The sequence below is a fragment of the Spinacia oleracea genome, chromosome 5, assembly GCF_020520425.1.
Source record: "Spinacia oleracea cultivar Varoflay chromosome 5, BTI_SOV_V1, whole genome shotgun sequence".
NCBI lineage: Eukaryota > Viridiplantae > Streptophyta > Magnoliopsida > Caryophyllales > Amaranthaceae > Spinacia > Spinacia oleracea.
Genome location: NC_079491.1, coordinates 5,203,391 through 5,340,764, shown reverse-complemented (window position 1 = coordinate 5,340,764; position 137,374 = coordinate 5,203,391). Strand labels below are relative to the sequence as shown.

The 137,374-nt window shown below is 36.1% G+C and overlaps 19 protein-coding genes and 1 pseudogene across 29 annotated transcripts; 12 read left to right on the top strand and 8 right to left on the bottom strand.

Annotated features, from left to right (window-relative positions):
- The first annotated feature begins 1,278 nt into the window (after positions 1-1,278).
- Positions 1,279-7,829, top strand: LOC110797301 (factor of DNA methylation 1). Of its 3 annotated transcripts, none has more exons than XM_022002404.2 (8): positions 1,279-1,483; positions 2,266-3,173; positions 3,730-3,911; positions 4,805-4,894; positions 4,974-5,261; positions 6,113-6,328; positions 6,421-6,684; positions 7,147-7,446. In XM_022002404.2, exons 2-7 carry the CDS (start codon positions 2,276-2,278, stop codon positions 6,646-6,648), a joined length of 1,902 nt encoding a protein of 633 aa, XP_021858096.1. In that variant the 5' UTR covers positions 1,279-1,483; positions 2,266-2,275; the 3' UTR covers positions 6,649-6,684; positions 7,147-7,446. The 3 variants fall into 3 exon arrangements, with proteins under 3 accessions (XP_021858096.1, XP_056683960.1, XP_021858097.1); XM_056827982.1 differs by lacking the exon at positions 7,147-7,446 and adding an exon at positions 7,658-7,829 and having other exon boundaries at positions 1,298-1,483; XM_022002405.2 differs by having other exon boundaries at positions 1,299-1,483; positions 2,269-3,173.
- An 18,063-nt stretch (positions 7,830-25,892) lies between these two features.
- LOC110797300 (F-box protein SKIP23) lies at positions 25,893-33,274 on the top strand. Of its 5 annotated transcripts, none has more exons than XR_008921097.1 (8): positions 25,893-26,119; positions 27,024-27,150; positions 27,669-27,835; positions 27,966-28,021; positions 28,110-28,235; positions 28,326-28,838; positions 32,134-32,227; positions 32,320-32,363. XR_008921097.1 is itself a non-coding variant. In XM_022002399.2 (4 exons), exons 2-4 carry the CDS (start codon positions 30,713-30,715, stop codon positions 32,782-32,784), a joined length of 1,806 nt encoding a protein of 601 aa, XP_021858091.2. In that variant the 5' UTR covers positions 28,690-28,838; positions 30,688-30,712; the 3' UTR covers positions 32,785-33,274. The 5 variants fall into 5 exon arrangements, 2 of the variants coding, with proteins under 2 accessions (XP_021858091.2, XP_056684610.1); XR_008921096.1 differs by lacking the exon at positions 25,893-26,119 and adding an exon at positions 26,173-26,302; XR_008921095.1 differs by lacking the exon at positions 25,893-26,119 and having other exon boundaries at positions 26,789-27,150.
- A 4,049-nt stretch (positions 33,275-37,323) lies between these two features.
- On the top strand, positions 37,324-39,039 carry LOC110797291 (probable serine/threonine-protein kinase WNK11). Its single transcript, XM_022002387.2, has one exon. It carries the CDS (start codon positions 37,414-37,416, stop codon positions 38,971-38,973), a length of 1,560 nt encoding a protein of 519 aa, XP_021858079.2. The 5' UTR covers positions 37,324-37,413; the 3' UTR covers positions 38,974-39,039.
- A 248-nt stretch (positions 39,040-39,287) lies between these two features.
- Positions 39,288-47,722, bottom strand: LOC110797299 (homeobox protein HAT3.1). Of its 2 annotated transcripts, none has more exons than XM_022002397.2 (9): positions 47,482-47,722; positions 46,044-47,102; positions 44,122-44,287; positions 43,877-44,000; positions 43,656-43,768; positions 43,076-43,573; positions 41,994-42,293; positions 40,277-40,366; positions 39,288-40,186 (listed from the first exon to the last, which is right to left on the bottom strand). In XM_022002397.2, exons 2-9 carry the CDS (start codon positions 46,880-46,882, stop codon positions 39,833-39,835), a joined length of 2,484 nt encoding a protein of 827 aa, XP_021858089.2. In that variant the 5' UTR covers positions 46,883-47,102; positions 47,482-47,722; the 3' UTR covers positions 39,288-39,832. The 2 variants fall into 2 exon arrangements, with proteins under 2 accessions (XP_021858089.2, XP_021858090.2); XM_022002398.2 differs by having other exon boundaries at positions 46,044-46,933.
- A 2,426-nt stretch (positions 47,723-50,148) lies between these two features.
- LOC110797289 (F-box protein SKIP23) lies at positions 50,149-54,564 on the bottom strand. The gene is made up of 5 exons (XM_056830170.1): positions 53,280-54,564; positions 52,217-52,371; positions 52,035-52,090; positions 51,349-51,801; positions 50,149-50,546 (listed from the first exon to the last, which is right to left on the bottom strand). Exons 1-4 carry the CDS (start codon positions 54,455-54,457, stop codon positions 51,373-51,375), a joined length of 1,818 nt encoding a protein of 605 aa, XP_056686148.1. The 5' UTR covers positions 54,458-54,564; the 3' UTR covers positions 50,149-50,546; positions 51,349-51,372.
- Positions 54,565-56,343: 1,779 nt separating this feature from the next.
- LOC110805055 (probable serine/threonine-protein kinase WNK11) lies at positions 56,344-58,233 on the bottom strand. Its single transcript, XM_022010659.2, has one exon. It carries the CDS (start codon positions 57,973-57,975, stop codon positions 56,446-56,448), a length of 1,530 nt encoding a protein of 509 aa, XP_021866351.2. The 5' UTR covers positions 57,976-58,233; the 3' UTR covers positions 56,344-56,445.
- A 5,326-nt stretch (positions 58,234-63,559) lies between these two features.
- Positions 63,560-64,720, top strand: LOC130459112 (F-box protein SKIP23-like). Its single transcript, XM_056830367.1, has one exon. It carries the CDS (start codon positions 63,719-63,721, stop codon positions 64,718-64,720), a length of 1,002 nt encoding a protein of 333 aa, XP_056686345.1. The 5' UTR covers positions 63,560-63,718.
- Positions 64,721-64,768: 48 nt separating this feature from the next.
- Positions 64,769-69,575, top strand: LOC110805054 (uncharacterized). 4 transcript variants are annotated; one of them, XR_008922148.1, is made up of 6 exons: positions 64,769-64,946; positions 65,690-66,897; positions 67,789-67,860; positions 67,964-68,028; positions 68,704-68,739; positions 68,775-68,914. XR_008922148.1 is itself a non-coding variant. In XM_056830366.1 (4 exons), the coding sequence occupies exons 1-4, from the start codon at positions 66,755-66,757 to the stop codon at positions 69,163-69,165; spliced, it is 747 nt and encodes a 248-aa protein (XP_056686344.1). In that variant the 5' UTR covers positions 66,751-66,754; the 3' UTR covers positions 69,166-69,575. The 4 variants fall into 4 exon arrangements, 1 of the variants encoding a protein (XP_056686344.1); XR_008922147.1 differs by having other exon boundaries at positions 67,784-67,860; XR_008922149.1 differs by having other exon boundaries at positions 64,808-64,946; positions 65,540-66,897; positions 67,784-67,860.
- Positions 69,576-81,124: 11,549 nt separating this feature from the next.
- On the bottom strand, positions 81,125-82,272 carry LOC110805052 (fasciclin-like arabinogalactan protein 21). The gene has a single exon (XM_022010655.2). The coding sequence runs from the start codon at positions 82,185-82,187 to the stop codon at positions 81,345-81,347; it is 843 nt and encodes a 280-aa protein (XP_021866347.1). The 5' UTR covers positions 82,188-82,272; the 3' UTR covers positions 81,125-81,344.
- A 1,850-nt stretch (positions 82,273-84,122) lies between these two features.
- Positions 84,123-85,925, top strand: LOC110805051 (uncharacterized). Its single transcript, XM_056828405.1, has 4 exons — positions 84,123-84,141; positions 84,913-84,961; positions 85,077-85,251; positions 85,337-85,925. The coding sequence occupies exons 1-4, from the start codon at positions 84,123-84,125 to the stop codon at positions 85,817-85,819; spliced, it is 726 nt and encodes a 241-aa protein (XP_056684383.1). The 3' UTR covers positions 85,820-85,925.
- Positions 85,926-89,822: 3,897 nt separating this feature from the next.
- Positions 89,823-93,599, top strand: LOC110805050 (F-box protein SKIP23). Its single transcript, XM_022010653.2, has 5 exons — positions 89,823-91,168; positions 91,303-91,544; positions 91,899-91,954; positions 92,200-92,701; positions 93,257-93,599. The coding sequence occupies exons 1-4, from the start codon at positions 89,931-89,933 to the stop codon at positions 92,662-92,664; spliced, it is 2,001 nt and encodes a 666-aa protein (XP_021866345.2). The 5' UTR covers positions 89,823-89,930; the 3' UTR covers positions 92,665-92,701; positions 93,257-93,599.
- A 146-nt stretch (positions 93,600-93,745) lies between these two features.
- LOC110805049 (uncharacterized) lies at positions 93,746-96,849 on the top strand. The gene is made up of 2 exons (XM_022010652.2): positions 93,746-96,048; positions 96,207-96,849. Exons 1-2 carry the CDS (start codon positions 95,378-95,380, stop codon positions 96,283-96,285), a joined length of 750 nt encoding a protein of 249 aa, XP_021866344.2. The 5' UTR covers positions 93,746-95,377; the 3' UTR covers positions 96,286-96,849.
- Positions 96,850-96,969: 120 nt separating this feature from the next.
- LOC110805058 (F-box protein SKIP23-like) lies at positions 96,970-98,306 on the top strand. The gene has a single exon (XM_022010662.2). It carries the CDS (start codon positions 97,093-97,095, stop codon positions 98,233-98,235), a length of 1,143 nt encoding a protein of 380 aa, XP_021866354.2. The 5' UTR covers positions 96,970-97,092; the 3' UTR covers positions 98,236-98,306.
- A 3,680-nt stretch (positions 98,307-101,986) lies between these two features.
- LOC110805059 (uncharacterized) lies at positions 101,987-105,760 on the bottom strand. Its single transcript, XM_056828446.1, has 7 exons — positions 105,383-105,760; positions 104,356-104,467; positions 104,208-104,272; positions 103,920-104,042; positions 103,720-103,806; positions 102,608-102,727; positions 101,987-102,504 (listed from the first exon to the last, which is right to left on the bottom strand). The coding sequence occupies exons 1-7, from the start codon at positions 105,680-105,682 to the stop codon at positions 102,421-102,423; spliced, it is 891 nt and encodes a 296-aa protein (XP_056684424.1). The 5' UTR covers positions 105,683-105,760; the 3' UTR covers positions 101,987-102,420.
- A 3,369-nt stretch (positions 105,761-109,129) lies between these two features.
- On the top strand, positions 109,130-110,423 carry LOC130460817 (F-box protein SKIP23-like). The gene has a single exon (XM_056828404.1). The coding sequence runs from the start codon at positions 109,130-109,132 to the stop codon at positions 110,330-110,332; it is 1,203 nt and encodes a 400-aa protein (XP_056684382.1). The 3' UTR covers positions 110,333-110,423.
- A 4,006-nt stretch (positions 110,424-114,429) lies between these two features.
- On the top strand, positions 114,430-115,650 carry LOC130460816 (F-box protein SKIP23-like). Its single transcript, XM_056828403.1, has one exon. It carries the CDS (start codon positions 114,430-114,432, stop codon positions 115,648-115,650), a length of 1,221 nt encoding a protein of 406 aa, XP_056684381.1.
- A 7,383-nt stretch (positions 115,651-123,033) lies between these two features.
- On the top strand, positions 123,034-124,605 carry LOC110805048 (RNA polymerase II C-terminal domain phosphatase-like 4). The gene is made up of 2 exons (XM_056828402.1): positions 123,034-123,931; positions 124,547-124,605. Exons 1-2 carry the CDS (start codon positions 123,034-123,036, stop codon positions 124,603-124,605), a joined length of 957 nt encoding a protein of 318 aa, XP_056684380.1.
- Positions 124,606-125,408: 803 nt separating this feature from the next.
- Positions 125,409-129,234, bottom strand: LOC110805056 (uncharacterized). Its single transcript, XM_056830219.1, has 7 exons — positions 128,851-129,234; positions 127,760-127,871; positions 127,611-127,675; positions 127,322-127,444; positions 127,122-127,208; positions 125,934-126,053; positions 125,409-125,830 (listed from the first exon to the last, which is right to left on the bottom strand). The coding sequence occupies exons 1-7, from the start codon at positions 129,148-129,150 to the stop codon at positions 125,747-125,749; spliced, it is 891 nt and encodes a 296-aa protein (XP_056686197.1). The 5' UTR covers positions 129,151-129,234; the 3' UTR covers positions 125,409-125,746.
- A 3,100-nt stretch (positions 129,235-132,334) lies between these two features.
- LOC130460814 (dirigent protein 23-like) lies at positions 132,335-134,480 on the bottom strand (annotated as a pseudogene).
- A 1,343-nt stretch (positions 134,481-135,823) lies between these two features.
- Positions 135,824-136,803, bottom strand: LOC110805046 (dirigent protein 23-like). The gene has a single exon (XM_022010648.2). The coding sequence runs from the start codon at positions 136,794-136,796 to the stop codon at positions 136,206-136,208; it is 591 nt and encodes a 196-aa protein (XP_021866340.2). The 5' UTR covers positions 136,797-136,803; the 3' UTR covers positions 135,824-136,205.
- Between the last annotated feature and the right edge of the window lie 571 nt (positions 136,804-137,374).

Here is a 137,374-nt window from a genome sequence, read left to right as displayed (position 1 = left end):
AAAGTTTGGCCCGCTGGCCCAACTCGGAAAAAAGTACGGGTTTGGGTAACCTTAAATACGCATTTTAAGACCAAATTTATTGGTTTGGGTATGAGTTTTTGCTAAATATATGGATATGTATGGTTAGATTTTTATGGGAATAAAATATACTAACATGAAAATAATTAAACAACATTTATACAATATTTTTTAATCCCACAAACAACTTTTACGAAAATAAATTATTAAATGTCTAATTTGCAAAATAAGAACGACTAAGAAAAAAGTTTACATTAATTAAATTCATATAAGAAACTCAAATTTTAATTATTTTTATTATATTGTACATCATCTATTTAACAAAAAATGTCTAGTTAAATAAAATAAAAATAAAAAGGTCAACAAATTAGTAAAGTACTAAAATTAAGTACTAAAGTGAATAAAGAACAGAAAAAGTATATCGACCATATTTCACCCATTCTCCTCCTTTTTCTTGTTCTGCTCAATGCCTCCATGAGCTCCATCCTCTGCTTCATCCCCATCTTCCCGACATGCACAAGTACTCCTATATCCAAGGCCGCTCAATCATAATTCACAATTGTATATTAACGACATCTCGCAAATTTTGGCTTTTATACTTGCCAAATACCTAGTTTTTTTTTTCCTTTTTGCAAGATAATGTAAAACTCATATTTGCTTACCTCACATGCATGCAAGCAAATTTTCAGTTGATTTCGTACCCTTTGGGTATCTTTTCCTAGATTTTGCATGATCATCTTTTTAAAATTAGTCTATTTGTGTTCTCTTTTGATTTTTAACTTGTATTTTATTACAAATAAATACCGTGTTTTTTGTTTATGATTTTTATGTATAATTTTTGTTTACTCAAGTATTTTTGACATTTTATGATTCTATGATTGTTCTATGTTGTTGTAAGGCTTGTTACCTTCATTGGAATTACCTGATTAAGCTATTGCGAATTGGTGAATCTAATGATAAATGTGTGAGCATGATTTATATGGTGTAATTTTTGTAAATTTGAGGACAAATCTTCTATTCAGCTTATCAATACAATCATCCTAATAACTATTTCATTCTTCTTACTTCCTAACACCTAGATTAGAATTGGTCAATCCTATAATTTTTGCAAATCCTATAATTTTTTGCAAATCCTATTTTTTGCAAATCCTTTAACAATCAAACACAACCACTTTTACTCGAGGAAAATGAGAATTTAGGAACACAAAAAATTAATAAAAGCAATAAATATTTTAACACACGTACGGACTATCAATTTGGGAACGGCGTGACTATCAATTTGGTCAACCAATTATGGAATTAGTCAAGTGACTTCCATTTAGCCAAATAGAAATTCCATGGCGGTCGCATTTCTCACAGTCACAGCAGAGTAGTTGAAGTGAGGAAGAGACACTCTCAAGTCTCGGGGTTTCTACTGCCATCTCCCTCCCACTCTCTCACTTTCGATCTCTCTGCTTCTCTCAAGGTTAGTTCTTTGCTCTTTCTTCGAATGATTTTTACTTCCAGAATCTCCGACGTTTTTAACAATGTAATTGTATGTTCTACTTTTTAGATTGTGTTTTTTCGATTTCTGTTTAACGATTTTGTGATTACATGGTTGCTGGGTTCAATTGGGAGTGTTGATTTTTAAGAACTTTTGAGCGAATTTGCCGAACATTGTGTCAATTTTGCGGGTTAGGGTTTTCATTTGTTTATCCCCAAATCTGGGTTTTTTTTACCTCAGCATTTTCTAGATGAAAATTAGGTTAGCTTGATGAAATTTAAACCAGTTTTCAGCACTATTTTTTCTGAATATTGAAGAAATTTTTGTTAGGGTCAGAATATTGAAGAACTTTTGTTAAGTTTGATAACTTTTTAATGTTAGCCTTCATGTCAGTGCATGTCGTGGTATTTGGCTAGTTGCAGCAGTACTGGTTTGAAGTGAGCATCATCTAAGAGATTCTAAGAGCTTATGAGACTTTAATTCTGAAAACATTTGTAAAAAAAGCTTGTAAATGTAATGGAAGCATTAACCCAGGAGCTCGGCCTAACTCGAACTTGTTTATATACCCGGTGACATTCGGTGGCATTTGACATTATTGCATGAACCGCAGATATTTAGACAGGAAATTTGGTTTCTTTTATGGATTATGAAAAGACCCATTTGTTGCATTGAGTCTGTTATATGAAGATTTATATGTTTCATTCTGCAGCATTATGCTACTGGTATGACCATTATTTGACTAGTTAGCTTTTTTCTTATTCTAGAAGAAACTTGATGGAGAACAGCTCAGGTGAAGATTCTGGCATCAGTGATTCGGAAATTGAGGAGTATGTAGAGAAACCATATCAAGAACTGAAATCCGGGATATACAAGGTGAAGAAACCAAACGGTACCCTTAGGTGCCCATTCTGTGCCGGAAAGAAGAAACAAGAATATGGAATGAAGGACCTGTACCAACATGCCTCCGGTGTTGCCAAGGGTGCTTCCCATCGAAGTGCTAAACAAAAGGCTACCCATCTTGCATTGGCAAGATATCTGGAAGTTGATATGGGTTTTGGACCCGCACAACCTACTCAAGCTGCTGATCCCGAACCACAAGTTAGTGAAAAAAGGGAGGAAATCTATTGCTGGCCATGGACTGGCGTTGTTGTCAACATTGTGAGTGATGTGAAGACTGGAAAACAATTGACTGACAATGGTTTCTGGATGAAAACTTTCTCCAAGTATAAGCCTCTTGGGGTTGAAGTTTTTCATGACGAAAAAGAACAAATTTCCCAAGCTGTGATTCACTTTGAGAAGGAGTGGGCTGGCTTCAAAAATGCAGTGGACTTTGAGATGTCATTTGAATCTGGCCGTCACAGTAAGAAGGAATGGATTGCAAAAAAAGGGAATCTTGGTAGTAGTATATACGGATGGTTTGCCCGGGCAGATGATTATCATGCAGAGGGCCAGATGGGAGAGTACCTACGCAAGAACCGAGAACTCAAGACACTTTCAGAAGTTATGCTAAAGGGAAAACAGGACAAAGAAAATATGGTTGTCACCTTGGCTAATGAGATTGACATGAAGAACCAGAATCTGGATGAAATGCAATCCAAGGTCAATGAGAAAGCTATGTCCTTGAGTCGCATGCTCGAAGAGAAAGACAGACTCCACCAAGCATTTTATGAAGGTCTGTTTCTTTTCACCATAATGCATATCATCCCAGCCTCTCAGGATGTGCTATGATGCTTTAATACTTTTACTGATACATCTGTTAAAGTTAACGTTGTTCAAATTTTTGCTATGTTAGAATATGTTTGATTCAGTTTCTCTTTGTCTTTGTGGAACACCCAAGTCTTTGAAAGCCGGGTATGAAATGCATGTTTGTTGAATTGTTTCTCATGGACTGTTAACCATATCCGGCTGAGAGATTTCTAACTGTGGATATGCTTGTCTTGCATGAGTTCAAGAGATAGCAAGTGTCTGTTCATTTGTCTGGTCTTTGATATAGGATCTTCTTTAGGTTTCCGATGAATCAGATGTTGACAAGAAAACTTTTGGTTTTGTTTCTTTTATATGAGTGCATCTTCCAGGGCATGTCCGTTTCTTTTGTTTGTTTCAGGCTCACATTTTGCATTTTATTCAGTTTCTTCTTTGTTCAAGATGGGGGGGGGGGGGGGGGGTGTGTGAAAAGTTAGAAAGCTCCAGGCTTGTTTACCGAGTGCAGTTATTATTTTATGTGACAGAAACCCGTAAGATGCAGCGGATTGCTCGGGATCATGTTCAAAGGATATTAGCAGAACAAGAAAAGATGAACCATGATTTGGATGCGAAGAAAAAACAACTTGATTGGCGTACTAGAGAATTAAGCAAACGTGAGGTCTTAACTGAGCGTGAGCGGCAAAAGCTTGATGAGGAGAAGCAGCAGGTGCGCGGTTTTTGGCACTTTTGTGTTTTTACTTTTCGGTTGTTATGCTTAATGATTTCCCTGGATTGGATTTGAGACAAGAAGGTCAATTGTTTCTTTTTGTTTTTTGCTGTGAATTTCCTGTTTTTTAAAAATGTAAGGGTTGTCTCTGAAAGTACAATTGATTTTTAGACCATATGAGATCTAACGTGTTTAGTGGCTTATACAATGAAAACAGAGGAATTAACTAATGGCTTTCATATAGAAGTACATTGAGAGAAGAGTAAAATAGTTAGACATATCTATGAGCTGTATAATCTATGCATCCAGTTTATTCTAATACTACGTTTAATACTACACATTATGTTTTTATCAGATAAATGAAAAACCTAGTGTTAATACTACACTATGTTTAATACTATGCATCCAGTTAGACATAACTTGGTTGGGTGGTTGTCTATGACTGTTGCAGATGCTGAAAAACCTGACAGTGATGTTCTGGCCTTCAACTGGTTAGGCTGTGATACTGTGATTGAAAAGAGAATATGCTGTAGTGTTGAAATTGTATGACCTTTAGTTGTAATTAAAGTTGTATAGGTCAATCCACTTTGTTGGGTTCAAGCATTGCAAAAGTGGATTTTCAGTCAACAGAAATTCTGTAGAAGTGTCCTCTATCATACATATACTGTAGCTCATAAAAGATGGTTTCATTTGTTGCTGACTCAGGCACTCAGCCTCTTGCCCTGCTCTATCTTAGCCTTTTCTTAGAATGCATCTTACCATGCCATCATGTTATGTTCCATATTCTGTGCTTCCTAGGTCGTTTTGGGTGATATCTGGTAACCATAGATAGATGTTTATTAAAGTTGTCTACATTGGGTTGCTGATTTGGGTGAAATTTTATGGTCTTTTAGAATGATGAAAGAAACAACTCGCTGCAAATGGCTTCTGTGGAGCAGAAGAAAGCAGATGAAAATGTGTTGAGGCTTGTTGAAGAACAAAAGGTAAAATTTCGTTAGCATGTGCCATCAAAGCATGTATGTTCCATATTTATTCCTCTCTCACTAAGTTCTGAATTTGCAGAGAGAGAAGGAAGAGGCCTTGAAGAAAATTCTTCAGTTAGAAAAGGAGCTGGATGCTAGGCAGAAGTTGCAGTTGGAGATCGAGGAGTTAAAGGGAAAATTAGAAGTTATGAAGCATCTGGGAGATGATGATGATGCCGCAGTCCAGAGAAAGATGAAGGAGATGACCGAAGAATTGGAACAGAAGATTGATGATATGAACCATCTAGAAGCAATGAATCAAACTCTAGTGATAAAACAAAGGCAGAGCAACGATGAACTGCAGGAAGCTCGCAACGTGTTAATCGCAGTATGTCTTTGCAACATTATTTCTCCCATATATATAAACAAGTAGTGTAATCATCATCATCATCATAGATCATAATCCTTTAGTTACATGGAAGATACTAGTATATATCAGTGTATGAAAAAGCGCGTTGAAGCGCAAAGCGCTTATTTAGTCCTTGAAATTCTTTTTTCTATTTTTATTTTCTGTTGGAATCTTCTTTTTTTATGTTGTTACTGTGTTCTGGACCACACCCTATTAATCCTTAACAATAAAAAGTGGGCCAATAGTGCAAAAGGAAAGGAAAAAGAAGAAAAGAAAAGAAGAAGACAACAGCCAGGGATGTTTATAGTATATTTGTTTCCTAGTGGACAGTGCGTGATAAACACTATGTTATATGCTTTATTTTTTTTTAAAACAAAGAGTCAAAGAGTAATAGGGAAGAAAATCTGATGTTTATATATTTTTGTGGTTTAAATACTCCATTTTTTTGTGCATAATAGAAAAGAGACCTTCAATTTTTAGAAAGTGCACTTCACTTCGATGAGGAGCTTAGGCTCTAGGACTCTTATCTCTTTAGTGCGCCTTGTGCTTTTTTATACACTGGTATATATCTTCTGTACTAAGCTGAAGTAATATTAATAGTTCTTTTTCTTGCTTATTTTTCATCTATTACCTTGTTGTAGCTGGCTGATTCTATTTCAGGGTTAATTGTTGTTATTCATGTTGTATTGGTTGTTTCTTTGGCTGCGTAATAGTAATTTCAGACATCTGAGATGAATTCATCAGCATTGTAGGTGCTACTATATGCTGTGGTTTCTGGACTCCTCTGTTTCACATAATGATTAATATTCATTTTACTTTTCATATGCTAGGCTCTATTGGAAATGTTGCAAAGCAACCGCACTAATATTGGAATCAAAAGAATGGGTGAAATTGATGAGAAGGCCTTTGTTGAAGAGTGCAAGAGAAGATTCACTATAGACGAGGCCTTTTTAAAGGCAAGTGAGGGATGCTCGTTGTGGCAAGAAAATTTAAAAGATCCAGCGTGGCATCCTTTTAGTATCATTGAACGTGATGGAAAGACTGAGGTGAATTATGTCTTCCTTTTAAGTCCAAATTGCTGGTCCTATTTTTGTATTTGTACTTACCATTTGAACTGTGCAATGGATTCATGGTGCAGGAAATAATTAATGAAAATGATGAAAAATTGACGAAGCTCAAGGAACAATGGGGTGAGGAAGTGCACAAAACAGTTACAATAGCCTTAAAAGAGCTGAATGAGTATAATCCAAGTGGGAGATATGTGATCAACGAACTCTGGAACTACAAGGAAGGACGTAAGGCAACGGTGAAGGAAGTGGTGAATTATATCTTCAAGAATCTGAAGACTCTGAAGCGCAAGAGGTGAAGTTGCTCACTTGCTCCCTCTCCAGAAAGTCTTTGGGTAAGTGTGTGTTTGATTACCTTACTTGGTTTCTATTTTGTTGTGTTGTTGAAATGCTTTGTGCATAAGCTTGCATTTAGTTATTTGAATAACTTTTGAAGAAAGCAAATTGGGTGATTACATGTTGTAGAAGTTGCTTTGTGTGTGCTTTTTTGTTTTTTTGTTTTTTTTTGTTTGAGTTTTGGGGGGTTGGGTCTCATAAAGTTATGGGTAATGTCTGTTATTTATCTGCTTCGTTTTTCTGTTTCAATTGTCAGTTTTTCTGAGTTTCCTTCTACCATCGTTGTTTGTCCATCCCACAGGCTTTTACTGATAACGTTTGTGGTCTGATGAAACTAATTATATCTTTTGGCCGTTGTTCCTAAAACATAAAATTTGAAAATTAAGATGATCAATTGTTTCAATTTCATTGACAAATTTACTTCCAATGTTGAATATCTGTCTCCGAATTTTGTCGCGCAGGATTGATCTCTAGCAAATGCAAATATGCAGTGTTGTTCTGGCCTCCAATTTTCACCTAAATGGCAGATGTAGAGCCATGACATTTGTGTATCAGTCGGTTAATTTTTCACCCAATTTCGCGCTAAGCTGGATGATTTGTGTAACCATGAACTTAATAAAAGTACATACCATTCAGACATTTGTTCATCTGTTGATTGTACTCCATAGGATTAGTGTATCCTCTGTAGTTTCTTGTTTCTTGTTTCTTGTTAAGTTCACATCTTACTGATTTCTTCTGCTAATTTTATGGTGATTTGCGTAGCTCGAAGCGGATCTTTAAACTTGGATTGACAAGAGGACATTTTGTCGTCTTTTTCTTCCTGTTCTTTTCTCCCATTTTGTTACTCCCTGTCTTCATGAAAAGAGGATATTTTGGGCTATTTAGAGTAGATGAGTAGGGTATTTAATTTGTTGGGCCTTCGGCCCATGGAGGCCATAACTAATGTTTCCAGATTCGCATACATTTTCTCAGGTTGTGACTTTTGAGCTCCAATGTGCTGATACCCTGAACAGTGATACCAATTTTCTAGCCTTTGATGAAAAACCAGCCCATGCTTTAAGGTAAAATTTTCTCCAATGGGAATTAAATGGCTGTATTACTGTATATTTGATCCAAAAAAGGAGCAAAAGGTACTTGTTTTGTACTCCCTCCGTTTACTTTTGTTTTTCTCATTTGGATTTGGGGAGGAGATTAAGAAACTTAGAATCTTGTAATGATTGGAAGAAAAGAGAAAATATTTTTTTTAAAAATATATTTTAACATTAATTAAATGAAAGAGGAAGTATGAAAAAGAAAAGTACTTCAGCATTACTTAAGGCCGGTGAGAGAAAATATTAAAAAGAAGAATGAAAGTAGACAAATAACAAATGCAAGTGGGTAGGTTAAAGAATAAATGTGGGATAGAGTTGAAACTAAAATTTTAGGATGAGGGTAATTTTGTGAGAATTATTTTCCGTAAAGAGAATATATATTTCAAATAAGTAGAACAAAAAGATACGGAGTGCATTAATTTGGAAAATAGGAAAATTTTCAGGAACAGAGGGAGTTCGTAGTAGAAGAAAAAGGGTCATCTTACGCAGTGGCGGTAGCAGTATGGCTTTACTGGGTTCAACTGAACGCATTGCGCTAAAAATAAAAAGTACGTTGGACTAGTGGCTTGTGATTTATGCACCCTAGTGAGTAGTGTACCATCCAATTTACGGAATCCCACCATGATTGGAATGCGAAGAGTTGTGTTTTTTAAGACAGCAAAGGTAGCAAATTCAATTGATATGATTAGTAAAATGAAATAAAGGAGCTATATTAAATATTAATGGTAAGTAGCAAAAGCAAACTACTCCGTAGCAATTAGTTGATCCATTGAACACAGAAATTCTCGAAAAAATAAATGTAATCTCGAGTTCCCACTAGTCAAAGACGATGTTTCGAAAAATAGCGCCAAAATAAGCTACTACTTCACCCCCTATTTATTTTTATTTTTTTGGTTCTACTACGAAGAGTTCTCACCGCCTTCGGCGAGGTAATCTCCCGTGGGAGTTTGCATGGGTACCTCGATGGGCAGCATCCCTCCTAGTTGAGATTTTTTCCATTCCCAAGGTTCGAACCCGAAACATTGGTTAAGGAGCAAGAGGCCCTTAACCACTCATGCCAACCTCAATTGGTTCACCCCCTATTTATTGGCATGGCGTCGATACAGAGTGATGCACAACATTCTTAAACTCCAAAAATTCGCAATGGGAGAGAGTCAAAGAAATAGAAATTCAAATTTAAATTTAAAGCCGAGGAAGGTAGATTGGTCCAATCTCCCTGAACAAGCTATTTCAACCATTATCGATTACCTTAAATGCGGGTTCAATCATTCTAGTTTTCTAGCAGTTTGCAAGAACTGGCGTTCTTCTTTTGATCCCCCTGACAGCCTTTTGCATTGGTCTCTACCCCTCAAAATTCTGACGCATTCCCCAGTTTTCAAGCATTCAACTGACCCTTTACTCATCACATATGGGAGATTATTTAATATTGAACCCCTTCATGACAACTCCAAAACATTCTTCGTTTTTGCTGAAGAGCTTACTCCCGGTAAGCTTCGCCTTCGCCACCCTATCACCAATATTCCCTACAACAATATTCCCACCTCAATTAACTTGCTCGATTTTTATGTTGATTTTTTGTATGATTCACTCCAAATCTGCTTCGCCAATGGTGATCAGAATGTGTTTGATTCCAATGGTTTCTCGTTTTCGAATAATCTTTCGGCTAAGACTAAAATTCTGCCCTTTGAATCAGACAACTTCACATCTGGGGATGATGATGTTATGTCTGACATTTCGGATAGTTCTGGAGAGGACAATTCCGACTATTATTCAGAGAACTTAACTGGTTGGTTGGGGGTTATGGTGTTGTTGGTCGATCAAGGAGGAAAACTGGGGACCTTGATGTTTAATGGTGACTGGAAGTACATAGATTATGGCCTGGATTTTTTCTTCGATGACATCGGGTATTTTAAAAGCCGTATCTATGCTGTAGATCGTCAAGGGAGTGCTTACTTAATAGATGGTCCTGAATCGAGGGTGATTGAAAAGATATCTGGGCCGCTTTGTGGTAACTACGCTAGCAACTTCCGTAAGCGCTTGGTTAGGTCATGGGATAAATTGTACATGATTGTTAGACATTGTCAGAAATTCTGGGTTTTTGAGTTGGATGAGGTGCATCACAAGTGGGAGAGAGTGATTACCTTGGGAGATAGTATCCTGTTCGTAAGTGATATTGAGTGTGTTGATTTTGATGCTGAAGATTTTGCAGGATGTGAAGGTAAAGGGGACTGTATCGTTTTCTCCAACAACAGTTTTCCTTGTTATTCTGGTGGAAGTTCTTCTGCTGATAATGGTCTGTTTAAAGGAGCAAGCAAGAATCATGAGGTTGGTGTGTTCTATTTAGATCAAGATTGCTGTCAGCCTATTTCAGCTTACCTTTACTTATCTGAATTGTTTACGCCTCCTTCGTGGCTCTTCACTGATTCAACCTCCCCAACCTGGTAAATTTTGGATTATTTATTGATAATTAATAACCTTATTTATGTTCATCTGATTTAATGTGTTGGATGTTGTTTTGAGTTATGTTAGCTTAAACTAAAATACTAGGATTTTGACAGTGCAATGAAGAAATCTGAAGGAATAGATATCAAGTCTAACTTGGTACCGCCCACTTCCAATCAGAATGTAATTGATTTGGACTTATATTCTCCAATAATCACTTCTTCCGTCAAGGTATGCATATGTTTACAGTAGTTCTTTTTCTTGAACTGAAGTAATTTCTGAAGCAACCAATTCTTTCTGTATATACTATGCAGACAGGTGATAAAAAAAGGCGCTTCAGTTGAGAAGTTACAAGGAGCAGTTGTGCCCAGTTCAAGTCAAAACATAATTGATTTTGACTCAAGTCCGCTTGTAATCACTTCATCCATCAAGGTATCCATATACTTACAGCCGTGCTTTGGTTTGTATTAATTAAATTAATTTCTGAGACAACCATACCATTTCATTTTATACTACTATGCAGAAGGTTGAGAAAGGTGTTTCTGTTGACAAGTTCCAAGGTGTAGTTTTGAGCACTGATTTGGTACCCTCCACTTCCAGTCGGAATATACTTGTTTCAGACATAAATACACCATCCATCGAGGTATGCAGATATTTACAGAAGTTCTTTGGTATGCTTAAACTAATTTCTGAAGCAACCAATTCTTTTATACTACTATGCAGACTGGTGAAAAAGGTGCTTCAGTAGCGAAGTTATTACAAGGCATAGCTGTGAGCAACGATTTGGTACCGGTTCTGCAGAAGTTATGGGATAAACATGGGGATATAATTCAAGGACATACAATTCGCAGTGACAAGCTTTTGAAATGGGCCTTAGAGTCACTAGCAGAGATGATCATCATTCTTCAACAAAACACAGGGAATTCCTTGGATGTATCACAAGCTGAATTACTGAAGGCCACCTTAGTCGACCTTCAGTCAATGAACTTCAGACTTGAATGGCTTGTTCCTTTTGTCACTCGAGCTTCGAAAGCTCTAGAAGTCAGAGCTAAGATTGATGTTATCTCGAAGCTAGAAGCAACAAGGTCGAAGCTAGAAGCGACAATGTCGAAGCTCGTAGCAGAATTGCGTGAAGTTGAGGAAAAGATATTGGCTGAGCAGCAGAACATGATTTTGGCTGATGGCCAAGTTGACTCACAGCCATTAGTTTTGGACAAGTGCTTAGCTGAAGGTTTATATTGAGTTGTCTAGTTGTTTTCTCTTACTATGTTGGTTCATAAGCTAGAAGTTTATCATCATATTGTGAAAGAAGAAATTAGGAGTAGTTCAGAATGGTTTTGAAGTTGGAAGAACATATCATTTCACTAAATTTTTATGGTAATAAAATTATGTTGGAGACCCTACGCCATAAGTTGTAGTGTTTGTTTAAGAAAATTCCAATTTCTATATATATATACCTCAACACTCAAACTGTTAAGGGGATGTTTGGTTCGCATACTAGTATGGGATTGTAATCAGGAATGTATTAATTCTTTACTCCCTTACAGTATTTAGTATACACCGCTTCCAAGTCTTAACTACGGAGTGAAATTTTGTGTAGCTTGGATACCAAAATAAAAAGAACAGTACCTTTGAATAAAAAAATAAACGGATATTTCATGAGATACCCCCGAGGTTTAAGTTAATTCACCAGGTACCCTCGTTGTTTCGGTAATCTACCAGGTACCCCTCAGGTTTCATTTTCTCGCATGAGATACCCTTAATGACCCTAACCGACTAACGGCGTTAAGTAGACGTTACTGTGCTTTGACTCTTTTGCCCTTATTCTGGCGCAATTCTAAGAAACTGACATAGACACCCAGGTTTCCAAAATTTCAAAACCCCAACCTTTCTTCTTCCTTCTTCCTCTGTTCTTCTCTCGAAAAACCACGCAAACCCTAAAAAAATTTCACGATTCTGGAGGAGATTTTGGGGGAAATTGTGTGCAATCGATAAATTGGGGTCTCCATACTTCAATCTGAAGGAAATAATGCCCTTGGTCCAAGTCTGCATTCTATGTTAAGTCTAATAAATGCGGTTCAGTATTAATTAACAAGTTAATAATTCAGTGAGATCAAGTGAGCTGAATGCCTAGCTAGAGGCCGCTTCAGTTCAAGTGGAATTAATGATATTAATCCACAGCTTACTCTTGACTGAACCCGTAGGGTCACACAAATAGTACGTAAACGGATCAAGTATTTAATGACATTAAATACTCCATCTATGAATATTCGGAACCGACGGATCTTGGTTTCAGTGGGAGCTAAGATCGTCACAGGCAAGAAATGAATACTCCGGAAACGATGATATTGCCGGAAACGGAAATATGGATCGTATCGGAAATATGAATATTATCCAAGTCGTAGATGTTGCCGGAAACGGAAACATGGTACGTATCGGAAAATATTATTGGAAATGGAAATATTACCAGAATCGGAAATATTGCCGGAAACGGAAATATTGTCAGAATCGGAAATATTACCGGAATCGGAAAATAATTCCGGAAACGGAAATATTAAATATTTGTTCGAAACGGAAATTAATTCCGGAATCGGAAATATTAAATATTGTTCGTATCGGAAATAAATTCCGGAACTGGAAATTTAATCGGAAGCGTATCGTACGAATTAGCATCGGACGAGGCTTGCCGGACGAAGGCCCAGCACGAAGCCGGGGCCATCGCCCAGCAAGCATGCGCGCCACAAGCCCAGCCAAGGCAGCGCCCAGGCCTACCGCAAGGCAGGCCCAGCGCGCGCCAAGGGCCACGGATGCGTGGGCCGTGCTGCGTAGGCTGCTGCTTGCACGCGCATGGGCAGCCCTTGTGGCTGCCGTGTGTGTGTGAGTTTGTGCTCATGCGTGATTCCTGAATCTACAAGAGTCAGTGTATGATTAAATTTCTATTCCTAATTGGATAAATTAATTAAATAGAATTCATGTAGGATTCTAATTTCAATTAATTCGTATCCTACTAGGATTACGATTCCTTTTCCATAACTCTATAAATAAAGGCCTAGGGGTCATAATTTATACACAAGTTTCAAAGTATTCAAAAAGTGAGTTTTTGAGAGAAAATTAAAACACACATCTTGCTCATAAAGTGCCGAAATTTTCTAGTACCTTAAGGGCGATTCTAGTTGGTCAATCTTAAGGCGGATCCGGACGTGCTGTGGACTATCTACGGAGGGACGACACTTGGAGTCCTAAAGACTTGTTCTTGTTCGGTTCGGGCGCAGCTAGGGAGGGCACGCAACAAAGAGTATGCATCTAAATTATGCTATATGATTATGTGTAAATAATATGTTGTCCTGGGTTAATGGTTGTTTCCGCATGATCTATGTAATGTCATATGAATCATAACCTAACAGTGGTATCACGAGCCCCTTATTATTTTCATAATCTAAATTGCATGAACATGGTTAAATATTACAAATTTGCAAGAATTAAAAGGGGTGATTAATTTTCGTAATTGTTAATTAATTGCAAATTGCGTTTATTTAATTATACGTACGCAGTTTTTCGGCAGTTTCTTCATTACTCATCCGAATTGAGTGATTTTTGTGTCAATTCCGCATGTAAAAGGCATTCTAAAATTTTGACAAAAATAGTATTTTTCTGCCGAACCCAGAATTCTCAAATTCGAAGCCTAACTATGACTTTTCGAAGGTTTTAGTTTTTCGAATGCAAAATTTCGTAAATTTAAGATGTTAAATTAAATATTTGCGATTCTTGTTGATAAATCTTGAATTTTTGATTGACCTACTGCATATGTTTAACAAGTTTGAATGCCTAGTCTTGTTAATTATGCAATCTAATTTGTAATTATGATTAATTTGTTGAAAATTAGAATAATTTAGAATTAATTTGATTTTCATAATTAATTGTAATTTAATTAAAAACCTATGATTAAAAACCACCATAAAAATTGTAAATTTACGATAAATTTTAAATTTTTATGACCTAGACTTGAATCCATATCAATCGGAAATCAATTGGATAATAAATTTTCGATTTTTTCGCCCTAAAATTATGAAATTAATATTATTTATTAATTTGTCATTAATTTTAAATATAAATTTTAAATTTTTATGCGATTCGTTCAAATAACTTGCACGCACGAAGCAATGGACGCTTCGTGTTACCCTTAAGGGGTGTTGTATAATGCGGGCATGCGACGACGAGCAAGGGAGCTCGTCGCCCGTGCGGCACGAATGCAATGAGCAAGGGCGTAGTGCACGAGCACAAGGCAGCAGCCCTGCCTTGTGTCGTGTGCCACGAGCAATGAACGAATGGGCATGGGCGAGGGGCGAGCCAAGGCAGTCGCGTGTGGGCAGCAAGCGAGCTGCGCCACAACGCGCGCTGCCTCGCACAAGTGCGCGCAGCCTCGCGCGCAGCGAGCGCAAGCTCGCGTGCCACGAGCGCTGCGCCCAGCACTACTCGCGCGCACAGCGCGCGATGTCGCTCGCCCAGCGAGCGATGTCGCGCCCCAGCGAGCGATGGCTCGCGCGCACAGCGCGCGATGTCGCTCGCCCAGCGAGCGATGTCGCGCCCCAGCGAGCGATGGCTCGCGCGCACAGCGCGCGATGTCGCCCGCCCAGCGAGCGATGTCGCGCCCCAGCGAGCGATGGCTCGCGCGCACAGCGAGCGAGCCAGCGCGCCCAGCGAGCGATGTCGCGCGCCCAGCGAGCGATCTCGCGCGCGCTCACTGCGAGCGATAGCTCGCGTGCGATGGGGCGCTGTGCGGAGGCTTGCGATAGGACAGCAGCAGCTATGCGACGAGCGCATGGGCTGCGCGCACATGGCCAGCAATGGCTGTGTGCGTACGGCCCATGGGCGTGCAACGCGTAGGGTGTTTGCGTTACGATTAGATCGTTTTGAATGTTTAATTTGAAAATTTCAGTTCACGTAATTTTAATTAATTTTAAAATTAATAATTTGAATTAATTTCTTGGATTTTAATTTTGAATATTATAATTATAATAAATGGAATTTATTCTAATTATTTTACTAAAATTAAAATCATGAATTAATTTAAATGCGACTGAAATTAAATTAAATTTTTGGATTCAATTATAAATTTATATGAGCTTTAAATTTTAATTAAATTTGTATGTTTCCGGTTAGACTAGAAATACAATTTTATGTTTAAAATTAGTAAAGCATATGAATTTATTGGTTTAAGTGGGAGCGCTTTTTAGTCATAAACTCTTGATTAGGTCTACAAATCCTTAAGGTTAAAACAACTTGATTAGAATTAATAAGGACTGAATAATTGGTAGATTATTGGTGCCCTTGATTAATTGCTGCAAATGTTTACGTGATGCATAATGTGTTTTACTAACCAGCTATGTGGGCCATTCATGATAATGAATGGGTGAATGGTATATATTGTATATGTACTGTTTTGCAGGTTATGAAGTGACTAGTATGGCCCAAATAGGATAGAAAATATGGTCTGCGTACCATTAATTTGAATGTAATTGGTCTAAAGCACCAAAGTTATTTTTCAATTCAAATATGGTCTGCGTACCATCAAATAGTTGTAATTAGTTATAGCTTATCCTATTTGAAGAAAATGGTGCCTCCCACGGAGATTTTCAAGACGGACTTTGAAGTCAAAGCTTCAAGATGAAGTCGGGCCATACTAGATCACAAATATCTTATGCATGTTTTAAGTTATTTATTGTTTTAAATATGTCTTAAAATGCATGAGATCAAAAGCTTGATTATGTTGCATGATTAAGGATTTTAGTTCACTTAAAATCTAACCAACATAGTAAGAGCCTTAAGTTCCAAACTTAAAAAATTGAGTTAAAAGGTGCCATGCCAAAATATACACTTGCTTGGATATCCTTTACATCAATCTAGTAATAGTTTTCGCTCAGCGAGGTGTTACTTATTGGTCCTAAAGGGGCAAGGTACACAAATAATTGTGAGTACATGTTAGTTTTGGTGAAACTCAACGATATAAGTAAGGAGTCCTTTTATGTCGTGGCAAATTCGATAGGTTTACCTAATAAGTTCTTAGACGTACCTATCAACCAAGAATAGTTTCTAGACTATTAGCAAAAGGCTTTTGCTTACCTAAGATGTTCTAGGATTAAGTCGACAAACTGTGCTTAGTTCTTCAATGATTTTAGGATCTTGGAATCATTTTATTCACACCTGCCGGAACACATAATTTGAATAAAATGCTTAATAAACACTGAATTATGCATGTATGCTAGAATTTAAGTTTATTAAGAGAAACTGTGAATGGTTATTTATTTGTTTATTCTTTTCAATTGTAGTTTTTAATATGGCAAACAACAATTCATTCAACATTCGATCAATTCTCGAAAAGGAGAAGTTGAACGGGAAAAACTTCCTTGACTGGCAAAGGAACTTGCAAATAGTTCTTATGCAGGAAGAAAAGGAGTATGTCCTAGATGAGGCGATGCCCGAAGCTCCTGGCGACGGGGTCACTCAGGCTGCCCTCAATCGTTGGATTGATGCCAACAAGGATGTGAAATGTCTAATGCTCGCCACCATGAGTGCGGATCTGCAGAAAACGTTCATCAACTCAGATGCTTTCACAATCATCAGTGAGTTGAAGAACATGTTCCAAGATCTGGCTCGAGTCGAAAGATTCGAGACTCATAGGCAAATTCTTGAGACCAAGCTTAAGAAAGGCGAGCCCGTAAGTCCACATGTTCTCAAAATGATTGGACTCATTGAGAATATGAGTCGGCTGGATCAGCAATTTTCTCAGGAAATGGCTATAGACACCATCCTCCATTCTCTTCATAGCGGGTATGATCAGTTCAAACTGAACTACAGTATGAATAGTCTGGACAAAACGCTCACTGAGCTTCACGGTATGCTGAAGACCGCTGAAAAGACGCTCAAAAGTGATAAGCAGGATGTGCTTATGGTGCGTGGGGGCAAGTTCAAGAAATCTGGAAAGAAGAGGAATGCTAAGAAAGGTGGCAACAAGGCCAGCCCAACTAAGCAAACTGGCGCCAAATCTGCAAAGAGGAAGGTCAGTCAACCCACTTCTGAATCCGAATGCTTCTACTGCAAGAAGAAGGGGCATTGGAAGAGAGATTGCTTGAAGCTAAAGGAAGATCAGAAGAACGGAACAGTCGTTCCATCTTCAGGTATTTTCGTTATAGACTGTATACTTGCTAATTCAACTTCTTGGGTATTAGATACAGGTTGTGGCTCACACTTATGTTCCAATCCACAGGGACTAAGAAGAAGTAGAAAGTTAAGCAAGGGTGAAGTCGACCTACGAGTGGGAAATGGAGCACGGATTGCTGCATTAGCTGTAGGAACTTACTATTTGTCGTTGCCCTCCGGGCTAGTTTTGGAACTGGAAGAATGTTTCCATGTTCCAAGTCTTACTAAAAACATCATTTCAGTTTCTTGCTTAGATGCTAAGGGATTTTCCTTTATAATAAAAGACAATAGTTGTTCGTTTTATTTTAAAGAGATGTTTTATGGATCTGCTAGATTAGTCAATGGACTTTATTTATTAGATCACGACAAACAAGTATATAACATAAATACCAAAAAGGCCAAAAAGGATGATTCAGATCTCACCTATCTGTGGCATTGTCGATTAGGCCATATAAACTTGAAACGCTTAGAAAGACTTCAAAGGGAAGGAATTCTAGAACCATTTGACTTAGAGGATTATGGTAAATGCGAATCATGTTTACTTGGCAAAATGACAAAGCAACCTTTCTCTAAAGTTGGAGAAAGAGCAAATGAACTATTGGGTTTAATCCATACAGATGTATGTGGACCAATGAGTACAAATGCTAGAGGTGGTTTCAGCTACTTTATCACTTTCACTGATGACTTCAGTAGGTATGGTTATGTCTACCTAATGAAGCATAAGTCTGAATCCTTTGACAAATTCAAGGAATTTCAGAGTGAAGTAGAGAATCAATTAGGCAAGAAGATTAAGGCACTGCGGTCTGATAGAGGCGGTGAATATCTGAGCTATGAATTTGATGACCATCTGAAAGAATGTGGAATTCTATCAGAATTGACTCCTCCTGGAACACCACAATGGAACGGTGTGTCAGAACGGAGGAACAGAACCTTGCTAGACATGGTCAGGTCAATGATGGGTCAGGCCGAACTTCCATTAGAATTTTGGGGACATGCACTAAATACAGCTGCACTCACTATAAATAGAGCTCCGTCTAAAGCTATCGAAAAGACTCCATACGAATTATGGTTTGGAAAGCCTCCAAATGTGTCTTTTCTTAAGATTTGGGGATGTGAAGTATACGTCAAACGATTAATTTCAGACAAACTTCATCCAAAATCTGACAAATGTATCCTTGTGGGCTATCCAAAGGAAACAAAGGGGTATTACTTCTACAATACATCTGAGAACAAAGTGTTTGTTGCTCGAGATGGTGTCTTTTTGGAGAAGGATCACATTTCCAAAATGACAAGTGGGAGAAAAGTAGACCTCGAAGAAATTCGAGTCGAACAACAAACTCTAGAGAATGCTCAAGATGACATTCAGGATGAAACTCAGAGATCTTTAGAAGAATCTGGTGAGAATCATGGTCAATCTAGAAATGTTACCCCGCGTAGATCGCAAAGATATAGATCTCAACCGGAAAGGTACTTGGGTATTTTGACGAACGAGAGCTATGACGTTCTATTACTTGAAAGTGATGAACCTGCGACTTACAAGCAAGCTATGACGAGCCCTAGCTCCAAGCAATGGCAAGAAGCCATGCAATCTGAATTAGACTCCATGTCTGAAAACCAAGTATGGGATTTGGTCGATTTGCCAGATGGCTACCAAGCCATTGGAAGCAAATGGGTTTTCAAACTGAAAAAGGACAAGGATGGGAAACTTGAAGTTTTCAAAGCTAGATTGGTTGCAAAAGGTTACAGGCAAGTCCACGGTGTGGATTACGATGAAACCTTTTCACCAGTTGCAATGCTAAAGTCTATTCGAATAATGTTAGCAATCGCTGCATATTACGATTACGAAATATGGCAGATGGATGTCAAAACTGCTTTCTTAAACGGCGTTTTAACAGAAACTGTGTTTATGACACAGCCTGAAGGTTTTGAGGATCCAAAGAATGCTAAAAAGGTATGCAAGCTAAAGAAGTCAATCTACGGATTGAAGCAGGCATCCAGGAGCTGGAATATACGTTTTGATGAAGCAGTCAGTGACTTTGGTTTCATCAAAAACGCGGACGAATCTTGTGTATACAAGAAGGTCAGTGGGAGAAAAATTGCTTTCCTAGTATTATATGTCGACGACATATTGCTTATCGGAAATGACATTCCTATGTTGAACTCTGTCAAGATTTGGCTTGGGAAATGTTTTTCGATGAAGGATCTAGGAGAAGCACAGTACATATTGGGCATCAAGATTTACAGAGATAGATCTAAAAAGATGATTGGACTTAGTCAAAGCACTTATATCAATAAGGTGCTTGATAGGTTCAAGATGGCGGACTCCAAGCGAGGCTACCTACCCATGTCTCATGGAATGACTCTAAGCAAGACTCTGCCCAAAAACACTTGATGAGCGTAGACGAATGAATGGGATTCCATATGCATCATTGATTGGTTCAATAATGTATGCTATGATATGTACACGCCCGGATGTTGCGTACGCACTCAGTGCTACGAGCAGATACCAGTCAGACCCAGGAGAGGCGCATTGGACTGCTGCCAAGAACATTCTGAAGTACCTGAAAAGGCACAAAGATGACTTCCTGGTCTATGGTGGAGATGATGAATTAATTGTTAAAGGCTATACGGACGCAAGTTTCCAAACCGACAAAGATGATTTCAGATCACAGTCTGGGTTTGTCTTCTGCCTCAACGGAGGAGCAGTAAGCTGGAAAAGTGCTAAGCAAAGCACCATTGCGGATTCTACAACTGAAGCGGAGTACATTGCTGCACATGAAGCAGCAAAGGAAGCTATATGGCTAAGGAAGTTCATAGGAGAACTTGGTGTAGTCCCCTCCATTAAAGGACCAATAGCCCTGTATTGTGATAATAACGGAGCTATTGCACAGGCAAAAGAGCCTAGACACCACCAGAGAGTCAAGCATGTACTTCGTAGATTTCACCTTCTACGAGAGTTCGTTGAAAGAAAAGAAGTCGAGATAAGCAAAATTGGAACTGATGACAACATATCAGATCCATTAACTAAACCTCTGCCGCAAGCGAAGCACAACTCGCACACTGCAGCTATGGGAATCAAGCATATTGGAGAATGGCTTTGATGTCTCTGTTTAATGTTTTAAAGTTTTAGAGTTTAAATCTTTGTAAAACATTATTGATTAATCATTCACAATAAATGAAAGAAATTCATTTTTCCATTTAATTTGTGGTTTATTAAATGATGAGTCCCTTCAACTTGACGATATATTCAAGATAGACTGTCAGGACCAGTCCTGTGACTAAGAAATGTCTATCAAGTGAACTTGAATGTCAAAGGTTGAAAATGGTCCCTAATCGGAGTTTTCTATAAAATTGGACGCATAGAAAACGTTAGACGATTAGAATGCAAGATGACTAGTAGTTCTGTTTCTTGAACTATGTGGACATGGCAATGTCATAATCATTTGCATAGATACTTACTTTGGGAAGACTAGTATCGGACAAGACCTATGAAACTTTACTGTAAGAGATGAAAGTCTGTCATAAGTAAATTTCATTAAATTATTAGACACTAAATCCTCAATACCTGAGTGATTTGAGATTACTTGTTTGAGAACTGGTTGCCTTGACGTTGACCAACCGTCGCACCGTAAAAGGAGGCTATAAAGGCAACGCTCAGGTAATCACCTATCAAACGAAGTCTAATCTCAAGATCGCAAGATTGGGATTGTCCTCCCATAAATCGGGAAGAGATGCTTAAAAGTTGTACAAGGCCACTCGGAGAGCTAGAAACTGTGAAATGCATGGCCGTGCTCGGATGAATCATAGGCTATGATTATCTGTTTATTTGATCAGTTGAACTCTGAAACCGAGGAACACCTCTGGACATAATAAGGATGACAACTCTTACCTTATGTTCAAGAGCAAGCATCGAGCGACAAAGGAATTAGGAAATGCACACTTGTCCCTAAGGACAAGTGGGAGACTGAAGGAAATAATGCCCTTGGTCCAAGTCTGCATTCTATGTTAAGTCTAATAAATGCGGTTCAGTATTAATTAACAAGTTAATAATTCAGTGAGATCAAGTGAGCTGAATGCCTAGCTAGAGGCCGCTTCAGTTCAAGTGGAATTAATGATATTAATCCACAGCTTACTCTTGACTGAACCCGTAGGGTCACACAAATAGTACGTAAACGGATCAAGTATTTAATGGCATTAAATACTCCATCTATGAATATTCGGAACCGACGGATCTTGGTTTCAGTGGGAGCTAAGATCGTCACAGGCAAGAAATGAATACTCCGGAAACGATGATATTGCCGGAAACGGAAATATGGATCGTATCGGAAATATGAATATTATCCAAGTCGTAGATGTTGCCGGAAACGGAAACATGGTACGTATCGGAAAATATTATTGGAAATGGAAATATTACCAGAATCGGAAATATTGCCGGAAACGGAAATATTGTCAGAATCGGAAATATTACCGGAATCGGAAAATAATTCCGGAAACGGAAATATTAAATATTTGTTCGAAACGGAAATTAATTCCGGAATCGGAAATATTAAATATTGTTCGTATCGGAAATAAATTCCGGAACTGGAAATTTAATCGGAAGCGTATCGTACGAATTAGCATCGGACGAGGCTTGCCGGACGAAGGCCCAGCACGAAGCCGGGGCCATCGCCCAACAAGCATGCGCGCCACAAGCCCAGCCAAGGCAGCGCCCAGGCCTACCGCAAGGCAGGCCCAGCGCGCGCCAAGGGCCACGGATGCGTGGGCCGTGCTGCGTAGGCTGCTGCTCGCACGCGCATGGGCAGCCCTTGTGGCTGCCGTGTGTGTGTGAGTTTGTGCTCATGCGTGATTCCTGAATCTACAAGAGTCAGTGTATGATTAAATTTCTATTCCTAATTGGATAAATTAATTAAATAGAATTCATGTAGGATTCTAATTTCAATTAATTCGTATCCTACTAGGATTACGATTCCTTTTCCATAACTCTATAAATAAAGGCCTAGGGGTCATAATTTATACACAAGTTTCAAAGTATTCAAAAAGTGAGTTTTTGAGAGAAAATTAAAACACACATCTTGCTCATAAAGTGCCGAAATTTTCTAGTACCTTAAGGGCGATTCTAGTTGGTCAATCTTAAGGCGGATCCGGACGTGCTGTGGACTATCTACGGAGGGACGACACTTGGAGTCCTAAAGACTTGTTCTTGTTCGGTTCGGGCGCAGCTAGGGAGGGCACGCAACAAAGAGTATGCATCTAAATTATGCTATATGATTATGTGTAAATAATATGTTGTCCTGGGTTAATGGTTGTTTCCGCATGATCTATGTAATGTCATATGAATCATAACCTAACACAATCCACACTCTCGGAAGCCGAAAGTCCAAGAATTTCGGGTTTTTCAAGTTCATCGGCAAAAAGGTCGTTTCGAAGTAATCAATCAAAGGAAGGGTGATCTGAGTGTTTCTCTTCTTCAAAAGGTACTCTCTTTAGTTCGTTTTGTTTATTTGCATGTTTTGGTTGATTGAACTGCGAAAATTTTAGGGTTAGGGTTTACTTCTTGTGATTGGGTTTATATTGATAAATTTGATGTTGTTCAGTTGATTATGGGTTGATAAATTTGATGTTGTTCAGTTGATTAATGGGTTGTTAACTGGTATGATTTATGGGTTGTATAATTGGGTTTTATTTGTACTTTAATTCTTGTGTTAATATTCTGTAATTGTTCGATTGTTTGTTTAGGAATGAGGAGAGCATTGTGGTTGTTGTGTCACTATAATGGGTCAGATTTTGATGTTAGGATAGAGGATGTTCGTGCCACTGATTTCATGGGGATGCTTAGGAGTATTTTTTTGGATTCAGTTAAGCAAGGTGTGTTCTTGTCTAGGAATTTTAGATTATATTATAAGGATCCTAAATCGGGCAAGTCAATCGAGTTATATGAAGATGGTCATGTTCAGTTGATGTTTGATGAGTTTAGGGGAACAGATACTATAGAGGTATTCTGTGAGGAATCAACATTAGACCAAAGGGTTATGTTTAAGAAACTTGTCAAAAAAATGGAGGATGAGAAGCGAGCCGAAGAAGAAGCTCTTAGATGTAGGCAGGAGGAAATTCAGAGGGCTAGGGAGGAGGAGTTGAGGAGAGAGCATGAAGAGTTATTGAGAAAACAAGAACAGGATGAGTTGTTGAGGTACACTGTGGCTGTTGAGGTCCCAATAATATTGTGCGATGACATGAGTGTTGAGTATTATAGGGTGTATAGTCAACCTGAGGAGATGGTAAGTGGGATGTCACAACCACCACCTGAATCACAACCACCTACCCATCCCTCATCTCCACCACAAACTGATCATTCCCACCCCTCTCCACCACACACATCACCTACCCATCCCTCTTCTCCACCACATACATCACCTACCCATCCCTCATCTCCACAAAGATCTCATGTTCAGTCCCCCCTTTCACCCCCACAAACAGAGCCTCAAACAGTTTGAACCACATGTGGTTTGTGATCACAACACAACCAATTTTGTTGAATCTTTCAACGCTTGTACCAAGCCTTTTAGAGACATGCCAGTGTACACTCTGATGGAAGGTAAATGTTCTGTCTTTACTTCTTTTTACACTGTGGCTGCATATGTTTTACACCACCCCTGTTCTTTTTTTTAATACATTTTCTGTTTTGCTGCTTTATTTTGTTTGTGCTTGGATGCTTGGACCTAATAGAGGCTAGGAGTTGGTGTATGAAGAAGATTGAGTCTAGATTTGACAAGGCTGTAGAAATGGGACCAAACCAATTGACTGAATATGTTGCTGGGGTATTAGAAGAGAGGAGTCAACAGTCTAGGTTTTGTTCTGTAACAGTTGCTGGGGGAGGGGAATATGAAGTGAAAGAGGGGGCTGTCAAATACCCTATTAAGTTTGATGCAAGGACTTGTGGTTGTGGAGTATGGCAAATATCTGGTATACCTTGCAGACATGGCCTTAGGGTTATTTACCACTAAAGACTTGAGGCTACTGATTTTGTGTCTCACTACTTCAAAGGGCAAGCGTACAAGTTAACTTACTCAGAGCACATACACCCCATGCCTGACCCAACCCAATGGCCTTCTTTTGACCTTCCTATTATCCTCCCACCACCCATGAAGAGAGCATCAGGTAGACCCCCTAAACTGAGAAAAAGAGGTAAACATGATCCAAAAAGGGGAAAGAGAAACAACACTGTGAGGTGTGGTAAGTGCAAGGAGGTGGGACACAATGCAAGGACATGCAGAGGTGGGGCCACTGCAAAGCAAAAGAAGGCTGTTGCTGCTGCTGCTGTTGGTGCTGCTGCTGCTGCTGCTGCTGCTGGTGCTTCTGGTTCTGCTGGTGCAACTGGTTCTGCTGCAGCTGGTTCACAGCAAGGGGGAGATCAAGGTGCTTCCAGTTCACAGCAACAACGTAATGCATCAAGTAAGGGAAAAAGGAAGCGTACTTGATTTTGTGATTTGTGCATAACTTTTTGCTAAACTTATCATGTATATCTTTTGCCAATGGGAGCAAGTTTTTGTAAAGCTACACTTAAAGTTTTTGCGTGTCGGGGGCACACTTTTGTAAAGCTACTTAATTCGGGAATGAAATATCATATTATTGATGAAATGTCATCATTCACTTTCTCATTACAAATACTAGAATCAAAAACATTACAATGCCAATTTTGATAGTTCCATGCATTAATTTCTTTTGTTGCTTGAGTTTCTTCTTCATTTGGTGAATTTCTTCATTCAAGCTTCTGTTTTCTTCAATTTCTCCTTCCTTTGTGCCTCTGTTGTTTCTGATTGGCAGTGGTTGCTCAATGCTTCCCTTGCACCACTTGAAGTTGTCACATAAGTCACACTTGTAATATAGTCTTTGAGGATTTTTCATTGTTTCAGAACTTCTTATTGCAAATTTTTCCCCACATATGTTGCATGTTTTGTTTGGAACTACAATGTATGAGGATTCATACGTAGTAGATGAAGATTGGGATTGAGAATATGAGCTCATTTGAAAGTGAGTTGGGAAATAGGGAAAATATGAGCTGGTTAATGAGAAGATCAGAAATTTGTAGTGAAGAGTTGCTGCTGCTCCCCCTTTAAATAGAGAAGGCTCACCAACGGCTAGTTTTTTTTTATCTGGTGAAATTACCATAAAACACAAGGGCACCTAGTGAAAACCTAAAATACCTCAGGGGTACCTGGTGAAATAAATTACGAGGGTACCTGGTGAAAAAAAGTTTCTAACGGCCACTTAACGGCAGGGTTAAGTCATGCGAGAAACTGAAACCTGAGGTGTACCTGGTAGATTACCGAAACAACGAGGGTACCTGGTGAATTAACTTAAACCTCGGGGTATCTCATGAAATATCCGAAAAATAAATAAAAACAGTACGGGAATACCCACACTAGTGGAGTGAAAAATGGCGCCAAAATCAACCAACAATTGTGTCACTCTTCTAATTAATTTTCTAATCAAGTAATCAATCAACAAAATAAACACATAAACCCTAGCAAAATCCAGAGATAGAGAGAGAAAGAGGCGCCGGAAATGAAACAGCCGGAGCGCAAAAAGCAGCGGAGGACGGCGGACTGGTCAAATCTGCCGGAAGAAGCAATGAGAAGAATCGCCCATGACCTAAGATTTTACGGTGCCGATTACCGGAGATTCCGATGAGTTTGCAGAAAATGGCGTAATTCTTCTTCTCCTTCAACCCACTTTCTTCTTTCATGTTTTCCTCGCAAATTACCGACGCAATCAGGTCGTTCTATATCTCTAATTGCAACTGGAACCTGTCTTCTTTATCCCATTGGTCGAATTTACAAACCTGCTGTTCATAAACCTTGGTTAGTCATTGTTGAAGAATTAAACCCGGGTAAGCTCAAAATTCGTCATCCTTTAACTAATAAACATTTTGATTCCAAGGAATTTGATTTTCCCCTAAGTTTATTTCATAATTTTTGGTCGCTGGTTATTGATTCTGGGTTTAGACTGTATCGTGCAAATGGGGACGAAGATGTATTTTCGTCTGATGCGATCACACCTTGGCCAAATTACCCTGTTAAGACAAAATCCATAATTTTTAGCCCTGAGTTGGTGGCTGTTCTGTCGCTTGATCAAGGAGGGACTTTAGGGTTTCTGAGGTTCAATGGGGAATGGAAGTTTGCCGAAATGTGTCCTCGTGTTAAGCTTGACGATATTGAGAGGTTTAAGGACCATATTTGTTCTGTTAACCATGAGGACAAGTTTTGCTCATCAATCTGGTTGATGGAATGGCGATTCAAGAGCTATGCAAATCGCTTCCAAAGAGTGTTGTAGGTGATAGGCGCAAGTTTTTGGTTGTATTTGATGAGGAGTGTACATGATTGCGAGAAAAAGTAACAAGTTTTTGGTTTATAAGATGAATGAAGAGTTGCGTGAGTGGGAAAGAGTTTATGATTTGGGGAAAAAGATATTGTTTGTGACTTATGATAAGTGCTTCTTTGTTACCACTGATTATTTTCTGGATAATTTTAATGGGAATTGCATAGTGTTTCCTAAGAATTGTTTTCCATCTGAAGTTGGAAATAATTCTGTTGATGATGATTTGTTTAAAGGAACACAAGATAATCTGGAGATTGGTGTGTTCTATATGGATAAAGATTGTTGTGCGCTGGAATCCTCTTCCAGGGAGTTTTCGTCTATGTTTTGGCCGCCTCCTCTGTGGCTCACCTCTGATTTATGGTAAAATCTTGTTATCTCTCAAAAAGTTTGATAGTCTAATTGACTAAGTACATTCATGAAATTTTGCTCAATACTAATTTGTACATGGTTAATAGTTTAGGAGTTGGCAAGGTAATTCTTTTCCAGACTCACAACAATAGTATCATGAGTTATATAGGTCTGAAAGTTTTATATCAAGTGAACCACAATTACATACTGATTATTAACTTTCAGGAACAAACTAATCATGTATTCATGTTAGCATAGTGAGTGTTATATTTCTGCTGCTGATCTTTTCGCCTTGCAACTTGCATGCTAACTGAATCTTGTTGACTTGGGTTTGGCGGTACACATATGGTTTCGTACTTAAAACATTGTGCTTTTCAGATAGCATGATCGCCGAGTTCTCTTTATTTTTTTTCCCTGTTGGCATTCATGTCATATACAACTTGAGTTGTTCTGATTAACTAGTGCATAAGCTGTAATATGATTTACCGACTTTTGAATCAATAGTGCTAACTATTTTCTGACTCGATTAGCTCTTCTGAGGAAGATGAAGATGAAGATATTGATTCTACTGATGATATGGGTTCAGAGTCCAGTTCAGAGGAGCTTTGTTCCTCTACTTTTTCAAATCACAGTGAGAACAGACAAGGTGACAAGAATCCTCCTTCAACATCAGGACAGAAGGAGACAACCGTAGAAGGTTATAGACTTGTCCATATTTAAGTATTGAATTCACAGAGGCGGCTTTTGGAACTTCATTTTTGTATCCCTTCCCTAATCTAAGGGTATGATTGCTTTATTTCATACTGAAAACTTGGATATTTTCTCAGAGGTCGTATGTGAGTATAAGGATATTTCAGTTCCTGCTAAACTCTCTATCTGTCAGGTATATTTGAAAGACCCGTTTGTTGTCCTACTTTCTCCTATGCGTGCTTTGAAGGAAACTAGCGTAACACTTTTATTTTCTCATACAGTCTTTTGCAAAAGGTGATACAGAGAAGTATGTACAAGGACTTGGTGTCAGCTTGGATTTGGTACCACATATCCCAAGCCCAAAGCTAGTTAATGATTCACTTCCTCCTAACACTTCTGCAGTTCAGGTTCTTTTTTTTTCAGTGTTGATATATATCCTTTTAACAGTAATTCTTTCTAGTAAGGAACCGGATTCAGGATCTCTGTTATTTATGCAGCTAGCTCAGGATTGTACTTCACTAGAGAAATTCCAAGGGGTAGATGTCAGCTCAGAATTGGTCCCAGTTTTGAAGAAAATATGGGATAAGTACGGGAACATAATCGAAGGTCATGTAGTCCGTAGTAATGGGCTTCTGACATGGGCTTTGGAGTCGCTTGCAAATATAATAATTATTCTTCAAAAAATTACAGGGGATTCCTTGAACAACTCCCAAGCTGAGTACCTGAACTCCACCTTAGTTGATCTTCAACTGATGCATTTCAGATTAGAGTGGCTAGTTCCTTTTGTTGAAAAAGCCTTTGGCATTTCACAAAAGCAAGTGCCAGAAAGATGTTATGGTGGACCTTGAGATAAAGAAATCAAAGCTCCTCGCAGAGTTGAGTGAACTACAACACCAAATGGTTCAGCAAAAAAAGCTTGTTGCTGAGAGCCTAATAAAATCCACACCATCAATTACGTAGAAGGGCTTAGCTGAAGGACTATGTTGAGTTGTCAACCTAACTGCTTCATGGTACTTTTCTTCCATCCCTTCCTCAATTTTCTTTTGGACAAAACTTAGATTCCTTCTGTTGTTAACTTGATTTCCCTTCAAACACAGTGACTTAATGTTATGTTGTCTTAAGTTATCTTTCCTGTTAAATTCTGTCTTTCAACAATTGTTATATCATATCAACCGGCTTGTCTAAAGCTCTTTAAAGTCTCGTTAGTTGATATGGCAGGGAGTTTTGCAATGACATAAACTAACTGTATAGGTGTTTGGATGAGCATGATTTTTTGTCTCTGATTGTCTCAGATGTTTTTGCTTTGGTATGTATTGGTATTACAGCTTCAATGTACGTTGCACATTTGCACATTTGCACTTATTAATAGTCATCACTATATAAATAAGTAAGATACTTGCACTTATAGGTTGCACACTTGCACTAATTTATATGGTGATGAATATGATACATCTGAACAAAACAATATGACACTAGACAGTAGACACTATGACTTGGTCTTTTGTGATCTCAATCTTGAGAGTTTATTTTTTAAGGAAAAATTTACTCTTCTCATAATAATCCAACTATAAAGGGTAACTTTTCAAATGTAGTGAAGACTAAAGTCGAGGTATAAAATAAAGTGATTGTGAAGACCGGAATACCCTTCTCTTTAATCACCACTTTGGCACCTATACCTAGGGGATATCGATGTCGGTGTTTCTATTAACTGTTGATGACAGAAGAGGGGGGGTTTGGACTTTGGTGGAGGTGGGGAGACACTGGTGCGGTGGTGGTGACAGCCCTGACTGAATGTTGGATGAGGGGTGGGGATAAGGATAGACAGTACTGATCGTTAATGATAAATTTTACTTAATTGTTGGCCAGGTTTTGTTTTAAAGCTAACAAAAAAACTTTTTGAGTTGGGAATCAATTTGGGCACCAGTATTTGTAACTTGTAAGTATGAATTTTACTTTTGGGATTGTGACCCTAATTAAGGGCCATAAGGCCCATACCTAATATGTTGGGATCTTTAGGTAGCTGTGTAAAGAACCATAACTACTAATGTTTTGAATTTCTCGGGGTTGGACTTTTGAGCTCCAACATGCTTATACGATGACACCAACACTAGAACCCGGCATGTGATGGGCTGTTCAGGCCCACGTCCCTTGTGCCCCCAACAGCCCGCTCTTGGAACATGTCAAGAAAAAGTTGTGCCATTCAGGGCTCGTGGGTGTATTCCAGAAATGAGCCTCATCTATGACCCGTCCCTCATTTTGTGTCGGGCTATGTCGTGACTTGCTAGCAACCACCCTAGTATTTTAAATACTTTTGTTGAAAGGTTAAAAAGTAATTTGGCAACATGATGGCCGGGCCAGTCCTCATATGGCCTCGTGTCAGCTTGGTCCAAGCCCAATTCTAACCAACACCAACTTGCTACTCCTTTTTATGAGAACAAATAGCCCATTAAGCAATGCAAAGATGCTAACTACGGTGTCCTAGTTATTTTTAACGAAAACAAAAGACATTGATATATTTGTAATCAATTTTTTTTGGAACTGATAAAAACTCTTAGAATTCCACCATGATGTGGTATGCGAAGAGTTTATTTAAATACTGTAACAATTATCTTGATTCATGGTTTTTAAGTGCTTAGGAACTTGAAGTAGTGGAGCTACATTAATGATGTTCTACTGTTGTAGTATTACGAGCTATGATTACACTAGTTCCTATTACCATTAAATGTTACTCTTTTTTTGCTTTTTTTAACTGCATATTGACTGTTTGTATCCATTTAACATCGTTTGAAAAATGGCGCCAAAGTAAACTACCTCGTTCTATTTATAGGCGTTAATGTACAACCTTCTTAAACTCTACAGTCTACAGTAATAACTGAAATTCAGAATGGGAGAGAGAAAGGGAAATGTTAAGATAAAGCGGTGGAAGGTGGATTGGTCCAATCTCCCTGAACAAGCGCTTTCAAGAATTATCTATTACCTTGACTACGGGTACGATCATTCTAGATTTCGAGCAGTTTGCAAGAACTGGCGTTCTTCTTCTGATCCCCCAGACTGCCTTTTATATTACAATCTGCCCCTCAAAATCCCTACGCATTCCCCAGTTTTTAAGAGTTCGACTCACCCTGTATTCCTAATGTATGGAGAATTCTGTCTTATTCAACCCCTTCACGATTCCTCCAAATCTTTCTTTGTCTTTGTTGAGGAGCTCACTCCTGGTAAGCTTCGCCTTCTACATCCCATCACCGGTATTCCCTTCCACAATATCTCCACCTCTATTAACTTGTTCGATTTTCAACTTGATTATCCTTTTTATTCAACAAACATCTGCTTCGCCAACGGTGATCAGAATGTATTCAATTCCAATGGTCTCTCATTTTGGAGTAATCATCCTGTTAAGACTAAAGTTCTCCCCTTTTTGGGTGTTGATGATGAGGCTGATATTTTAGGAAGTGGAATGGAAAGTTCTGATGAATATTCAGAGAATTACACCGGTTGGGTGGGTATTATGGTGTTGTTGCTTGATCAAGGAGGAAAATTGGGGTCCTTGAAGTTCAATGGTGAATGGAAGTTTGTAGATTATGGCCCGGATATTTTGTTTGATGACATGGTGTATTTTAAGGGCAATATTTGTGCTATTGATCGTCAAGGAAGAACTTACCTTATCAATGGTCCTGAATCGAGGGTGATTGAAACGATATCTAAGCCGCTTTGTCTTATCTATGCTAGTGACTGCCGGAAACTCTTGATGAGTTTTGATAACAAGTTGCACATGATTGTTAGAGAAATTCAGAAATTCCGGGTTTTTGAGTTGGATGAGGTGAATCATAGGTGGGAGAGAGTAACATTGGGAGATTCCATATTGTTTATAAGCAATATCAGGTCTTTTATGTTTGATGCTAAAGAGTTTCCAGGATGTGAAGGTAAAGGGAATTGCATCCTGTTCCCCACCAACAGTTTTCCTTGTTATTCTTCTGCTGATAATGATTTGTTTAAAGGAGCAAGCAGGAATCTCGAGATTGGTGTGTTCTATTTAGATCAAGATTGCTCTCAGCATTTATCAACTTACCCGTACTTATCTGTATTGTTTACGCCTCCTTCGTGGCTCTTCACTGATTCAACCTCCCCCACATGGTAAAAAATTGGATTACTTTATTGATAATTTACATATCGACTTTTATCTTTGTATGTTCTAATTCCTTTACATTTTTGGCATGCATAACCTACTTATCTTCATCTGACATAATGCCTTTGAGTTATGTTACTATGTTAAATTAGCTTGAACTAAAATATTAACATCTTTAACAGTGCAACAAAGAAATCTGGAGGAACACATATCAAGTCTAACTTGGTACCGCCCACTTTCTGTCAGAATATAATTGATTTGGACTTAAATCCAATGGTAATCACTTCTTCCATCAAGTTTTACATATACTTGCATGCAGAAATTTTCTAAGGCAACCTTTTTTTTTGTTTTTTTGGTATACTATGCAGATTGGTAATGAGAAAGGTGCTTCAGTTGAGAAGTTCCAAGCAACTAGCCCTGATTTGATACAGGTTTTGCAAAAACTTTGGGATAAATATGGGAATATAATTGAAGGGCATGCCATTCGCAGTGACGTACTTTTGAAATGTGCCTTGGAGGAACTAGCAAAGATGATCATCATTCTTCAACAAAACACACAGAAGACCCTGAATTCATCCCAAGTTGAAAACCTGCAGTCCACTCTAGCCGACCTTCAGACCTTGAATTTCAGAGTTGAATGGCTTGTTCCTATTGTTGCTAAAGCTTCTAAATCTCTACAAATTAGAGAGAAGATTGATACGATCACGAAGCTAGAAGCAACAAGGTCCAAGCTCGTAGCAGAATTGCGTGAAGTTGAAGAAAAAATATTGATTGAGCAGAACATGATTGCAGCTTATGGTGAAATTGACTCACCTCTACTGATCTTGGACTAGTGATTGGTTGAAGGACTATATGGAGAGTCTACTTTGTATTGTATTGTTTTGTTTTCTTAGCAATATTTTGTTGTATGCTTTTAGTTGCCTTTTTCAAAACTGATGTTTAAATCCATGAGTCTCTGACAGTGGAAGTTTGATATCAGGAGATGAGGAGTAGTAGCAGCAGCAGGGAGTTAGTTCGCACTAGCATTCGATGGATTTTAGGTTTACATGTGTTAAGCTAGTTGCTGCTTTTGGTTATTTTGTTATTTTGGGTTTGCAAATAGTCTTAATAGGCGGTATGTATATGGTAGGGCAAGTAAGTTTTTGGGCATGCCCTTTATGTAAAGACTTGTACTAAGTTTGTAATAGATGTCAGCTCCGATTTGGTCCCAGTTTTGCAGAAAATATTGGATAAACATGGGAACATAATCGAAGAGCATGTAGTTCATAGTAATTCCCTTCTGAAATGGGCCAATACAGAGGATTCATCATGCTTATTTAGTTATTTCTCTCTGATTATTTCAGATGTCTTTATTTTCTTTACGGCATGAGGTGCAATGGTTATTTAGCCTTGAACTGAATCTTTTGAGATTCTTTTTTCCATCAAAATAAAACAAAATTTTGTGAGATTTATTTTTGATGAATATGTAGGTCTTTCAGCATACTTTTATAAATCTTCATATGGTATATTTATTTCAATAGCAACATAATCTTTTGAACTATTTGTAGCAATTTGGTGGCAAGATTCACGAACAGATCAATCTAACCTTATGTTATTCGTAATCCTCTATATTCTCAATAGCCCCCATTTGCTTATGAATTGATCTGTATTATGCGTTGACAAATTTTGCAGATGTACATATTCGAAGATGGTGGTTCAGTAAGAGGAATGGTCATGATCTGATCTCGATTTGGGGTTATGTAAGGATGCGACGAGAAACCTGTTTTACTTTCAGCTGAAGAAACATTTTCAATCATAGAATCAGAGTTTAGTTGATGGATTAAAGATCTGATTCTAAATTGTCTTTAGCAATCATGTCTAATCTTCAGGTGTGTCAACATGCTAAGAGCATATACAAGTATAACTTTGTATTGGATAGAAAATAAGTCAAATTTCAATTAGATCAAGAAATAAAAATATCTTCCCCGTTTCTTTGGTATTTAGTTTCTGGTCCAATTTTAATTTCTATAAATTAGAAATAAAAATATCTGGTACAATTTTAATTTCTATAAATTAGAAATAAAAATATCTGGTACAATTTTAATTTCTATAACTATTTAATATTCTCAATCGTTCTCATTATCCTAAGCCAACCAGGAAATCAAACCACTTTCTCAATTAAATTCATGAGTGATTTTTTACTTTTCATGGCACTATTAAAACCCTTAGTTTTTATTCCCCTTTTCCTCCTTTCCCCTTCATCCCATCATGTTACATCTAAACCCAAAATAGTCACTCAACCTAATATATATCAGCTGGGATCACCACGTTGGATCAACCTCATTGTTAGTATTCGTTGAATGTCAAAACACTAATTGTACCTTCAAAAGTAATAGAAATATTGGCTAAGAATTAGTTTTTTTTGAAAAACTAGTCGTTGCTTAACTATACCAAATTGACATATGGTGAAAAAATGAAAGTTTCTAACCGTCACTTAACGACAATATCATGTCATGAAACCTTAGGAGTATATGATAAAAATTATTTATTAATAAAGAGTCATACGACATTTATAGTAAGGTTTTTATTTTATTTTTATAAAAGATTTTTTTATTTGTTCTAATACGCCCTTAATCACTTATGCCAACCTCAATTAATTATAGATAGATAGATAGATAGATAGGGGTTTAGTCTTAAGTGATTGTCCCGTTATTTTCAAATTGAACATGATCATCTATTTTATTTTTATATTTTTGCGAACTTTTTATTTTTATAGTTTTATCACCGAAGTAGTAAACTAGTTGGAACATTTATATTAGAGGGAGGGAGCTCATATCATATATTCATATGTACCAATATGAGCAACGTGTTTGGATGAGTTATTGAACATGATCCCAAAGTGTTGTTGCCCAACGGCAATATATATAGTCACTGATGGATGACCTTGAAGTTGGCCAAATATGTCCTAGAAATATGGAGAAACTTCTCCTCTCAAATTGTGACACATCACATCCAACTATTCAACACTTGAAGTTGGCTAAGTATGTATGTCATGTAAAATTGTGACACATTACACGTCCAACAATAGGACTACTCACTACATATCTTGGTTGAGAACTTGAGAGTTGAGATGTCTTATAAACTTCTAAAAATATCAACATTGTACGTCTTCTCTTTTTATTTAATTTTTAATTACTACTCTCTCCATCTCAATTTATTTTTACACTTTCTGTTTAAAGTGTCATATCTAATCTTTATATTTAGAATCCTTCCTTTTATATTGTATCGTAATTCATAAATGTTCTTAGTATTCTATTAAAAATCGTACAAGTGATTATTTCAATTAATTAACTACACCTTTCAGGCTTTCACACTTTCTCATTGAAACATTAGAATCTCTCACACTTTTCGGCCAATATCATATTTTTGATAAAATTGAAAATATTATTAAAAAGAAATAAAAAAATTGCATTGTTTAAATAAAAAAAAAGAATCTTTATCAACTTTAACTAATTGTTAAATCGCGTGCATGCATGATACCAAGCGTAAAGAATAAAAAGTGACGTAGCGAGTAGTAGTTAGAGCTGTCAAAAACTGACCCGACCTGAAAACCCGACCTGAACCGACCGAACCCGTAACCGATCATGACCCGAAATTACGGTAAAACAGGTAACCCGAAACCCGACCTGTACCCGACCCGAAAAAACCGATAACCGATTTTAACCCGATGGTGTAACCCCGAACCCGAACCCGACACCCGACCCGAAAATGACCGATAACCGAACTGACCCGACCGAACAATGACCCGAACCCGATTCGATACCCGACCCGATGTCAACCCGAAACCGATTGTAACTCGATGAAACCTGCTATTGACCCGACCTGTGACAACCCGCTACCCGATTTACCCGAGTTATCAATGACACGACCAAATATTAACTTCATTGATAAATCTATTTTAATTATTTATTGCTAGATATTGAAAAATTTAACTCTAAAATAAGTTAAACAAAAATTTTTAGAATATAAAATAATTAAAATGTATAGGTTAATTATCAGACCCGAGTTTGACCCGTCCCTGAGAGTGACCCGACCTGAATTCTATTTGATCTGGTTATTATCCGATCCAAACTAAGACCTGAACCCGAAAATAATTGTGTTGCAAACCGACTTAAACCCGACTCGATAAGATCCGAACCCGAAATTATCTGCTACAAACCGACTTAAACCCGACCCGATAAGACCCGAACCCGAAATCAAACTTGACTGAAATGTGACCCAACCCGAACCCGACCTGGACCCAGGATAGGAAAAAAACCCGATATGACCCGACCTGAAATGGACCCGACCGAACCCGAACTCAACCCAAATAGAATATTGACCCGACACGACCCGATCCGATTATGACCCGAGACCCGAGATGACCCGACCCAAACCCAATCCGATGACCTATTTTAACAGCTACAGTTATAACTAGTGTGACATCCCAAGATATTTACAGAGTATTTGTGGATGTAATGATTTCAATTATATATAATGAGTTAACGTATTAGCAAGATGTTATTGAAAGGTAAGTGTGTCTCATATTATAGCAAGGGAACCGCTAACAAAAGGCCTTATAGAGTGGTAAGAAGAACTTGTATAGTTGTATAGTATTCCACTTGTACGTGTACAATGGAAGTGTTTCTATGTTCATTAGGTGTTCAACAAATGTTCCTCGCGATATTTATATTTGTATTATTTGAGTATTCTGAGATTAATTACTCAAAATATACATTTTATGGATTTTATAGCTTTTTTCAATTATTATTGTAGTTATTATTATATTATTACTCATAATTTATGTTTTTCCAAGCTATTAATTAGCCGCATATTATTTTTGCAAACCCTAATTTTCATCTTTATGAAGCGGAGGTAGTATCACTTTAGATCTAATTAAGATTGTTTAAGATTTGAATATTTATCGGATGTGCTCCCGTTGTTTGATGAGGTGTTGGTCTTGCCTTAATTTGCGGTTGTTGTTGTAAAGATGTTTATCTGTTATTCGATTAGGGTTTAAGGTTTAGAGGCAAAATCCTCTATTTTACAATTTATTTAACCGTTGACCTATTTATTTATTTGTAGTTGGTCAAGAAAGTGTTACGGAAGTTAATAGAAATAATTAGGAAAGTCTTTTTTTTTTAAGGAAACAATTAGGAAAGTCTTATTAAATAACATTAGTACTTCGTATTTAGGATATATTATGAGTTAGTATTTAGGAAAGTCTTATTCAATAACATTAATATTTAGGAAAGTCTTATTCAATAGCATTAGTATTTATGATATATTAATATATTATGAGTCCTAGTTACTCTTTAGTTTCCTAATTACAGTCTTCTTTTTTTTACGATAAATATAGGATCATCAATAAGAAAATAACATCAAGTTCAAGCTTTTTGGCATAACAAATAAATTTCTCAAAGAAGTCATCTTCAATAATAATCATGGGTTCGAGTTCACAAGTAAACGACATTGATGATATTGAGGTTGTCGAGAGAGATCCGACAGGATGTTACGTAAGGTACGATGAGATATTGGGAGAAGAAGAAGAAGAAAGGGTCTTTAAAACAGTTTACAAAGGGTTTGATGAAGTTAATGGTATAGAAATTGCTTGGACTAAAATCGAGTTATCAGAAAAAATATTCAAATTACAAGAACAGTTTCAGAGTGTGTGTTCAGAAGTCGATCGTTTGAAATCTTTGAAGCATGAAAACATCATGAGGTATTATTGTTCATGGGTCGATAACAATGACGAGAAGAAGATGACCGTTAATATAGTTACTGAACTCTCAACCTCTGGGAATATGAGTCAGTATCGCAAGAAACACAATCTTATTGACAAAAAGGCGATCAAGAATTGGGCTAGACAGATTTTAAAAGGTCTTCATTATCTTCATTCTCATAATCCTCCAATTATTCATCGAGGTCTCAACTGTGATAGCATCTTTGTTAATGGGTATTCGGGCAAGGTTAAAATTGGAGATCTTGGACTTTCGACGATGCTTCAACAAGTCGAAACGGGTCGGGCTGTTGGTGAATCACCCGCATTCATGGCACCGGAGCTTTTTGGTGAAGATCATAATCAGTTGGTGGATATTTATTCTTTTGGGATGTGTTTGTTGCAGATGGTTACCCGGGTTTTACCGTATAGTGAATGCAGTAACCCGGGTCAGATTTATGAGAAGGTTGTGTCGGGTATTAAGCCTGATGTTCTTAGCAAAGTAACCGACCCGGTTGTGAAGGAGTTCATTGAGAAGTGTTTGGGTCCTGCTTCAACAAGACCCTCAGCAATGGAACTCTTGAATGACCCGTTTCTTGCACCGAGTGATTCTGGATCGTCTCCAAGATCCGGTACTCCTAGTCCAAGATCTGAATGTGTGAGTTCATTGCTTTCTAGAACATCTAGTCATGTGGCTAGCTCACCTACACCTGCTGCTTCTGAGGAATCATTAAAGGGGATGATTATTGAAAATAAGTTCAAGTTACAAGGGAAGATGGAGGATAGTGAGTCAATATCTATGAACTTACGGATTAATGGTAAAAGGATTAAATTTATGTACTTTGTTAAAACAGATACAAGTAAGTCTGTTGTAGAAGAGATGGTGGATAAACTCGAGTTGACAGCAGAAGATGCAGAAGTTATTACAGTGCTAATTGAAGACTTGGTTAGGGAACTTGTACCTGTTGTTAGTAATAGTTGCAGTCTTGCAGACTCAGAAAATTCTGACAAGATATCTTCATCATATTCATCATGGACTGATGTCAGTTCACAACACAGTATGACTGCAGAATCTGTCAGTGTTAAAAACCAGGATACCAAACTAGTATACTCAAATGGTGGAAGTAATCATACAAGTATGAATGGCTTTTCTTCTTCAACACAGCAAGAGAAGCAAGTTACAGAAGATATTAGAAGAGGTGACAGAAAATGCAGTGTAAAGGTAGCAAAGGTACCATCTAGGTCCTTGAGAAAGCTGTTGTGTTTTTGTGGGAACAGATTCTAGTTCTGTTTGAAAAATCATTGTATGTTGTAGAAATTCTTGTTAGTTACAAGAACAACAGTTTTGTACAAAATTTACAGCAATATAATTCGAAATTTATACAAATATGTTATGATGACCGTAACATGCTTCTGCCTTTCATGTAGCAATTCTTTTTCAATTTTGTCCAGAGTAGCCAAAGGTATCTCGATGAATGGAAAAACGAAGAACAAATCAATAGTTCTTCACAAACTTATTTACGCGTGTGTGCATCGGAATCAAACTTAATTACCAAACAATCATCCACCTAGGATCAGAGAAAAATAATTGCATATATGTTACGAAGAAAATTATGATAATGTCTGCCAAGAAGATGAAAGTGTTGGCAATTTTGACCACATTGAATAATCACAAGAAAAAACACCACTGCATCAGCATAATTGCTGCAGAACAATGTATGAACTTAGCTCCATAAATAAAAATGACTCGTATCAAAATTGCAGTGTCTACTCTTCTCTAGAAGCTCAGTACACAACAAATACAAGAACTTCAGTTCTCCGTATATGTCAATATTTGCAGAAGTTACAGCATTACAAAGTTGGTTCAACCTAAACTAACTGCTTCGAGAATCAAACTCTGCAATCATGGCCTCTAAATTCTCATCCATCTGAAGGAACAGGTAACTTAAACATATACTGCCTTGGTAGATGACGAGCTTCACCATACTTGACACATACCCCTTGTGCATAACCTACACTAGTAGAATTTCCCAGATGCCCAGAATGAAGAGTCTTGTTCATAAGTTATGGTGAATCTTCATAAAATATGACTACTTAGATTCATTGAAGTTTCAGTTTTTAGAATTGGGGGGGTTCAAATTAGTTCAGGCACCAGATTTTCTTCTTTTCCTAGACATTTTTCCTTGTGAAGCTTCTGGGGTTTTAAACAGGTCAGTTTGAATACCTTCTTTTGAGTTCTCTGTCTTTGAGGTCTCTAGCATTGACTGATCGCCTTCAGTATTCTTCTTCCCAGACTTGCGAGGTGTACGTTCCATTCTGGTATCCGCACTGCCACTCTCAGGGACCGCAGCATCAGTACCAGCCAAAGCACTCCCGCCTCCATTGCAAGCAACATGTTGTGGAGTACTGCTTTGTGATGCAGATCGGCTCATACTTGCTTCTGCACGTGATGGACGGTGATTGAAGCTCCAACGAGCATTGCCAAACCATTTGTCCACCTGCAAAAGAAAGCATTCTAAGAATAGGAAGAAACATAAAATACTTTGTCGGAAATTTTAACTTAGTTGTAGTGAAGGGATTCCACCAACCCGATGAGCTGTGAGTCCAAGTTCATTTGCCAACTTCTCTTTTGTTTGACGATCAGGATACTGATTTTCCTTAAATGATTCATAGAGCCTCTGTTAAAACATGACACAATTTTGGATTAAAACAGGAAATGATAACCAAATGCCAAAGACATCCTGATTGATCATAATCGAATAGTGATTAGTCCAGACTCCAGATAATCAAGCTTACAACCTCCTAGTTGCTGTAAAGTGAAAACTGGTAATCAACTCCCCAAATCCCAATATGTAATCCACACTTCCACAATGAAAATCCCAGATCCCATTGTCTTCTAACACCTTAGTCCCTCTACAACTAGAAGTCAGTAAGAAAACAAAAATAACAGATATATCCACAACTAAAATAAAGAGCAACAACATGAAACCAATTTGGACTCCACTATTGCTAATATCCAGAATACACAAGTCCTTTATTCCTAACCAGATAGGAGTCACAAGACAGAGAGTGGTTCTAATATACATTTATATATAACCATAAACAAATATAGTTTACTGTAGCCAGTGGCGGAGTAATTCTATAGTCCAAATCTTGTCTAAAGTGACGATATTGCTGAAAACGTTTATTTGTCTTTTATTAACATTTCAAAAGAGAAACTATCCATCACTAAAGAAAAAAGTACTCCGTACTTCATGGTTACAGTTTCCATAAATAGGTGCTTCAAATTATTGGGGACACTCTACTTTATTCCATTTCACACTATTCTTTTTCCCTCTCTACTTACAACATTTCACTTAGTCTATTTTTATATTCTCTTTTTACTCATAACCTATTTTTTATTCTTCTTTTCTTACACCATTCCAATCAACCAAAATTTCCATTATTCTTTTCCTATTACATTCCACTTTTCCCGTACTTATTCCTTACTTTCAGTCATTTATGTTAGTTGTTGTGAAATGTGTAAGTGTCCCTATTATTTCGAAATGGAAGGAGTATATGCTTCTCAAAACATCATAAATATTTATGGAAAAAATATAACCAAGTCCGAAGACTAATTCCTCAAAAAAAAAAAGGGCAACGAAACTTCCTGATGACACTAGTGTTAGTATGTTGACAAAGAATCTAAGATACAATTAAGAAAAAGAGGAAAGAAATGATATATTGGCCCAAATTTACTCTATTGTTGACTAAAATGCTAAATTTAAAAAGAAAAGTTAAGAGGCCTCCGAGAAGTATCAAACCTAGCACCTCCTAAAATGCACAGAGTACAAGTTCCAAGAAAACCAACTGAGCCAATTTTTATTTATAGTCTAATAGTACTGCACATAAATGATATTTCAGATCATGGGGGTGCCATGGCCTCCTTCAGCCAGCCCTAGTTCCCCCACTGACTGTAGCAGAAAGGTTCCTTATGTATCTCCCAAAAAGATAGCCTAGCAAGATACTTGGTACGTGGTTAGAAGAGTACAGGATCGGCAATTTTCCAGGAATCGAATTTCCAGGAATTAATCCACAGTCCACACACACTCGGGAGGGGGGGGGGGGGGGGGTGAGAGAAAGGGAGTCTCCACGAAGATAGCCATTCATGTCAAGGGAAAAATATCAGTCTAGAGTCTTACATATCACCAAGCATGAAAGAGAATTTGAGCTTCATCATAGACAATTTTTTTTGGAAAATAAATCTGCAATATCCACTGACAGTACCATTCTATCCCCGCATAAAAAATAAAAAATTCATATTACCTGAGTCACTGCCTCTCCAAGTCTGTTATATGGTGGTCGCCTTTTACTACTGCCACCAGAACCTTTTTTCTGCAACCGAGCCGGTGTCCCATTTGCAACTCGAGGATTGGCCTTCGGTCGACTTCTTCTTCGAGGAGCACCTGAGCTACAGTCACTATCAGCAGAAGCAGAGGCACCCAAACTTGTTGAAACTGAAACAGTTTTCTCAGCAGTGCCTTTCCTTTTCCTTGTTCCAACCATATCTGTCCATTCTTCATCATCATCATCACTTGCATCCAAATCAGCATTTTCATACGTTTCCTTAATGAAGAAAAACACAGCAAATCAGCAATCACCATACATCAGAAATAGAATTTCCATCCATTTCACATCCCAAAAGAAGGATGAGCATCGTAAATTTAGAGTAACTACTATAGATGATAACTAGCTGCTACAAATAAAAGGATTTGATTTCTCAAGTTTGAACTCCACCGAAAATATGACTTTGTCTTTGTAAACAGCACAAGATATCCTAAACTTCACATACAGTTGACAGGTATCTCCCCCAGATTCACTGTCAGACAAGCTGACTTAGATACAGGCAAACACTCAGGGAAATTTCAAGTTAAGAACAGTTACCGCCTGATCAACATGGTTCAGGTTTAATAATATGTGTCTAGAACAAGCACAAACAAACAAAAGAGAAAATAAACCTACAGAACTCCACGAATTCAAATGAAATAGAAACATAAAAAAGCCCTCGAGATTTAACAAAGCATAATCAATTCTGAAAGTTGATGTATGTGATAGCATGAATAAACATATTAACTTCCCTAATATTCTACCGAAACAAAAACATTAAGATATGGAAGTTTATCTGCAGTAAAAAGGATCCACTTTTACAAAACTTCAGTCACGTAACTCCAAAAGCCAACTCCACCAACATCCAACCACAAAAAAGAACATGACAAATCTCTGCTCTAGTTTCCTGGCAGGCAACCAGACAGCATTTCATTTGCCCGTTATAAGCAGACTAGATCAATTATTTTACAAAGAAACGAGAAAACAGTCATCATATATATATTCAAGAAAGAAGTACTTACATCGTAGAGCTTCTTGTAGTCCAATCTCTTCAAACATCTTTTACTAGTAATAGCTGGAGAATCACCAAAGTCTTGCTCCGGCTCCGAAGGTAGACGTGGCACATCAATGTCTGAAGTGCCATCATCACCAATTGCTTCAGCTAGATTCTCAGAAGCAGATGTAAAATCTGAACTTGATTTTTCAAGTTCATCCCCCTCTTCGTTAACGTTTGCAGCATCTGGATCAAAATCATCATCCTCGGAATCATCAGAAGGAAGCCCAAGATTTTGGTCAGTCCCAGGTGTGGCCCCCAGATCTTCTGAAACATAAGAGGCATCTGAAGGGTCAGACTTATCTGAATCAGACTCAGAAGAGCTTGATTCATTCCCTTCAACATTCGCATCGTCATCTGTCCCATCTGGGTTGTATTCATTATCCTCGGAATCATCTGATGGGAGTCCCATAACATCATCCAGCTCCTTGCCAGAAGTTGCTGCTACTGCTTCAGGAAAAACTTTCTACAGGAACGAAGCATTATTAGAACAAATCAAATAAAAAAAATGTCACATAGGGTTTAGGGTAACTAAAGGTGATGCATACCTCCCAACTGTCCTCAATTGCAAGCCTTGTTCCTTGAGAATCATTAAGCAAATCAACACAGTCATGTTTGCAATCACAAGATGGACATAGCCAACCCTCATCACCAGGTGGAACTGAACAGAGTAGCACCAGAGAACCCATGAAAAAATAAATTGAGAATTAGTTCAAAATAAAATAAAGTGCTGAGAGTCGGTACTATCGATGAAGCAATGAAATTTTACTTTGTTCAGTTAGCAACGGTGGATTTAAACAGTACTGGTGGAACCCACGTTCACAGATACCATCACAGAGAATAATGTCATTGCCTGTAGTTAAATCTTTCGCCCCGCACTTGGCACAGAATATCTGTCACAGGAAAATAAAGAAAAATAATTAAGGAATGACTCTCCAAACAAGTCAAAATCTCCAACAAAAGAAATATCAAATGAAATATATATTCACACTAAAGAGTAAATAGATCCCTTACATCCTCACTGTCAATGAGACCTTCAGAATCATATAATGTTTCTGGGAATTTCCCTTCAGCAGACATTGAATGAAGTCGCTGAAATAGATCCCTAATTTTCAACTTGGAACGATTTATATCAGCTTTTGCACGCTGAAGCTCCTTCTCCGGCCTTAACTTCTCTATGCTGTAACATTATAATGACAATCAACAAAGTCAATCCAGGCTGCAATACTACAATATGCAACAGGTACCAGAATCCATTCCTGACAAAGCTAATAACCTCATTCCGTACAAGCCTTAGTAAGTTAACGAGGATCCTTCTGCCACCTTTGAAGACAGAAAATTAATTGTTTGCATTTACCGTACAGTACATCATTCCTATGAAAAGTTTACAAGTAATAATTCAAATCCTCTAAGCTATCTCAATGCACAAAATAGGACTTCTGAGGTTGACTTGCTTATTTCACAGTAGAATAAATGACTTCGTGCATTTTGGAATTGGAAAAAATTAGTTTTTGGTACGGAAAGAATTCTGCAGTAAACAGCCTTTAGGATGGGATTCTCATTCAGCTTTTTGGACAATAAGATCAATATGCTAATTACAAAGTCGTATTCCTTGCATTTTTGTTTGCATTTGTACCATCAACAACAATAGAAAATGCTTGCCTTTTCTAGAAACTATTAACATTAAGCCATTTACTCTTATGTTTAACATTAAAAGTTGGACTAGTACTGATGCCCATACTTCCTCTTCTCCTCCGGCTAGGCTGCTACTACAAATAATAATAGCTGTGATGTCATTAATTATTATGAAATTCATGGACTAAAATCAAATTATTATTAGGGGAGATTCTCAATTATAATAAGAATGCATGGCCTTTTATGTGTTTGTTGATTGTTAATTGTCATATACTTTGTATATGCGAACAGCTAACTTCCAATCAAACCTGACTAGTTTGGTAACTAATGCCAACAGCTACTTGCCAGGTATAATCACGAAGTGGCTCAAAACCACAACTGCACTACATGTTCAATCTTTTCAATTTATAATTTTTTTAAAGGTAAATCTGCAAGACTTTCTTTTTCCTTTTTTTCTAGGAGATAAAATTTTACTTGATCAATATTTGGGGAATTGATTATACTAAATCAAGGCACCCAGCATATGATGTGACATCAAACAGAAAAGGTGATAGATTTATATAGTTATTGCCAAGATCACCACATTAGAATTTGGAAGACTACACGAAGGAGGCGTTTGGTTTACATGGGACAAAGGGAATGACATCAAGAGAAGGAAAGAAAAACACCCAAATTTCACATGTTCGTTAATCTATGTTGCTCAACTCATGTTGAGGTGTCGTGTCCAACAAGGGATCGGAGGATCTGGACACTCTAGATGTAATAAATTTCATACAAGGCCACAATATATTTGGGTGTCATAACATAGTTGTTAATAGAGGAGAAAGAGAAAAAAAAAATACTAATCCTCATCTCTCTTCCATACAACCACCAACACGGCCAAATCATATCAACACTTGAAGTCCTCTACAGATTATCTATGGCAAGAAACTAATAACACTTCTTCCTGCATTTCCTTGACATGGGAAAACATAAAGGCTCAGCAATGGAAGGTAAGGAAGATTACAGTGGTGGACAATTGGACAAATCCAAAGGATCAGCTCAGTCAATAACAATGCAATGTCTTTATTGTCTTGTGACAATCATAAAGTAAGGTCAATGATACCAGCAAGCTAGAGGACCCTTGAGACTCGTCCTCTAGACATAATTCTCAATGCAAAAAAAATTCTAGTCAGTACAAACTGCATAGTGCATACAAGCAACGGCATCAAACATTCCACCCACAAAATATAAGTCATGCCAAATGTTCCACGGGAAAGGATCACTCTAAAACAAATAAAAAAAGTTAGAGAAAAACAAACCTTTGTCCCCTCCACCCTTCACTGGAATAAGCATCGAGTAAATTTTGTTCATAATGAATCCTGTGTAGTAAGTATCTCAAATGCTTTCGCATTTTTAAGAATTCATCATCAATTTTTCCGTCCTTTTCCTTCCCCTTTTTCCTCCCTCTTCTTCCTGTGCTTCCCTTTGTAGTTTCCAGATTAACACTTGGTTCAGGATCTTCCGAGTTCTCTTCTGACTTGGTGCGCAAGACTCTGTTACTAGCTCCTGATACTAGTTGAGGGGTTTTCTTCATTGAAGTTACTGCAGCCTTAGGTGTTCGGCCTCGTTTAGGTGGCTCACTACCATCAGGAGCTGGAACTGCGAATACCACAACGAGCCCTTTCTCACCTGTTTTGTCAGGGGGTGGTGTGGGTTGGGCAATAGGAACAACCTCTGTGTTACAGGCATCACCTTCATTTTTCTCAATTTTACCACTATTCTTCAACATATCACCATTCAAATTTTCCACTTGTTCAACCAGGGAAATCTGGACACCTTCCATCGGAGATGAGCCAATTGCAGTTTCTTTACTTTCTGCATTCTGCTCAACTTTTACATTGTCTGGTTCAGCTTCAGAATCAGCCTTACCTTTAAATCCTGATTGCTCAATTTTCACACTTTCATGAGCGCCTCCCCCTTGATTTTCTAACTCATGTTCAACTCCTAAGCTAACATCCACTCCCTTCGAGAAAATACCATCTGAAACCACATTGTCCATTTGCACTGGCTTATCTAGTTGATTAAGACTTCCAAGATCGTTCTCTGACAATTCTACCCCTTGCTTCTCTTTAGCATTTGTATCATTTTTATTTCCCATTTACAATTCCCCTGCAATCAGCTCCTTAACCGAACCCTGGTACCTGAAAACCTGTTTTCCCCAATTATTTAGTTTGTCCAAACTCTCCTGAGCTGGAAAACTCAGCTGTGTAGCTTGAACCAATAAATTAAACAACGGTGCAACCCTAATAAATCAACCACTGTCATGCCTGAATCCTCCACCTACGCTCTACGCATAAAATTCCAACAGACATTGAAACCTAAAAATTATCGGAAAATAAATTAAAGCAAACTCAATACCCAGATTGAAATATCTAGTTAAAACCAAATTCTTCACACAACCCAGCAAGTCTTTGAGCAATTACTAACCCAAAATCAAATTACAAACAGAAAAATTTAATTAATTTACAATGATTAGATGATAATGCCGACATTTAAAAACCTAATTTCAACCTTCCAACAAAAAACATTCTAAAAACAACAAATCCAAAAGTATCACAACCAGCAAAACAAAGAAAAAAACAGATAAATTTCACAAATTACCGATTATATACCAAAAATCTGAAATTATAAGATTGTACAGAAGTCGGTAAATAGAAGATTATGTATGAATAGATAGAGCAGGAGAGAGAAAATTACTTCATATCAGGTAAAGCAGCAGCAGAAAATGGTAGATTTGAAAATGGCAAAAGCAAAAATGGTGTCGGAAAATGGCGGAGGAGGAGGAAGCGGAGCGCCGATGTAGGGAGTGTCGGCTGAAATTGGGGATTTGAGTATCGTGGTAGCTAGGTTTTGTGTTTTTCGCAAATTGAGAGGGAAAAAAGGGGGGTGGGAGCTGTGACTGTGAGGTCTTCAACTCGAATTCCGGAAGAGCAATGGTTCAAAAATCAAAAGGAGTGCTAAAATAAATAAAAATTTGTTGGTTGGAATTATCTTTCACAAATTCTTATTTACAATGGGTGTACAATAAATATTGTACACCGGAGTAAAAGTTAACTCAAAATGCTTAAAAGTTAAGCATATATATGTAAAAGTTATCTATTTTTCAATGATAATTTTTTTTCATTTTAGTAAAACTTATTTCATCAAAATCACTAATAATGTATAAAATTAATCATTTAATCCTTTAAAATGTTTATCTATCAATTTTTTTTTACTAATATAAAAGTTAATCAAAACTAGGTTAAAGTTACAAAAAAAAGGGTTAAAGTTATCTTGGTGTACAATAAATTTATTGTACACCTTGTGCGCACAAGACCTTTTGATTATCTTTTTATCTTTCTTTTTTCTTTTATTTGGTCGGATAATTTAACAACTTTAATTTCTTTTATAGAGTATATTGTTTTTATAACTTTAAGTGTTTACCGGGTAAAATAAACGCGTTAATTTTTATTTTTTTTTGACAAGTGTGCGTTAAGTTAAATTAGATTTATATGTGACCATGAGAGAGGTGGTAGATTCAGTAAGGTCTATTTTATTTTATGTTTGTTACCATATTATAAAAAATAAAAAAGTTAATTTCCTATCTCTAATTAATCATTAGTTGATTTTCCTATATGTAAGTAATCAATTGTTGTAGTTTCAATGTACCATTTTGGTGGGAACTCTGAATCCAAAACTTCAATATTTATCCTAATATATATTATAAGAATTTCATCAAGTTTAATGGTGAGCCATACTTTAATGGTAAATATAATCTAAGAATTTCATCAAGTTTCATATAAAAACATCGAATCAAATACTCAAATGTTTACATAAAACAATTTCTACAAGCACTTTATATGCAAAGTCAACAATAAAGGTGTTCACATCAATATGTTCTAGGGAGTAGGGAATAGGGAGTAACATACGTTTTGTTACAATACATAAAATGGGCTAAATTTGAACTTCCAAAAATGTATAATCTCAACATAATAACATATTTTATCTCGGATTTTCGGGGGAAATAGGCAAAAATCAAATTAATGTACTATATACATTGTTCTTCACTTATTCGTATAAATTATCTCACGTAGGTGATTGTAAATTGTAAAATGAATTAATGTTCTTATGATTTGATTTTCTATTTTTGTCCTTTAACTAAATTCGGGCTTCCAATTCGTGGGCCTAAGGCGGTTGCTGCACCTGCCCTGCTCCAAGCCTCCAACTACATGTATGTCAACACATAATAGATGTGATTGATTTTTTATTCTTTTTGGTGCGAATGAGCCACAAAGAGTGGGGATGAGAATCGATCTCAGTGTCACCTGTAACCGGGATGGAAGCTATAACCAACTGAGCTATCCATCACTCTCTAATAGATTAATACCCCTTACTTGTTGCTTTCTAATGTGATACTCTGAACTTTGTATATGACGTCTGATCATTATTACATCCACTTTTGACGAGTAGGCGCATAAGCGGACTTGGAAAAATCCGAAATCCAATCCTATTGTTAGATTGAACAAGTTTTGAAAACAACTTGATTCAAATTTTTGCAGTTCAAATTTTTTAATGAGCTAGACTTGGACTTCACCTTGGGAGTCCAAAGTCCAATCATGATTTCAACCTTTTAAAACTATGTCAAGAAATGAGATGTTTCACATTTCCAACACGCGTTCACATAGTATGAAAATTCTTTATATATACCTACGTTTGCTCCATTTAAGTTTATGCAAATTTATGGTGCACTCCTATAGACCTATGTAGTTTGATCCATTCACCAAATTCACACTATTGTGGTTTCATGCTCAACATTCCACATGACACATCCACCGTTACATGAAACTTAACGCATACTATAGACGCCATTGGGGGTGATTATGGTTTAAACATGGTCATTTTGCGCCTTCCCCGACTTGGCCTGGAAAATAGCGGGATTTAGGCAGATTTTTTAGGCTCACTTTTTGGACATGGGACCGACCTGACCTGTTTTTTAAAAAAAATTGGAAGGCTTTCGGCAACTTAAAATTGCAATTTTAATTATAAAATTGACCTAACTCGAAAAACGCAATATTAGCCCAACCCGACAGTTTGGCCCAACCCGACATGGGGTTTGAGCAAAAAAATCAACCAACAGTTTGGCCCAACCCGACATGCTGGGCTGAACTGCTGGTCCCAAACCCAGCTCGACCCGGATTTTGATCAGGTCTATTATGGATTCCGAGTGTCCTTGGAGCACACTTTATTGACTTTGGCCAGAACTGGTAATTACTAATTAGCATTCCTGTTAATCAAATTTTATTTTGTAATTATGTTTTCAGAACGCAGAAGAAGTTATGTGACTTATGTCTTGATTAACTAGACATCTCTACTCTGAAAGTCAAATTGAAAAGGAATTACTACATGGCATGATTACTATAAATAATTCAAGAGTGAGACAATCATATAGCAATAGCTATTACAACGAATAATTGAACATCAGACCTACCTGTCCTTTAGTCCATTTACAGTCTTACAGTACTTATATACTTCTACAGAATACAAAAGGGTCTTCATGGCTCTACTTAACTGGCCTACAGCTGAAAACATACGTGGTGTTTCGGCCACTAAGCACATACAGAAGACAGAACTGATAATAAATATTAATAATAATTCCAGCTTCTGAACCAAAATGTTTCTCGTAATATATTCTTCCAAAATGTTTCTGGTTGTCATATTCTTCCAAAATGTTAAACTGATATAACAGGGGATTCAGGGCAGATCTTGTGACCTGCTGCTTTTTCCTGAAAAATAATGGATTTACATATTGATGATACTCTGTATAAGGAGTAAGAAACTAATGCATAATCATTAAGTCCAAGTTTTAAGTCTCTTTCAGTCTTTTGAATCAACACTCCAGCAAATTGAAACTAATGCATAATCATTAATTGAAAATAATGGTTTTACATATAAATGATACTCCGTATAAGGCATAAGAAACTAATGCATAATCATTAAATCCAAGATTTAAGTCTCTTTCAGTCTTTTGAATCAACACTCCAGCAAATTGACCAATAAACATACAAGTATCAATCAAGATGTGGCTCACAAAAGGATCATGTCATACTGTTGGTTTAGATTAAAGGAAATCTAGAACAAATAAGTCACAATCAGATAGAAGACACCATAACCATATAGCAGGATACATCAATGTTGAACCTTATATGAAGTATCAATGACGAATAAAGAAAAAACACCGGGACAGTTAGCGAGGCTAAGAGCTGCTTAAGGATTCTGAATTTCTGATGCAAATAGTGAAGCTGCCTAGGGAAAATTCAAAAACAGAAACTATATAGTTATAAATAAGCCAGTTGATAAAAAGGAAAGGGTGAAGACTCTCCATTAAAAACAGAAATATGCATACAGAAGCAAAAACACACAAAAAACAATTTTTTTTTTTTTATTGAGATTGCAAAACTCCCTGCCACGATGAGAAATGAACACAATTAACATAAAATCTACATAAAAAGGGGAAATCATGTTATCAAAGAAATCCAAGCTAGAAAGACCATTGCTAAAAGGACATAGAGAAAGAGATGATAGTACCATGAATCTGGTAAAGCTGATAACTCAGAAAAGTCCTTCAGCTAAGCCTTTCTTTAAGATTGGTGGTGCAGTGGATATTATTAAGCTACCAGCCAGAGTCTTTTCCATTTGTTCTAGTTCATGTAATTCTGCAAGGAGCTTGGACTTTCTTTTCTCAAGGTCTGTCACAATAATTTTCTGACACTTGCTTTTGTGAATTGCCAAAGCCCTTTCGACAAAGGGAACCATCCAATCTAATCTGAAATGCAGCGTTTGAAGATCAACCAGGGACAACTTCAGGTACTCAGCTTGGGAGTCATCCAAGGACTCCCCGGTATTTTTTTGAAGAATAATTACCATCTTTGCAAGTGATTCCAAGGCCCACGTCAGAAGGTCATTACTGCGAACTGGGACTAAATTGGAGCTCACATCTGCCCCTTGGAATTTCTCTAGTAAAGAGTTATCCTGAGTAATCTGCATGATAGCACAGAAAACCGAGCTAAGTACTTTACTTGTTATTTGTAGAACATACCTTTATGCATAAAGATGAAATTTGTTTCTAGGAAATTCTTCTCCAAAGCACTACTTTCAGAAAGTTTGCTTGAGAAGGTTGAAAACATTATGCTAGTTTCCTGCAAGGTACTCATAGGAGAAAGCAGTCTAGTTACCGCCTACCAGCATAATGATGCCTTTCAAGTTTCAAGTACCTGGAGAGGAGAATCTATAGCTGGAATTGATGTACCATTATTCTCACTTGAGACGTCTGCAAAAAAATCCAGCAATTATGAGCTAAAGAAATTATATTCTTAAATGTTAAGTAAGGGGTAAAAAGAGAGGAAAAAAGGAAGTTCCAAAACCCTCTTGTATACGAGTCAAACCGATACATAACCTTCTAGAAATGTGTCTATTTGGTCTGAGGATGAAGGGTGTATGTTCTTTCCATGATGCGAAACAGCATTTGAACTTTGTTCCTTTAAGCTAGATTCTGAACCACTATAGCTAGAGGTTTCCATTTCTTCATCCTCCTCGGAAAACCTATCTGAGCTATTCGAAATGGCGGGAGATGTAAGAGATTTAGCATTTTTGCTTCAAAAGCTATTAAATAATACTCCCTCCATTCCTTTTTGATCTTCCTGTTTCTATAAATGTCGTTCCTATTTGATCTTCCTGTTTCTATTTTTGGACATGCCTTTTTACCATAAATTTCCCCACCATCCCTTATTTAATTCATTCACATTTCCCCATTCACCCATCCAACCCCACTTTTATGATTTTTTATTACTTTAATAAAAATATCTTCTCTCTCCTTCATTTCTTTATTACTTTTCTTCATTTATTTATTATTTTCTCTTACACCCAATCATTACTCTTACACCCAATCATTACAAGATTCTATTTTCTTATTTTCCACCCCAAACACCAAATAGGAAGATCATTTAGGAATGGAGGGAGTAGTATAGCTTAAGCTAGAATATATGGCTTGTATCAGAACATAATATGTATGATATGCATAACAAAAGAACATAAATAGAATTCTCATCATACTACCATAACAACAGAAGGTTTAATACAAAATAGACTTTCCATATATATGTATGAGTCCAAACACAAGAAGCTCCAAAAAGATGTGCAAGTGGCAAGGTGAACATATATCAGCAGTTCAAATATACAACACTTAATAACCACTATGTTGCCAAGATCACTTGTTATCAAATGATAATTTACTATGTATTCCATCACTATTGTTGTTCACACAATTAATAGCCTCTCACTCCCTCAGACATATACAAATTGGTGAAAATTTCACAGCAAATTCGGCATGTAACAATCATAAGATAACTACTAAACTTAAACTACGAAAATGAATAGCAAGTTAGCAACTCAGCAAATTATCATGGATGCACAGAGATAAGTTTGCAATTTTAACGCAATAAACGACACTGAGATTTTACCCCAATGATGAGCACGAATCTGACATGATCCAAGAAGGAATTGGCCAAAACAATTTAGACAATCGCGGGTAAGATGATATTGGCTGACAAAATTTCTGACCCAAAAAGAACACACCAATCTCCAGGTGCCGAGTTGCTCCTTGAAACAATTCCCCATCAACAGAGTAATCTCCAGAATTATTAGGAAAACAATTCTTAGGGAACAGAATACAATTCCTTTCAAATACTGGTAGATAATCCGCATCAAGTAAGAAACACTTATCATAAGACACAAACAATATCTTATCTCCCAAACTATTTACTCTTTCCCACTGTTGCAACTTTCCATTCAACTTAAACACCTTAAATTCGCATTCCCCTCGAGCAATCATGTACAAATCGTCACCATATGCAGTCAAAAGTTTGCGCCTATCACCAACATAACTCTTTGAAAGCGGTTTACTTATCAAGCTAATCAATTTCCCATCAGCACCATTAATAAGGAAAGATTTCCCAAAACGAGTTAACACACAAATATGCTCCTTGAACACCTCAATATCGTCGAAGCGCCCATTATAGCCAAAATCTGTGAACTTCCAATCCCCATTAACCTTCAAAATTCCTAACATCCCTACTTGACCAAGCGACAACACTACCACCATACCACATTCTAATAAAATGGATTTGGTCTTTACCGGATAATCCCGCCAAGGGTAACATCGGGAATCAAAAACATCATCGTTACCGGTAGAGAGACGGAGATTGTAACTAATTGCATAGGGCAGCGATGAGTAATCATTGAAATTTAGGGTTTCGGGGAAATTATCAACATAGAGGCGATTATTAGTAACAGGATTGCGAACTTGGAGCTTACCAGGATTGAACTCGTCGACTTGGACAATCCAACTAGTGGTGGTGGGATTGCATTTGTGCAGAGGGAGTCTAAGAACGTAGATGAAGCTCGGAAATAGAACTACCTCTCGACCTAAGTAAGTTGGAATTTCGAGAGGGAAACCAGGAAAAAAGAGGTTGGTCGGAGGAGGGCAAGAATCACGCCATTTTCTGCAAACTTTTCGGAATGTTAAGTAATCGGGGCCGGAAAGTCCGATAAGCCCGCCGGAGATTTTTTCCAGCAATTCTTTCGGGAGCTCCGACCAATCCACCAGTGCAAGCTTCTTTCTCGACGTCTCGCGATTCATTTTCCGGCAAGTCGGAAATCTGAAACCCTAACTATCTCTGTTTCGTCTTTCTAGGGTTTCTAAAATTGGTATGAAATGAAAGACGTAGTACAAGAGAGTGAGAGACTAGTTAAAGTGGGATAGGTTGAATTGGCGCCAATTCTAAAGGCCCATTGGCCCCATTCCATAAATAACTAATGTATGGGTCAAGTGATAACCGTGGTTGTTACCTTAAATTATCGTATCAAATTGTATAAGACAACTTCCAGTAGGAAAACTAAGTTGTTCAAGAGAAATAAGTTCAGACAATAAATGTCCAGATAATATCATATTCAATCAAATCCTAAGTCAAGTGAACCAATTAACAAAGCTAGAAAAGTTAGATCGGTGAGTTTTTAGTTGTATAGAAATCACAAATAACAAATGTGAAATTTGAAATTTGAAATTTGAACATGTGACTTATGGTACACAGCCACTTACCCTTAGCTACCAAACAAATACCTCAAGGTATGTTTTGGTACACATCCTTAAGTGCAACAAGGAAGGTATTTATTTATTTTTACAAAAATTCTTCCACACAATTGAGCTTTGTTGACAATTTCCCTCTCGACTTTTTAGGATGGTGCAATAGTTGAATTGTAATCCCATCTTCTTAATGCCTTTAAGAATCCAATGGATTGATATATCTGCGAGCGACTCGTGATGAAGCATTGTCACTAGGTTTTCATGGAGAGAGGATAGATCGCTGGTTAATTTGATTCTCGAAGCAGTTAGTTTAGGTGGCACCAACTTTGTAATGTTGTGACTTCTGCAAATATTGACATACTGAGAACTGAAGTTCTTGTATTTGTTGTGTACTGAGCTTCCAGGGAAGACTAAGGGCACGCTTGGATTGGGTGTAATTAATTATGGGGGTAATGAAAGTCAAACCAACATAATAAAAGGACAATGAAGGTGAATTGAGGTGGTTGCAAGGAGGGTGGTGTGGTGGTATTGTGATGAGAAGTTGTGGTAGTGGTGGTGTTGTGAGGAGAAGGGAGAAAGGGGGAAATTAATTACCCCAAATGAGGGTGATAATCACCCTAGTGGGATGGTGGATAACTATTCCTCCCATAATGAGGGTATTTGTTCTCCCTTCCCTTTTATTTTCTTCTTGCCAATACTAGCTTGTTCCCTTTGCCACCACTTCACCCCCTCATCATCACCTTCAATTACCTTAGTTTGACTTTTATTACCCCTTTAATACATTACTCTCAATCCAATCATACCCTAAGAGTAGACACTGCAATTTTGACACGACTCATTTTTATTTACGAGGGAGCTAAGTTCATACATTGTTCTGCAGTAATTAGGCTGGTGCTGTGCTTTTGCTTGTGATTATTCAATGTGGTCATAATTGCCAACACTTTCATCTTTTTGGCATACTTTATCATAATTTTCTTCTTAACATATACTACCTCCGTTTCAAAAAGATCTTTACAGTTACTATTTGCACGGACTCCAATGCAATATTTAACTACTAATATTTTCATTTTCGTATGTGAAAAAATTATAAAAATTTAATATTTTGAAAATACATCACGAGACCAATCTAACAAGATCTTACATGTAACGTTTTGATATATATAATGGTGAGAATTTACGGTCAAAATTTTTATACTTTGGACACATTTTCCAAATCGTAAAGAACTTTCTGAAACGGAGGTAGTATGCAATTATTTTTATCTGATCCTAGGTGGATGATAGTTTGGTAATTAAGTTTGATTCCGATGCACACGCGAAAAAGTTTGTGAAGAACTATTTCGTTTTTCCATTAATCCGATTGAGATACCTTTGGCTACTCTGGACAAAATTGAAAAAGAATTGCTACATGAAAGGCAGAAGCATGTTATGGTCATCATAACATATTTGTATAAATTTCGAATTATATTGCTGGAAATTTTGTACAAAACTGTTGTTCTTGTAACTAACAAGAATTTCTACAACGTACATTGAAGTTTCAAACAGAACTAGAATCTGTTCCCACAAAAACACAACAGCTTTCTCAAGGACCTAGATGGTACCTTTGCTACCTTTACACTGCATTTTCTGTCACCTCTTCTAATATCTTCTGTAACTTGCTTCTCTTGCTGTGTTGAAGAAGAAAAGCCATTCATACTTGTATGATTAATTCCACCATTTGAGTATACTAGTTTGGTATCCTGGTTTTTAACACTGACAGATTCTGCAGTCATACTGTGTTGTGAACTGACATCAGTCCATGGTGAATATGATGAAGATATCTTGTCAGAATTTTCTGAGTCTGCAAGACTGCAACTATTACTAACAACAGGTACAAGTTCCCTAACCAAGTCTTCAATTAGCACTGTAATAACTTCTGCATCTTCTGCTGTCAACTCGAGTTTATCCACCATCTCTTCTACAACAGACTCACTTGTATCTGTTTTAACAAAGTACATAAATTTAATCCTTTTACCATTAATCCGTAAGTTCATGGATATTGACTCACTATCCTCCATCTTCCCTTGTAACTTGAACTTATTTTCAATAATCATCCCCTTTAATGATTCCTCAGAAGCAGCAGGTGTAGGTGAGCTAGCCACATGACTAGATGTTCTAGAAAGCAATGAACTCACACATTCAGATCTTGGAGACGATCCAGAATCACTCGGTGCAAGAAACGGGTCATTCAAGAGTTCCATTGCTGAGGGTCTTGTTGAAGCAGGACCCAAACACTTCTCAATGAACTCCTTCACAACCGGGTCGGTTACTTTGCTAAGAACATCAGGCTTAATACCCGACACAACCTTCTCATAAATCTGACCCTGGTTACTGCATTCACTATACGGTAAAACCCGGGTAACCATCTGCAACAAACACATCCCAAAAGAATAAATATCCACCAACTGATTATGATCTTCACCAAAAAGCTCCGGTGCCATGAATGCGGGTGATTCACCAACAGCCCGACCCGTTTCGACTTGTTGAAGCATCGTCGAAAGTCCAAGATCTCCAATTTTAACCTTACCCGAATACCCATTAACAAAGATGCTATCACAGTTGAGACCTCGATGAATAATTGGAGGATTATGAGAATGAAGATAATGAAGCCCTTTTAAAATCTGTCTAGCCCAATTCTTGATCGCCTTTTTATCAATAAGATTGTGTTTCTTGCGGTACTGACTCATATTCCCAGAGGTTGAGAGTTCAGTAACTATATTAACGGTCATCTTCTTCTCGTCGTCGTTATCGACCCATGAATGATAATACCTCATGATGTTTTCATGCTTCAAAGATTTCAAACGATCGACTTCTGAACACACACTCTGAAACTGTTCTTGTAACTTTAATATTTTTTCTGATATCTCGATTTTAGTCCAAGCAATTTCTATACCGTTAACTTCATCAAACCCTTTGTAAACTGTTTTAATGGCACCTTCTTCTCCTAAGATCTCATCGTACCTTACGTAACGTCCTGTCGGGTCTCTCTCGACAACCTCAATATCATCAATGTCGTTTACTCGTGAATTCGAACCCATGATTGAAGTTTGAAGATGACTTTTTTTTTTTGAGAAATCTATTTGTTATTCCAAAAAGCTTGAGATTGATGTTATTGTCTTATTGATGATCCTATATTTATCGTACAAAAAAAGTGTAATTAGGAAACTAAGAGTTACTAGGAATTAATAGACTTTCCTAATTGCTTCCATCAAAAAAAAAAAAACTTTCCTAATTGCTTTTAACTTCCGTAACATAACTTCAGTAACACGTTTTCTTGACCAACTACAAATAGATAAATATGTCAACGGTTAAATAAATTGTGGAATAGATGATTTTGCCTCTTTCGTATAAACTTTAAACCCTAATCAAATAACAGATAAACAACGAGTCCGGATCCTCTAGAGTTTTAATAAAACTCTACAAGGTAGAGTTGTATTTAAACTTTACATTTTAAAATAACAAATAAAGCTCAAACTCTACGTACCTTGAGTTATTTTAAAACTCTAGAGGATCCAAAACTATAAACAACGTAATAATCAACAACAACCGCAAATTAAGGCAAGACCAACACTTCATGAAACAATGGGAGCACATCTGATAATTATTCAACAATCTTAAACAATCTTAATTAGATCTGAAGTGATAATTAACAGTTCCAAAAGCTACAATTAGCCGAGTGAAATTAATTGAAATTAAAGAGAAGAAATCTAGAGGGAGAAACTCACCAAGAATTGATGGTCGATGACTCGATGGAAGGGTGAGAGGAGTTGGGGTAAGTAATAATGTAATAAACAAATTGTAGATTCTAGAAGAGGTCAAAATTCCTGACCATAAAAATACCAATATATCTCTACTTTATATGTGAGGTGAATATTATTAATTTAATTTATTTCAGTATGAGGTTGTGATAGCGAAAAATATTTGTATACAAAAATTTATACTCGGTAAAAGACCAACATATCTCTACTTTATATATATATATATATATATAGGGGAGAGATCCGGTGAGAACACCTCCTTATGTGAGAACACCTCCTTATGTGAGAACACTTCTTATGGTGAGAACACTTTTACACTCTCTATGTTCTATATTTGTTCAACACTTTTACACTCTCTATGTTCTATATTTGTTCAACAATGTTCTAAATTTTCAAACTCATGTTCTAAATTTATTCAACCATGTTCTAAACTTATTTAACCATATTCTAAATTGGTTCAGCCATATTCTAAATTTATTCAAGCACGTTTAATTTTATTCAAGCATGTTCTAAATTTGTAAGCTCATGTTCTAAATTTATTTAAGCATGTTCTAAATTTATTCAAGCATGTTCTAAATTTTATTCAAACATGTTCTAAATTTATTCAACGATGTTCTAAATTTTCAAACTCATGTTCTAAATTTATTCAACCATGTTCTAAACTTATTTAACCATGTTCTAAATTGGTTCAGCCATGTTCTAAATTTATTCAAGCATGTTTTAATTTTATTCAACCATGTTCTAAATTTTTAACCTCGTGTTCTAGATTAATTCAAGCATGTTCTAAAATTATTCAACCATGTTCTAAACTTGTAAGCTCGTGTTCTAAATTTATTCAAGCATGTTCTAAATTTATTCAAGCATGTTCTAAATTTATTCAACCATGTTCTAAACTTATTTAACCATGTTTTAAATTGGTTCAGCCATGTTCTAAATTTATTCAAGCATGTTTTAATTTTATTCAACCATGTTCTAAATTTTTAACCTCATGTTCTAGATTAATTCAAGCATATTCTAAAATTATTCAACCATGTTCTAAATTTGTAAGCTCATGTTCTAAATTTATTCAAGCATGTTCTAAATTTATTCAAGCATGTTCTAAATTTATTCAACGATGTTCTAAATTTGTTCAACAATGTCCTAAATTTGTTCAACCATGTTTTAAATTTGTAAGCTCATGTTCTAAATTTATTCAAGCATGTTCTAAATTTATTCAAGCATGTTCTAAATTTATTCAATCATGTTCTAAATTTATTCAACGATGTTCTAAGTTTGTTCAACCATGTTCTAAATTTGTAAGCTCATGTTCTAAAATTATTCAATCATGTTCTAAATTTTTAAGCTCATGTTCTAAATTTATTCAAGCATGTTCTAAATTTATTCAAGCATGTTCTAAACTTATTCAACCATGTTCTAAATTTGTTCAACCATGTTCTAAATTTAATCAAGCATGTTCTAAGTTTATTCAAACATGTTCTAAATTTATATTTCGAAGCCACCAAATTGAACTCGATTTTATTTTTTGGAATTGAGAAATCAATTGAAATCGATTTTAATTGTTGAATTCAGATTTCGAAAATCGATTGAGAATGTCGATTAAAATTCGATTTTGAAACCTCCTAACAATCAATTGACTGATATTAGAATCAAAGAAATCAATTTAGAACATGAAACTGGATAAATTTCGGATTAATTTAGAACATGAATTCAGATAAATTGACTGATATTAGAATCAAAGAAAGCAATTGATTTAGAATCTCAGAAAAACGAAATCGATTGATTTAAAATCGAAATCGAAATCGAAGAATCGAAGAATCAAAGAAACCTAAATCGAAGAATCAAAGAAACCTGAGAGTTCGAACTCCGATTCGCGAACCACAACCACCGCGACCGGTGACGAATTTCTGCGAGCAGCGGCGAGCGGCGTGAGGAAAGTAGAAGCGGCAGCGAGAGGAGAGAAGAAGCGGCGGCGTAGAGGAGAGAAGAAGCGGCGGCGTAGAGGAGAGAAGAAGCGGCGGCGATAGGAGAAAGAAACAGCGGCCAGAGGAGAAAGAAACGGCGGCGAGAGGAGAGAAGAAGCGGCGGCGAGAGGAGAGCACAATCGGCAGCGAGAGGTAAGTAGCGGCAGTGGCTAGCGGCGGCGGCAATTGGTTGTGGTGTTCGAATAGGAGAGAGAGGGGAGTTGAAGAGAGAGGGGAGTTGAAGAGAGAGAACGTGAAAATCAGAAATATTGAAAAGAAAAACGTGAAAAAACAATTATATTGGTTTATTTGTTTATAAAAATCACGAAAATGCCATTATAGAAAGTGTTCTCACCGTAAGGAAGTGTTCTCACCGTAGGAAAGTGTTCTCACGAGAGCCTTCCTCTATATATATATATATATATATATATATATATATATATATATATATATATATATATATATATATATATATATATATATATATATATATATATATATATATATATATATATATATATATATATTTAAATATTTTCTTGGGATTATCATTTGTTATACAAACTTTTAGGTAATGCGATCTTATCGGAAAGACCGCCTTGATGGTAATCAAGCCACGGCCACGTGGTTAGTGACATTAGCTTAAAAAAAAATGTTGAAAAAAAATTGAAAAACGATGACGTCAGCGCGCGCCACGAGGCTGTCAACAAAGCTGCCAATAAGGCGGTCTTTCCTGTGAGGCGGTTTCACACAAAAGTTTCTCCATTTGTAAAATATTTTAATAGCTCCCAAACTACCACTACAAAATAATCATTTTATAGAGACGAGTAATTTTGTCTCTATATAATCCAAATCCGTCTCAAAATGATGCTTAGAGACGGATTTGAGACGAAAGTAGGGCGTCTCTATAGAGAGCGTCTCAAAATAATTTGAGACGGAATTCTTGCAAATCCATTACAAATTTGAGACGGAATTTTTGAAACTCCTTATACAATTCCATCTCAAATTTAATTTAGAGACGAAATTTAGTAATATGTCTCAATTTTGAGACGTTTGTTGTATACGTCTCAAAATCCATCTCTAATTGATGCATAATTTTGTAGTGTACTGCATAGTTATAACATTTTTAACACACTCGTTTAAATTTATTCATCTAATATGCATATTTAAAATGCTAATGTGGTAATTTGACTAAAATATTGAGTGATATGCTTTCCATTACTAATATAGAGATTTGACTAAAAGATTACCAATTTAGAATAATTATTACAGCGCGTCTCCTGTGAGACCAGTCACACCATCAACTTGATGGTGTGACGAACGCGAAACCAATAGCGTACCTCCCCCAAAACTATAAAAAAAGTAACAGATCTAAACTATAGAAGTAACATACCTAAACTAAAAAAGTACCTCCTCTAAAATTATTAAAAAAAAAAAAAAAAAAGTAACATGTCTAAACTATAGAAGTAACATACCTAAACTAAAAATGTACCTCCCCTAAAACTATTCCGTATTAAAAAAAAGTAACATGTCTAAACTATAGAAGTAACATACCTAAACTAAAAGAGTACCTCATCTAAAATTATAAAAAAAGTAACATGTCTAAACTATAGAAGTAACATACCTAAACTAAAAAAAAACCTCCTCTAAAATTATTAAAAAAAAGTAACATGTCTAAACTATAGAAGTAACATACCTAAACTAAGAAGGTATCTCCCCTAAAACTACTCCGTATAAAAAAAGTAACATGTATAAACTATAGAAGTAACATACCTAAACTAAAAAAAGTACTTCGTCTAAAATTATATAAAAAAAAGTAACATGTCCAAACTATAGAAGTAACATACCTAAACTAAGAAGGTATCTCCCCTAAAACTACTCCGTATAAAAAAAGTAACATGTATAAACTATAGAAGTAACATACCTAAACTAAAAAAAGTATCTCCTCTAAAATTATTAAAAAAAAAGTAACATGTCTAAACTATAGAAGTAACATACCTAAATTCGCAAGTGTGAACTGGTCTCACCATCAGTTGATGGTGAGGACAGTCTCATATAAGAATTTGGGTAATTATTATTATGTTGTATCTATTATTGTCTTTTATTTATAAACTAAATTTTGTTTTCATACATAAATAGTTTTAAAAAAAAAAAGGTAGAGAATAAAAATAAAATAAAACAGATATTTTTTTTAGGAAAGTGTCTTTTGGCGGGAAAAAATCGCACCAGGAATTGACACGTGTCATTCCTGGTGTATGTTTTAGTATATAGTAATACTCGCTCCCTCCGTATTTATTTAAGAGATACACTTGGCCGGGCACGGGTATTAAGAAGAGGGATTAAATGAAATAAATTAATAAAGCAAGTGGGATTGGGTAGATATTTTAATAATTAAACAAGTGGGGACCATGTCATTTTGGTGGGTGGGAGGTGGGTTTATGAAATTAATTGTTTAATAGGATGGTGGGTCATAGGGTAAATTAAATGTATTATTTAATTAGATGGTATGGTTGATAAGTTACTAAAAATAGTAAGTGTATCTCTTAAATAAATACGGCCGGAAAAGGCAAGTGTATCTCTTAAATAAATACGGAGGAAGTAGATAGATACTTCATTCGTCTTTTAATACTCGCAACGTTTGTTAGTTTCACGCATGCCAATGCACAACTTTGATCATTTATATCTTAAATTCTCTTTATGCAAAAAATATAAAAAGTTGATATTTTGAAAATACACATTGAGACGAATCTAACAAGATCTCACATGACTATGTTTTATCTTATATAAAAAACACTACAGATAGTCTAAGTAGATTATATGAATAGTGGCAAAAGTTCAAACGTTACGGGTATTAAAAGATGGAGGAAGTATTAGATTAGATTTTTTCTCTGATCGAATCAAAATAAGGTCAGATGGCGGCAAAAGTGACGGTTTACTAGTTTACTACAGTCTACAGTAGATGAACCTTCTTCATTTCCGAAATCGAAAAAATTAGCCAAAACCCTAGAAAAAGCTCAAAAACCTTTGATTTCCCACCCTAATCTTCCCAGTAGGAGAGAAAAATGCGGTGGCGGATGGAAAATTGGTCGCATCTCGCCGAAGACGAAGAACTACTTGCCGAAATCGTGGATCACATCGACTGCCAATTAAACCTCTGCAAATTCCGATCAGTGTGCAGGAGTTGGCGTTCTTCTTGCCGCATTACATCCCACCTCTTATTTCCCACTCTCCCTCTTCAAATCCCAACTTGTGATTACCGGTCCAGATCATTATTGGGTTGTGAAAATCGTCTTAAGTTCTTGGTTGGCAGCGTTGTTTATCTAATTCAACCTCTCAATCAAATACCCGAAAATCCCCCAAAATTCTGGGTTGTTTGTCTTGAAGAATTAAACCCAGGTTTGTTAAAATTTCGTCACCCTCTTACTAAAACCCCTATTGAAAATCTTCCAAAGGAAATTCCCAAATCGTTGAACTCGTTGCATTTTCGTGTTTCGCTTATTGGGAAGGGTTTTAAATTTTGCTTCTCAAATGGCAATGAGGATCTTCTTGATAACAGGCATTTTGATCAGGGGTTTCGTAATTGGAGTAATTTTCCCACTAAAACTAAAGTGGTTTTGTTTAATGAGAGTGAATTGTCGGGTATTTATGATTATTCATTTGTGGTATTGATGCTTGATCTCGGGGGAGTATTGGGTGTTATAAGACTAGGAGAGTGGCGTTACATGAGTAATAACAATGGTGTTCATTTCGACGACATTGTAAATTTCAAGGGGAAAGTTTGTGCTATGGATCGTAAAGGAGTAGTTTATGTTATTGATGGCCGTGAATCGAGGGTGATGACCGCCATAACCCAGCCTGTTTGTGCCGGTGATGCTAGTGATAGGCGTAAGCTATTGGTGGAATCTAATGGGAAGTTGTACATGATTGTTAGAGAGTGTTACAAGTTCCGGGTTTATAAGTTGAATGAAAGACAGCAAAAGTGGGATGAGGTAAATAGTTTGGAAGATAGAATTTTATTTGTGACTTTGATGGGTGCTATTTTGTGGAAGCAAGTGATTTTGTAGGATGTAGAGGGAATTGCATTTTTTTCCCCAAAAATTGTTTTCCTAATTATGGTGATGGATACCACCCTGATGATGAATTGTTCAAAGGAGCAAGCAAGTACCTTGAGGTTGGTGTGTTCTACCTGGATGAGGATTGTTCTCGACTGGTTTCATCTTACCCGGGTTTGTCTGATATGTTCTGGCCACCCCCTTCATGGTTTTGGCCGAACTCAGGCTCTTTTACATGGTAATGATTCTTAGCCTTTAACCTTCTGATGATTGTTCCAAATTCACTAGTGTAGATTTTTCATATTCAATGAGTTTGTGATGCTAACTACTACTAGTCGATCAATTCCAATCATTGGAACCTTGTTTGAATTACTTATTTGTTAATACAAATTGAATTTCAGGATTGTCATAGGATTTTGTCAATGTTAGCTCTGGATTCGATATTGTTAACATGGGAATAGTCCATGAGGTCTAACTTATAAGTTACAACAAGAAATTGCAGATCATTTCACGAGCTAAGTTTGTTTGATAGTTGTCATGATTTGGTGATGAATTCAACTATTAACCTCTGCCTAAATCCTGTTTGAGATGCTAATGTTCCTCCATTCACACTATAGTATTAAAGTGTGTAGTATGATTTATGAACATTGCTTTTATTGATGGTATGATATGATGCTCCAATCTTTAATGAGTTTGTCACTTGGCATGCATGGAATAATCAACTCGGTCTAAGTTACACAGTTGAAGTAGCTTGAGCATGTATGATAGTCAATAGCTTCCAAGGAAAGTGCTTTAAACAAACTATAACGTGTTCCATGCCTTTCTGACTAGGGTTTCTGAAGAAGATGAGCAACAAAAGGACTACTCTAACCAAAAAGATGATCAATCTCAATAGGGAATCCTTTTTTTCTTAATATATTTTTCTTGTTTCTGGGATGAAATTTGTCTTCTCTGTTACTGAAGTGTCAAATTTTGTTCTAGAGAATTGTGATGATTCAAAACTAGACAGAGACTGGTCGGAGCTCCCCAAGGAATTGCTAAAAGTGATTGCTGATCGCCTAGCATCCCGTTTGGATTACTGCAGATTTCGTTCAGTTTGCAAGAAATGGCATTCTTCTTGCCTTCTCTCTGTCCCTCTCTTATATTCTCAATTGCCTCATCAAGTCCGAACTGGTTCCTTCAGGTTCGAAAACTCTGATCGCTCTACCTTTCTTGTGGCTAGAATAACCTATCTTCTGCGACCCCTTAACCAAACAATCTCCAAGTCCTCAAAACCCTGGTTGATCTCAGTTGAAGACTTGAACACTGGCAAGCTCCAAATCTGTCATCCCCTCAGTAAATTCCCTTTCAGGAATCTGCCAGTAACTTTCCCAAAATCCTTGAATATCTCTGATTTTCAGGTGTCAAAACTCAGTCACGGGTTTAAAATTTGTTTCTCTGATGGTAATGAAGATGTTTTTAATGATCACGAGTTCTCAACGGCTTGGTCAGATTATCCTGCTCCAAACAAAGTGATATTGCTCTCTGAAACTGCAACCTCCATTTATGATTGTGTACCAGTCGTTTTGTTCGTTAGTCAAGGAGGTTCTTTGGTTTCTTTAATTTTAAAGACTAGCCAACAGGGTCATATCAACTCAAAGAAGAACTATCAGTTTGATGATATAATAAAATTCAAGGGATATATTTGTGCGTTAGACTCTGAAGGAATAGCCTACCTCATTGACATTAATGATGGTTATAATATGAGGATTATCGATACTATCTCAGAGCGATTTGGTTACCTATATGCAGAGAAACGGCGTAAGCTGCTGGTTGAATCATTTGGAGTACTGTACATGGTTGTTAGAAATCATTTGGAATTTCGGGTTTACCAGTTGAATGAAAGGCGGTGGAACAAGGTGAATCATTTAGGAGATAGGATTTTATTCATCAGTTTTGACAGCTGCTTCTTTGCTGAAGCAAAAGATTTTCCAGGGTGCAGAGGGAATTGTATTGTGTTCCCTAAGAATTGTTTTCCTCTGTATTCTGGAGGATATGATCCTGACTATGAACTTTTTGAAGGACAAAGACGTCACTTTACGATTGGTGTGTTTTACTTGGACGAGAATCGTTGTAAGATACCCAAGCCTCTCAGAGTTGTTCTGGCCCCCTCCTTCTTGGCTCTGCCCTGATTCATACCCCTACCCCTGGTAATATTTTATACTTTTCAATCTCTTAATATGTAATTATTCTGTCATTTTTAAATGAATGCTTGACTGGTTTTATGGTTAACTGTTTAAGTTTGGTTGGGGGACCTTGTGACTGAATCTTAGCCAACTGCTAATCATTCTAAGGAATTTCCATCTAATATAACAATATTCGAATTTGACCATCTTTTCTTTTGAGGAAAAATGGTTGTGAGTAGTTGTGCAATAAAACTTTCCCTCTTTTGAGAATTAAGCTGACCACATAGGAAGAGTATGAAAGATGTGACTTAAAAAAGTTCATGAAAGAATATCGAAGAATGTACAGGAATTTTCTACCCATTCTTTGCATCTTTACGGCTATCATTCAACCCTTTAATAGTTGTAAATTTGTAATGCTACCAAGGTTTATTTTTATCTTTTGAATTGATGACTACTATTTGGAAGAAAATAGCTGGCAAGGTAGTGGTCCTGAACTATGGAGGGAATGCTTGCAATTAGCATGCACGTAAGAGAAGTTTAGGAGTTGTCATATAAGATTGCAATTAACAACGTTTATCGACCATTACATAACGTGTTGCTGTTTAAACTTAACAATTATAAGTAAAAGTTCTTGGTTTTTGAGATAGATTGATCTATCTCTTATCAAATTTTGTATAAACTTCTACTTCAGGCACACACTTTCACCTGATCCTCTGAGATGTGTTACTGATGTATCGTTAGAGCCGTCAATCACTGTTTAATATGTACACATTTGGCTTTTCTGATATATTTGGGATGTATGGAGTAATCATGAATTTCCAATTCACTATCTTTTAAAGTTGTTTGAGCACATAGTAGAACTGTAGAACACTGAACACTGCAAAAGCTAACTTAATCAAATCGGTGTCAGTGAAGAGGAAGATGAGCTTATTGATTCCTCTAGCCAAACTGAAACCAGTTCGGAAGATGAGGAAATAGCAGCAGACGGTAAAAAAAACCTTACCTGCACCTTTCATGTTGAAATTCATTTCCCCCTAACCCCTAAAAATCAAGTTGGTTGCCCTAATTTCTTGGATCGATATTGTTTCAGAGTTCATTTGTGAGAGCGATGAAGATTGTATTGACTTATTTCCTGCCACTAGAGCTCCTCTTGAGGTAAATTGATCAGCATTGATTCTCAAAGTTCTTATGCTTGTATGATTAGCTATGTTACTCTGCTCATCATTTCACCTAAACTATACATATTATATCCTGCATAGTGTCATAGGTATGTACAACTTGACACTTTCTTTTGGACCAAAGCATGATATTTTTATAAAATAGCCGAGTCAGACAATACACCGGCCAGTTGAACTGTTCAGATGGCATGTGTTGGGTCGGGTTTCGGGCCGAGCCCACGGCAGACCCACATTGTATCGGGCCGGCCTGAAGTGTTCAAAACAGGGCCCAAACCCGGAACAAGCCCACATGCTATCGGGACGGCCGTCGTGCCTAAATTTACTAAATTTAGCGTGCTTTGTCGTGCCGGGTCGAGTCGTGCGGTGCCTTGTCGTGCTTTTTCCAAAAAATTAAGGCCCACGGCTTCGTGCCCGTGCCTTTTTCGTGTTCGGGCCGAGTCGGGCTTTTTCGTGCTGGGTTAGGCTTCTGGCTTTTTTCGTGTTGGGTCGGGCTTCGGGCCGGCCCGGGCCACAACCATCTTTACTTGAACATACCTGTGTTGCTTATGAAAGTCCAAAACATTCAAGTTTAAGGAACATTGATGATAATACACCTACCCAGGCTTGTCTTCTGCTTGTTTACATGAATTTCTGGATGTTAATTCCTGTGCAGATTTCAGAAAACTCTTCGATGAAGAAATTCCAAGGAGTGGATGTAAGGTCAGATTTTTTCCCATATTTGAGGAAGATATGGAAGATGCATGATTTTTTTGAAGATCATGCAGTCCGAAGTAATGGCCTTCTTACATGGGCATTAGAATCGTTGGCAAAGATGATGATTATACTTCAAAACAACATGGGCAAAGGAAAGGGGAAGTCTCCATTGAATGAATCCCAGGCTGAATATCTAACCTCCACACTAGTTGATCTTCAATCAATGCAATTCAGATTAGATTGGTTGGTTCCAATTGTCGAGAAGGCTTTGTCTCGTTACAAAAGCAAGGAACCGGGTGATATAGTGATGGAGCTTCAAGTAGAGAGATACAGGCTGCTTGGTAAACTGCATCAAGTGGAAGGAAAGTTGGCTGACCAGAAAAGAGTTGCAGCTCAGTCTCAATGCTCTGTACGCCATTAGTTTTTATTTTTTTTTTGGTGCGGAGGAGTCATAAGAGCAATATAAATTACAATTGGGGTTGAGGGGATTCGAACCGAACCTTGTACGCAAGTCCTCAGTCTTAACCACTAGGCCAAGACATCATTGGTTCTGTGTACCATTAGTTGTTGCCTATTCTAACTCGATAAACTACAATTTTTTCTCCTTTTTTCTTTCCTTCTATTGCTTGCATGTTCCTTATGTAAGTGAACATCCTTGGTGCAATGTAATGCTGAAGAATCAACGAGGGCCGGGATATAAATTGAATTAATTGAAATGAACAGCTCTTTTTCGCAGCAGTTATTGTTTTTTGACTGATCAAAAGTAAAGATTGCAAGGAGTATAAATGTATAAGCACTGCCTATATCCATACCTAATGAGATTCTTGGCAACTAATTTCTTGGTAGTTTCTCCATCATCATCAAATAACAGGTCGCTTTTTTTATTTTAACTCTTATGTAGTACTATAATGAAAGGTCACTTTCTAAGTTTTCTCCTTCACTGAAGTAGGTAGTGGAGGCAGTGTAGTTGCGTGTGCAACAGAGGATTTCATCTCCTTTGGATGTGTGCTTGGGAGGTTGTTGTTTCAGTTGTTTGACGAGGGTAGGTATTAGGAAGGGCAGGGTGTCCTCGGGTTTGGTTTGTTCGTTGGTCTTGGAGGTTAACTTTTGTTAATCCTCAATTTAGGTTAGCGTTAAGAGTTGTTCTTGACGCTTTCAAAACTCAATGTTTGAACGCTACTTCCCATTGTTTGGGGGGTTTTTTAGCACGCTAATCGAGTCATGTTTAGTGACTCAAGACTCTTGTGTGAAATTCACAAGGTCTATTAACCTATCCCATGTCATCGTTGTTCTTTTGTTCCTTTGTTCCTTTCCTTGTCTTCCAAAGTATTACAGGTTTTGTAAGGAGTACCGGTAACCGACCCAACTTCTACGCCATCTTCTATAAAGAACACACGGCCACAAATAGCCTTGGCACGATGACACCTCGTTGGTGGTGCAAACAAGGCAATGTCGACAATCATTGATTGCCACAAGAGGAACCAACTATCCTTTCATCTATGTATTTTGTTAGCTTTGTAATATGTGTAGTTATCTTTAAAGACCTTAGTGGTTTATTAGTTTGTAGTATGAGTTTATAAACTTTTATTTATTGTGCAAATTTAAACCTATGTCAAAAAAAAAAAAAAAACATTAACAGAGACTATAAAATAAAAACTACGAAGTATATCAGTAGGTAGAGATGTGAAATTTGAAGTGATAAAGCATTCTTTGGAGACGAGCGAGTACCACAATCAAACCTGGGAAACAGAAAAGAAAAGCATACAGATTATATCCAGAACTATAGTAGTATACTTTATTTTGGTTATGAATATTTGCAGAGGGATGGTTTCTTAACTGTCAAACGAATGTCCAATTGTCGAGTATCTAAAATCGGCACTTGATGTGAAATGAAGAGTTTTTTTTTTTTTGATGTGAAATGAAGAGTTAAAACTGCTTCTAGAAGCATATAACAGATATCTAAAATCTACCAATCTTTAACAGACATTTTGCAATGTACAACCCCATATAGATTAGATGGGACAATAGAAACGGAAAGCGTAAAATATGAATTGGGACGGAGAGAGTAATAATTAAAATAAAAAATTTAAATAAAAGAAAAGACAATTTTGATATTTTTAGAAGTTTCTAAGACATCTCAAGTTTTCAACCAAGATATGTAGTCCCATTGTTGGACGTGTAATGTGTCACAATTTTACAAGACGTACATACTTAGCCAACTTCCAACTTCAAGTGTTGAATAGTTGGAGAAGTTTCTCCATGTTTCTAGGACATATGGCCAACTTCAAGGTCATCCATCAGTGACTATATATATTGCCGTTGGGCAACAATACTTTGGGATCATGTTCAATAACTCATCCAAACACGTTGCTCATATTGGTATATAGGATTATGATATGAGCTCCCTCCGTCTCATAAAAATCTTTCAGCTAGTTTACTAGTCCGGCGATAGAATTATAAAAACAAAAAGTTTGCAAAAATAAAAAATAAAACAAGTGATCATGTTCAATTTGAAAATAATCGAAACAACCACTAAATAGTAAACCCCTATTTATCTCTCTTTTAAAAAAAAATATTATAAAATTATAAAAATAATAATATTTGAGATTGGCATAACTGCATGAGTGGTTAAGGGCCTCTTGCTCTTAAACCCTGCAAACTCTCACGGTAGATTAATCTCCACGAACCAAAAAAATATTCTTACCATAAATGTCGTATGAATATTTATTGAATAATTTTCCCTTACTATAAATGTCGTATAACTATTTATTAATGAATAGTTTTCCTTCAAAAAAAAATGAACTACAAATAAATCAAATATTATTCCAAAGTTCCTCCGCTACCACATTCTTGTTCGACGGTTGTCATTCGATGAACTCGATAATCTCGTCCGCCGGCACCCTTCAATTACATTCACGGAAATATATCTAGTTACATTCAGGCAATTCATATCCCAACTCTTCTTCCCAGCAATGTATTCACCGATTCACCCGGAAAAAAGAAAAAATATAATGTTCTTAGATCTCCGTTGTACGACATTCAGCTGGTGCAACACAGGAAAGTGTAACGTGTACGGTGTGATTTAAGTTCCTGTTTTTCATCTACTTTCTAGTGTTTGTTCGAGTTGAAAGTCAACAAATGTTTTTGAAGGGATATAAATGAATAAATGATGCATTGAGTATTGTTGCTTGGTTAAACCGTATGCACCTACACTAACATTCTTTGTGCACCTACACTAACATTCTTGTAAGTTTACCTGCGTATGTTATACGTAGTACGCAATATGCACATAGCTAGCTAGTGTTCTTTGTAATTCAATTTCTTTATCTTTCTTTGTTCTCAAATTGAATTTCACTTCACATACCGGCCTTTTGTTAGATTTGTTTGGTTTAATTAGGGATAACATTTTGTGTATCCATCAACATAAATGATTTTAAAAAGAGGTACTGGATAACTTACAACACCGATTAACGAGATATTGACTTAATGATTAAGAATGAGATAGACATAACAAAAACATCCAAATAAACAAACTTAAAAGTCTTACCTAAATTCATATTATCACAAACAAAAAAGTTCAAACACTTAAAAAAATTGTTCAACTACTTCAAACCGTCTTTATATTTTTTTTTAATTAATGCGCAAATAAATACTCGGATTGAGAGTTGACGGGTACAAAGCGAGACGAATGGAGATTATCCGTGTCCAAATAAAATCCACATGCGCCCCCATAATCCATAACGAGTACTCCCTCCGTCCCATAATATAGTGCCTGTTTTCCTAAAATGGTGTCCCTAAATGATGTGCCTATTTCTATTTTAAACCATTAATTTTTACTTTGAAAATTGTACTTTTTGACTTTTATTCAACCCATGTGCTTGATTTTTGTCATTTTTAGGCCTATTTATTATGTACACACCTTTAATCTATAATTTATCTCTCCATTTTTGCCAACTAACATGTACTTTATCTTGAAAGTACAAATCATTATTGTTTTTATTATCAATGTTATCCTTTACCTTAATAACCGTGATTTTGGTCAAACGAGCACTATATTATGGGACGGAGGGAGTACAATTTTTGTACCTATCACTCGCCAAACCTTTCCGTCCCAGTCTACTTGTTAATAAAGTCGATAGGTCGATCATAAGTTTGAATCCCACTTTCGCTCCTTCCGTTGTAATATTCGCGCCAACAAAATAAAATAAAATAGAAAACATTGATTGAGCAAAGCAAAGCAAAGCAAAGCAGAGGAGAAAACCTTCGCAATTCCGCTTCCACACATACTTCAACTACAAGCTGCTATCCTCCTGCATTCTTCATCATCAGCGTTTCTGGGCAATCAAGTAAGTGCTGCGCAATTCCTTTTTCCCTTTGTATTTTTCTAAATTTATCTTGCCCAATTGCATGTGTTGTGAATCGAATTGTCGACACCCGAAAGCCCCAATCCGTCAATTGTTTGTTAACATTGAATGGTTTTATATATTATGTTGATAGTATGGAAGAATTTGTTTTATCTTGCCAAAAGATTGAAAATGAAACCCTAGAATTGCTCGCTTTTTGAAATTAATCATCAAAGGATTGACTGTAAATCCAGGAAACTTTAAAGCTCCACTTTTTTTTAGGTTGAAGCTGTAATTTGATATGCTCACCAACTGTTCGATGAAATGCTTAGGAGAAACTTTCATAAATTAACCGAAAGACTAGTTGTTTTTGTCATTTTTAAGTCATAATATGACATTTTTTAGTGATGGTACTAGTGAAATTAAGTCTTGAAATGTTCGAATTATCACCTGCACGGCTGCACCTATACGACAAAGGTTATTTGGTCAAGTATGCTATGGAATTGGCAAAGGTGTGCTCAAAACAGCAAAATTGGTATATTAGACTGACCATCTATATCTGGTGGTTCATTGCAAACTGTCTTTTATAGGTTGGTACAGATTTTAGATTTCCATTTTAGGCTTCTAGACACTATTTTTTATTTTTTTTGATGCAAGCAGGGAGCAAAATTAGATAAAAACAACCAAAGTGCAGATTACATGTTCAGGGAGGCTTATCCTCCAGAATTACATTCCCTACAAAGTCAGGGACTTGAGTTAAAAAGATTCTAGCATAATTAGAGGTTACATCTTTCCTACATTGTTTAGCCAAAAGGTCTGCTGCTCTGTTTGTGCTTCTTGCTCCAGGATGTAGTTCAATGTTGTTGTCAGTCATCTTGCTCAAAAGCTCCCTGCAAGCATTTACCATAAGATAGTTATCATATTTTGCACTAGAGTCCTGCAAGATGGTGTGCACTTCCTGTTTAGAATCAGATGAAATGATTATGTTACTCCACTCCCTTTCACATATGACTTGGAGACCAATGTAGATGGCCTTGCTCTCTCCCATGAGGGCTGATTTATTTCTGTTGAAAGCCAAGCCTCCAACAACCATGATTATCTCTAAAAATACCTCAAATTCCGGCGTCTTCACCAGGTTTGGTGAACGATATGTCACAGGTTAATTTGAGCCAAAATAGTGGTGGTGGTTTCCAGGCGGGCTGATTTGTGGGGTGTTGTGGTTGAGTGTGAGGAAGGTTGCAACTTCTTGAGGTATGGAATTCCCAAGCTAAAGCTTGGGCCTCGAGTAGGCACCTACCTGAGTCTAAAGTGGTATGGCGGAAGATGCTTCATTTCTTTTTAACCAGATTTTCCATGATACAAAGGCAAACAAGGTATTCCAAGGGAGGATGATGATGTGTTCATCAGCAGGGGGTTTGTGTTTCACATTTGAGCTAATCCATTCCTGAAGGGGTGGGTCATAAAAGGATGCAGGAACATGGAGAAGATCCCAGATCCCTTTTGCTTGGTGGCAATCCCTAATTTAAGGACATGGAGAGTGTCCTCAGGTGTATTTTGGCACCAATCACAAATGTCTGTATTCGTGATATGCCTCACAAGAAGGGATTTCTTATGAGGTAATCTGTCTAAGAAAGCCAACCACAAGAAAAAATTTATCTTAGGAAGAACATTTGATTTCCAAATCCAAGTAAGATAATGGGAAGGGGTGGGGGTGCTGTTTTGCAGAACATCCAGAGCTTTTATAAAATCGAATTTTCCATTTGAAGTAAACAAGGAGAAAAAGAAGTCAGGAGCCTGATCATTGATTTGCACAGAAAGGCACAACTGTAACACATTAGTCGTAAGGTTGAAAGAGAGTGTAGAAAGATCCCACTCACCATTTCTAATAAGAGTACTAACATGAAGAGTGTCTTCCCCTTTTTGAAGAGGACCTTGGATAGTTTTTCTAAGGGGAACACCACTACACCAATTGTCATCCCATAAAGACACCTTAGAACCATCCCCTATCCCCCATTGGGTGTTCTCCTTGAAAGTATCCCAAACTTTCCCCATACCTTTCCAAAGATGAGAACCATAAGAAATAGCTCGGAAGGAGTTGTTAGATTTGGAATATTTGTCTTTCAAGACTCTCACCGCTAGACACTATTTTAACTCTTCATTTACCTCAAGTACCAATGTCGGATACTCAACACTTGGACATTGTTTTGACACTAAGACACTTCATTTCTAGCCAACAATAAGAAAATTTTCCATAAAATGGTTATGTTTGAGACACTTGAACACATGCCCTTAATTGGCTGACACTTTTAGCCAAGTCTGAGCAACATTCAATCTCACAGCCTGTTCCTTCGCTGGACAATTGGATTACCAATTTTCCATTCACCATGCCTCACTATTGATCACTTCAACTAGACAACTAGTCATACTCAATTACTCATACAGGTTCCCATGCCCCCCTTCTTCTTCTTCATGAGGTCAGTTAACCGTTTGTAGTTTGAATTTTAATGGAGTGATGACCTATTTTTCCAAATGTTTTATTAGGCGTTAAGTCCGGTACTTGTTGCTTTACTAGGCAATTGTTATAATAGATGGTCGTGTTTGTATTAGATTTCTGCTGGACGGGAGAAGGAAGCTACATCGAATTTCATAATCTTATGTAGAGTACTCTACTCCTGTTATTTCCATGCTTTCCGTTTCTCATTTTTGGGCTTCTGACTCCGGTTCAGAGAGACGTTAATAAGCTGGTTTAGTGAATGAGTGATTGAGTTCAAAATGCCATAACACCAGCAGAATATGAATTAGTCCGTTCTGGCCTGTTCCTCAGTCCTGTAAATTTGAGTGCAGTCCCTTAAATTGATGGTGTGAGATAATGTGTATTTAGTGTCCTTTAATTGATAAGATTGCATTCAATCATAGATATATCCGATGTTAGGAACATTTCAGATTTTGGATTAAGGATGGTATTTGCCTGTCATAAAAGGAGAATTCATGATATCAATTGTCAGAACTCGACATCACTGTCCTAGGTTTCCTAAGGACTTTAGGATTCCCTTTGCACTTGTTTTAATATTCTAAATTGGATGGTGGAAATGTGGAATGTTCTTATTGTCTGTAAGATATACATTAGATTAACATTTTGTTCAACATTTGATACTTGTATAGTTGTATGAAGTCATATATATATACCAATTCATAATATTTGGTACATTCAGGTACTTTGGTTATGGGAAAGGAAGAAGGAATATGCTAGTTTTATGGAGAAGGTTACTGATGCAGTCATCAAGACTGCATTTGAGCAATATGGTACCGCGACCAAAGTTCACTTCATACCAGATTACATAGAGCAGCATTACATTGGGAAGTGTTTCCTTGTTGAGTTGGAGAATGCAAAGCAAGCAAAATCGATTCTTGAGGTGCTGTCTTCTTATCCATTCATGATGTCAGGAATGCCACAACCAGTGAGGGGTCGTCCTGCACAGCCGGAAATGTTTGACAATCGCCCGCCTAAGCCTGATCAGAAGATACTCCGTACAAGTGTATTGGGTGGACCGGAAAGGTCCTGAATTTGAGGTGGCTCGGAAGCTGAAGAACCTGGTAACGACTAAAGAAGCATGCCGCAGAGCAGTCTTTCCTACAAAAGGTTTGTATTGAAGATATTGCTACTGTTATCAAAAAGAAGAAAGGGATTTGCAGTCAAGTGCCGATTCAGCTTATTGATGCCAAAGAGTTACTTATTTTACTCTCCTGGGTTTCGTGCTCTCATGGAGTCTGTTATAACAAACTTCTAAATAATTCTTCATTGAACAATAATAAAATCTCTGCTATCATTTCTCTGAATATAATCTCCAGAAAACAACATGGCATCGGTCTATGATGCGCTTCTTAGCTCAATTTTTCGCTTGAATTTACGGATTTTGCTGGTATTCTACAAGATTATCTCTGAAATCTGCAACAAAAACACAACAATTCACTTTGAATCAGGTGTATTCTGAACTATTCTGACAACTTTTCACTGAAAATTGAGTGGATTATTTTAGGGAACGATTTGTGTTGTTGCGATCATCTTATTCAGAGAAATCTCCTAGTTGAAATCAGTGGAGTTTTGTTGTTGTGATCATTAATTGAGAATTTGAGATCATGATAATCTGAATCAGATGATATTTGAGTTTTTCTTTTAGATGGTTATACAATTTATGATGAAACTGTCAGAACAGTTTGCTACAATCAGAGGCAACATGTTAATGATGCAGTCGTTGCCTAAAGTCACTGAAGCTTACAGAATGTTTGCTCAAGAAGAAAAATGCAAGGAGATTTCTCAAATGACATCAAACACGAAATTGATGGCATTCTTGGCAAACAGGAAGAAGTTCAATAATACGGGAATGAGTATGGATTGCAGAGGTCAGAAAACAGGTGGTTATCAGAAGCAGAACAATTATAGTAATTTCAAGCACTTTGTTCGCGAGAAGAAAGTTTCTAAACCTGGTTCCAAGTACTACTGCACTCACTATGAGATTCCAGGGCATAGCGTTGACAGATGCTTCAAGATTTACGACTATATCCACCTAACTTCAAGGGCTTTAAGGAGACAAAGGTTGCAGCAGTCAGCTATAATGATTCAATGGACATGGAGGTTGATGATGATCCTACAAAACCAATCACAGTAGAGCAGTACAATAAACTCATGAGTCTTCTTAATGCTCAAAAGATGACTGAAAATGCAGGAGAGACCTCGAAGAGTCGTGCAATGATGGCAGGTAATTTCTGCCTACTTTCATCTCACAACTCTAAATGGTTACTGGATAGTGGTGCCACTGACCATATTTGCTCTGAATTGATTCATTTCTTTAACTATAAACCTGCTGTATGTGCTGATAATTACATCACTATTCCTGATGGGAGTAGAATAACAGTAAAACACACAGGGACGGTTAAACTGAATGATGGCATTGTACTACACAATGTGCTGCATGTTCTTGACTTTAAATTTAATTTGATCTCTGTTCATAAGCTCTGCAAACATTTGAAGTGTGAATTGCATTTCACTCATGATAAATGTTTTGTTCATACACAGAGAGGGCAGTCGATTCCTCTTGGTAGTTTGAGAGCAGGTCTATACAATGTGCAAGAGAAGAAGGAGAATAATGAAGTCAGACCTACACATTTGTGTAATAATAAACTGTGTCTAGCCGTTGTAGAGGATGCAAAATTATGGCATTTGAGGATGGGCCATTTACCTTTTAGTCAATTAAAACTTGTGAATCCTAGTTGTGAAATAAAGTCTTGTCTAGAAAACACCAATAGTCAAGTATGTCCTAAGGCAAAGCAGACTAGGTTACCCTTTCCTCGTAGCAGTATTAAGACAGAAAAACCTTTTGATCTTGTTCATATTGACATTCTGTCAAGACCCCTTCAGGTTGTAATCGGTTTCTCACCATAGTTGATGATTAGTCAAGGTTCACTTGGGTGCATTTGTTGAGAAATAAAACTGAAGTTGTTGCTATTATGACTGACTTTATCTCTTTGATTTCTACTCAATTTAATTCGAAAATTAAGTTCATAAGGTCAGATAATGCTCAAGAACTGTGTGAGGGGGATATGAAGATTTTATTGAAGAAACATGTGATATTTCATCAAACTAGTTGTAGTGATACTCCTTAACAAAATGGTGTTGTGGAGAGGAAGCACAGACATATTTTGGAGACTGTTAGGGCACTTTATGTTCAATCGAGAGTTCCTGACAGATTTTTGGGTGATTGTGTTCTCTGTGCTGCATATTTGGTTAATAGAATGCCTTTGAAAGTGATAACTAACGAGTTACCTTATCACGTGTTTGTGTTATGCCTTGACATCAAAGATTAACAGAAGTAAAATGGATGATAGAGGCGCACCTTGGTTCTGTTGGGAAACTCAGTCAGTCAGAAAGGCTACAAGTTACTTGATCTTACGACTCACAAGATCAAAGGAATGTCAAGTTTCATGAGAAACATTTTCCTTATCATCTTGCTCATAAGAAACACAACCTAAATTCAGTTTTTTCAACTGCAATTTATCTCCCTGCATCAACTGCACCTATTTAACATGAGATACCAGACTTTTCTACCTCAAATACCATCTTCCCATCTCATGATAACCCACCTGAACCTCTCTTTGAAATGACACTCAGATTCCACACATTATGATTTTACGTCCGAAACCGATTCTGATGAAATTGTTCTCCCTGATTTTTCTATTTCTTCTGTTCCCTAGTCTCTCAGACAACCATAACCCTCAACCTATTCCTACTAGAACATCAACAAGACCACACAAGCCTCCTTTTCTTACCTTAAAGATTACAACTGCCACACTGCAGTCACTTCTGACCAGTTTACACATCATTGGTGTAACCTGCTTTCTTTTGCCAATTTTCCTGACTCGCATAAATGTTTCATAGCCCACACTTGTGATATTCATGGACCACTTAATTACACTCAAGCATCTCAAGATCCTCTTTGGATTGAAGCAATGAACAAGGAAATCGATGCCCTCAGACAGAATGAAACTTGGGAACTTGTTGACTTGCCAAAAGGAAAGAAAGCAATAGGGTGTAAGTGGGTGTTCAAAGTAAAGTTGAAAGCAAATGGTGAACTTGTGAGGTGCAAGGCTAGATTGGTAGCCAAGGGTTACAATCAGAAATATGGAGTTGACTATGAAGAGACTTTTAGCCCCGTTGTAAAGATGAACACAGTGAGACGTTTACTTGTCATTGCCGCAAGTAAGAAATGGCCCTTATTTCAGCTTGATGTGAATAATGCTTTTTTTACATGGGGAAATGAAAGAGGAAGTTTACATGAAGATACCAGAAAGTATTCCTAACCCGGAGAATAAGGTTTGCAGGTTGAAGAAATCCATATATGGACTCAAACAAGCTTCAACACAATGGTTTGAGAAGCTTGTCAAGTCACTAACTGACATGAATTTTGAGCAGTCCAAGAATGATTACATATTTTTCATTAAAGGAAACAATGGTTTGATTTGCATTGCTGCAGTCTATGTGGATGACATTATCTTGACTAGAACAGACATGCAGGCTATGGATGAATTGAAGATCAATCTGCATCAGTTGTTCGGTATAAAAGATCTGGGAAATTTGAGTTATTTTTTGGGGATTGAAGTGGGATACGCTGCTGATGGTATTATTTTGAGCCAAAAGAAGTTTACCAGAGAATTGATTCATGTTGCTTTCAATTTCAATCATAACCAGGTTCTCACTTTGTTTGTTATGCTCATATATTGGTGTGATGTCATTTGCTGTGACAGAAGCAGCTAGAGGAAGAGATGCTCTCTCAATTCTCAAAGAAGCAAGCTGAGGTCCTAAAAGGGGCATTATCAGAAGTACGAGATGATGGATTCCATATTAGTTGATGGCACCTCAAACCGTCTATCTAGACACTACGGAGTAAACCTCGCTGGTGACTGAGGGACCTGAATTTTCTGTAGTAAACTAGCACATCAGTAGAATGTAAATTGTAAGGTTTCATAACCGACTCTGTTTCTCATAGTAAGGAACTTTCAAGCTTATAGATTAAGAGGTAGCTTAATTGTGCAAGTGTATCAAATACAGATTTTGATCCTGCCTACTCGAGTGTTAGTTGCTTGTCCGAAGTTATCCGGAAACTGCAGTTGGTTCATCCATTGGCTGATTGCTGTATATAGATATTGTTTTGAACCCAATTTGGTTATGTTGCTGTTTGCAAACATCTGACTAGATTTCAGTCCAAGGAAACCATATTTCTCTGGAACTATTCTTAATGAAAATAGAGTATCCTACTGAAATTCTCGATATAATCTGTATGGTGTTCCATTGCTTCAATCTTAAGTCACATCTCTACCTACTGAAGTACTGATGTACAAGTAGTTTTTATTTTGTAGTCTCTTCTAATGTTTTCATTAAAGGTAATATGGATTAGTCAGTTCTACACAGGAATTAACAGATGAAAATTCTTGCAGTAAATTCTGAATTTAACAGATAGAAACAAGAATTTCTGAATTTAACAGTTCATCAAGAAAGTAAGTGTTTTATTCAGCTTCCAAATTCTCAATACACACAGTATGTGATAGAATTCACAATCTAACAGTATTTCTACATCCAAAATTGAATATACTCAGATCAAGTCTATTATTACAAGATCAATTTAACAACTAACATCTCCCAGATTATGGACATCAATTACACAAGATTACTCAGTCTTATCAGATTATGCACACTAAACAGCAACTACAAGATTGCAAGTAGTAAAAAGATCAATACAGGCCAAGAAACAATACCCAGAATAGTACCAACATCATCCATATACATCTCTCCTTGAGCCTTAGCAGCCGAGCTCACCTCGTTTTCTGGCCTTCTTGGATTCTGTTTCAACTCAGGTAATGGAGAGGAGAGGATTGTGTCTGGCGTATTTTCCGGCAAGGCAACAGAATTTCCCGGCGAGGCAGCATCTTCACCGAATATCTCATAATCAAGAACATTCTTGATTCCATGAACGGCAACGATGGAGCTTTGAAAGAGATCCGGGTGCCCGATTAGGACTCCGTTTATGGTGTAGTTGCTGGCAGAAGTGTTAGTTATCAGGAGGGTTTTCCCGGGGAGGAGAGTAGGGAGGCGGGCCCCACATGGAAACTGCCGGAGTTCGGCGAAAGTGAACCTCCGAGGAACGATGTGGTAAGGGAAGAGAAGTGCGTCGATGGAATTGCCGGAGGTGGCTGGAGGAGGGGCGTTTCCGGGAAGAAAAGCGCCGTCTTCTGGAACGAACAAGGTGGCGGTGAGAGGGAAAAGAGACGGGTCCGCCTGAGCAAGAAGGTTAGCCCAGTTGCTGAAGTCGCCGGCGCCGACAATTGAGTCGATAATGGAGTTGAATTGTTGTTGCTGCGGTGAATCTTGGAGGTGAGTCGGCGGTGGTTGTGGGAGGTCGGAGAGTGAAGGAAGTGGTGGTTGTGAGATGGGAGATGGGGTTGGGGCGATGTTGAAGGTGGTAAAATTGAGGTGAATGGCGGAAGTAATGGTGGCGGAAATTGTGACCAGGAGAGAGAAAAAGATTATTGCGGCGGTGGTAGTAGCCATGGAAGCAGGCGGTTTGATTTCTTGGGAGAAAATCTGGGTTTTTTAGCAGTTAGTTGTAGTGAAACAGAAAGATTATGAGGATTAATCAGTTAATCTGATATTTATACGAATATTAATTAGGAAATATTAATTAGTTAAGTTGATATTGTGCAAGTGTGTTATCCGCAGGTCTGAAATGCTTTGTGTACAAATGAGCTGAGGTCTCCCCAAATCGGCAAATCCTAATTTGTAAAGTGCAATCCAAAAAAAGTTGTACCTTTGTCAATTATAACTAAAACTTTCAGATTTGTAAATTATAACATTAAACTTTATACCTAACATTAAATTACAATCTGAGTTATTTTCCGACAAAAACATCAGAATATGATATCATTTAAAAAAATATTTCAAAAAAGCTCTAAATATAAATTCAATAATAGAAGAAGTATATAAACGTGAATTTTTAGCCATGTCATGAAACATCGACACTTGACCTTCTAACTTTTCGAAAAGTGTCGTGCATAAGTGAAATCATGTTATTTAGTTTAATGAAACATCGACACTTGACCTTCATCTGTTCTTATTTAAATGATACAATTATTTAGTCAAAATTGTCAATGCACGATTTCAAACATTAATATTTTTAATTATGGATAAAAAGATTTATAAAAAGTTGATATTTAAAAAATATTTATTGAGACGAATCTAACAAGACCGCACACGACTATATTTTTTCTTAAGTATAAATCATAGTGAAAGGAAGTCAAAGCAGCATGTGTAAATAATGCCTAAACTCCGATTGTCGTGTAAAATAAGAATGGAGGAAGTATGATGTTATGTAAGCGAAAGTCCGGAACAACGAACTATATAGTATAAGAGTTTTAGCTTGGTTATGTTTGACTTATTTTAACTTATTTCAAACAAAATAAGTTCAGATAAGTTCCAATAAGTTCAGATAAGTTCATATAATATAAGTTCAGCAAAAATAAGTTTTTTCAGATATTTCAACACACAAATAAGTTTTTTTCACACAAAATAAGTTTTTTTTTCTTCAGATAAACTAAGTTCAGATAAGTTCAAATAACATAAGTTTAGTCAAAATAAGTCGAATAGAACAAAACTTTATTTTCAATAAACTTCTATAGTTGTATATTTCAATACAAATCTTATGAATTTGTACTCCTCATTTTAAATTACAACCCGAGTTATAAATCTTATAAAAAAGTAAATTTCACAACATTGAGCTTGTGTCAAAAAGTGTTTTAAAACAATATCCATTTATGATATGAATTTACATGTTTGTAAAACGCCGTTGTTACTTTTTAGTTGTCGTGTTTCCGGACTAGTGGAGGTGGCTGGGAGCGTGTGAGGATAGAGAATGAGAGAGTTTTGTTTTTGTTAATTTTATTAATATTTTATAAATTAATTTGAAATAAAATCAATTACTAGTTATTTAGGTAGTTGCGTTAAATATGGGTTAATTAAGATAGTTAGAGGTTAATCACTAACGGTGTTAATGTACAACCGTTAGTCAATAAGAGTATAATGGCGTATTTTCACAAACTTTAGGATATTTTGTGCATTTTTATAAAACCTCAAGGGTTGGTGCATTTCTGAAAAGTTAAGGGTATTTGGTGCATTTCGTTCAACCTTGGGGGCTTTTATGAAAAAACAAAAAACTTAACAAAAAAATAGATGACAATGTGAAATAAGACGATACATTCCTCAACAAATTTAGAAAAAAATCAACATAAAAAGATGAAATTATAAGTTTCACCAGAATTGCGAGTTTGGGAAACTACCGGAACTAAACTTATACTCAAAGTAATTATGTTAAATTTAAGACAAAGAACACAAATTTATCTATAGATCCAAATCAATAATCATCAAACAATGAATATTTATTTGGTCGATAATTGAGATCAACGAAAACACGGCCAAGAAGGAGAGACAAACATGTTGGAAGAGGAGAGAGGTAGGGGAAGCGAAGGGAAAGTGTGACGACATTCCAATTAACTATTACACAGGAAAGAGAATTTTCATCTATGGAGTATGGAAAACTCTTTTATGTCTCACTTTTCCTCCAGTTGGGTTGCCCAAACAAACATAGGAAAATAAGGAAAACCACTTTCTTCAGGATGATTACCCCCTTAAACAAACAGTGCCGTAGGAGTTAGGATGTCCTGAAATGTTGTGTTTACTTAACATTTTTCTATTTAATCATCCAATTTTTCCAACGTACCTCTATCAATCAAACAATTTAAAAACTCAAATTTGTTTAACTTTACTCACACCATATTACCTCCGTTTCTTAAAGTTGTTTACGCTTTCCGTTTAAGTCTATTCCTGAAAACATAAAATTATTCAGTTTTCTCACGAATCGAGGTGGCACAAGAAATATTCTCTTGTATCAAGATTGCCTCTTGTACATTGTGTTAGTCAGTTAATGTAAGCTTTTAGTTTTAAGGGAAAATGATTACTTTGAGATAAGATAATCTTCTGGATATTTGGTCAGGGAAACTGATGAGCTGCAAAGAGCTTCATCCCTTCCAATTGCTTCAAATTGACCTTGATCTCACCCACTAATATTGAACTTGTGGAGAATGTGGAAACTGTTGAGGACATAGCTCAACAAGGTATATATTTTAGCTTAGCTTATCATATTGAAGCTCTTCGAATATTGGAGCTTCTTTCCATTTTCTTATTTATTCTCTTGCACTAAAAAACTTGAATTTCCTTGTTCCAGAGTTTGGGGATCAGAACACAATTTCTTTACACAAATGTTCGTCCAAATGGTAAGATTGCCCTTAAACTTTCAGCATTGAACTGGCTGTAGTTGATTTGGTATGTGGTAAACTGGTAATATAGCCGCTAACTTGAGATTGTATGTGGTAATTGCTTATTTTGAAGTGTTCCCAAAGAACTTTCTGCTCTAGCTACTGTTTCTCCGCTTCAGCTCCACGAAAGTGTCACTGCAATGCAGAGATTTAAAGGAACAAATGTCGGTTCTAATCTAGTATCTCAGTTCCAAAATCCAACAGTAGTTGATATGGAAACTCTTTCAGACATCTGTTTTTGTACTAAGGTAACATAATTTGTATCCATCTCTTGTAAATTGTAACTAACAGATTTCATTCCTTATGCTAATTGTTGAAGATGGTGTTTCACAGGAAAAGTTCCATGGAGTTGATGTGAGCTCACACATGATCCCAATTTTGCAGAAGATCTGGGATAAGCATGGAAACATAATTCAAGGGCATGTTCTACACAGTGACAGCTTCCTTACATGTACCTTAGAGTCTTTGGCAAAGATAATAATTATTCTTCAAAGTGACTCAGGGAAGTCATTGAATGACTCTCAAGCTAAATACCTAAATTCAACCCTACTTGACCTTCGATCGATGCATTTAAAACTAGAATGGCTAGTTCCCTTTGTAGAAAAGGCTTTGGTGCTTCACAAAGAAAAGATTACTATGGAACTTGAGATGGTGGAATCCGAGCTCGAAGCAGAGTTGTGTGAAGTGAAAAGAAGATTGGTTGAGCAAAGAAAGCTTGTTTCAGAGAGTCAATTGGTTTCAACTCCATTTGATGTGAAAGATGTGCTTAGCAAAGGCCACATTCATTTCATTCAAGGTTGCTCATCCAATATATAGTTGTTTATTTTGGTGAGCAAGTCATAGTCTAGTACAATACTTTGAGTTTCCCCTATAATTTGTGTGATTCTCATGAAACTCTTATTTGGTGGAATTGTGACTCCTGTGAGCATATCTCTGTGTCCGTACTGGGTGCACTTGGTAAAATGTCGATTCCCATGACATGCCATTGTTCATTCTATATATATACCTGTTATAAGTCTTTATAACCAAACGCCCGCCACAAACGATTAGGAACAAACCCGCAAATGCAATATAAAACAAATAGCAAAAACAATAATAAAAGACACAAGTGTTTGTGAGGAATTTAGATTTCCCCCTCAAATATTATCGTATTATTAAATTCCTGCAAGATAATACAATAAACCCTCAATTGATGATTCATCTCACCAATGTATTTTCCCTCTTATTTTCTAACTAGGCATAAATCCTCCTTTATAGGCTAGACTAGAAACCTACATCTACTAGAATTATATCTGCTCCTCAAGTCTAAATAATCCTATCGATGGTTACATACCAAAATATATCTACCTTCGTATTCTTGTCGACTTAACTAAGTTGTGTTTAATTCCTAACAATACCCTTACCGTTTCTGTATCTTGGAAGCTTGATGTACAATTACATAGTTTCTTGCTTAAGGTCTTATACTCATATGCTTCTTATGTAATTTGGTTTAGGTAAAATCAGAAAAAATCACCCTAAAATTCTGTTTTGTAAATCATTCTTCCTGCTGCGCGGTCTAGTGATCATGATATTACTACACGTAATTTAATTTCTGGGTTTGTCTCGGCTTTCTGTAATTTAAACTGCATTACATGTTCAGTGATTTGAGGAGGTTGATTATGAAGTCTGGTGGACAGGTGCAAGTGTTGTGCCACAACAATACCAGTTCCTCCAAAACGAGTAGACCTAGTTATTGGACATGGTAGTCAAATGGATATAGGGATTAGGGTCAAGAAATTAGGATGAAAGGATTCGTAATTGGATGAAGATTCAGGATATATAGATCTTAATCTGGTCTGATACCATATTAGATGTAGAATTTGAAGAAAGATTGGACGAAGAAATATGATGAACTAAAAGTTCTGGGAGAAAGAGTAAACCAGCATTTCTTAGTAATGAATTAGGAAAAGTGTACAATCATTATTCTTATCTAGTAAATAGCCTAAAGTAGGACATTTATACTAATAAATATCGAAAATGATAAAGGTCGCAACATGCGTCCTTTAAGCCGTGTCACAATGATGACATGACATGCTTATGTGTCATTATTTAAATTGGAAAATAAAATATTTAATTTATATATCCTACTTTAAATGTTTCAAAAAAAACTAGGAAAATCTTAATATTCTAATTTATTTCCTTATTTATATCGAATACCTTATTTACATATTTTCATAGTAAAAATATTGCATTGATAGTAAAAATATTATTCTGACTCATAGCTTACGTGTCGCCTATATGTACCAATTAAACTGCGACACGTAAGATTGCGACAACTAAATGTTGTCGCAACTTGCGACCTTTATCATCACCCAATAAATATAATGTTGTCATTGCTGTCATGACTTAGTAAGACTACTAAGTGACAGCTGGAACATATACACCAACATGGCTTTTACTGTGAAGGAGTGAATGACCTTTATTGGATAGAGTCATTATAGGGTCAAACTTATACCACAATAATTTTCAAAACTAAAATAGTAATTATACAAAAAATTATGTGTATAGCTTCGTATTCACTTGTACTTGCACACGGCTCTTTTGTTTTTCATTTTTCATTGCTCGTCTATTGACCCGCCCACTAAAGACCCGCTATTGACCCACGACCAGCTTTTGACCCGTCCATTATCGACCCGCTAAAAAAATCACCCTTTCATTACCTAGCTAGCTTTTGACCCGCACCAACCCTAACCCGACCCACCCAATAACCAGATCTAAAAACGAGTAACCAATGAATTGTGTTGCAAAAAGGTATTGGTTCATGGCTTCCTGAGCTTGTTAACTTAAGCTGTTGTGTCAAGAGTAAAGACTATCAACCAATTAGTAGAATATAACGCACCTAAACGTACACTTTTGACTGGCCGAAGCCTACAAATATTTGGGTTATTTCGTGAACCAACATTGGAACCTAAAATTCTATCCAATCTGCCACTTTTCCGACTGGGCTAATTAGGCTATTCATGTTGCAGTGTTGGAAAAGGATACATATATGTGAGATATGTCCTGAACTATTCTTCATCCGAGTTGACCCATTCTGAATCCAAGGTGTACTACGAGTCTACGACTAGGTATGGTTTACAGGTGGGTCATATTCGTGTTTGAGTTGATAATAAACGGGTTGAAAAAGTCTTGATCCAAACCTACACCATTTATTAAACATGTTTAGAAGCTGCAATCCTAACCCAACCTGTATCAAACGGGTTAACCATCTAATCCATTTTATATATTTTGTAAGTATTGACATTTAACTAAAACGATTTTTTTTCAACTATCTAACTAAACAAATTCGTCAACGTATGTATGATTGAAATTTTGTATAAGTAAATGCATTAGGTACTATAAATATTCTAAAACTTTCATTGGCTTTCATTTAAAATCAACTTTTTGGGATGTTTATTTGTAAACGAGTTAAAAATGGATTAAATCGGGTTAATTCAGGTCGAAAATATTAAGCTTAACCTAACCTATTTAATTAATTAAACTGGTTAGTCATGTGACTTAGTCGACCCGATTATTTTAATAGGATGAAATATTCAAACACAAACATGTTATTTTCGGTTTAATTTCAGGCTAAGTTAGCAGGTCAGATCAATTCTTGCCGAATCTAACTACGAGTCTACTATTAGTTGATGCGTACTTGACCGACCCTTCTAAAGATCTAACCAAATAAGGGATTGCCAAAAAAAAATCAATTCTCAATTCGGTAACACTGCCAGTTTTTAGTTTTTGGTTATAAAAGTCATATGATTTAGATTGAATCATAAACTTAGAAAATATTCATACTTATAATAACCATATCATGTTAGATTTTAAAAACTGACAACAAACACTTACTTTTTGTGATTTTCATACTTTGATTTTTAATTGGCAAATTTTCCAATTACAACCTCAAATTTCTAATTTTGTCAATTACAACCTCAAATTTCTAATTTTGTCAATTACAACCTTAAACTTGTACATCTATTTTAAATTACAACCCGAAACCATTTTCCGGCAAAAATCATCGGAAGATGATGTCATAACGTTATTAAAAAAACTTACAAAGTACATACGAGTAATACCTATATAAAAAATATTTTTTCAATATTTTTTTTTGTTTTAATTCTTATTTATCGTTTTAATTTTTTTTTATAGAAATTATGTAATTTTTTTTAATAACATTATGATATCATTTTTCGGTGATCTTTGCCGGAAAATAACTTTGGGTTGTAATTTAAAATGGATGTATAAGTTTAAGGTTGTAAACTTGTAATTGACAAAAATAAAAATTTAAGGTTGTAATTAACAAATAGAGAACTTTATGAGGTTGTATTTACAAATTTTTCTTTTTAATTTGTAAAAAACGAAAAAATAAAATAAAAAATACCGGGCCCTAAATCTCGTTCTCTTACACCAAACGCGTCATAGACTCACAGGGGTGTACTGGTACAAAAGGTTTTGCTCGCAAAAGGTGTACAATAAATTTATTGTACACCAAGATAACTTTTACCCATTTTTTTTTGTAACTTTAACCTAGTTTTGATTAACTTTAATATTAGTAAAAAAAAGGTTGATAGAAATGGTGAAATGATTAATTTTATACATTATTAGTGGTTCTGAAGAAATATGTTTTACTGAAATGAAAAAATTCATTACTACGAAATAGATAACTTTTACATATATAAGTTTAAATTTTAAACATTTTGAGTTAATTATTACTCCGGTCTACTATATTTATTGTAAACCCTTTGTAAATAGTAAGAATTTGTGGTACCGGTAATATCCAAAAAAAAAAGAAGCTCGGTGTCAATTGCAGCTGAACTACTCCTACAAAGTACAGAGCCAGTTCCTTACTCCCTTACTGTTCAAGAACCCTAGAATTGTCTCCTCCCAATTACTGAAATTAAAAATGAAAATCCACCATCGCCGGCGAGTTCCCTGGTCGGAATTACCGTTGGAACTGCTAATCGCCATCGCAGAACGTCTTGAAACCCGAGCTGACATTCTCCATTTCCGGCGAGTCTGCAAAACATGGCGATCATCCTCCCCTCTTTCACTGCTCACCTCAAAAAACATCTTATCGCCTCTCTTCCCACACAATATGGGTGGCAACAAAGTGTTAGTGGCAACTTCCATATTTCTGGTTCGTTCAGCTGTCAATCCCAAGCTCTCACCATGGTTAGTCACCGTTGAGGAGTCAAACCCAGGTAAACTCTGCATTAGAGTACCCCTTTCTCGTTTAATTGCTGAAAATTTGCCTGAAGATTTTCCTGAAGATTTGAATTTATCTCAATTTAACGTTTCGGAATTGGCTAGGTTTTATACTTATAAGATTGTGGATAAGAATTCCGACGACTGTAGTAGCGATTGTGCTGTCAAGTATTATGATGATCCAGTCCTAAAGCCCCCTTTAAGTAATAAGGTAGTTTTGTTTGTGAATCCGAATTGCAACACTTCGTCCCCGAAAGCTGGTGATTGTGCTCTTGTAGAGTTGTCTAATCATGGTGTTGCAAGGATTGAAATTGGGGAAAATCATGATGAATTTATACGGTGGGGCAAGTTTGTTTTTGAGGGAAGGCGGAGCAAGTTTGTTGATATTGTTAATTACAAGGGGAGGATCTATGCACTTGATTGTTTTGGTAGGCTGTGGTCATTGGATTATCATTCGTTAAAGATGTTGAGCATTGTAAAGGAAGTGTTGATTGATTGTATGGGAAGCGATACCAAGAAACGGTTGGCTGTATCTTGTGGTGAATTGTATTTTGTCTATACTAGACAAGTTAGCATTGGATTTCAAACCTTTAAGGTTTATAAGCTCAATGAGGAGGAAAAGAAATGGGATATGTTAGAAGGTATAGGTAATGATAGGATATTGTTTGTTACTTTTGATGGTTGCTTTTTTGCCTCGGCCAAGGATTTTCCAAGGTGGAGAGGCAATTGCATTGTATCACCGAAAGATAGTTTCTATCGATATCTTTCTAACACGTTCTCAAGTTATGACAAGGTGTCCGATTATATTATTGTTTATCACTTTGAGGGAGGTGGTCGTGGTCCTACTATGTCCCCTATAGATTCTTGTCCAAGCTATTCCGAGGTCTTATGGCCACCCCCTTCATGGCTTTGGACAAATGCTTGTTTGGTCACATGGTGAGTTTGTCCTCAACTTTTATTAATCAACATCAGGACATTTGTATACTTGCTAATTCACCCTTTATATATTAGAGATTTTCATGAAGAATTCTAACTTTGAGATGGTCTGTGGACTGTGGTGATATCTTTAGTGAAGAAAAAGATGGAAAAGATGGTCAAGAAAAAGAAGACGGAGAAGATGAAGTAGAAGAAGATGGAGAAGATGAAGTAGAAGAAGACGGAGAAGATGAAGTAGAAGAAGACGGAGAAAAGTTGAACAGCGACTCCCCTAGTCAAATTGCTCCAGATCTCATCTCGGAGGAGGAGATGTCCCCCAACAATGTGCAGGTTACCAAGGGCACTCAAAATGTTCTAGAGAACGTTGCTCATGAAGGTAATAAAGCTTATCACATGCATTTTATGTTGAGAACTCAACTTTGTTGTTTAATATTAAAGAAAATAAAGGGAAACTAACTAACATATCAGATCATATGAGTGTATGATTAATGGGTTACCTAAGATAATAGAGAAAACTCGAGGTCACATATTCAAGAGACTTAGCTTCAGTCTCACATACTCGATCGTGACTTAAATCAAAAGTAGACTTTACCTTCTAGCCCGTTGGTTTTAGCCGGTGCCAAATGAAGATTGTACACTCTTAATTTAGGGCTTCTTTTCCTTTTTCCCACCCCTTGATTTTAGCTATGTTATATCAATCTCTCAGACTGAATCCTTAACTTTGTTTCAGAGTTCAAGAATCAAGCCAATGTTGATTCAGCTCCAGCAGTGAATTCTCCTCTTAAGGTAACTTGGTTGGTAACATTGACATGGCGGATGTATTTTGCTAAAATGTGGCCATATATCCTGTATGCATTACTCAAAGTGGTGCTTCAATAAAGTGGTTTTGGGGAACTAATGTCCATGAGTGGAATTCACTTCAAGATTTCCCTTCTGCTGAAATATACTTTCATGTCCTTTAGATCTAAATAAACCTGTAATTGCTATACTTCCCTTTCTATCTGGCTCAGTTTCTCTATGATCTTTTGCAGTGTTTTGAAAAGGATATCTCACAATCAAAATTCCTAGGAGTTGATGTAAGCTCTCATTTGGTCCCGATATTGCAGAAGATTTGGACTAAGCATGGAAACATAACGGAGGGGCATGTAGTCACCAGTAATTACCTCCTTACTTGGGCCTTAGAATCTCTTGCAAAGATAATTATCATTCTTCAAAGTGACCCAGGGAGGTCCTTAGATGACTCCCAAGCTAAATATTTGAAGTCAACAATACGTGACCTTCAGTTAATGGGATTTAAACTAGACTGGCTAGTCCCTTTTGTAGAAAAGGCTTTGTTGCTTCACAAAAACAAGGTTATCATGGAGCTTGAGATGGCAAAATCCAAGCTCCAAACAGAATTGCGCGAAGTTGAAGGAAAATTGGCCGAACAAGGAGAGCTTGCCCCGGAGAGCCAATTGGTCTCGGCTTCACTATATTTGAAAGATGTGCTTAGCTGAAGGACAATGTTCAGCCCTCTGCCTCTTCTGCTATATGGTAACTCTTTCATCAAATTCTGTTCACTTTCTTTCAGTTGAACCAATTTATAGTATTTTGAGGATTTTTTTTGGTTCGTTTGTATTGTATCATTCTATGACTTTTCCTTTATTTCCTTTGAGCAAGTGAGGAACTTGTAGTGGTTGTAGCTTGACATCTTGTGTTTTCCTTGCTATATTTGTGATTCAAATAATTTTTGATGGACCTGTGAGCATATGTGCCGATATTGGGATTAAAGCTCTCATATTGTTCTTGTTGTGAGCATATGTCGGCCATCTAAGTTTAGGATGGTATAAATATCTCCATCATCCCCCATTTTTCATACTAGGTGCACCTAATAAAAAAAAATCAATTTTCATTTCATACATACTCGTAATGTGTTTATATCGTGGAATCTTGATAATCACATACAGTAAAAATAGTGTACCAACTACCACCACGTTACACTATGTTGTTTGATAAATAGGATGCTTCTGCAGTTCTGCTAATTATGTAGGTGATAATGTATGTATGGAAAATACTTTTTTGCTAAGCTCTTATTCTTGAAATGTTTAGGAATTCGGAGTCAGGAGGCAGGGTTTTCAAGCTGATATATTAGCTACACTCTTGAAGACGCATCACCAGGTTTTACGTATGGATGAAAGTTTTTGTTCCACCGTGTTTTGGTGGTTTTGCAGCAGACCATGTACATATTGATGTTTAGGATAAACCTTTATGTGATCCTTGTAGTTGCAGGATTAACTACGGCCTCTGCAGGAAGAAAGTTGTTGTCTAGTACGAGAACCTGCTGACCTTGTTTTTCATCTTTTGTAAACTGATTGTCATGTATATATAAATCTAAGTAATCAATTCAACTCAATGCAAGTAAAGTATATAAATCCAAGCTAGGGTTGTTTGATTTTGAAGCTTAAATTATGCTCTGTGCCTGACTTCCTTGCATGAGAAATCTTTCAAAATTTTCTGAAGTCCTGCAATCTGATACAAGTTGCCAGATTTGATCTGAAGGAATTGTTTTGGACTCCAAAGGAGTGCTATGGCATCACAAAGAAATCCACAAATCCATATTTAACTCTTAGCATTGTGGATTATGATATCTGTTTTTGCAGCAGGGATTAACTTCAAACAGCGGTAGAAGTGTAAGATATGTGATCTTCTCACCTGTGTAGGCAAAGCTTGTGGTGGAAGGCCTCTGAAAACAAAGCATTTGAAGAACTCTGAAACAGAACAAGTAAACAATTCAACTCAGTGCAAGTAAAGTTTTTTTTTTGTTTTTTTGTTTGTTTGTTTTAATTTAGTGAATTTTTCTTCCAAATGCTACAACTCCTTATGATGATTGGAAACAACCTTTAAATTATCGTAGGAATAGATTGTGTATATTCTATTATCTTACATGCTGGGATCAGGAGCTTTACCTGAAACATATTGGTTCATATTCATTGATGCAAGTTTTTAATTGCAAAATGTAAGTTGTGTCAAATGTTAAAATGTTTGATCATAATTTTAACACATTTCATAAAATTAAATTCATTTGTTATCCATAAAGAGGCACACCCAAAGGAAAAGTTATAACAAATGTATGTTTCTTTGTTAAAAAATAACCAGATTCGTATGATGGGCCTGTGGGCCATCATGGCAGAGTATTCCTGGACCACTAACTGGGCCAACCTACCTGATTTTGATTTTGATTTTGATACCCAAAAGTCCAAAACTCATCAACTACCAAAAAGGCAAAAACAATTAAACAATACGGAGTAAAAAGTTATTCAATGGCGGAAAACATTTTTAAAAATGGCGCCAAACATTTTTAAAAATGGCGCCAAACATAAAACCCTTTCATTTTCATAATTTAGTACAATTGTACAGCAGAAAAACCCAGAATTCCGGAGAACTGAAGAATTGGGGGTGATCTTGTCAATTCGAGTACTGTTGATACCAAAATCTGGTTTGTGATGGTAATACGGAGTACAAAAATACGAGTAGGAAATAATCCTATTCTACCTAAAGTTCTTAACCCCTCAAAAAAAATCTTTTTATTTTGCTAGTTTAAACCTAAAATTCCACAAGTCCACACCTATATATAAACAACGAAATTACAAATTGTAACGAACTCAAACCCAGTTAACGAAACCAAATGCCTTGTTCAACACCTGAGAAAACATCAAACAGGTGAAAAACAATGCGAAGAGACAACATTGTAGGATTGATTGGTCGGTCAAGAATTACTATCAGAGATTTCCGATAACTTCAAATCCAGATAGACCGCTGCGAATTCCGGGTAGTTTGCAAGCAATGGCGCTCATCTGCCCCGGTTTCCAGTCACCTATTGGACAACCAATTACCCCGCCAAATCTCAACTGACCCCACCATTTTTAAGCAATCAAATTCCCTGTTTTGCTGATAAGAAGTGCCCTGTATCTCCTTCAACCCCTTGATCAGACCCCAACCAAAGCTAATTATGTCAAACCATGGTTAATCTCAGTTGAGGAGTTAAACCCGGGTAAACTCCATCCTCGCTTTCCTCTCACTAAAACCCCTTTTGATCATCTACCCCTGAATTTCCCAGACACCTTGGATTTGTCAAATTTGCGAGTTTCAGTAATCAGTGAAGTGCTTAAACTCTGTTTTGCTAATGGTCAAGAAAACGTATTAATTATTAATGGGTGTTGTAGTTGTTCTATGAAGATTATTTTACTGTCTCACAACAATAATGTAGATATAATATTTTCCCTTGATAAAATTGGGAATTTGGTCTGTTTTGAACTAGGGAGTGGACAACGAAGAAGTATAAACATTGTAAATTTAAAAGGGAAAGTTTGTGCTATTGATCGTTTCGGAAAAGCTTATCTAATTAATGGTTGTGAATCAAGTATGATGAGTACTGTCATATCTTGGCCAATCCCAACAGGTTATAACGAGGGAAGTGAACGGCATAAGCTTTTGGTGGAGTCGTTTGGGGAACTGTATTTGATTCATCGGCCATACGGAGATTATTTCCAGGTTTACAACCTTGATTTTGAGGAGAAAGTGTGGAATAAGGTTGATAGTTTTAGAGATAGAATACTGTTAGTTACCTTTGATAATTGCTTCTTTGTTGATTCTGAAAGTTTACCTGGGTTTGGAGGGAATTATATTATGTTCCCTAAGAATCGTTTCCCTACCTACCATTCTGGATGGTGTTATCCTGATGATTTAGTGTTTCTAAAAGCAAATAAGTACCTTGAGATTGCTGTAGTCTATTTACATGAAGGTGTTTTTCCGGGTCGGGTTATATCATCTTACCCGGGCTTGTCTGATTTTTTCTGGCCACCTCCTTCTTGGGCTAAACCTGGTTTTCCCTCCTTTGCTAGGTAACATTCCTCCTTTCCTCTCTTTCAGTACATAATCTAACATCACACTAGTAAATTCTGTCAAGAAAGTGGTATGCATAGTTAATAGTTTTTGGCTTATGTAGCAGTTAGTGGTATGTTCACTGGAAAACTGACCAAACTTACCTTTCCATTGTCAGAATTTTATCTGGATTATACGAGAAGGTGAAAGAGAGAGCCCCTCGTAAGCTCAGATATGTCTCCTACCTCTTTGCATGAGGCACGAGTCATGGAAATTGACAAATGGCCATGGAGGTAATAAAGCTTCACTTTCATGGAATTTGCATTTCAAGGAACAGATGTCTGTTATGCTAAGTATATGTCCTGTAACTGACAGTTGGTACAGTTAAATGCTAACCAGTACTTGTTTAACAGAAACCTGCTGGCTTCTATGATACAATCTTTCAGCTACAAAACTTCTTCTTTTTAGTATGTATTTTGTGACTCACACCACACACTTGATACTTAGACATCTCATACTAATCTATTGTGATTTGTGAGACATTTAAATTACCTTTGAAATACTAAGTCACTTGAAGTTTCATAACAAGTTAGTTTTGAGACCGTTCTGGGAGTAGTACAATATGAACACCACAGAGATATTTTTGCAGTATGAGTTTAGTTAAACTCAAAAGTAAATCTTATCTTATCTTACTAAAAGAAAGCTCATATGATATTGAATTTGACAAATACCCCCTGTAAAGTTGTGTAGATGCCTTGTTTTCATCATAATAATTAGAAATAATGATGGGTTTAAAATCTTATCAGAAGGTGACAAACTGTGACATTTACTTCTTATGGCATAATCTGGCACATGAATGACTCCATAACACGTTGGATTAGATAATGACACTCCACCCACTTTTTATAAAGTCCCCAAATCACATCTTCACCACTCATTAAACATTAATTTTCTCATATTAGCATAATAATTTAGTACAACTTGCAAGTTTTTAAATCAGTTTTTTCTGCTTTTCCTCCCACAACCACCACCAACACCAAACTTCAGAAAATCACAAATCTGAAATGGACCGTGAACCGTGGTCGGCATTGCCACAGGAGCTGGTAGTATCCATTGCAGAAAGGCTAGAGAGGAGAACATACATGATGCAGTTCCGGGCCGTCTGTCGGGCTTGGCGTAATTCAATCCCTTTATCTATGCTCACTTCAATCAACTACTTGTCTCCTCTGTTACCCTTCAAAGGTACGAATCATTCTTCAGTTTTAGTGGCAAACTCTGTTTTTCTTCTGCAATCAACTGTCAATGGTATTCGCCGACCTTGGTTGATCTCTGTTGAGGAGCTTAACCCTGGTAAACTCTATATCAGAGCACCCCTTTCTCGAGTTGTTACTAAAGGTTTGAATTCTGGTTTCCCAGAAAATTTGGGTTCGTCTGATTTTCAAGAACTGGGTAGATTCTATACTCTTAGAAAGGTGGATAGACCTGATCAAGATATGTTCTCTGAGAAACGATTAACTGAATATGATAATAAGGTGGTTTTGTTTGTGGATCCGGTTCATGAATCTTGTCCCACCATTGATGATTGTACTGTGGTAGAGTTGTATGATCAGATCACTTATTTATCTGTAACAAGGCTTAAAGATGGGGAAACGAAGCAAGTTTGTTTCAGAGGGAGTGAGTTTGACGATTTAGTGAATTTTAAAGGAAAGGTTTATGCAGTTGATCATAAAGGTAGTGTCTTTTCCATGGATTATCATTCGCTAAAGTTGTTGTGTGTTAGTGAAACACTTTCTGGTAGTTCGAGAAGCAATTACAAGAAACGATTAGCTGTATCAGGTGGAGAACTGTATTTGGTTTTGAGACGGTGTCAGATAAGTGATCATGATGCAGCTTTTAAGGTTTTTAAGCTGAATGAAGAGAACGAGAAATGGGATGAACTTGTTGAAGGTATAGGTGATGATAGGATACTGTTTGTGACTTTTGATGGGTGTTTCTTTGCGTTTGTTAAGGATTTTCCGGGTTGGAAAGGGAATTGTATTGTATTTCGTAGAGGTAGTTTTCCTGCGTATTCTGGTATCAGAAACTTTGACTGTAAAATCTTTGAGAGTTGGAAACTTCATCTTGATGTTGCTGTTTTTCATTTCGAGGATGGTGATTGTAGGCCTTTAGAAACTTATCCAGGATATTCTCATGTTTTCTTCCCCTAAATGGTGAGATATAAGCATCAACTTTTATAAAACAGATCAGTAAGATTCATCTACTGTACTGTTATGTAGTATATGCTTAATGGCTAGTCTCTTTCTCGAATAACAGGATCAGAGTTCATTAAAAATGCCAACTCTAAGTTTGTTTGTGTCATTACCTTTTAGACTTGTGAACGCAACGAAGAAGAAAGTTGGTTTGTGTTCTCCACATTACACATCAACATTAACGATGCTTATTATAGATTGTTAATGTTATAGATTGTTAATGTTAAGGATAGAAGTTTTGGTTCAACGTTTTGAGTTGCAGTATTATCATGGTTGATGTAGGAAAGCAAGCACTCCTTCTGGTAGATTTAGTTGTCACATTATCAGTTCGGATTACACAATCTGGGAAGTACTTTTTTATATGCTGGGTTGTTGTTTCGGTGTTTCATCTCCCTGTAATTTAATCATTATGAACATGGATTCTATGTGTTCTGGTATCGGGATCTTGTGATGTGGTCGGGTCTTCGAATCTTGAGCGTGTAGATGAGTTTCTGCAAGGTGAACCCGAACCCGGGGAGGCTCCCCAGATCAGGGCCTCCGACTCCCAACATTAGTATCTAATATACTTCGTATCACATACAGAGATAAAGTAGGGGTTTGTGGAATATTTAGGTCATGGATTTGGGCTTTGGGCATTTTGCGCTTTGGGCCCATAAGTTTAGAATATGTTATTCTTGTGTTAAATTGGTCCACGAGAGTATCCCTTACACTAAAGTTATCGACTTCGAATGGTTAGTATATCAAATATCTTGATCAAATTAACGTCTATAACATAAAAAAGAAAGTAATACATAGTAGGAAATAAAAGTATCTTTAGGAAGAAATATTTCACTCAAATATATTAGATTATATTAAAAAAAGCTTATCAAATAATTTTAGAATACACGTACGTACATGGATGTAATCTAGTTTTTAATCAAATAAAGGTGATTGGGAATCAGTTCTATAATTTGTTTTGTTTTAAAGAGGACCAAAATCAAAGTTTAAAGTTTACACTTTGTTCCACTCAAAAAAAAAGAAAAAAAAAAAAAGAGTTGACACTTTGTTAAGGTAAATGCTTGATTGAGCGGTCAGCCCAACACATATATCTAGATGGGCCAGGTTGAGCGGTCAGCCCAATTTAATTAAATTAGGTTTTTAACTATTCCATAGGCGCTAACTCCAATACGCTGCCTATATATGCATGGTATTAGCATTGATTTATTATAAAACCCTAAATATATCATGGAATCCATAAACCCTAAAGATCACCGGAAAGTATCTTGGTCGGAATTACCACCGGAACTCTTAATATCCATCATAGAACGCCTTGATCCCCAATATGATATCTTCAACCTCCGGCGAGTTTGTAAGGCATGGAATACAACAGTTTCCCTTACCTTAGTCTCGAAAAACATCTTATCCCCTCTTGTCCCACAATGTCTCTTGTTGAATCTGAAGACAATCAAATTTGAAGTGATTATGAGTTCGGTTATCCGAATTCAATCACTTGTCAACCCGAATCTCCCATCGTGTTTATTAACGGTTATTGAAATTAACTCGGGTAAACTCTCCATCAGATCTCCCCTTTCCCAACATACTGCCACAAGACTACATTCCGATAATCATCCTCACATTCTTCCCGAAGACTTCCCACATGTTTAGGAGCTTTCCCGTTTTCGTGTATCCGAATTGGGTCGGTTCCATACCAAAACATGTAAAATCAAGTCTAAGCCAATCAAATTATTTAGGTCTAAGGTGGTACTAATTCAGGATCCGAATTGTGAAAATCGGGCTACGATTAATAACTACACTCTTGTGGAAATTGTGGAGTTGTCTCAAACCCAATCCTTGTCAGCCACAAGGTTTGTCGCAAATAATGTCTTACAATTACATGATGTTATTTTCGAGACGAAAGATAGAATAAAGATTCGAGACTTCGTCGAATTCAAGGGGGAGATTTATGCAGTTGATAACGTTGGTATTTTGTATTCGATGGATTACCATACGTTAAAGACGTCAAAGATTACAAAAGTCGACACCTTCAAAAGTATCTACTATCTCGAAACTACCAATACTAAGAAATATTTAGTTGTATCATCATCAAGTGAGTTATATTTAGTTTGTAGAAAACGGACGAGAAAGGTTAAATCTGATAATTTTTCGGTGTTTAAGCTGAACGAGGAGTTAAAGAAATGGGATAAGATTACAAGTATAGGTGATGATAAGATATTGTTTGTTACTTTTAATGGTTGTTACTTCGTCTCGACCAATGATTTTCCGGGATGGAAAGGGAATTGTATTGTATTCCATTATGATAAGTATATTCGTACTTTGAACAAATATGTTGTTGGTGTTTTTCACCTTGACAGTGGTGATTATGGAACCCTAGAATCTTTTCCGGGCTATTCTAACTCGTTATGGCCACCACCGTCGTGGCTGTGGACCGAAACATGTTCGTCCACAGGGGGAGATTAGTTTTTCTTTTTTTTCTTTTTTTTTTTTTTTTTATCGCGAATAAGCCACAACTAGGATTATGGAAACAAAAGTGGTTGCTTATTTGATTCTGTGATTTACCTAGCCGTCCTCTCCCCTTTTTTCTCTCTAGGATTTACAAATTTCTCCATAGAGTATACTTCGTATTATTGTAGAGCGAAAATTCTATAGTAAATGACGTGTACTGTTATGGATTCGTTTATCCGAATTCAATCACTTGTCAACCCGAATCTCCCACCGTGTTTATTAACCTGTATCGAAATTAACTCGGGTAAGTTCTCCATCAGATCTCCCCTTTCCCACCATGCTGCAACCAGACAACATTTTGATAATCATCCTCACATTCTTCCCGAAGATTTCCCACATGTTTTGGATCTTTCCCGTTTTCGTGTATCGGAATTGGGTCGGTTCAATACCAAAACACCTCATTTATGGAAGTCCTAACATTGACCAACCAATAAAATCTTTATCTAGCCAGTGATGACGTATGTACAAATTACAATAGTCCTTATAAAAAGTAAAAAAAATATTGTTGACCAAATTACTTAATCCGTCAAAAAAACTAGATTAGATTATCCGCAAGTAGATTAAAATCTCAAAAGGTCTTGTGCGCACAAAGTGTACAATAAATTATTGTACACCAAGATAACTTTAACCATTTTTTTGTAACTTTAGCCTAGTTTTGATTAACTTTTATATTAGTAAAAAGAAAATTGATGATAAATATTTTAAAAGGTTAAATGATTAATTTTATACATTATTAGTTATTTTGAAGAAATAAATTTTACTAAAATGAAAAAAATTATCACTGAAAAATAGATAACTTTTACATATATATGCGTAACTTTTAAGCATTTTGAGTTAACTTTTACTCCCATTGTAAATAAGAATTTGTGTTAACATCTACTGTCAAGTAATTAATCTAGTCCCAAGTCCTAACTTGGGTAAGGACTATATAATAGGAAATTAGGAAACAAATTAACCCTATTAATTAGTTTTTTAACTTCTAAATCAATGCTAGTATATAATTTCACTCCAATAAACAAGAATCAACAAAAGAAAACAAAAACAATTTCAGATGGAAAAAAAGATTGAAAGGCAATGGAGTGTAGTCATCCATCATTCAAGGAAAACAAGTGTAGACGTTGCAACCTACACATTGCCGACTGTGACAATCCGGCCACCATACCATTCCGGTACATCAACCGTAACTTAGTCGTCACCGTCAACGAAGTTAAGGAAAGCAATAGATTGCCTGAAATGGTGATTTACAAGCACGTATAATGTCAGTTAAAGTACTTGAGAATCTGTATATCCAGTCAAAACCGGCCACTAGAAGCTTAGAGTTACATTACTCAGCTCCAAGCTAAGCTACAAAGACCAGTACGAAGTTTACTTGCATCCCTATTCCCTAAGGTTACTTGACGGGTTTAGAGTCTCGTTATTCACAAAGTTTTCTACAATTATTACAAACTCACAGCATAGCCAAAACAAATCCGATAAGTGGAACAGAATTTCTGAAACCAACACGCGAGTGCAGCTTATGATCAACTAGTCAAATGCACGTCTTTCAGCGACATTATTCACAAAGTTCTCTACAGCATAGCCAAAACAAATCCGATAAGTGGAACATAATTTCTGAAACCAACACGCGAGTACAGCTTATGATCAAGTAGTCAAATGCACGTCTTTCAGCGACTTTATCTTCTCAGGGCTCACTTTGGGGCAACCAGCAACCATCTCATCAAACCCCTGCAATTAAATAAACAAGATTATGAATGTAATCATAAACAATATTTGGACTCATTACGAACAAGAATATATAGGACTTCACTATAGGGGCTAAGCGATTTACATATATTTTCTGCATTCCATCCTCAGTATTCAGATAACGCAAGAGTTTCAGAACTGCATTACGACTGTTCAAGCCTCCAGCATCATCGAGAGCAAAATCTCCAGCAAGAAACATCAAGACCTGAATTGAATCAAATACATGTCACTATAACCTTCAAACAGGGCCAAGTTTTTCCAATCGATCATCTAAAAATATTAAATCATAGATTCATAGTGTTAAAATACTAATCTACTATTGTTATGTTTGTACCAAGTTGATCTGTCAAGTTTTACAGCTGTATTTATACCCCCCCCCCCCCCCCCATAATAAAAATCCATGTCATTATATTACAGCTATATTGAATCATAGTCTGGAAAATATTACTCCTGTATTCCCATGGTTATTAGTTGATGAAGAGTCTAACTTCAAGATGACCAGAAGTACCCTCTTTGTATCCAAGCAATTAAAATTGAAACTCCAAATTGACAACATCCTTTCCATAAGTTTTACAGCTATTTGATAACCTACTGGACTACGGGGTGTGATATATAATACTAGGTCCTACGAAAAAATGATGCACCCCAAAAACAACAAGCACTTAAATAAAGTATACAATTAAGGTAATCCTACAACAGGGCATAAACAACAAACATGACAATAAATATTTAACCGCGCCAAGTTGAAAGAGGAACCAGTGACAATTTGAAAGAGAAATATTTAAGCAACAGAGCAATGCTCTAAAAGTCAAGTCACTGATGATACAACACGTACATCCTGTAAGAATACCGTGATATTTATTTTTCCTCCAAAAATGCATCAAGAAAAAGTGTAGACAACCCCCAAAACATCAACCAATACTCAATAGGGTGGACAAGTTTGTGGCTTGTAGTTTTGCATTTCAGGAAACAAAGCATTTTCAGTAGGACATGTAGCTTAATTTCCCCGAGAACAACAAATATATTAATGGACAACACTCAACAGAGCACAACCCTTTTCTAGAACAATGCATAACAACTGCAGTCAAAGAAACTATTAACTTATTAATCCAATTGACTGCAGGAACTAATCTTATTAGTCCTTCAACAACAAATGAGTTTAAACTACCAATAGGAACATCATAATCTTAATAGTACCTCAGTACAATGAATTCCAAGTGGCATGGGTGTATCTTTGTACTCCTTCACTGGATTTTTCATCAAGTCATACAACTGTTTATCAACCTTCATAAGAAACCACAACATCGTTTTTAAATATTAGCCTTATGAAAAAAGGTAACAATAAGACTTGGCTTGTTAAATGGGATGTCAAACAGACATAATAAACTCAACAGTACCTCAGAGTCAGGAGTACCGAATGGGACATCAAATGCTATGTCTTTAAGGCCACCAACAGGGTCATGGGAGAGGAGCTTCAGAAGTGTATCATCGAGCAAGGCCCTGTTATACTCTTTGATCACCTTCAAAGGAAGTTATAACTTCATCATAAGAGACTAAAGTTGATTAAGATAACAAAAAACAGGCTATTTAGTTTTTTTACTTTTCATGGAGGTGGAATTTCCAACAATAAAAAAAGCATTATTTAGAGAAAGTAAAAGTATTCTCAAATATGTAATATCACTCACCAAGGAGCGAGAGTACACCCAGCGTTTGGAATCTTGGAGGCATTGCAGCAAATGCGGAATATGAGCTGCAATGTGCATAAGAAAGATTAATTTCAAACTAGACAATAAGTATGAGTGCTGAAACAAAATAGTACTCTCATTATAAAACCTTTAAACAAGTTTCTAGAACATTCAGCAACATTGGGATCCTCTGGATTCTGTTTGGAAACGTCATGATACAGCTTCATTTGCAGGTCTCTACCTTCATCAACCAAGACAAGCTAAAAAGAAGAGAATTAGTAAGAAATGAGAAGAAAAATTGAGGACATAACATTTAGGAGAGTCAGACATGAGTTCCTACCTCAAATCAAATATTATCTCATTGGTATATATGACTTAGCAGCATATCAAAATTGAATCCAACAAATTTCATTGGAGCCTCTATCATTGGTATACAAGACTTAGCAGTTAGTAGCATAATCCTAGACTGGTTTATTGAATAGATTAATGCCTCAATGGATCAAAGAATCGTCAGACACTCTGACTCTTGATTTTGCAGCGTTCTAAAATATATTCCTTCAGCGTCACAAGAAGCATGTCACCAGAAAGTAAGATGTTCCCTTGTGTACTGGTTAGTGTATAGGTACTTCAAGATTTTAGCAGCATATCAAAACTGAATCCAACAAATTTCCTACATAATCCTAGACTGATTTATTGATCAAAGAATCGGTACTTCAAGATTTTATTTCGGTCCAAATTATCTAGTACTCCGTATCACTTTTCTTTCCAAACAGCAAAAATGGTAGCATGAATTTACTGTAACTAGATCTGTAAGATATTCTCATCCACACTCCAATACATCATCATCGATCTTTGTCGCTATCAATTTGAAGCATAAATTTCATATCCGCAAGAAAACAAAGACGCTAGACAAGTTCATCGAAATATTGTACTCAAACTTGATTAGAATACCAAACAGAAATCATATTAATATTGACCTAACAACAATAAATCAACAAATTAAAAAGCTCGAGCACAATTCCAAATGAGCCATAAATCAATAAATCATCAAGAAAAACACAATTCCATAAAAAAATTATGCAAAACAAAACACGGAATTCGAACCAATTACAAAACCAAAACACATTTCGACAACAAATACACAGCACAATCAAATCAAAATATGTAAATTATACCTGAAAAACGACCAAATTCTTGCCAAGAAGACCTTCCAAACCCCCAAACTTCTGGATTTGGTTCCAGTAGAAATGTCTCATCTGGTTCCTCAACAAGCAGTCGTACGACCTGGAGTTTGTTAGGTCGGGAACAAACGTGCTTTTCTCTTTCAGTTGCTTGAAAGTTGTGATGCCGCCGCTGCCGCTGCCGCCGCCTCCGCTGTTTCCGCCTCCGACTATCATCCCCGGCACGTATAACATATCGGCGCCGAGAGCCGCGAGGTCCTCCATCGTCATCGTCAGGTCTCTCTCTTTTTCCATTTTAAGTGGGAGTGTATAATTGTGTAATTGTGTAGTTGTGTAAATGTGTAATGTTGCCGCCGTTCGCTTTTATTAGGACAACACGCAAGCTTCTCTTATAAAAAGAATTTACTGGGGTCGTGGCCGTATTAGCAGTACCCGAAATAGACAAATTAAAAGGTTTAGTACAAAGATAAATTGTTTTTTTTTTACGACCTATAAAAATCTATAAAATGTTTTTTACGACTCGTTACTAAAACATTATATTTATTTGTGACAGATGTTTAGGTCTAATGGCTAAAATTAAAGACATAGATAAGATATGTCGATATGTCACGAGTTATGTATCTCACCGCACTCATTTGTAATCAATTAAAGGTATTGGGGAATTAGTTTCTCTAATAAATTTTGTTTTAAAGAAGCCCAAAGTCAAAGTTTAAAGTTTACCCTTTATTTAGTTAAATGACTAGTATAATACCTGTGCGATGCACGGTTTATAATATATAAAACAGTACAACAGGTAAAGATGACACGTAGAAGAACGCTCATTTGTTAATATAATGGATTATTTAAGGTAATAACTTCGGTAACTTTGGTAAAAAGCCATTAACTATTTGATATTACAATTAGAAGATTACAATTTAATATATGAATTTGAGTAATAACCGATCATTTAACACCTATGTACACCATTTACTTTATTCAGTTAGAGATGACTTTAAGGCAGGGTGGGTCTGTGATACACACCCCTCCCAATCCTCGTTTCGAGAGATACAAAATAAAATTCATCACCCCCGTGTATCCACATCCGCCTCAAATTCACCTCTAGACTCTTTTTTTTTTTTTTTTTTGTAAGATAATTTTGAATTTTAAACGTTAATCTAAAGTATTTGACAAATGGTTTGTCTGATTAGAATGAAAGAATAAATAGACAAAACATTATAATATGTACTACTAAGTTTATAGTATTATTATTTCTATATGTTCATAATCAATTTTATGTAGAATTAGGGACGGAGACGGGTCCAATCTAAAATCCCTCACAGCCCTGTCACCCTGCAACATCTATCCATCCTCTCACACTTAGGGAGGATGCACATGGGGATCCCCAAAACTTGCCCCACTAACAATTTGCCATCCCTATATTCGATAAATAATTCACTTTTAGCCTGCATATCCATACCCGTCTACAATTCTCATCTATATCCCCTCCATCAATGATAGAAATGATATTCATCCCTCCCAATCCCCGTTTTGAGAGGTACAAAATAAAATGAATCCCCTCTTCATCACCCTCTCCCGCACTCGCCTCAAACCCACCCCTAGACTCTACATTTTTTTTTGGTAAAATAATTTTGAATTTTAAAACTGTATTCTAGAGTATTTGACAATTCGTTTGTCTGATTAAAATAATTAAGTAACTAAACAAAACATTATAATAAGCAAGTTATTAGTCAAAAAAATTATATTCATAACCAACGTAGTAGAACTTTTAGTAAGTGTTAGTTATGCTTATTATATTTGATAAAAAGCAATGAACCATTTGACATGACGATTCTCGGCTCTATATTTTATCCTATTTGCGTGAGCTTATAAGGTTGTAAAATATTTGATGTTGTACATTTTTATAATTTCATTTATTTATATTAAAGGAGAGGAGAATCAAAAAGTGACATTTTTATCACCACATTGACTTTCATTTTTTTATATAATTTTTTATATTACTCTGTATAAGATAATCAAATAAAAGAACAACGTACAACACCATGTAATTAGATTTGTAGTTTGAGGGGAAAATAACATATTGTGTATTAAATTATTTATACATAATTATAAGAATCTTTAAAAATGAAAATCTTAGTAAGTTCAATTTTTACGTTATATTTTAAGGATGTTTATTATCAACCAGAATCTAAAGATTTATAATGGAAATCAATAATATTTTTTTGTGCATATTTTTCCTAAAATAAAACAAACAAATTTTGACTAATATTTTAATTACTTTTTTATATTAAAAGAGAGGCGAATCATAGGGTGACATTTGTCATCACCACATTGATTTCCTCTCTTTTAGTATATTATTATATAGATAGATTGAGTGATAAGCCCAACACCTGTTATCAGAGCATTACTTATATTCGCTCCAGATGTTTTACTGATGGTTAAAATTAAAAGAACTCGCTTTTGAGTCTGTTCAATGAACGAGCAATTATATAGTGATTGTTAAACCGTCTTTTTAAAGTGCTCATTTTATTCAAAGTTTGTGATTTTAGTGAGAATATATGATTTATAGGGGTGTTGAAAAAAATATATAAATTATATAGTGAATTAATATTTAATAAGAAGGATATGAAGTTGTAAAATAATTCATATAATAACCAACGAAAGGAAAATTTGAAAAAAAAGTACAAATTTATGGTTTTACTTTTTAAATAACATGTATAAATGTGTAGTCGTGTGTAATATCTTACAAGTGGTTATAAATATCACCTCTTTCATTTGTAATCAATTAAGTGCTTGTCTAATTGGACATCTTGGTATGGGTTGAAATGGAGTTAGAACTCATTCCATTATATTTAATAATTTATGTTTGGTTGAGCATTTTTACTATGGAATCTCATTCTTGGGGGATTCTAACTCTATCACATGAGAGGAAATGGAATTTGATAAGGTAGATGACAACTGCCGCCTCAGAATCCGTCCAGCGACCCATCGTCATCATACCTTCCTTCTTCCACGGCGAGGTAGTTATAATTATAGTTTTGAGGTAGGTATTCCTGCTGAAAATCCCGACAACTACTTCACGACGGGCTTCTCATTTGAATTGACGGTGTTTCAAATGCAAAAATAATTGGGTATTGGATTTGGTAATTTGATTAGTAATTTTTGATTCTCTTCGCGTCTTCTTCTTTTGAAAGTCATCTACTGACTACTCCGTCTTTTAAAAAGAAAAAACAAATTAAGATTAAGATGTTTTAGAAAAAAGAAAATAATTATAAAAAAAATCTATAGGAATATATAAGCTTATTTAGATTAATAAAGTTAAAAAGAAATAGTATAATACGTAGTAATTTCAAGAAATATAAGGAGTATAAGAAAATGATAATTCACACCAAAGTAAACCAAACGTCAACAATAAACGTAGAAACTATCCCAAATTGAACCAAACAATTTCATATTGGTATGTGATTTTGAATCCATAACTACTTGAAATGGATATCCACACTAATCCATTCAAGTTTGTTGAACCGAACGACCCCAAAGGTTCTAATTGTTAATTTGGTTTTGTTTTAAAGAGGCCCAAAATCAAAGTTTAAAGTTTAACACTTATATCTAGATGGGCCAGGTTGATCGATTACCCAAGTTAATTAAGTTAGGGTTTTAACAATTCCTTAGGCGCTAACTCCAATGCGCTACCTATATATGCATGGTAGTAGCATAGATTTATTAATAAACCCTAAATATATCATGGAATCCATAAACCCTAAAGATCACCGGAAAGTATCTTGGTCGGAATTACCACCGGACCTCTTAATATCCGTCATAGAACGCCTTGATCTCCGATATGATATCTTCAACCTCTGGCGAGTTTGTAAGACATGGAGGACAACAGTTTCTCATACCCTAGTCTCGGAAAATATCTTATCCCCTCTCATCCCACACTGTTACCCCTCCGGTGATGCAACGACAACCGACTTAAGAGTGGGTATGGGTTCGGTTATCCGAATTCAATCCCTTGTCAACCCGAATCTACCACCGTGTTTATTAACCGTTATTGAAATTACTTCTGGTAAGCTCTACATCAAATCTCCCCTTTTCCACCATGTTGCCACCAGACAACAATTCAATCCGTATCCTCACAATCTCCCCAAAGATTTCCCACACGTTTTGGATCTCTCCCGTTTTCATGTATCGGAATTGAGTCGGTTCCATATTTTGATATATAAAATCAAGTCTATGCTAACCATCAAGTATAAGGTGGTACTAATTAAGGATCCGAATTGTGAAAGTCGGGCTACGATTAATAACTACACTCTTGTGGAGATTGTGGAGATGTCTCAAGGCCAATCCTTGTCAGCAACAAGGTTTGTTGCAAATAATGTCGTAGAAAAACATGATGTTATTTTCGAGACGAAAGAAAGGATAAAGATGCGTGACTTGGTCGAATTCAAAGGGAAGATTTATGCAGTTGATAACGTTGGTATTTTGTATTCGATGGATTATCATACGTTAAAGATGTCAAAGATTACAAAAGTTGACACCTTTAAAAGTAAGAAATATTTAGTTGTATCATCATCAAGTGAGTTATATTTAGTTTGTAGAAAACGGACGAGAAAGGTTAAATCTGATAATTTTTCGGTGTTTAAGCTGAACGAGGAGTTAAAGAAATGGGATAAGATTACAAGTATAGGTGATGATAAGATATTGTTTGTTACTTTTAATGGTTGTTACTTCGTCTCGACCAATGATTTTCCGGGATGGAAAGGGAATTGTATTGTATTCCATTATGATAAGTATATTCGTACTTTGAACAAATATGTTGTTGGTGTTTTTCACCTTGACAGTGGTGATTATGGAACCCTAGACTCTTTTCCGGGTTATTCTAACGTGTTATGGCCACCACCGTCGTGGATGTGGACCGATACATGTTCGTCCACAGGGGGAGATTAGTTTTTATTTTATTTTATTTTCTTTTCTTTTTTATCGCGAATAAGCCACAACTAGGATTATGGAAAGAAAAGTGGTTGCTTATTTGATTCTGTGATTTACCTTGCCGTCCTCTCCCTTTTTTTCTCTCTAGGATTTACAAATTTCAAAGGTTTTTAGGCCGGAAATAGTCAATTTTTTTCGAAAATTTGGCTATTTCCGGCCTTTTGGTTTAATTATTCATGTGTTTGTCTTTAGATTCTCAATAAACTACAAACTACATCGTTTGAGTGTAGTAAGTTCCCCTATGGTGGAATTAGTGAGTGTAGTAAGTTCCCCTATGGTGGGATTAGTTGAGTGTTTGAGTTTTAGTATTAGTATAGTTTTGGTGGAGTATCGTCATGAATTCGGTTCGTTGATAAAAAATTATACGAGATTGAACCAGTTATCAAATTTTCAAATTGACTTAGATGAATCGGATGGAAACCGTTATCGCGGCTACAACAAATCGTTAGACCGTAAGATCTTCCAAACGATGGTAGTTTTGATGAAGGAATACCTCTTTTTGATTCAATTTGTTATCTATTTGTTAAATTCGATTTCTGTTGTAGATGTCGTATGACTTTTTATTAATGAATTGATTTTAGATTAAAAAAATAAAATTGATTTTGTGATTTTTTTCGCTTTTTTTTTTTTTTTTTTTGTTGTGACTTGTCATTTTTAAATATGCTTATGACGATCAAAAATAAGCTTCATCATATGCTTGTGCTGTAAGATGGATTTAAGCAATCACATTTTGTTCTGTTCGACTTATTAATTTTAAAAACTATTTTCTCTTAGTCGAGCTAATTTTCATGTACAATATACATTAAAAGGTCATAAGATGATATCGGTAGAAGAAATCACATCTAAACTAAATTCCATGTATACTTAAAAAAAAAAATCACATGGTAAGAATTTGATAATTTGATGGTTGGTGGTGGGTGGTGTGAATGGTTTCAATTGATCGAAGAGAATAATGGAAGGTGGATTTTAGTAATCGTAGGTTTCTAGCACCATATTCTTATTCTACTCCGTACACTTTAACAAGTCTTACGGGGTACTATTACGTAGCTTATTCCTTTAAATTTCAGTAATCATAGGTTTCTAGCACCATATTCGTTTTTACCCTGTTAGGTTCCTGCAATGGTTTGATAGTCCTCGAAGAAGATTTCGGAAATTTGTTTTGCTAGCTATTTTACGGAGAATTAACACATTTGTTGACATAGTCATTTACCTCATGAATTTAAGACTGGAAGAGATTGGATAAAATAGACGGTTGTTTCGGCAAGGCGGAGTCATGGACTAATTTGTGCGTTATCCCACGAGAGAATAAGATTCGGCAGTAGCGTTTGAGGTAGCAGGTACCGTTTTGACCTAGTCAAGACACTATACCTGTAGAATTTGTGAGTGTTTGGCAAGGTAGCGGTTAGCGGTAGAGGTAGCGTTTGGGTAGCTTTTGTCAAACGTTAAAATTAGTAGCTTTTAAGTTAGCGGGTAGCTTTTGACAAATTTATAATAAAGTGTTAAAAAAATTCTAACTTTTATTTTATTTTAAAATACCAACCGCTACTTTTACCGAACACACATGTCAGTTAGCCGCTACTTTGACAGCTAACCGTTACCCGCTACCATTCACCGCTACCCGCTACTCGAACCGCTATTCAACCGCTACCCGCTACCGCTAATTTTACCGAACAGGGCCAAAATATCATAATCTAGTGTGTCTAGATCTTCTTGGATTCATGCCTACTGGTAAAAACTGTGTATTATGTTAGAGTTATGGTATATTTAGGGTTCTAGTATGTTTAGGAAACTAGAGCTCTGATACCATGATAAACTATAGAGAATAATATTGATTGATGATATTATAACTAAAAGGTTTAATCATAACTTGGTTACATCATTGGTTTATAACATAACTCTATTAGATTTAGGACCCTATTAGATTCCTAAACTAACACAACTCTAGTTTGCTAAACATACTAGAACCCTAGATATACCATAACTCTAACATATTACACAAAATGGCTTGTCTATGATCTGCTATTACAAAGAATGGTAGTATACAATTAGTGTGGAGATTGGCTTAGACTTGGCGATTTTCAAGTCATTGCGTATGTACGTTGTTTCACCACTGCACCTCGATCAACAATATGAAGATACAACATACTCCGTACAATGAAACCATAGTGACATTAACTTAGTTCGAGAAGCAATTACAAGAAACGATTAACTGTATATGCTTAATGGCTAGTCTCTTTCTCGATAAGAGGATCAGAGTACGTTCATGAAAAATGCAGATCTAAGTTTGTTTGTTTCATTACCTTTAGACTTGTGAACGCGATGAGGAAGAAAGTTTGTTTGTGTTCTCCACATTACATATCAACGATGCTTATTGATTTTTAATGTTAAGGATAGAAGTTTTGGTTCACATTTTGAGTTGCACTATTATCATGGTTGATGTAGGAAAGCAAGCACTCCTTACGGGTAGATTTAATTGTCACGTTATCAGTTCAAATTACAAAATTCGGGAAGTACTTTTTTTATATACTACAAAGAACGTTCTGGCTGCTGGGTTGTTCTTTCGATGTTTCTTGAACCCAAATCCAGGGAGGCTTCCCGGATCAGGGCCTCTGACGCCCAACATTAGTATCTGATATAGTAGAGAGAAAGAGCAGAGAGTAGAGGAATCCCCCTTTACCTTACCCTATCAGTTCTACTCCTTTTATCTAATGTAGAACTACAGACATGTGGGTAATATTGAGGTTCAACATATGGCGCCTGAGCTTCTGTTTGCATATTACCCGGCATTGATAGTTATTCTTATGAAAATTAATTTGTCACACCCATTACTAGAGCATTATTTTTATTCGATACAAATATATAGGCATGCTGGTTAAAACTGAAAGCATGCGTAAGATATGTCACTGAGTTATGAATCTCACCTCACTCACTTTTAATCAATTAAAGGTGCTGGGAAATTAGTTTCTCTAATTAGTTACTTTGTATGTTTTAAAGAGGCCCAAAGTCAAACTTTATCCTTTGTTAAGGTATATGCTTGAGTGGTAAGCCCAACGCCCATTATCAGAGCTAGGGATGCCAATGGGTCAAAGACTCGACCCAAATTCGGTTAGATTCGGTCTATTTTTAAGGGTCTGGGTCCAAAAAAGTTAGACCTTATGGATATGGGGTGGATCTGGGACGGGTCTAAGTCTTTGTTCAATGGAGCGGGTCTGGGTGTGGGTCCAAGAATTAAAGATCCAGATCCAATCCAGATCCGACCCACGGACCCATATATAATTATTAAAATAATATAATTCAATATTTACGTGCTTAACTTTATTCATAATTATGATAAGAAACTATTTTGAAAATTGTTTGACGTGACACATAAATAATAATAATAGAAACTTTAAATATTTATTGTACTACAAGGCTAATATGATTTTTTTCTAAACAAAAGTAACGAATATTTTATATTTAGTGGTTTTATTAAAGTAACATTAAAAATTGGGCGAAAAAATTACATAAGATAAGAAAAATGAGGGATTTTTTTTTTTGAAAAGAAATACGCTTTAGGATCCAGATCTGACCCTAGACCCATTAGACCCAATGAATCTGGAACTTATTTTTCGAACCCAGCGGGTATAGGCTGGATCTGGATCCACCTCTAAAAAAGCAGATCTGGGTCTAGATCTTGCCGGACCCGATCCAGATCCGACTCATTACAATATCTAATCAGAGCATTAGTTTTATTCGCTCCAGATGTTTTACTGGTGGTTAAAATTAAAAGAGTTGTAGCCGTGTGGGATATGTCACAGACTCACAGGTTATAAATCTCACCTCTTTCATTTGTAATCAATTAAAGGCGTTCGGGAATTAGTTTCTCTAATTTGTTTTCTTCTAAAGGGGCACAAAATCAAAGTTTAAAGTTTAAGGTAAATCTATACGGGCCAGGTTGAGCGGCCCAAGTTAAGTTAGATTTTTAACAATTCCATAACTCCAAATCTAATGCTCTGCCTATATACGCATGGTGCATATATGGATTCCATGATTTACTAATAAACCCTAAACCCATCATGGAATCCATAAACCCTAAAGATCATCGGAAAGTATCTTGGTCGGAATTACCACCGGATCTCTTAATATCCATCATAGAACGCCTTGATCCCCAATATGATATCTTCAACCTCCGGCGAGTTTGTAAGGCATGGAAGACAACAGTTTCTCTTACCCTCGTCTCGAAAAACATCTTATCCCCTCTCATCCCACAATGTCTCCCATTCGATGAGGCAACGACAACCGAATTTAGCGTGGTTATGGGTTCGGTTATCCAAATTCAATCACTTGCCAACCCGAATCTCCCACCGTGTTTATTAACCGTTACTGAAATTAACTCGGGTAAGCTCTTCATTAGACCTCCCCTTTTCAAACGTACTGCCACAAGACTACATTCCGATCATGATCCTCACATTCTTCCCGAAGATTTCCCACACGTTTTGGATCTTTCCCGTTTTCGTGTATCGGAATTGGGTCGGTTCCATAGCAAAATACGTAAAATCAAGTCTAAGCCAAACAAATTAGTTAGGTTTAAGGCGGTACTAATTAAGGATCCGAATTGTGAAAATTGGGCCACTACGATTAATAACTACACTCTTGTGGAGATGTCTCGAACCCAATCCTTATCAGCAACAAGGTTGGTTGCAAGTAACCCAGAAACACATGATGTTATTTTCGAGACGAAAGAAAGAATAAAGTTTCGTAACTTTGTCGAATTCAAGGGGAAAATTTATGCAGTTGATAAGGTTGGTATGGTGTATTCGATGGATTATCATACGTTGAAAATGTCGATGATTACAAAAGTCGACAACTTTAAAAATATCTACTATCTTGAAACTAAGAAATATTTAGTTGTATCATCATCAAGTGAATTATATTTAGTTTGTAGAAGGCGGACGAGAGAGGTTAATTCTGGTACTTTTTCGGTGTTTAAGCTAAACGAGGAGAAGAAAAAGTGGGATAAGATTACAAGTATAGGTGATGATAAGATATTGTTTGTCACTTTTGATGGTTGTTTCTTCGTCTTGGCCAATGATTTTCCGGGATGGAAAGGGAATTGTATTGTATTCCATTATGATAAGTATATTCGTACTTTGAACAAATATGTTGTTGGTGTTTTTCACCTCAACAGTGGTGATTATGGCACCCTAGACTCTTTTCCGGGCTATTCTAACGTGTTATGGCCACCACCGTCGTGGCTGTGGACCGATACATGTTCGTCCACAACAGGGGCAGATTAGTTTTTTTTTTTTTCCGTTTAAATGGAGAAGAAGATGATTATGAAAGAAAAGTGGTTGCATATTAGTTATTACTACTGCGTAGTGTTTTTGTGTGATTTGTCCCATTTCTGATTTCATTGTAACGCTTTCTTAATTTATATTGGAAAATCACTTAATAATAATAATAATACTCAAGGAGGCATATTTTCTGCTCTATTAGAGCGCCACCTAGGATTACTAATGGTTTCGGCCAATGAAAAATAAGATTTCTAATTTATTTTTGAATTGAAAAAATCGAGTGCCACGTAGATAAATAATTAGGTGCCACGTAGATATTTAAATTAATTAATTAATTACTAATATATACAATTTCATCCAAAATCAAAACGCTCTAATAATTAAAAAATAAATCTAAAATAAAATTCATCAAAAATCAAACACTAATCTAAAATAAAATTTAATCCAAAATCAAACATTAATCCAATATTAGAGCGCCACGTAGGAAATCTAATGGTTTCAGCCAATGAAAAATAAGACTTCAAAATTATTTTTGAATTAAAAAGTCGAATGCCACGTAGAAAAACAATTAGGTGTCACGTAAATATTTTTATTAAATAATTATTAATATTTCTTATATACAATTTCATCAAAAATCAAACACTATAATAATTAAAAAATAAATCTAAAATGAAATTCAATCCAAAATCAAAAAAATCAATTTAATCTAACAGTTGATATATATAGGAGTTTTATTTTAACTTAACAATTCAATAGAAACCGTGCATCGCACAGGCTAAAATTTAGTCTAAAATAAAATTCAATCCAAAATCAAACATTAATCCAATATTAGAGCGCCACATAGGAAATCTAATGGTTTCGGCCAATGAAAAATAAGACTTCAAAATTATTTTTGAATTAAAAATCGAATGCCACGTAGATAAATAATTAGGTGCCACGTAGATATGTTTATTAATTAATTATTAATATTTCTTATATACAATTTCATCCAAAATCAAACACTATAATAATTAAAAAATAAATCTAAAATGAAATTCAATCAAAAATAAAAAAAAACCAATCTAATCTAATATAAATATAGCAGTTGATATATATAGGAGGTTTATTTTAACGTAACAATTTAATTAATAGAAACCGTGAATCGCACGGGCTAAAAGATTGGCTGCTGAACAGAGAAAGGAGAACCAATTGGTTTCAAGTTCATTAGATTTGAAAGATGTGCTAAACTGAATGACAATGTTCAGTTCTCAACCCCGTCTACATAATGGTAATTTTATTAACCTTTTACTAATTGGCCCTTTGTTGACCCCATATATAGTTGTTTCTAGAATGTGATTTAATAATTGTCTCATTAACATGATTCTCTCAAACTGAGCAAGTCATAAACTCATATAGTGTCTTCCCTATTATAACTGTTATGTGATGCTAATGCGCTCTTATTTGGCGAACCTGTGATAGTATTGATTTCTCCATATATTCTCCAAGGTTGCTGTATTAGTGCACGTACTGCATACATTATACATTGTTCAGCTGTACATACCTTTAATACTTCTGTATGTTGGGAGCTTGACGGTCATATACTTGTTAGGATACAAATTAACTGTTGAGTTAATTGGATGCTTCTGCTCTTTATGTAAGGTAATTTGATGAATATGGCAAATGCTTTCTTGCTGATTTCATTTCCTTCTTATATACTTTGCTATATATAAGGATAAACAGTAGCTGTCTGGAACCAGGGTTTTCAAGCCAGAGTCTTGGAGCGCGCTGCATCCTCAGTTTATGTTTTTGTTTACCACCTATATGAATAGTTGGGCTTTTGATGATGGAAGGTTTAATTTGACATTTCTAGTTGTAGTATTACTATGATCGTAGTTGGAAGGTATGAAATAGTACGTATTGTTCTCATCTTCACTTTTGTGTGTTGTTGACCTTCATGTACGTATTTCTGAGGTATTTTGAATTTCAAGTGCAGAAATTAGTAGTAGATCAATGGTTGTTTGAACTGGGACTGCAATAGATTATGATAAATGTTATTATCATAAGAGGATCTTGCAAAATTATAAGTCGTAATCTGATCAAAGTTGTCTGTTTTTATCTGCAAGGATCTGGTCTAGACTCTAGACTAAATGAACTGCGAAAGTACGAGGAATCACTCAATTATTTATCGATCCAGCAGCAGTTTCTTGCAGCAACTAATTTAACTTTTTGCTCGTATTTTTTATGCGTATGTTTCCATGATTCTCAACTATGTAACGCTCAGAGGTTTTGCTTCATTTTTTGGTTTCTGAACTTGTTGTTTCTGAACAATTCTCAGGTTGTAGAATTTTTCTCTGTGTGTGTCAGTGGGAATGAATTAATAGAGCTAGTTTGTATTTCAATTACTATGTTCATAAATAAAGACCGAATTTCAATATACCAATTGAGGTCGGCATGAGTGGTAAAAAAAATGAACATAAGGGGATAAGTCGCAAGTATATTTTCTCTATCAAAAAACAATAGTTTGTCATCCAATCCAACAACTAAAGTATGGATTTCAAAGGTCTGCTCTTTGAGTTTAAGTATAAAGGAAACAGAAGAGAAAAAGCATGAATAGATTTACAAATATTCAAAGGTATATATATTCATTCCATGGTAGAATACCACAATTTCTGGAACTATCTTCAATTCGGTGTCAAGTCGTCTCGTAGATTAAAATCAAGTGTGTAATTTTCTAGACATAGGAAGTCATCAACGTTGATCGGTGGTTCCTCATCATCCTCTTGAGTTGTGAGCACACTTTCTTCATTAACATAAAGACTTTGATGATGCTTTATATCAACAACATCTTGTTTTTCATTTCGGATCACACATGCCAAATTCTGGATGCTTATACTTGTGGAAGGAATACTACTTGCGGCCAAAAGAGCACGTTCAATGAGTTTTGGGTGGCCGAATACTCGTTTCCCTTTCCGATTACTATTACAGCTTTGAATGGCAACATCTACTGCAACTTCTTCTGCACCACCAGCAGCATCTTGGACTTGTGATTTGGTCATACCTACATTTAGATTTTCCAGTAATGGTTGGGAATTTCTTGCTGATTCAGGTGACAAGCTACTCTGCTTAGAACTAGGAGCTGATCTGAGTGTAGAGGACTAGAGGACGACAATCTTCTGGTTTTCCTGCATTCAACTTCTTCTGCAGCAGAATCTTGGACTTGTGATTTGGTCATACCTACAGAAACATTTAGATTTTCCAGTAATGGTTGGGAATTTCTTGCTGATTCATGTGACAAGGTACTCTGCTTACAAGTTACAACTAGAAGCTGATCTGAGTGTAGAGGATGACAATCTTCTGGTTTTCCTGCATTCAACTTCTTCAAGAAGTGTTTGGATACGACTTTGTCTGGTCCTTCTTTTTGGTGTTTCTTCACGTTTACTGGAATTTCTACCTGATTCGGGTGATAAGTTAGGACTCGAAACACCAATGGGAGATGCTCTGACTCTAGCAGACGACATTGTTTTGTTGCGAATGCGTCTCAATCTCCAACTAGGAAGTGCTAAGAGCGTTTTTAAGATCCTGTTCTTTGGTGTCTCTTCACTTTTACTTTATGTCTGATAGTACCCAGAAAACAAAAAACAAGATGTCAGAATAACGAAAACTGTAAAATATTATGGAGAGGATTAAAAGCTTGAAATATGATGATATTTGAGCAATGCCCATGAATATATATACAATAATTCACGTCAATAAACTATCCTAATACTACTCGGTTTAGGATACCATGATAAGTGCCACATGAGTAATAAAGTCAAGAGTTGACAACCCTTCAGCTGCATAGGTGTAAAGATGGTCATGGGTTGGGCCGGGCCGGGCCCAAGCCACACCCACTCGGCTTTGTACTGGGCTGGGCCGAATAGTTAAAAAAGGACCCATGCCATGGGCCTAAGCATAAATTTACTAAATTTAGCGTGCTTTGTCGTGCTTTTTCACAAAAAAGCTGCAAATGACCTCGTGCTCGTGCCGAGCCGTGCTTTTTTCGTGCCCGTTCTGGGTCGGGATTTTTTCATGCCAGGCCGGCCCACAACTATCTTAACATAGGTGCAGTACTTATCAACATAACACAAATGAAAATAGCAGGAAGTAAGTTTCAGCAAACCCAGCACAGAATCATCAAATCATCTCGTGCTTTTCATAGGTATATCATGCAATTTCTAAACATGCACTAAACTTGAAGACCAAAAAAATTCTGAAGGAAAACCAAAAAGTTACCACTACTTTACTAACAGAGATAGATTCAGCTTTTATAATACTCCCTCCGTCCCGGAATACTTGACATGTTTTCCTTATTGGGCCGTCCCTTAATACTTGACCTGTTTCTAAAAATGGAAATATTATAACAATATTATATTATTTCTCACTCCACCCCTATTAACTCACCTACCCCTACTCCATACAAAAAATAATTAAAAATTCAACCCCTACTCTCCCCCAACCTCACCTCTTAACCCACCTCCCACTAACTACATTAAAATAATACACTACTATCAACTACTACCTATTAAATTAAATAAGTCAATTCAAGTTCCTTAAATTCTGTGCCGGTCAAACTGAGTCGAGTATTCCGGGACGGAGGGAGTAACAAATTTAATACCTTATACGGAGTTCCCGCTCTGACGCCACTCATCCGGAATCTCTTTTCTATCTTCCAACCACTCATCCGAATTTTATTAGTCAAAAAAGTTTTGCACACATACATGAAATTGACAATCATCAAACTCACATGTGTTTCTATCTCTCCTGAACTCTTCTCAGCAAGCTCAGCAATGTATCGAAGCACCTCAGGTTTTGAATATAATTTTTTACCAGTTTTAGAATTGATATAAACCTATAAATCAGGCAACAACATTAAAATCTGAGCAAGTGTAGTAGATCAACATTAAACTCTTGAATTTTGCATCATTGGCATCCAAGAAACAATGGAAAATAAACAAGAATGAAATTCTGGAACATGATTACGAACCATAGGTGACAGGATATAACTTTAGCAGAAAAGAAAGTCGAACAATCATAATTTGAACAAATAAAGGTCTCTGTATTTTCGACATATTCAAATCACTGTACTAAAGAGGCACCAATGAACTGTTGATAAACATCAATTGCCATTTTTACTACTATCGAAAGCGGTAACTCAACCCATGCTGTAATTCATTCTAAATTCCCAAATATTAATTACTCTATTCAAATGCTTCTCGATCTTTCCACTTCCTCAAAACCCCAATCACTCAATTTTAATCATCACGCACTCAAACAAACAAGAAACACCCAAATAAAAAGGGGGAATACCCTTAAAATCAACATATTATAAACCCTAACTTAACAACAACAACAACAACAACAATAAAACAATCAGAAGAAGAAATTCAAGATTTGAAATAAGAAACCTTAGTCTTGCGACCATCTTTTTTCTTGGTTTTGACTTCCCAGCCAGGGGGAGGCCAATCTGCTGGGTTGTTCTCGGACGCCATTGGAAGATCTTGCTGCTTTCTCTCTCTTACTACTGTTTTGTGTTCTGGGTTTTGAGAGTTGAGACTGTCTGAAATGAAGAGAGAGAAAATAAGACACAGGGGAAATTGAAATCAAAAGGTCCTGTGCGCACAAGGTGTACAATAAATTTATTGTACACCAAGATAACTTTAACCATTTTTTTTCTAACTTTAATCTAATTTTGATTAACTTTTGTATTAGTAAAAAAAATTTGATAGATAAATATTTTAAAGGGTTAAATGATTATTTTATATATTATTAGTTAGTTTGAAGAAATAAGTTTTACTAAAATGAAAAAAATTTATCACTGAAAAATAGATAACTTTTACATATATATGCTTAACTTTTAAGCATTTTGAGTTAACTTTTACTCAGGTGTACAATATTTATTGTACACCCATTGTAAATAAGAATTTGTGAATTGAAATTGCAGTACAAAGGAAATATCGGGGTAATTAAAGAAGGGCTAGCAAAATTGGATAAATTGGCCACGTGTTCATGGATTTTAAGGTTTTTACTCGCCCTTTTAAGCATCAAGTGTTCCCACTTCATTGTACTATTGTAGTGAGCATTTGGATACTCAGTCCGTCCCTCAATTCTCGCACCAATTTGATCGTTGCGGAGTTTAAGACACTTGAATTGACTTAATAATTTAATAGTTGTTAGTCGATAGTGGGGTATTTTTTAATATAGTTAGTGGGAAATGTGTAAGGGGTGGGGAGTGGTGAGTAGGAATGTTGGTAAGTGTGAGAAATAAAATAATATTGGTAAAATTTTTCATTTATAGAAGCGGTGCAATTATTAAGGAACCGCCCGAAAAGAAAAACGGTGCGAGTATTAAGGGACGGAGAGAGTAGTCGCTAACAGATTGTATTATACGATGAATGAATGACTTTAAAAAGTACGAAAAACTTACTCTATTCAATAGAGTATAATTAGGTGCATGAGTGGCATGACCATGGATATTCTTGTTTAAGTAATTGCTAAAAGAACAAACTCAATAACATTACTAATTCCTTAAGATTATGACTTTTATCGAGAGATCATATAAAAGCTATGAACTTTGGGGTGATGCATCATCTTTAAGGTCTATCTTGCTATGACTTCCAAGTGATGCATCATTATAGTGGTGTACTTTTTGGTAGTATGAGATTTCATTTTGTGCATTGTCCGTTTAGTTACGTTGCAGAGTGACACTATTCATAGTACGTGAAACATAATTTTGTTTTTTAAATTTCAATATATTAAAAAAACAACATAGTCATGTAAAGTCTTGTTTGATTCGTCTTATCGGATATACTTTAACAATATCAAAATTTTATATTTTTTTTTACTAACATATAATTATAGATATTAACGATACAAAATGTGCATTGAGAAGTGTGTACAAGGAAAATAGGGAGAACTTTCAAGAACAAATTAAAATAATTATATATTTCATGAATCACATCTGCGGTAAATATTTGTACGTATTTTATAAAACCACTCTTATGAAGAAAAATAAACACCTTATTTAGTGAAGTCCTAACATTGACCAACCAATAAAGTCTTTATGGTCAAGATCCATGACATGTGTACAATATTCCTAAAAGTAAAAAAAAAAATATGATTGACCAAATTACTTAATCCGTGTCAAAAATTAGATTAGATTATCCGCAACTCCGCAAGTAGATTAAAACCTACAGTCAAGTAATTAATCTAGTCCTAAGTCCTAAGTTGTGTAGGGAATGTAATAGGAAATTAGGAAACAAATTAACCCTAAATCAATGCTAATACGGTACGGAGAATTTCACTCAAAAAAACAATTTCAGATAGAAAGAAAGAAAGAGAGAGATTAGAGAGGAAAAAGATCGAAAGGCAATGGAGTGTAGTCATCCATCATTCAAGGAAAACAAGTGTAGACGTTGCAACCTACATATCGCCGACTGTGGCAATCCGGCCACCATACCATTCCGGTACATCGACGATAACTTATCCATCACCGTCGACGAAGTTAAGCGTGTTCGAGATGTTAACATGAAGTTGTTAACAGAAAACAAGAAACTTCACTTAGTTCTTGACTTGGATCATACTCTTATCCATTCTATGAAGATCAAGAAACTCAAGTCTACGGATAAAGAAACTATCAAAAATATCAAGTACGATGACGTGTTCGAGATCAAGCTTTCTAATAGTGAATATGTTTTGAAGTTAAGGCCAGGTGCTCGTGAATTTCTTGATATGGTTAGTTCGATGTTTGAATTATCAATCTTTACAATTGGTAAACGTGAGTATGCTCATCAAGTTGTTGAACAACTCGGTGGTTTATCGAGGTTTTCGTGTGTAATCGCAAGGGAAGATTGTTTGAAGACGAGGCAAAAGACGTTGGATTTGGTGTTATCACATAAACAAACTGTTTTGATAGTTGATGATACGGAACAAGTTTGGGAGAAATCTTGTAAGGAAAATCTGATAACAATAAAACGTTACGACTTCTTTCCCATAAAGGAAGAAGGAATAGTAGTGGAGATGGATAAGGAACTTGATAGGGTTTTCGAAATGTTAAGGGAAGTTCATAGTTTGTTTTATGATGGTAATAATGAAGATTATGGTATGAAAAAAGATGCAAGGGAAGTTCTCAAAAGGGTTTTGATTGGTCGAGGATTAAGTTGTTTGAGTCAAGAACAACACCAAGAAGAGGATCAAAAGAAGCTTGGCGACTGTATTGAAAAAGGTGTTGAAGTGTGTAGGGTGAAGAGGTTAAAAATCAAATTTAATGGTGCGTGGCTAGAAAATCCTTGTGTTCCAACAAAAAGATTAGATTGTTTGGGTGAAGAACGAGTTAATTAGCAACGAAGATCAAAAGAAGATAGGCGAATCAAAAGAAGGATCAAGTGTAGCAATGAGCAGGCCGAAGAGGTTAAGAATTACATTTAATGGTGTGGTTCAGAAAACTTATTGCGTCCCCAGAAGTAAAAGATACAAGAAGACACACGGAGTGATCAATTCTTCATGTTTAGTATAGCTAATTAAGATATCTTAGTAATGTAATAATGTAATGTTGAATGTTATTAATCCCTTTGGGGATGGGAAGGCCCTTCCTAGAAGGTAAGTCTGTTATTTTTGCCTTGGAGCATTAATGAAGATGCATGAAGTATATTTTTTCAAGCTTAATTATATTCTTTGTTACGTACACTAATTTTTAGAAATTCAGTTTGTAGATGTGTTAATGTACTTTTATGATGAAAATTTTAAGCATGGTGATGTTGAATACTTGGATGGTCATTCAATTTGGATGCAACCCACAACAACAAGCCCTGAAATTATTGTACGTTACTTAATTCTGCTGTTCTATTAAGTTTATCTGATTGAGGGTTCTTCACTTGTTTATCAGGTTCAGACTCTTTTGCTTGTTACTTAATTCTTGCTGCTCTATTAAGTTCAACTGATTGATGGTTCTTCACCGGGCACAGACATTATGTTGCATAAGCTATTAAACTAGGAATTGCACATTTTCATGCCAATCTCAACTCACTAGAAATATTAAGACATCCTGATGAATAGATTTAGTAGTAGTACGACTACCTGCAAGCCTCTAATAAATAAATTGTACACCTAACATAACATAATGGCGTACAACCTTTAACGCGTCCAAAATAATCACTGCTAACACAATTGTTATTTAAGAGTTGTCCTCGATTGAAGGTGAAGGTGAAGTTACAACAATAGGCACAGTTTCATCATACACAACCTTCCAAATGGCCTAAGATAATTCCTCATTGTAAGATTATATAAGAATATGGAACATACTTGTACATGTAAAGAGACTACTTAAACACAAATATCACTTACTTTGAAGAACTTCCTCCAGCAAAGCTCATTGCATAATCTGACACCTGTTAGCAGCAATAAAATTAGATGTGATGCCCTGTTACAGAGTATGTGTGCTTTCAGACATAAGAAAGAGTAGAGTCGTGGCATGGTAGACGAAGCTCTCAAGTTCACCTCCCTTGATCCAATAGGCAGCCTTGATATCCTTAAAGATTTACCAATTGGGATGCCAAACGATTCTTAATTCTGAGTTTATAATGCATGTTATGTACAATGTGATCTAATCCAACAGTGACATGGTGTACTACATACAAGATATAACTAAATCGAGTAGCTTAGTTTTCTATGTTTGGCGTAAATAGGCAAGCACATTTAGGCGATCACTTCAAATCAATTGATCACAATACTATCTTCAGTAGACCGAGTAGCACTTCAAATCAATCAGTTTCATTACCTCTAACGAGGCATAGTCAAGCACTTCAAGGTTACTCAGCTCCAAGTTAAGCTACAAAGACCAGTACGTACTCTGTCTCGTTATTCACAAAGTTTTCTACAATTATTACAAACTCACAGCATAGCCAAAACAAATCCGATAAGTGGAACACAATTTCTGAAACCAACACACGAGTGGAGCTTATGATCAAGTAGAGTCAAATGCACGTCTTTCAGCGACATTATTCACAAAGTTCTCTACAGCATAGCAAAAACAAATCCGATAAGTGGAACAGAATCTCTGAAACCAACACGCGAGTACAGCTTATGATCAAGTAGTCAAATGCACGTCTTTCAGCGACTTTATCTTCTCAGGGCTCACTTTGGGGCAACCAGCAACCATCTCATCAAACCCCTGCAATTAAATAAACAAGATTATTAATGTAATCATAAACAATATTTGGACTCATTACGAACAAGAATATATAGGACTTCACTATAGGGGCTAAGCGATTTACATGTATTTTCTGTATTCCGTCCTCAGTATTCAGATAACGCAAGAGTTTCAGAACTGCATTACGACTGTTCAAGCCTCCAGCATCATCGAGAGCAAAATCTCCAGCAAGAAACATCAAGACCTGAATTGAATCAAATACATGTCACTATAACCTTCAAACAGGGCCAAGTTTTTCCAATCGATTGTCTAAAAATATTGAATCATAGTGTTAAAATACTAATCTACTATTATTATGTTTGTACCAAGTTGCTCTGTCAAGTTTTACAGTTGTATTTATACCCCCCAAAATAAAAATCCATGTCATTATATTACTATGTAGCTATATTGAATCATAGTCTGGAAAATATTAATGTATTCCTATGGTTATTAGTTGATGAAGAGTCTAACTTCAAGATGACCAGAAATACCCCTCTTTGTATCCAAGCAATTAAAATAGAAACTCCAAATTGACAACATCCTTTTTCATAAGTTTCACAGCTATTTGATAACCTACTAGACTACGGGGTGTGATATATAATACTAGGTCCTACGAAAAAATGATGCACCCCAAAAGCAACAACAATTTAAATAGAAGTATACAATTAATTAAGATAATCCTACAACAGGGCATAAACAACAAACATGACAATGAATATTTAACCGCGCCAAGTTGAAAGAGGAAGCAGTGACGATCTGAATGAGAAATATTTAAGCGAAAAAGCAATGCTCTAAAAGTGAAGTAACTGATGATACAACACGTACATCCTGTAAGAATACCGTGATATTTATTTTTCCTCTAAAAAAGCATCAAGAAAAAGTGTAGACAAACCACAAAACATCAATCAATACTCAATAGGGTGGACAAGTCTGTGGCTTGTAGTTTTGCATTTCAGGAAACAAATCATTTTCAAAGAACAATGGAAGTTAAAACAGAACAGAACCTTGAGGTACATGTAGCTTAATTTACCCCAGAACAACAAATGTATTAATGGGCAACACTCAACACAGCACAACCCTTTTCTAGAACAATGCATAACAACTGCAGTCAAAGAAACTATTAACTTCAGACTCTAGTACTATCAATATCATTCTAGATCATAAGCATTTCACCTACTTATTAATCCTATTGACTGCAGGAACTAATCTTATTAATCCTTCAACAAAAAATGAGTTTAAACTACCAATAGAAACATCATAATCTCAATAGTACCTCAGTACAATGAATTCCAAGTGGCATGGGTGTATCTTTGTACTCCTTCACTGGATTTTTCATCAAGTCATACAACTGTTTATCAACCTTCATAAGAAACCACAACATCATTTTTAAATATTAGCCTTATGAAGAAAGGTAACAATAAGACTTGGCTTGTTAAATGGGATGTCAAACAGACATAAGAAACTCAACAGTACCTCAGAGTCAGGAGTACCGAATGGGACATCAAATGCTATGTCTTTAAGGCCACCAACAGGGTCATGGGAGAGGAGCTTCAGAAGTGTGTCATCGAGCAAGGCCCTGTTATACTCTTTGATCACCTTCAAAGGAAGTTATAACTTCATCATAAGAGACTAAAGTTGATTAAGATAACAAAAAACAGGCTATTTAGTTTTTTTTTACTTTTCATGGAGGTGGAATTTCCAACAATAAAAAAGCATTATGTACAGAAAGTAAAAGTATTCTCAAATATGTAATATAACTCACCAAGGAGCGAGAGTACACCCAGCGTTTAGAATCTTGGAGGCATTGCAGCAAATGCGGAATGTGAGCTGCAATGTGCATAAGAAACATTAATTTCAAACTAGACTACAAGTATGAGTGCTAAAACAAAATAGTACTCTCATTATAAAAACCTTTAAACAAGTTTCTAGAACATTCAGCAACATTTGGATCCTCTGGATTCTGTTTGGAAACGTCATGATACAGCTTCATTTGCAGGTTTCTACCTTCATCAACCAAGACAAGCTAAAAAGAAGAGAATTAGTAAGAAATGACAAGAAAAATTGAGGATATAACATCTAGCTAGGAGAGTCAGACAGGAGTTCCTACCTCAAATCAAATATTATCTCATTGGAATACAAGACTTAGCAGCATATCAAAACTGAATCCAACAAACTTCATTGAAGCCTACATAATCCTAGACTGATTTATTGAATAGGTTAATGCCTCAATGGATCAAAGAATCGTCAGATAATTAATGTTCCAACATAATTATAGACACTCTGACACTTGATTTTGTAGCGTTCTAAAATATATCCCTTCAGCGTCAAAAGAAGCATGTCACTGAGAATCGGATAATGTACCAGAAAGTAAGATGTTCCCTTGTGTACTGGTTAGTGTATAGGTACTTCAAGATTTTAGCAGCATATCAAAACTGAATCCAACAAATTTCCTACATAATCCTAGACTGATTTATTGATCAAAGAATCGGTACTTCAAGATTTTATTTCGGTCCAAATCATCTAGTACTAGATCTGTATCACTTTTCTTTTAAGTCCAAACAGCTAAAATTGTAGAATGAATTTACTGTAACTAGATCTGTAAGACATTCTCATCCACACTCAAATACATCATCGATCTTTGTCGCTATCAATTTGAAGCATAAATTTCATATCCGCAAGACCACAACAAAGACGATAGACAAGTTTATTGTACCCAAACTTAATTAGAATACCAAACAGAAATCATAAAATCAACAAAATCAATAAATCATCAAGAAAAAACACAATTCCATAAAATCAATAAATCATCAAGAAAAAACACAATAAATCAACAAATTAAAAAGCTAGAGCACAATTCCAAATGAGCCATAAAATCAATAAATCGTCAAGAAAAACACAATTCCATAAAAAAATTAAACACCGGATTCGAACTAATTACAAAACCAAAACACATTTCGACAACAAATACACAGCACAATCAAATCAAAATATGTAAATTATACCTGAAAAACGACCAAATTCTTGCCAAGAAGACCTTCCAAACCCCCAAACTTCTGGATTTGGTTCCAGTAGAAATGTCTCATCTGGTTCCTCAACAAGCAGTCGTACGACCTGGAGTTTGTTAGGTCGGGAACAAACGTGCTTTTCTCTTTCAGTTGCTTGAAAGTTGTGATGCCGCCGCTGCCGCTGCCGCCGCCTCCGCTGTTTCCGCCTCCGACTATCATCCCCGGCACGTATAACATATCGGCGCCGAGAGCCGCGAGGTCCTCCATCGTCATCGTCAGGTCTCTCTCTTTTTCCATTTTAAGTGGGAGTGTATAATTGTGTAATTCTGTAATTGTGTAGTTGTGTAAATGTGTAATGTTGCCGCCGTTCGCTTTTATTAGGACAACACGCAAGCTTCTCTTATAAAAAGAATTTACTGGAGATTTTTCTTTTTTTTATTATTATTTTTTAATGCAAAGGAACTAAGAAGAATATAATTGGAAATTAGTCAATGCTTATTTTCCCTTAAAGTTACAAAATACATACTCCTTCCGTCCCGGAATACTCGACCCGATTTGACCGGCACAGAGTTTAAGAGACTTGAATTGACTTATTTAATTTAATAGGTAGTAGTTGATAGTGGGGTATTATTTTAATGTAGTTAGTGGGAAATGTGTAAAGGGGTGGGGTTGGGGGAGAGTAGGGGTTGAATTTTTAATTAATTTTTGTATGAAGTAGGGGTAGGTGGGTTAATAGGGGTGGAGTGGAAAATAATATAATATTGTTAGAATATTTTCATTTTTAGAAACAGGTCAAGTATTAAGGGACGACCCGATAAGAAAAACAGGTCAAGTATTCCGGGACGGAGGGAGTAAAAGTTAGAGGTCATGGCCGTATTAGCAGTACAAAGATAATTTTTTTTTTACGACCTATTACTAGAGCATTATATTTATTCGCTATAGATGTTTAGGTCTGATGTTTAGAACTGAAGACACGTAAATTAAGTATTTTAGTGAGCACCCTCTCGCCGCTCCTCTCTCTCCCTCTCTTTTTTCTCTCTTCTCTCTCATATTTTAGGGTTTTAATTTTCTTGGCCGTTTAGGCCGGAAGTAGTCTAATTTCTTCGGAAATTAGACTATATTCGACCCTTCTTCTTGTTTTTCATTGTTTTCTTTTCATGTTTTTTCTTGTTTTGGTTTCTTTTCTGTTGATTTGTTCCCAATTATTATTGGGTTGTTCCCAATTTATTTGGGTTTTCTTAGATTTTTCTAGGTTCTTGATTCTCATGGATGAGAATTTTTTAGAGTTTCAATAAGTGGGAAGTAGATTTTGATTCATACAGGTTTATGTCTTGTCATCAACTCGTCGATCAGAACAATTCGTGCGCAGATTGCGAAAGGCTCTACTTGGAAAGATGTAAAATCATCGAAAATCACTGCTCGCGTCAAGCCAGAAGCGGTGGAGTACGAGATTTGCTTTAGGATGCAGAATAGTAATTGTTTTGATTGTAACAGTTATGTATTTTCTTTGAATCTGTGGTATGTAAATCCATTTTATCATTGTATATGCCGCATAGCTTATTATTAATGGATATTGTTCTTCCATGTCAAAAAAAAAAAGTTTAAAACTGAAGGCATGGATAAGATATGTCGGTATGCCATTATGTCACGAGCTATGAATCTCACGTCACTCATTTGTATTCAATTAAAGGTGTTGAGGAATTAGTTTCTTTAATTCAATCGCTAACTGATGTACCTGGGTACAGCCAGCTTATGGTTGTACCCCCAAAAACGACGCGCTCATATTGTTTGTTCATTCTTGTCGATTGTTTGTTCTTTTTTATTGTACTGTTTGTTCATTCTTTTCATAATTGTTGCGTTTTTTGTTCTTTCTTCTGGAATTTTATGTTCTTTTTTATATTGTTTGTTCTTTCTTGTTTATTTGTTTGTTTATAATAATCATATGGTTAATGTTCATAATTAAACTCTTCATTAATCTTTTATTCTTTCTTTTTGTATTGTTTGTTCTTTCTTGTTGTTTTTTTAAATTCATTCATCAAACTTATTGTTGTATTGTTTGTTCTTTCATGTTGGCTTTAAAATTCATCATAAAATTGTTCATAATTGTTGTATTGTTTGTTCTTTTTTCTGAAATTTTATTTTCTTTTTTATATTGTTTGTTATTTTTTGTTGAATATTTTGTTCTTTCTTGTTTATTTGTTTGTTCATAATAATTATCTTCTTTATTGTTTGTTCTTTCTTGTTGTATTGTTTGTTCTTTCTTGTTGTATTGTTTGTTCTTTCATGTTGGCTTTAAAATTCATCATAAAATTGTTCATAATTGTTGTATTGTTTGTTCTTTTTTCTGGAATTTTATGTTCTTTTTTATATTGTTTGTTCTTTTTTGTTGAATTATTTGTTCTTTCTGGGTGCTTTAAAGTACTTTCTCGGACTCGAGGTGGCTCGTAGTAGTCTTGGGTTTTATGTTTGTCAGAGAAAGTATGCTTTGGATATTATTTCGGAGTCTGGATTATTAGGAGCGAAGCCTGCTGATTTTTTGGATGGAGCAGAATCATAAACTGGCATTGGCAAAAGGGAAGGAGTAGACAGACGGAGAGAAGCATAGGCGTCTGGTGGGGCGCCTGATTTATTTGGCTGTCACAAGGCCAGATTTGACTTACTCTATTCATATTTTGTCACAATTTATGCAGGCGCCGAAAGAGGAACATTGGGAGGCATCTTTGTGAGTTGTAAGGTACTTGAAGAAGTGTCCGGGTCAAGGGATACTTCTCCGTTCTGACAGCGTGTTGCAGTTGGAATGTTGGTGTGGTTCAGATTGGGTGAGTTGTCCATTAGCTCGTTGTTCGTTGACTGGTTGGTTTGTGTTGCTTGGTTTATTTCCGATTTCCTGGAAAACCAATTTAGAAACAACATACGGTTTCTCGTTCTTCTGCATAGGCAGAATATCGTTCGATGGCATCATTGACATGTCAGTTAAAGTGGTTGAAGCAACTACTCAGTGATTTGGGAGTAACACGCAAGAAAGGTATGAGTTTGTTTTGTGGTAGTCTATCTGCAGTACATATTGCACGAAATCCTGTGTTTCATGAGAGAATGAAACACATCGAGACAGGCTGTCACTTTATTCGTGATGCGATTAAGGAAGGGATTATTTGTTCGTCGTATGTATCGAAAAAGGTACAGTTGGCAGATATATTCACCAAAGCGTTGGGAAATGCGCAGTTTGAGTTTTTTCTTGACCAGATGGGCATTCGAGATATTCATGCTCTACCTTGAGGGGGGATGTTACGGAGTGTACAAAGTATTATAAGTGTTAATATTGTAAAGCGATACATATGTTAAGATACTTAGTTAGCCTTACTAGGTTAATTGTAACGTACTATATATGTGTTGGAGATTAACGAGAACAACAAGATTTGAGCCGTATTTGTCAGTATTAAATTTTCATGAATCCTTATTTATGTTAATGCACTGTCTAATGATATGTAAACAAAATACAATAAAACAATGTGTAAAAAACATTATGAAACATACTAAAAAAAAATATATATATAAAGATCATTTTGAAACAGAGGTAGTATATTACATTATACGAGTACTTCGTAATTAGTTACAGTAAGCTTATTACATTTAACCATGACTAATAGTACGTACTCCATCCGTACCAAAATTATAGTCATCTTTGACTAAAAGCACGGGTTTTAAGAAAAATAAAATATACAGAGTAGTGTATGAGAAAGTGGGAAAGTGGAATATAACGTATGCAAAAGTGTAAAATGTGGAATATAATGTATGAGAAAATGGAATATAGTATATGAGAACATGGAAAAAGTAATGTCCAAATAAAATAACAATACTAAAATTTTGGAAGGTTTTTGAGTGGCTACAACAAAATGGTAGCCACCACAATAAATTAAATTTGAGCCCTTCATTTTTATTGACTCATCTAGGCCATTGAATAGGTTGACTTTATAATAAAAATTATAATTTTTGTCATAAAAAAATAATTATAAATCCTTCATTCCCACGTTTAATTTTATTTATTTATTTTCTCTCTCTCTCAATAACTTCTCCATGTTCCTGTCAAAAAAAATTCCTGTCAAAAAACAAAAACAAAAATATGCCTTCTCCCATTAGAGTATTTGTTTGTGGATGTTTTTTTTCTTCAATGTAGTGCATTTAGCGATTATCAATAAATAAAATTTGATTACTCTGTATCAACTATCAAGAATGAAATGTTGTGTTTGCTGGATGAACGATTATTAATGGTGTATTTTTTATTATTATTATTGTGTTAGATGAACGGTTATCAATGGAGTATATATTTTTAATTATTGTGTAGGCTGAATGATTATAAATAGATTACATTACGATTTTACGTCCCAAGTTGAGTATAAAGAACCGATGAAAATGAAGAATAGAATCAAGAGTTTTAGAAATTTTGCTCTTTTTTTTTTTTGATATGAAACTTCTCAGTAAAACGTAGATGAAAATGAAGTTTTTTTTCCCATTTATTTATGGTAAAATATTATTTTAATTAAATTACAAAATAATAAATTAAAAGTCAACAAGATCAATGGTTTAAAATAGTCTACTCTTATTTAATGGTTGAGATTTAGTTTATTGTAGTGGCTACTCTTTTATTGTACGACAACTTTTGTGTAAGACCGCCTTACCGGAAAGACCACTTTGGTTGCTTAACTAATTGGTTCAATTTCTTAACTAATTGGTTACATTACATAATTAATTGATTCAATTGCTTAACTAATTAATTCATTCGCTTAACTAATTGGTTTCAGTGCTTAACTAATTAGTTCAAGTGCTTAACTAATTGGCTCTATTGTTTAACTTATATGATACCAAGGTAGTCTTTTGTATAAGACCGCCTTATAAAAAAGTTTGTATTTATCGTATCTATTGTAAAATCTTCCTATAATTTTAGAACTTTCAAAATGAAAAATAGCCAAATAGAACAATAATTTGGGACGGAGGGAATGACATATAATCAATTTTTTTTTTTTTTCATGTAATGACACGGGACATCAAAAACTAGTAATTAATGGTGAAAAATTGTGACATTATATCCAACAATGGCATTACGAAGAATACTATCATGAAAGTAAGTTCGAGCAATAGCATAAAATCCCGGTCCCACCAACAATCGGAAGCTCCCTTACCGGATTCGCAATCGAGTTTAATCCGAAAATAACCACGGTGCTCCCATTATAAACCCCGTCAACAAAACCATAAGTCAAACCCGTAATAAAACTTACACCTTTTTGGGAGGCTGAACCATAAAAACCTTGTGCCCGCCCAACAAGTTTGGAGTTTGGGTCCGGGCTAACGGTAAGTGGATCATCCGCCATAAGTAGGTTACCGAAGCCCGAGGTGAAGGCGGGTCCTTCTATGGGTTGCCCGATCAACACCGCAGTTGGGGATTCCCCGGTTCGGATGTCGTGGAAGTAGAATTGTAGGACGGTTTTTTGCTCATGGCCACAATAAGGGTTTGTTTTTGCCCATGTTGAAGTTTCGGTAGAACTTGCATTTGGTATTAAGGGTGTGAGAGACAGCACAATTGTTAGAAAAGTGATTATTGACTTTTTCAATTTTTTTGAATAGTTTGTTGTTTTGGTTTATTTGTGGATGGGATAATGAATGAGACTTTGGAATTTATGTATGAAGGACTATGGACTATGGAGTATGGGGGTGACAATAACACCTCACATGATGGTTACGTACATTGTAATTTGCAAGTGGATCAATTAATTTATGGCAAATGGGTGACAATAACACCTCACGATGATGGGTGAATATCTAATGTGGTCTTAATTAGTGGTTAAGATTGAGGGACGGGGTCAAATAGGTCTCGGATTCGACTCCTTACCTAGACCTGTCAAAAATCGACCCGATCCGAAAACCGACCCGAACCCGACCCGAAAATAATGGGTCCTGAACAAGATTTTGTGACCCGTAACCCGATTTTATCCGAACCCGAGCAACCCGAAAAGTAATGGGTCAAAATCCGACCGAACCCGTTTTGGATCCGACCGATTAAAAATCATTGTATTTATACTAAAAAATTAGATTATGAGAAAATTTAAGCATAATAAACACGTTGTTTTTACTATTGTTGTGTGTAATATAATTTTAATTTGAATTATACGTCATTTTATGGTTAAATTTGACTAAATATAAACTTGTGTAGGAAAATTTGTTAATTTTTGCTCATATTTTGTATATTTATCACCTAAATTAATGAAAATATAATGCGCGTTTTAAAATCTCTCAACCCGTTGGGTCAACCCGAACCCGAAAGTTCTGGGTCTTGAACAAGCATTTGTAAATCCGAACCCGAAAGTGACCGACCCGATTCAACCCGAACCCGAAAATATTTTTTTACAACCCGACCCGACCGACCCGTTTGACAGGTCTATCCTCACCCTATTAGTTGTATTGTCTTTGTATGTGACTCATTTGCACCAAAAATGATGGGGTGAATAATAGTACGTACTACTACGTACTTCCTCCGTTCTTTTTTAAATGACACAATTATTTAGGCACGTTTGTCAATGCACGATTTCAAACATTAATATCTTCAATTTTGGAAAAGAAAAAATTATAAAAAGTTGATATTTAGAAAATATTTGTTGAAACGAATCTAATAAGATCCCACACGACTATATATGTTTTTTCTTAAGTATAAACCACAAAACCAAGTCAAATGAGCTTGTGTGAATAGTGTCTAAAACTCAATTGTATCCAAAACTCAATTGTGTCATTTAAATAAGAACAGAGGAAGTACTAAAGAAGCTCCAAATGTAATAGTTCACGTACTCCTCTGTTTTAATAAAATGATGATTACATTTTTATTTTTGTCATTATTCACAAGCTCCAATTTGACTATCATTTGTGTGATTTATACGTAATGAGAAATATAGTCGTGTGAAATCTTGTTTGATTCGTCTCGATGTACAAATTATACATATATATACTTTCGGATATTAACTTTTTATAATTTTTACAAATATTTTGTATAATAGAGGCTTATATTCAAACATTTACATTACTGACAAGCGTTGAAAATATAAAAGTGTAAGCATTAAATCGAAACATCGGGAATACCACTCGATCCACTCTTATGGCTAATCCGTATTCAGGGTGAGTTTGGGTGGATAGATTCCAGTCCTCTTCCAATTATTGTTGCGGGGAATCAAACACACGGTCCGTCCTAACAAGCTCAGCCTCAATCATCACTGAACCAACAAGCAATTGGTAAACAACGAGAATATGTAATTAAACACAAAAATACAAGCACGTACAAGTTGGATAGGGATGAAATTAATATTTCCAAATTAAAGGTGAAAAATGGTAACATTGTATCCAACAATAGCATTCCGAGAAGTAATATTAAAGAAGTAAGTTTCAGCCACGGCATATCCACGAGCCATACGAAAAACCCCAGTTCCTCCGACAACCGGAAACTCCCTCACCGGATTCATGATCGAATTCCGGCCAAAGATAACCACAGAACTCCCATTATAAACCCCATCAACAAATCCATAATTCAACCCCATGATCAAGTTCACACCTTCTTGGGAGGCTGCCCCATACAAACCTTGTGCCGGCCCAACAAGGTTCGAGTTCGGGTCAGGGCTAACGGTAAGTGGATCATCCGCCATAAACAGGCTGCCGAAGCCCAAGGCAGCTGAGTTGTTATTGTCTCCTATCGGTTGGGCAATCAACGCGACGGTCGGGGATTCCCCGGTCATTACGTCGTGGAAGTAGAATTGTAAGACGGTTTTACGCTCGTGACTACCATAGGGTGAAGTGTTTGCCCATGTTGTTGGTGGTGATTTGGTGCCGTGAGACTCGGAAGAGCTCACATTTACAAAGTAGGATGTCAATATTATAAATGTGAAAATTGTGACTATTAATTTTGGCATTTTTCTCTAATTTGGTTCATTAATTCCCTTAAAACTATATGCTTTTTATATACGACTTGAAATTGGCCGGTGGTTCCTCTATTAGCTAGCTACTACTCCATCCGTATTTATTTAAGAGATATATTTGACAGAATATGGGTATTAAGAAAAAAGAATTGTATGAAGTAAAATAATAAAATAAGTGGGGTTGGGTAGATATTTTAATAAGTAAAATAAGTGGTGGTAGGACATAGGATAAGTTACTAAAAATGGCAAGTGTATCTCTTAAATAAATACGGCCTGATAAAGCAAGTGTATCCTTTAAATAAATATGGAAGGAGTATTTAATTGGACAAGAAATTGTATTGATATTGCACACACAAGTTTTACAATAAATGTATCATCAGAATAATATTTATCCATTTTTTTAACTTTTAAAATGTTTTGATTTAACTTTTTATATTATAAAAAAATAAATTTGATCGGTAAACATTTTAAAGGGTTAAATGGTTTTCTATACATCAGTAGTGATTTTGATTTGTGACAGAATAACTTTTATTAAAATAAAAAAATTATCACTGCAAATAGATAACGTTTAC

Excerpts from the sequence above, each read along its gene's own strand:
- LOC130459112 (XM_056830367.1), top strand. The coding sequence starts at position 63,719 with ATGCGGTGGCGGATGGAAAATTGGTCGCATCTCGCCGAAGACGAAGAA.
- LOC110805046 (XM_022010648.2), bottom strand. The coding sequence starts at position 136,796 with ATGCCAAAATTAATAGTCACAATTTTCACATTTATAATATTGACATCC.
- LOC110805054 (XM_056830366.1), top strand. The coding sequence starts at position 66,755 with ATGAACTTTTTGAAGGACAAAGACGTCACTTTACGATTGGTGTGTTTT. Across the intron at positions 67,861-67,963 it reads TGAGGAAATAGCAGCAGACG|AGTTCATTTGTGAGAGCGAT; the intron begins GTAAAAAAAACC and ends ATATTGTTTCAG. Across the intron at positions 68,029-68,703 it reads CCACTAGAGCTCCTCTTGAG|ATTTCAGAAAACTCTTCGAT; the intron begins GTAAATTGATCA and ends ATTCCTGTGCAG.
- LOC110805051 (XM_056828405.1), top strand. Across the intron at positions 84,962-85,076 it reads CACAAATGTTCGTCCAAATG|TGTTCCCAAAGAACTTTCTG; the intron begins GTAAGATTGCCC and ends CTTATTTTGAAG. Across the intron at positions 85,252-85,336 it reads ACATCTGTTTTTGTACTAAG|GAAAAGTTCCATGGAGTTGA; the intron begins GTAACATAATTT and ends GGTGTTTCACAG.
- LOC110805050 (XM_022010653.2), top strand. The coding sequence starts at position 89,931 with ATGAAAATCCACCATCGCCGGCGAGTTCCCTGGTCGGAATTACCGTTG. Across the intron at positions 91,545-91,898 it reads AGAGAACGTTGCTCATGAAG|AGTTCAAGAATCAAGCCAAT; the intron begins GTAATAAAGCTT and ends ACTTTGTTTCAG. Across the intron at positions 91,955-92,199 it reads CAGTGAATTCTCCTCTTAAG|TGTTTTGAAAAGGATATCTC; the intron begins GTAACTTGGTTG and ends GATCTTTTGCAG.
- LOC110797300 (XM_022002399.2), top strand. The coding sequence starts at position 30,713 with ATGGGAGAGAGAAAGGGAAATGTTAAGATAAAGCGGTGGAAGGTGGAT. Across the intron at positions 31,960-32,133 it reads GATTCAACCTCCCCCACATG|TGCAACAAAGAAATCTGGAG; the intron begins GTAAAAAATTGG and ends CATCTTTAACAG. Across the intron at positions 32,228-32,319 it reads ATTTGGACTTAAATCCAATG|ATTGGTAATGAGAAAGGTGC; the intron begins GTAATCACTTCT and ends TATACTATGCAG.
- LOC110805055 (XM_022010659.2), bottom strand. The coding sequence starts at position 57,975 with ATGGGTTCGAATTCACGAGTAAACGACATTGATGATATTGAGGTTGTC.
- LOC110805049 (XM_022010652.2), top strand. The coding sequence starts at position 95,378 with ATGAAGATTATTTTACTGTCTCACAACAATAATGTAGATATAATATTT. Across the intron at positions 96,049-96,206 it reads GGTTTTCCCTCCTTTGCTAG|AATTTTATCTGGATTATACG; the intron begins GTAACATTCCTC and ends TTCCATTGTCAG.
- LOC110797301 (XM_056827982.1), top strand. The coding sequence starts at position 2,276 with ATGGAGAACAGCTCAGGTGAAGATTCTGGCATCAGTGATTCGGAAATT. Across the intron at positions 4,895-4,973 it reads GGCTTGTTGAAGAACAAAAG|AGAGAGAAGGAAGAGGCCTT; the intron begins GTAAAATTTCGT and ends CTGAATTTGCAG. Across the intron at positions 5,262-6,112 it reads CTCGCAACGTGTTAATCGCA|GCTCTATTGGAAATGTTGCA; the intron begins GTATGTCTTTGC and ends TTCATATGCTAG.
- LOC130460817 (XM_056828404.1), top strand. The coding sequence starts at position 109,130 with ATGGAATCCATAAACCCTAAAGATCACCGGAAAGTATCTTGGTCGGAA.
- LOC110797299 (XM_022002397.2), bottom strand. The coding sequence starts at position 46,882 with ATGGGAAATAAAAATGATACAAATGCTAAAGAGAAGCAAGGGGTAGAA. Across the intron at positions 44,288-46,043 it reads GAAGGGTGGAGGGGACAAAG|CATAGAGAAGTTAAGGCCGG; the intron begins GTTTGTTTTTCT and ends ATAATGTTACAG. Across the intron at positions 44,001-44,121 it reads GTCTCATTGACAGTGAGGAT|ATATTCTGTGCCAAGTGCGG; the intron begins GTAAGGGATCTA and ends TTCCTGTGACAG.
- LOC110805059 (XM_056828446.1), bottom strand. The coding sequence starts at position 105,682 with ATGGAAAAAGAGAGAGACCTGACGATGACGATGGAGGACCTCGCGGCT. Across the intron at positions 103,807-103,919 it reads TCGGTACTCCTGACTCTGAG|GTTGATAAACAGTTGTATGA; the intron begins GTACTGTTGAGT and ends TTTCTTATGAAG. Across the intron at positions 102,505-102,607 it reads ATGGAATGCAGAAAATATAT|GGGTTTGATGAGATGGTTGC; the intron begins GTAAATCGCTTA and ends ATTTAATTGCAG.
- LOC130460816 (XM_056828403.1), top strand. The coding sequence starts at position 114,430 with ATGGAATCCATAAACCCTAAAGATCATCGGAAAGTATCTTGGTCGGAA.
- LOC110797291 (XM_022002387.2), top strand. The coding sequence starts at position 37,414 with ATGGGTTCGAGTTCACAAGTAAACGACATTGATGATATTGAGGTTGTC.
- LOC110805056 (XM_056830219.1), bottom strand. The coding sequence starts at position 129,150 with ATGGAAAAAGAGAGAGACCTGACGATGACGATGGAGGACCTCGCGGCT. Across the intron at positions 127,872-128,850 it reads AGAATTTGGTCGTTTTTCAG|CTTGTCTTGGTTGATGAAGG; the intron begins GTATAATTTACA and ends TCTTCTTTTTAG. Across the intron at positions 127,676-127,759 it reads TTCTAGAAACTTGTTTAAAG|CTCACATTCCGCATTTGCTG; the intron begins GTTTTTATAATG and ends TGCACATTGCAG.
- LOC110797289 (XM_056830170.1), bottom strand. The coding sequence starts at position 54,457 with ATGAATCGCGAGACGTCGAGAAAGAAGCTTGCACTGGTGGATTGGTCG. Across the intron at positions 52,372-53,279 it reads GATTCGTGCTCATCATTGGG|CTCAGATAGGTTTTCCGAGG; the intron begins GTAAAATCTCAG and ends CATTTCGAATAG. Across the intron at positions 51,802-52,034 it reads CTATAGATTCTCCTCTCCAG|ATTACTCAGGATAACTCTTT; the intron begins GTACTTGAAACT and ends GCTATCATGCAG.
- LOC110805052 (XM_022010655.2), bottom strand. The coding sequence starts at position 82,187 with ATGGCTACTACCACCGCCGCAATAATCTTTTTCTCTCTCCTGGTCACA.
- LOC110805058 (XM_022010662.2), top strand. The coding sequence starts at position 97,093 with ATGGACCGTGAACCGTGGTCGGCATTGCCACAGGAGCTGGTAGTATCC.
- LOC110805048 (XM_056828402.1), top strand. The coding sequence starts at position 123,034 with ATGGAGTGTAGTCATCCATCATTCAAGGAAAACAAGTGTAGACGTTGC. Across the intron at positions 123,932-124,546 it reads GTTAAAAATCAAATTTAATG|GTTCAGACTCTTTTGCTTGT; the intron begins GTGCGTGGCTAG and ends CTTGTTTATCAG.